Genomic DNA, 143,254 nt, shown 5'->3' with positions numbered 1-143,254 from the left:
AGACAAGTACCGATGTGAGAGTATGCTTCTGCCACCTGCAGTCATGGAGATGGGAACTGGAAGAATAAAACGAGATAAGGCCAAAACCTTCTTTGGATCCTCCTTTGTTGACTACTATTGTATCAGTCAGCATAGGCCATGATGCTGTAATAAGATTTCATCCCTGAAACACCTGTGCTTATCATAACTTAACCGTATTAGCTGCATGTTCCATGTGACCTATTAGGTCACAGCCACCCCTGCCAATTACAGTCATATTAAACCGACACAGACTGAAGGGTTTAGCTACAATTCGGTAGAGGCTTGAGTACAGGTGAGAGACAAGTTTACATCACGGGCCATCGTTGGTATCATCTCTAACCAATCGAGCTTCTAATCAATAAAGGATTTCTCATTCTCTTTTCATGGAGATAAGTCTGGCTAAACATTACAGCCATTACCAATATCATAGGCAGCTTCTCAAATGTAAAAGACTAGTAACGTATTGTTTTGATCAAACATTTATGGTGATTATTTTTCTTGGGATAAAGAGGCCAGAGCACAAGCCTCTCTTACAAAAGCCTCCTCAATATAATTTTTAAAATTCCTTTTTCTCTTTTTAAATTTTTTTTAATGTTTATTTAGTTTTGAAGGAGAGAGAGAGACAAAGCGTGAGTGGGGGAGAGGCAGAGAGAGAGGGAGACACAGAATCCGAAGCAGGATCCAGGCTCTGAGTTGTCAGCACAGAGCCCGAAGTGGGGCTCGAACTCAAACCATGAGATCATGACCTGAGCTGAAGTTGGACACTTAACCCACTGAGCCACCCAGGCACCCCAAAGTTCCTTTTCTTCTAAGTCTTCCCCCCCAACCTGGCTTTGTTGAGGTATAATTGACAAAATTGTAGTATTTTTAAAGTGTACATATGATGATTTGATATACGTATATATGGTGAAATGATTTTCACAATCAAGTCAACCATACATCTATCACTCCACATAGTTGCTGTGTGTGTGCATGTGTGTGTGTGTGTGAATGCTTAAGATCTACTCTGTTACCAAATTTCAAGTATATAATTCACTATTATTAACTATAGTCGCCATGGTTTATATCAGACCCTCAGAACCTTTTCATCTTTTCACTCTTTCTTTTTAAGATTTTATTTAAATTCCAGTTAGTTAACACACAGTGTAATGTTAGTTTCAGGTGTAGAATTTAGTGATTCAATGCTTCCATACGACACATCCTACAACTCTTTTTTGCAATAGTCTTCACTGAACTCTCAGCACTACAGTGAGGGTTCGATTCCCTACGGCACACTTCAAGGGAAGGACAAAATATGTATCTGCCCAATTATATATCTAAATTGGAGGGAAAATCTAGCATTTTCCTTTTTGAAGTCATACACTTTTTTATCTTTATAGAAATAAAAAACAAGAGCTCAGATGCTTACCACCACTCTAGTAATGTGTAATTGACCTATAAAAAAACTGTATGTTTAAACTACAGATCTGGGGCACCTGGGTGGCTCAGTCGGTTAAGAGTCCAGCTTCAGCTCAGGTCATGATCTCACAGCTTGTGAGTTTGAGCCCCACATCAGGCTCTGTGCTGACAGCTCAGAGCCTAGAGCCTGCTTCAGATTGTGTCTCCCTCTCTCTCTCTGCCCCTCCCCTGCTCATATTCTCTCTCTCTCTCTCTCTCTCAAATAAACATTAAAAATTAAAAAATAAATAAATAAATAAACTACAAATCGATTATGTGGAGTGCCTGGGTGGATCAGTCGGTTAAGTATCCAACTCTTGGTTTCGGCTCAGGTCGTGATCCCAGGGTTGTGGGTTCAAGCCCCATGTCGAGCTCCATGCCTGCTTGGGAGTCTCTCTCCTTCTCTTTCTACCCCTTCCCCTTCAAAACAAATACACATTAAAAAAAAATAAAGTACCTGGGAGGGATCAGCTCATACATTCGCTTGCTGTGTTCAGGGAACCTCCTGGGAAAGGTTTAGAAATAGATTCTCATAAAATGGTGTTCCCTAGTCTTGCACTAACATCTAGTTAAGATTGAATGATGTTTGGGGACACAGGTATGTGTTTCTCCTATTTTCTTACATATGGTGGCTTTTCTCTTAGATTCTTAGATGGCTTGCTCAGGCTGTGCTGGTGCCTAAGGCTCATGTAAGTTTTCCTTGAGTTGTCCCATGCAAGGAAAATGTAGGCGAATATTAATCTTATAAAAGCTATTTGTTAGGTAACGGCACTAATTATTGGAGAAGGTCATCATTGTCTAAGGGCATTTCTTTTTCCATAAAAAAAATTACCCAACTCTCTGGCTGCAAATTTAAGGTTGCAATTTCATAAGCCCTTAGAGCACTTCCAAGCTGTGCTGTGAAATGATCTCAATAGTGGGGATCATTTGCGAAGGTCAGGAAACAATTCTCCTAAAACCCATATTCTGTTCAGAATGTGCAACACGGAGTATTTTGGTGCCCAAGACTGGCTAGCTAGTTTCCTTGGTGCTGTTTTATCCAATTTTACATAACAAATAATAAGGATTTTTTTTTTATCAGGGTAAGTACTGTGATCCATGAAGAAGGTGTACTTGGTATGGAATTATATTCTCTAGGTGTTCATTATTCTTTTTTTTTTTAATGTTTATTTATTTTTGAGAGAGAGAGAGAGACAGAGAGACAGAGAATGCATGGGGGAGGGGCAGAGAGAGGGAGACACAATCTGAAGCAGGCTCCAGACTCTGAGCTGTCAGCACAGAGCCCGAGGCGGGGCTTGAGTCCACGAGCAGTGAGATCATGACCTGAGCCAAAGTCAGATGCTCAACTGACTGAGCCATCCAGGTACCCCATAAGTGTTCCTTATTCTTGTTGAGAAGTAGGATATTGCGCAAAAAGGCTCTCGCTTCCAAAGGGTGTGTTTTGTCAATCAGGAGTCAACAAAAGAAAAATGGTAAAATACCATTTTGTCATCGTGAAGAATGAGTCACAATTTGTCCAGAGAGACATGAGAGAGGAGTGACAAAACTTTTGAGCTAATTATAGTATTATGAAGATATAAGAAAAATACACTTTTTCCTAACAACACACAGAATAAACACAAATGCATTTTTTGTCTTTTTTTCACTTTTTTAAAAATTTTAGCAAGGGATGGTGGGAAAAGGGCAGAGAGAGAGAGAGAGAGAAAGAGAGAGAGAAAATCCCAAGCAGGCTCCACAGTCAACGCAGAGCCCCACGAGTGGCTCAGTCTCACGGATCATGACCTGAGCTGAAATCAAGAGTTGGACGCTCAACTGACACCCAGGTGCCCCACAAAATACATTTTGAGTATGGGAAGACAGAGTGCAGGAACTGTCATTGCTAAGAATTGGAATAAAGCCAGAAAATCATGGGATAATTCTTATCAGATTATTAGCCTGCTTTAATGCATTGTGTTTAATCACAATGCCACCTGGGTCCTTTTACAAATTCAGTATCTAGGGACACCTGGGTGGCTCAGTGGGTTAAGCAGCCGACTTCAGCTCAGGTCATGATCTCCCAGTCCGTGGGTTCAAGCCCTGCATCAGGCTCTGTGCTGACAGCTCAGAGCCTGGAGCCTGCTTCGAATTCTGTGTCTCCCTGTCTCTCAGCACCTCCTTTGTTCACGCTCTGTCTCTCCCTCTCAAAAATTAATAAACATAAAAAAGTAAAAAAAAAACCACCACAACAAATTCAGCATCTAAATACTAACTTCTATGTGTTTATGCCTTGTCTTTCCTACTTATTCTTCTCATTGAAAATAACAACAGTGATTTTTTTTTCCCCTTGGATATTCTCCTGGAAAAAAAAAAAAGGCATTAAATTTCTATAAAAGGATGAATAGGTTTTACAGGATGTAATTGAGTCAGAAAAAATATTTCTGTTTTCCTTTATTGTTTCTAGGTATTTTCTTCATATAGCATGCTTCACAAAATTTTTATAGTGCACTCTAGAACTGGAGTTGGAGCTCCAGTAAAAACATCTTTGTGGGGCAGGAACTCCAAAACTAATGGCTAATGCGTCATTTCAGCCTCATTGATGGGGTTCAACATATTTTAAGGCAAAGTATCCAAATGGAGCAAGCTTGCAGGCTGGGACCTTCTGTTTCCTCTCAGAGTGATTTGACGTTACTTATTACGTTACGTACTAGCCTTTCTAACTCGCCTTAATAAGACAGAGGTCACAACGTTCTTCAGCAGCCAAGACACAATGTTAAACGCTTATTAATATCATGTCTTTCCTGCTCAAGGTTTAAAACAGTTCCATTGTCTAATGTCTTTCATTTGGCATAGCGCCCATGTTTTACTTTGAAGCTTTATGGGTGGGAATTGCCTATGGAATCATAAAGATTCGTCCTTCTACCTGATCTTCCTGGCCAACACACCCTCTGTCAGCAAGAGAAGTGCCAGGTTGTAAAGAACAATAGTATCAGGGGACACAACTATGGATGTTCAAGGAGGAAATCCAGACACCTACCAGGGCCAGTCGGGGCCAATGCCTTTCCCTCAGGAGGCACAGACCAATCTGCAGAACTTCCTACGGGGGAGCCAGTCGTCCTGGGGTGGTTCATGTTCCCCTAAATTAGCTGTAGGTCAAAGTTACAGGAAGACCTAAGAGAAGAGTGTGGAGTGATCACAGTCATTCCCGTATCCAGAGGACAATGGGGGCGTCATCAATAAGAGGCTGCGTGTACCATTTAGTCCAGTCTCCAAAATGTCCTGGATTTGAGAGCTCTGAATTTAAAATTTAGACGCTTACACAAAAGTTTCTCCAAATTATAAGGAGCTCCTTCAAACAGGAGGCAATTAATTTGCCAAGAGTAAAGTTTATTTCTCCTAACTCAGAGGCACTTTCTCATTTGCTGGTTGAGCCAAATCATGATTGGCTTGATGATCATTTGCATGTGCATTATGGCCAAAGCCTCCTTTTCTGTGTTCTGCCTCTATGCCTGCAATTGAAAATTCCTCCATTTTCCTTGGGGAACCAATCTTTGTAATCACTTCGATTTTTCTAGCAGTTAGACTATGTACATGTTCTTAATATCTGTTTCATGTGTTGTTTTTGAGCACAGAATTTGGGGAAGCCTATTGAGAATTAAGAACCATTCAATGCTAGGAGAGAAGACTACAGATGATATATTCATAGACTGACTCGCTTCACTCTATTCTTATATGAAGTTAATTATATCTAGAACTGTCTATTATGTCAGGAAAGAAAATTACAAAAAAAAAAAAAAAGAAAAAAAGATGACTAGTTCCTCTATGGTTTTGGAAAATTAAGAGTCACAGAATAGGTCAATCTATGTTTCCAAAAAGACCAAGCTGTCTCAACTTCTCAGGTGTCTCTTTGCACTGAGTTGAGGTTCCGGAATGATTCTTTCCCCCCAAACTCCCTAGAATTCTTTTCTGCCTTATACAGGAAAAATTCCATAGTGGAAGATAGCAAATTCTTCCACAACTTTTCAGAATGTCAATTCACGGTGCTTAGTTCTATTTTAAATGTAGGGCACACATGTGTAATCATTTGTCAGTTTAAAGAATGTGAAATAAGAACGTGCTTTCGGAATCTCTTTCAGATATATGTCAGCCTAGGATGAACACTGTGAATGCCATATTAACAGGAGTATGGCTCATAGTCTTTGCTGCCAGTTTGGGCAGATTCATTTATGACATGCAAAACATATTAGATGATTTGCTCATTGTTATAAGGATTTCCTGGTCCAGTGAAATAATTTCCTGGTATTTTTCCACATACACAAAATGACTTCCAGAATGTATTCTCAATACAGGTGGCAGAAATGCACAGATTATCACTGAAAGGCCACTTGAAGTAAAAAAATCAGGGCCTTGACCCTGAATGAATAAATTTCTCTGTGCTCTAAGTTATTGTCATGCGAAGGCATGCGTACCAGGTAAAGCTAACTAAAACCTTTTTTTAGGCGAGAGCAGAATGAATGTCAATGAATTCATTCAGTGAATTTGATGCCTGTCCCTGGAAGGTAAGCAATGAAAAGTCTAGATGTTTTGTTCCTTTCAGAACGATGATAGACAAAGCCCACGATTCTCTCTACAGACATCACATGGAGCCTATGCTGCCCTGATACACTGAGGACATAGTCAAGATTACTATGAAGTTCAAAAGCGTTGTTAAGATACCCCAAATTACATAAGCTTCAATAAAGCAATCTTTGCAAATCAACAGGCTTTCTTTCATGTTAGTGATGTCAGGAAAAACACATAATAGGAGCTCGTGTCACTGTGTGAGTGTAACTACAAATTTGAGTGTCTGTATGATATAGTGGTTAATTATGCTGCATAGTCACTTAAGTTTGCTCTGTAGAGGAAGTCAGGGTGGGACATTTTATCACTGATGAGAGTAGGTCAATCATTTATGAATGAGAGCAAGCACGGTCAATGGCAAAGCTCATTTTGCTCAATCCTGTAAACTTTTTCTTCTTTTTAATGTTTTTTTTTTAATTTATTTATTTTGAAAGACAGAGCACGAGCAGGGGAGGGGTGGGGAGAGAGGGAGAGAGAGAGAATCCCAAGCAGGCTCCACGCCGTCAGCACAGAGCCCAATGCGGGGCTCACACTCGTGAACCGTGAGATCATGACCTGAGCCGAAATCAAGAGTTGGACACTCAGCCGACTGAGCAACCCAGGTGCCCCCCGTAACCTTTTTCTATGCAGGATTTTAATTGGCAGGGGATTATTATTCTAAGGCTCATCTCCTTTGTGCTTGAACTTGCCATCTGGGGGCCTCTGCATCTAGTTACCAGGGCTGTCGCTATGATGTGACCTCAGTGAAGGTCTGTGGTCCAGAGACTTGGAATGTTTTCTGGGACATTCTCTGCCATTTTTATATTTACCTCATTGTTGTTAGCCATATAAAGCATATTAAAGTCCTGAGCCCCTGTGTCGTGTTACACATCTGTGTGAGAAGCCCCTCGTATTCAGTTTTGCCCCTAGGATCCACGTGCATAAGATTAGACTGGGTACACATTGAGGAGGTGTCTAGGTAGGTGTAGGTATTTGTATCAGAACAAGACAAAAGTAACCCGAAGAAGGATCCACAGGACATTGGGAGACCTAAGGCCACGGGCAAAAGGCATACCATATGCTCCTCTGTTGTATGTCTTGATTTCTCCACAGATGGCAGTTGACTTGTCCTCCAGGGAGCATGGACCCTCTATAACATCTCCATATCATGATTATGATGATGTGGCTTCCCAACCCACTTAAGTTGTTTCATTTATCTCTTCAATGAGCAAGTCTTGGATTTGTTCTAGTTTGTGTTCTTGAAAATATATCCACGTCTCCATAGCAAAGAGGGCCTAAAGTGTCCTCAGAAATATGGGGGTCACAGGTTTTTTAAAGCTGACTTTGTTACAGTCGCCTACTCTTTCCATCAGTGGATGACCATTGAACATAAAAAATTAAGTATACAATGCTTATGCCATAAGGACTGTCATCATGTCAGAGCCTTCTTAACAAGAAGAAAGAGACTGTTGGAAGTCTGTTGGAGATTTAAGACGCTGGTCTGCTCCTGCAGAGCATGTCTCAGGACCACTGATCCGTACAATTTCTGGAAAGTCATTCACTTCAGACCACACTGTGAATGCTATTTGGAATTATGCAATAGGCCATCTGTGCCACAGTGTGATTTTTCTGATGCTTTCTCCACAGAATATAAATAGCAATGAACTATAAATAATTAAAAATAAACCCTGTCCTTAACATCTTACCTTGTAGTAGGCTCCCCAGTTTCCTGGGTCTTTGGACTTGGACCCAAATTATACATTGGCTCTCTGGGCTCCAATTGGCCAATTGTGGAACTTGGGACTTCTCAGCTTCCATAATCACCCATGCCAAACCTTTGTAATAAATGCCATTGCCATATCAGTGCATCCTATTGGTTCTGCTTCTCTAGAGAACCCCGATTAATACAAATAGATCTGTATCATGAAAAGAAACTGAATTCGTAATTGAAAGGCTTGTCACACAGAGAAGACTGGGGGGAGATGGCTTTGCTCCTGAATTCTATCAAACGTTCAATGAAGAAATAATACCAGTATTACACAAATCCTTTCTGAAAACAGAAGAGGAAGAAAACCAATAGAGCTTTTTAAAAAATGTTTATTTTTCAGAGGGAGAGAGAGCACACAAGTGGGGGAGTGGCAGAGAGGGGTGGGGGGACAGAGTATCTGAAACAGATTCTGTGCTGACAGCCCGATGTAGGGCTTAAACCCACAGACCATGAGATCGTGACCTTAGCCGAAGGCAGGCACTTTAGAGGTTATTTTTGAGGCAAGCAGTAACCAGCTCTCCCACCCCCCCCAAAAGGATTTAAAATATCATAGGAAAATAAAATATGGATATATTTACATGAGCTTAGACCCATATATCCTTACCAATATTAATAAATTAATCCCAGAAATATGTATAAAAAAAGATACTTCATAACCAAACTGGTTTATGCCAGGTGCATAAGATAGTTTTACACCTTTGAATACAGCATAAAGGAGAGAAACCGTATGGTCATTACAATAGGTGGAAAAAAAGCTGTTGAAAGAGGTGAACTCCTTTCATAATAGAGCTTTTCAGCAAATTAAGAATATATTGAAAAATCTTCAGGTTAAGAAAAGGCAGAGCAGGGCTCACTTCAGCAGCACAGGTACTAAAATTGAAACCATTTACAGAAGATTAGCATGACCACTGCACAAGAATGACATGCAAATTCACGAAGAAAAGGCAGAGCATTCCTTTTGATGGATTCAAAACAAAAGCTAACAAGAACAGTGACACTTAACTCTTTTATACAGCTGTTGCCAGACCCAAGGATAGGAAAAGAGCATCTTTTCTTCCCCTTAGAAGCTTTACCTCAAATGCTTATGCCTTGCAGGAAGCGGGGTGGTGGTGAGGAACAGTGAGATTCTCCATCATTCATGATGGGAACCCATGGGCAAGTCCCATGCAAGAACCCAGAGAAACCATAGAGTCAAAAGGATGCCATATTTCTTCTTTCTTTCTAAGTTAAAGGATAATTTAGCCAAGGCTATAGAATATGCAAAATCTCCCTTATATTTTTGGATAATATAATTCCAGAGATATGGGCAAATAGCACATTACTCCCATCTCTGGGTTTCCTGGCTTAGGCTCTAAAAATATTGAGTGCTATTTTCCCATAATGATTTGTCAGGCAGTAGAAATGGGAGTAAGAAAGCTAAAGTGACTATAGAAGAACTATCATTGTTAACCAAACATACAAAGTATAATCTGGAAGCAAAGAGGGTAAAAATCCCATATTTATGTAAAAATCTCATATTTTTTATCCAAGGTGAGGACTTCTATGGACAAATTAAGATTTAATTGTAAATCAAAATATCGCCCCAAACAGAGAGCACATGTTTCTTTCAAAAGGTCTTTGGGAGGGGGTGGGTAAATACGGATTGAGATTTGCCCTCACAATGAGAAAAGAGTGTGCAAAGCTTTGGCACTCAAAACTGTGGCTATCTGAACAGCAGAGATAAAGGATTATCTCTGTCAACATGATGCAATTTACCCCATCAGAGAAACCCATCTGCAAGAAATACAGCACAGAAAGACGCCTTTTAGGGTGAGGCTTCATTATCTCTTCATACAACAGGGAGTTATGTCTTGTTGAGGAAAACCTACGTATACCAAATTCCCACAGCTTATAGTCCCTGATAGGGACACAGATCATATACTGCTTGATGCTCTGGGGAACTTCCTTGGAAAGACTCTGAGACTGACTCTTTGGACTGATGTTTCCAGGTCCTGTACGGATATCTAGTTAAGACGCAATGCAGTTTGGGGACAGAGGTATGTATTTCTCTTTTATTCTTATTTTAGTGGCTATTCCATCGGCCTGTAAGGGGGCACTAGTTATCTGAGAAGGACATAAATGTCTAAGGGGATTTTTTTCCCATAAAAAAAAAAAAAATGCTTGACTTTCTAGTAGCAAACTTAATGGTACAATTTTATTTTTAATTTTTTTAATGTTTATTTTTGAGAGAGAGAGCACAAGGGCATGTGAGGGGGAGGGGCAGAGAGAGAGGGGACAGAGGATCCAAAGCAGGTTCTGTGCTGAAAGCACAGAGCCTGATGTGGGAATCGAACTCACAAACCATGAGATCGTGACCTTGAGCTGAAGTCAGACACTTAACCGACTGAGCCACCCAGGGGTTCCTTAATGTTATAATTTTAAAGACCCATAGAACCTTTTCAGATTGTGCTTTGAAATTATCTCAGCCATGTAATCATTTTCAAAAGAGAGAAAACAAGTGGTCTAAAAATCATATTCTATCTAGAATTTGCAACACAGACTACTTTTCCAGTGTTCCCCAAGTCTAGCTAGCTAGTTCTTTTCATGCTGCATTATCCAATTTTTTGTTACAAATGATTACTTTTGATATTTTTTGTGAATAAAAGAACTTTGATCCAAAAAGGAGATATTCTTGATCTGGAATGATCTTATAATCTTTACTCTTGCTGAGAAGAAGTATATGGCATTGAGTGGGCAATCAGTTCTAAAGACTGCTTTGTAAATCAGGAATCATTGAAAAAATATTTTTAAAAATGTTGACTTTACCATCATGAACAGTGAGTCACAGTCTGTTCAGAGAAACATGATATTTTTGCTTCAGATATGATTAATAATAAGGAACAGGATTAAAGCTTTTGTAAAAAGCAAATTAGTGAAGACAGTATCATACTATTTATAATGTTACAAGATGTAAGAAAAAATACACATTTATTTCCATACTTAACATAGATACTCTGTTGGTAATAACAACAGAGATGATCAGTGTGAGAAGACAGTGTTCAGTAACTATCATTGAAACAAGGGTAGGAATAAAGTCAGAATATCATGGAACAATTCTATATAAAAGATTATTGGTCTGCATTAAACACAAATACTTCTATTTCCACTTGGATCCTTAGGCAAATCTAGTGTCTAAATACTAGTTTTCTTTGTGCGTGGCTTTTCCCCATCCATTTTCCATTTGAAAGTAATTATTCAGGATGCCCCCCAATAGTAGAAAATCTCCCCAAACTCAACTGTTTAAAGCCTAGTGTTGAATGGAAGCCTTACCAATAACATAAACAGTCAATTAACAAATATATTTTATGTTACATGTACTAAGTACTACATTCTTACAGTAAAGTAAACTAAGGGAAATGTTACTAAGAAAATCGTAAGGGATAGAAAATACACTTACAGTACTGTACTGTAAAAATCCACATTTAAGTGGATCTGTGTGGCTCAAAACTGTGTCATTCAAGAGTCAACTTTATAGTGTTTTTTTTTTCTTGGTCAATCTCCTAAGAATAAAAGGCATTAATTTCTGTAAAAGAACCATCAGATTTTATAGAACTTAATAAAGGTAGGTAGAAGAAATATCGGTTTTATCACTACTGTTTTAATATATTTTCCTGATAAGTTTGAACATACCTGTACACCATGCAGCTAAAACTTTTTATAGTGAATCCTAGAGGTGACGTGAAATTGTGGCTGCATGGACCATATACCAAGATTCCCATGATCTCATTTCGAAAAGATCTGCACACAAGACAGAGTATCCATTGCCGTCATGATGAAGATAGCAAAGATGATACTATTTTTTGTTTATACTCAGGATGGTCCCTGTGTTCAAATAAAGAAAGATTTCTTGGTGTCAGAGAAGGAAAGCCTTCCGAACGTGAGCATTTTTGCTTAACATTTCTGTAAGCAGATCACGGGTGGAAAAGTGAGGATTTGGGCTTAGGCAGACACGGTTCCAAGCCACCTAGCTGGCTATGCCAGTGCGGAGCCATATGGTCCCTTCCGGACTTTCTGTGAGTTGTGCCTAGTTTGTATGGTGACTTAGAGGTAGGAAGAGGAAGCAAACTCGGAGTCTAAGAACACGCATGCTGCATTGTGGCTTCTTGAGTCAAATGCCGTTTGTTCTCAAACTTCAGAAAGAACTTCCTGAACCCAGAGACCAGGCAATAATAGCTCTGTCAGATACTACCTAGGAACAGAGGTGTAAATGAAAGAATTCTGCACAGCAAAATAAGGAATCAAAGTAACAAATATCGTCTCTCCATGGGGCCGGAATACCAGGACTAGTGGGCGATATGTATTTTCAGCTTCAGGGCTGAGATGGCCAACGTTGTTTCAAGACAGAGGACCCATAAGACACACGCACCCAAGCTAAGATTCTCAGCTTCCTATAATGTAAGCGTACGTTACTTACTCAGCCTTCCTGAAACTCAATATAATAGAGAGTATGTCAATCTGAACCGCCTGAGGTACATCGTTAAACTCTTAATAAGTGTCAGATTTCCCACCCTTGAGAACTGAAAAAATTACAAGTGTCCTAATTTCTTACATTTAGCACCGTACCTGTCTTTTACTTTAAAATATTTATGTGCGTTAACTATCGCATGGAATCAAAGAGACTAATCCTTTTACCTGATCTTTCTGGCCAACACATGCTCCACTTGTGTTGTGACTCAACACCCCCAGTGGGGTGAGCAACAGGGTTGTGAAGAACAACGGTACCAAGGGACACAACTATGGATCTTCAACGAAGAGATCCAGCCATCTACCTGGGCCAGTCGGGGCCAATGCCTCTCCCTCAGGAGGCACAGAGCAATGTGCAGAATTTCCTAAAGGGGGAGCCAGTTATTCTTGGGGTAAGTACAATGAAGGTCATCTAAGGATTCTGAGGTGGCTCACATTCTCCTAAATTCGCTCTGGGCCAAAGCCACATGATTACTTAAAAGTGTGGGGTGGTCACAGTGATTCCTATAACGAGAGGACTATGGGACTTTTAAATAAGGGACCGCATATACCATTTAGCCAAATCACCAAAGTGTTTTATATTTGGGAACACTGAATGTAAATTTAGGTACTGATCATGGAATCCCCAAATGAAAGTAGTCCTGAGTCATTTACAACCTCCAAATGCGGGGCAAGTAATTCAAAGAGTAAAGCAAATTCCTCCTAACTCGAAGGTACTTTCTCACTTTCTAGGTGAGCCAGATCATGATTGGCCTAATGAATATTTGCCTGTGGATCATGGTAAAGGTCTTTCTTTCATTCCACAAACTACATCTATTCCTAGAGAACACGGTATATACCTTCATTTTCCTTTTGGGACCAATCTTTGTAAGTAAATTGGAATCACTTTGATTTCTGTATTAGTTAGAGCTTACGTAAAATCCTTAATAGTTATCTATCAGCACAAAATTTAGGGGAAAGTATTGAGAAATATTTGGTGTTAGGAAAAAATACTATAGAATGAGAATACATTCACAGACTAACTCATTGAACTTTATCTTTGTACAGTTAATTATATCTGGAACTATGTCTATTGCGTCTGGGAAGAAAACAACAAAAAAAATGGTGCGTTTACCTACAATTTCAGAAAATTAAAAGAGGCATAGCATAAATCAGCCTTCATTTCCTGGGGTGCCTAGGTAGGTCAGTTGGTTAAGCATCCAACTTCAGCTCAGGTCATGATCTCAGGTTTGTGATTTTGAGCCCTGCATTGGGCTCTGTGCTGACAGCTCAGACAGAGCCTGGAGCCTGCTGCAGGGAGATTCTGTGTCTCCCTCTCTCTCTGCTCCTCCCACTCTCTCTGCCCCTCCCCTTCTCTGCTTATGCTCTCTTTCTCTCATTAATAAATAAACATTAAAAAAATGTTAAATCAACCTTTGTTTCCAGAATGATCAAGCTGTCTCAGACTCCCAGGTTTTTCTTTGCCTTGAGTTAAGATTCCAGAATGATTCCTTCCCTATTCCCCCATAGGTCATGCTGTCTGTGTCTGGCTCAGATAAGAAATTATCCAATAGTGGGTAACAACCCTGGGCATAATTTTGATGAATTCCAACTTTACTTACATTTTAAATATAATGCATACATATGTACAATCATTTGCCAGAGTCAAGAGGGTAAGAACAGGGACTCCGTTTCTGATTCTCTTTCAGATCTGTAGCAGCCTTGGAACGAACACGCTGGCTGCCATATTGGCTGGAGTGTCGCTAATAATCCTTGCAATCAGAACGGAAGTCTCCAGTCACTTCTTATCAGAAACAGTCTTAGCTCGTTATTTCTTAATTGTAAGTATTGAAAGACCTAGTGGAAAAAATATCTCCTGATATCTATCCACATATATAAAATTCCTTGCAGATGTCATTTTCATCCCAAGGGAGCAAGGGGGGGAGGGGCGTGTGACGCCTGGGTGGCTCAGCCAGTTAAGTGTCTGACTTTGGCTCAGGTCATGATCCTATGGGTCGTGGGTTCCAGTCCCACTTTGGGTTCCTCACTGACAGTGTGTACCTGCTTGGAATTCTCTCTCTCTCTCTCTCTCTCTCCCTCTCCCTCTGGCCCTCCCCAACTCATGCTCTTTCTCTCAAAATAAATAATAAAATAAGCTTAACAAAATTTTGAAAACAAAACCAAAAAACACAAGTGGGTAATAGGGCATAGCTTAAAACTGACAAATCACCTGAAGAAAGATGGTCAGGGCCTTGACCCTGAGTGAATAAATATCTCTGTACTACACATTATTGGTGATGTTAGGATCTAAGTACATCAGGTGAAGCTAAGTAAAACCCTTACTTTAGATAAAACCAGAATGGGTGCCAATGAATTCAGTCAATGATTGTGATTGCTGTCTTCATCAAGGTAAAGAGGAGTCTAGTTGTTGAGTCCATTCAGCACAATGACAGACAAAGTCCAGGATCCTTTCAAGAAAGTACGTTCAACAAAACCGACACTGATCTACTGATCATATGATGAAAATCACTATGAGCTACAAAGGGATCTTAAAACATTCCAATTTGTAGACACCTCAAGAAAGCATGGTTTGCAAATGAGCAGGCTTTTTATCAGTGGGTTATGTCGAGGAAGAAAGTGGATAACGGGATCTCACTTCATCTGTGTGAAAATTATAAAGGAATGAAATTGCAAATTTAGGAGTCTGTAAATTAGAGTCATTACGGGTATCTCTGCCCAGATTTTATCTGAAGGTGGGGCCAGACTGGGATATTTTCCTACCCTGGGTTATGAAGGAGAGTGTGCAGGGTCCACGGCAGGCCCTCTCTTTCTCAGGCCTTTAATCTTTTCTCTCCGCATGATTTTAATTTGCAGGGGATTATGATTATGAAACTGATCCTCATAATCCTGGGACTCATCGTCTCGGTGTTGCTGTCTGCATTTGGATGCAGTGCTGTCTGCTGTGATGTGACCTCAGTGAGTTTCTGTTATCCCGAGGACTCAGAATGTGTTTTAGGGTATTCTCCGCCATTTGTACATTTACCTCTTTAAGTTTTACTGAACAGTTCAAACCGTAAAAAACTCTTAAGCCCCTCTTTCATGTTCGGAGCCCCTCGCACTCTGTTTTGCCACTAAGAGCCGCCAGCGTTAAGATTGACCCAACACCTATACTGACAGGGCGGAGCTTGCCTGGGATTTTCATTCTGTCCCTCTCTCTCTCTCAAGATAAATGAATAAACTTTAAAAAAAGAAGAAGAAGAAGTAGATTGGACCAGGCATTAGTGGAAGGTTGCTTGGCTGGACGTAGACGTTCATGTCAGAAAGAGTGGCCCCAAAGAAGGTCTGCACGTTAGGAGAACTAGGACCAGGGACAAGTGAAACGTCATATCATATCATGAAATGCCATCTACTGTGTTGTTGTTTTTTTTTCCTCCACAGGTGGTTGTCGACTTATCCTCCAATGACTGTGGAGTTGCCGTAGCCTCTCTTTACCATTATTATGATGACGTGGCTTTCCAACATGCTTAGTTGTTGGAGATACCAACTTTTGAACCATTCCTGGACTTCCTCTAATTGTATCATTAAAAGTAAATCAGTAATCAGGTAGTAAATAGAGTCTTAAGTGTCTGGGGGGGGGCGGGGGGGGGGGGATCCAAGGTCATAGATTTGCTGATGTTGACTCTGCTGGGGCCCCCTACTCTATCCTCAATTATGATTCCATTTGGACATGATCAATGAAGTACGTGATCCCTCCGCATCGGCACTGGCATCGTCTCATACCGTTGGCGGTATGAAGAAAAGGAACACACCAGAAAGGTTGTAGGTATTTGGGGATTCTGGTCTGGCCTTGGAGGATGTGTGCCAGAACAGCTGATCCCCACAATTTCTGAGAAGCCCTTCACTTTGGACTATAATGCTAATGCTATGCTGGGAGCTGTGCAATAGGCCAGCTAGGTAGATCATGTGCTTCCTGACACTTTCCCTAAAATGTACAATTTTCTATGACATAAATGAATTAAAATAAACCCTGCTTTTATCCTTTAACCTTGAAGTAGCCATAATTTTCCTTTATTTTCCATTTTGGTGTTCTCTGTCCCATTACGATTATACATCATGAAGTCAGTGATGGCCTTTTCAATTCAGGGTCCTGTAAAAGCAACCCAATGAGTAAAGTGTGACTGATGTTTGAAAATAGGGAAATACACACACTTTCTGCACACAGGTTCTGCTTTTTCAGTGATTGAGCCCCTGCAGGTCCTTATTCTCCTTTGCGTCGTGGATCCTGACTCAGCCTGAAGTAACCCACACACTGTGTGGCAAGGGAATAGTGATCATCACATTTCGACTTTTTGGAAAGGCCTGGAACACTATCAGTTTGTAATCTATAGTCAAAAGACACATGTGGCCTCTCTTAATATATGGCTAATCACAATTTAAGGAAGTGCTAGCAGATGGCTTAATGCAATTCTGCCTGTACCGCCTAGAATAAGATCAGAAACTGGCAACTCACTGTGTGATTCTGGCTGAGCTGTTGCCACAGTCTGATAGCATTTCGTCAACTACAATATGTTACTGGCACTTAACACTGTCTTAAACACTAGACTAAGTCTATGGAAACAAACAAAAAAATGTAGAAAAAACATCCAAAGCAAACCTTATCTCTTCTTTTAATGCTTTTTCACAGAAAGGAAAGTCTGCTATACTCATTTACTAGTTCTAGATTTTTTAAAAGATTCTGTAGGATTTTCTACATAAACAACAATGTCTTCAATAGGGACATTTATATTTCTTACTTTCCGAACTTTAGGTCTTTCTTTTCTTGCCATATGACCCTGGCTATGACTTCCAGTAGATGTTGAACAGGAGTGGTGAGCACATATACGCTAGTATTGGGGAATAAGTAGTCAGTATCTCACTGCTGGGTATGTTGTAACTGTAGGTTTTTGTATATGACTTTTTCCAGATAATGGGAATCCACATCTTTTCCTAGTTTTTTGAGAGTTTTTTCTTTATCATGAATAAATAAATTTCGTCAGACACGTTTCCTGTATATTGAGAAGATCATGTGGGTTTTTGTATTTATTCTGTCAATATGATGAATTTTACGCATTGATTTTTTTGTTAAACCACTGTTGCCTTCCTGAAATAAACTCTGTTGGCTGTGGTGTGGTATCTTTTGATATACTTTTGGATTTGATGTGATAACATTTTGCTGTGGATTTCTGGACCTATGTTGAGAGTTATTGCCACATAGTTCTTATATCTTTGTCTCGTTATGGTATTGGAGCAATGTTGACCTCGTAACATAGAAGGGATTACGTCCAACTTTTTTTCCCTTAAATATTTGGTAGAATTAGCGATATATGATGGAGTTGGTTTTGTTATTGTTGTTGTTGTAATGGTTTTTGTCTATTCACTCAATTGTTTAATAGATATTAAACTAAGGAGATCATCTATTACTGAGTCAATGTTCATAATTTATGTCTTTCATGTAATTATTCCATTTCCTTCAAGATGTCAAATTTACTTCCTAAATTTATTCACGGTATTTCTTTATTATCCTTTGAATATCTCTGGATTCTGCAGGGATGTCCCTTCTTTTATTCCTTACATTGATAATTTTTGTCTTCTCTCTTTTTCCCTTGGTCAAGCTGAAGAAAGTTTAATAATTTTTATTGATTTTTACTGTAATGTTACTGTAATACAGTTATATATTAATACTTTGCTTGGTATACTTGAGCCTGGCCATTGAAATAGATGATAGATAGGTAGATAGATAGATAGATAGATAGATATAGCTAGCTAGATATAAATTTAAGTGTCATTGGAAATATAATTATTTTTTGTTTTTGCTCATGTTTATGTTTATTTTATTTTAGTGAAGTTAGAGTTAATAAGGTGCTAACACAAAGACCAAGAAAAGTTTGTTGAAAATATGAATTTCCTAGAAATTGCTCCAAAGGAAAGAAGTTTATTTAGTAAGTTAAAAGAAAAAATATAGTCTTTGTCAGATTAATGGAAAGAAATGCGAAGAAAGTGAGCGCAAAAAAAAAAGTATAAATTGGTATTGAGGATTACAGTGCTAATGCTTGTAAAAAAATTTATTTATTTTTGAGAGAGAGACAGAACACGAGGAGGGGAGGGAAGGAGAGAGAGGGAGACACAGAATCTGAAGCAGGCTCCAGGCTCTGAGCTGTCAGCACAGAGCCCGACATGGGGCTCAAACCCATGAACTGTGAGATCATGACCAGAGCCAAAGTCAGACACTTAATTGACTGGGCCACCAGGCACCCCAAGGTGATAATGCTTCTAATTTTGAGCAACAAAACATGATTTATATCGATTTTATTGATGTACATCAAAACTGCTTATCTAGAGTTCTAGGTGTGGAAATATAGCAAATGAGGAAACACAGAGATCTGAGCATAGATTTCTCTCCCCTACATGTTGGCACAGTCTTTGATACACATACAAGACACATAAGCTTAAGAAGACGACAGGCTCCCACATTTGTGTGGTGGAACAACACTAGGTAGGTAGAACTTTTTTTTCCCCCATTATCCAGAGCACCAGAAAGTACTTTTGTCTATGTTCTGAGAGGGAAAGCCGTGGAACCTGACAGAGACTGAACAGAATGTGGGCTCAAGGCAGAGACAGTTTTTCCTTTCTTTCCACTGGTAGATATTCAACGTCATATATTTTAGGAAATTTTTAAAGATAATGCAGAAAGTTTCAGTGACGTAGACACATCTGATCTTGTCTACATTCCTGCTTTCTGACTGTCTGATTATGCAAACAACTTTACCCATCAGCGGGTAGATAGTAAGGCTTAGCTTACCAAGGAAGTTTGTCTCCAGCCCTATTTTCTAGAAGACCCAATGTAAGATACAGGGGAATAATTTGGTTAGAATTGTGACGCAGAAACTTTTCTGTCTACGATCTGCAAATGAAATTCAGAACATCAAGAATGGACATGGGTGAGTCAGCTAAGTTCATAATAATATTTTTAGAATCATGAGAGTTTTATAACTAATCTGGTAGAGACACGACGAGGAGGATTAGGTAGGTCTGAAGCTATATTAACACATAAAGGGTCATTGGGCTTTGAAGTCAATACTTAAGGTGAGGACATCGTGGTAAACAAGGCTAATTTTTGTATTGTTGAGTAACCAAGAAATACTGCAACGTCATTCTCTAAGTAGGCAACAGAGGTGGAGAGCAGCATTTGTTAGAAAGAGGACGGCTGTAAATGTGAAAGTCCTACTCAAAATACTGACCGTTTGGATGGTAGCTTCAAGGAGCACTAACAGGTTCAACTACAGGCTTACAATTTGATAGAATATTACAGATGATAATCACATAGCTGCAATAAAATATCATTAAAGGCATTAGTGAATAAAAATGTGCCCGGTATTATGGTCAGCATTTTTAATCTAAAAACACATACTTGTTGAGTGAATGGATGAATACATAGTGACATTTGCAGTGAGGAGTGATAGGGGATACTTTGGGGGGGTCAGTAGTGTGTTTCCCCCCCAAAAAAAGTTACGTTGGGAGCAATGGCTCCCTCAAACACTCAAACCTGTTACCTGTGGGCTTCGGGAGGCTAAAAAAAGGATGTGTTAGTTTGAGGCAGGCTTCGCCTAAAGAGCAGATTTTTACTTATCAGACCCATAGCTCTTTGGTCCCACATCTATAAATATGTCTGTGAATTTGGGCAAGTTATTCACCATCTTTAGATATAAGGGTCACATTTTAAAAACATAGAATAATTTTATGTTATTTTTAAAACACATTTTAAAACACCAAATTACCAACCATTCAAATTAACAAAACAAAAACAATGTCTTAAAGACAATGGTGAGCATTTCTCAGGAGAGAGAGAAGCACTCGGTCCAAACATCATGGTCACCCATTTTCAAGGTTTGAAAACACATTTAAAAACATAGATTGATGAGATCCTCTCTATTTATGAAATATTAATGAATGAGATTCATCCACCAAAGAAATAGAAAAAAAAATCTCTCTCGTTTGTTGAGAGAGAGAAGCACTCGGTCCAAACATCATGGTCACCCATTTTCAAGGTTTGAAAACACATTTTAAAAACATAGATTGATGAGATCCTCTCTATTTATGAAATATTAATGAATGAGATTCATCCACCAAAGAAATAGAAAAAAAAAATCTCTCGTTTGTTGAGAGAGAGAAGCACTCGGTCCAAACATCATGGTCACCCATTTTCAAGGTTTGAAAACACATTTTAAAAACATAGATTGATGAGATCCTCTCTATTTATGAAATATTAATGAATGAGATTCATCCACCAAAGAAATAGAAAAAAAAAATCTCTCTCGTTTGCACTTCCAGTGTGATCAGACAAAATAAATTCCCTGTTTCAGCTCTTTAATGAAAAGCAACTACTGGGAATAGAAACATCGAATACTTATGATTAATCTTAAGTGTCCCAAAGGAGTTCCATGTCATGATATCTTAATCTTTTCATGGAGACTGCAAAGAAATTTACACACTCAAAGAGTGTTGGAACTGATATACACTAACTCTTTTTTTTTTTTTTTAAAGACACTGAGCATGGATCTCAAGAGCCAGAAACTATGTTTCCACTTTGATTCAGGAAATCTAAACATAAATAGCTATATAAAGGGTCTAATTCCATATCATTAGCATAATAGGAGGAGAAAACATAAGAAGGAATTGTACAAATTGTAACCAAAGCTAAACTGAAACTTAATAGGGAGAGTGATAGCATCACAAATACCAACGTAATAAGGAACAAAGTCTGCCCCTATTTCCCCAACTTAATTTAATGGTACAAAATAGTCCTAAAATTGATAGAGTAAATGATGATATAGAAATAAAAAGCGAATATTTGGTAAAAAAAAAAAAAAGTTCAAAATGAGTTAGTTTATGAAGGAAACCCCTCTTGGGTTTGTTCTACAATGGAAATCCATCATTGTTTTTGACGAGTACCAAAGCACACCCTACCTTCTTGAGAAGATAATACTAGAATTTATGCAACGTTACATCTCTGATGATACTAAAAAAATTGGATACATCATTTCCAGTGTCACACCTATGAAGCATAAGCATGATTATATTTTATGTTGACAAACCTAGGGTTTCAACTAAATACACCTCTCATTGTCACACAGTGATCAAAGTTAAGGTGGCTTTTACATAGTGTATCCCCAGGTCTCTCCTATAATTATGGATACCACTCCTATTCTCTTTCATTCCTAAGATTATCTTGGATTGGATGATAAGTTACATGATATATTTAATTCAATTAAAGGGAAATGTCTTTCATTCAAAACTCTTTGCGTTTAAATCTCAGGTGATTTTTACTCCACCAGGGATAAGGCTAAATAGATATATCACCATTCCCATTGGGGGTTCTTTTATACAAGTCTGTGGCCACATGCAATGTTAAAAAGAAAAAAAAAATCTTGGAGGCTATCTTACAGTTACATAGGATTTGGTATTTCTCAACCTCTGTCATGTCTCTCCATGCTGACCACATCAGTGATATCAGAGTCAGCAGCATGGACACATAAGCATCACTTGGCCAATGCCTTCCCTTCATACGATAAAGACTTCAGATAAAAGAAGCCCAGTATCTACTTCCATTATAATAACATTAACAGTATTGGGCATATGACGGTGCATATCTGATGCCATCTATTACAGAATGAGCAAAACTTCGGATTCTGATGGGAAGACTGTGGACATTCCTCCAAACCCAAACCAAAGTACCCCATTAGGAAAGACTGAAAAGCCTGGTACCCTGAAACATTTGCTCGACAAGCTGCAGAAATTCCTGAAGGGGAATCTAAAAGCTCTGGGGGTAAGTAAGTAAACACTATAAAGAATTTTGAACCAGAAGCTGGGGCATATCCTGAGGGTAGAGGGTTATTCTGGCTAATTATCCTGACATAGAGGCATCAGGTTATTATCCCTGTCGACCATTCTGTGGTGTGGAAGAAAGACACTTCAATTAAAAGCAAAGGACCACATTTGTAGGAGGATGGGAGGGATGCATTAAGAGGAGACCATAGAAGTCCTAATCTCTTAGATGAGCCTAATAGTGACTATATCTTATTGGAGCAAGGTTGACCCCCATGGGCAGACCTCCGGGAAAAAAGAAAAAGCAGACTCTCCAGGAACTGACTCTTCTTAGTAGATCTTTTCATAATATTCAAGGGATTCAAACCTTGAAAATGGGTGACCGTGATGTTTGGCCCGAGGGCTTCTCTCTCTCCTGAGAAATGCTCACCATTGTCTTTAAGACATTGTTTTTGTTTTGTTAATTTGAATGGTTGGTAATTTGGTTTGTTTTGTCTCTTACCCAGGTGGCTCAGATTATGATTGGTGTGAAATGCATCTTTTATGGGATAATTGGATTTTTTGCTTTTGATTCTGAAATGTACCCAACTATTTTCTTCTCAATTTACACAGGCTTCCCTTTATGGGGGGCATTGTCTGTGAGTATCTCACTTATATCTCAAATTATTATTATTTAATCCGTTATTCATTCATTCATCAACTCAACACACAATTTCTGTGACAACTTGCCAATTCTAGAGTACTTGCAATGACACTTAGTTAAGATTTAACTTTCAACCTGAACTTTATTTTACATTTTTTTATTTTTGAGAGAGAGAGAGAGAGAGAGAGAGAGAAACAAAGTGTGAGCAGGGGAGGGGCAGAGAGAGAAGGAGACACAGAATCTGAAGCAGGCTCCAGGCTCTGAGCTGTCAGCACAGAGCCTGTTGGGGGGGGGGGGGTGCTCCAACTTGAAGACTTGACTGTGAGATCATGACCAGAGCTGAAGCCCGATGCTTAACTGACTGAGTCACCCAGGCGCCCCTCCCAACCTGAGCTTTAATATATATTCTAATATAATAATACCCTTAAGTTCTATTCATTGCTGTATAGCCTGAAGCTATTCAGTAATGATCTTGCCATTTTTCTGAGAAGAAAATCCTGGGTTTGACACATGGGAGAAGCATCTCTGAAATGTAATAATATTTGGATTAGAGAATTTGCTGGGTGGGAAGGGTAAGCAGGTGTTACTCTTCTTAAGTCATCACCCTTCTTGGCCAAACACATTGAGAAAAGCGCCATGTAATTTGAGTTCACATGTTCCCTTTTCTGCACCCCAAAGTGTGTCTTTGGGTTATATTTATTTATTTTGTTCTCTCCACATTGAATACGTCGTTTCGCCCTGTGGTTTTTACGTCCCCTTCTCTGATTTAGCTAAGGGAATTTTACTGGTCAGAAGAATAAATTATAACTGTGGTACTTTAATTGTGTGGTGCACACACTTTAATCATCTGCTTTCCTCTGAGTTCTGAAGGGATGGCCCTGGCAGGTGGGGGGTAGAGGGGGGAGGTACTAGATATGAAGAAAGATATGCATCTGGCAACAGGGTGGAAAGGCGACTTGGAAGAAGCCACTGCTCTGTAGATACCTTTCTTATCTTCTAAACAGTTTATCGTGTCTGGATCTCTGACTGTTGTGTCTGCCAAGAAGCAAACAAAATCACTGGTAAGCTAACAACCTTCCCCTTCGTCATTCAGGGAGAAAATGAGCACTTATAACACTCTGAGTTTCCCACGTGAAGCCCAGTCACCCTGGGGATTCATTATTTTGTAGTACATTTCATCGTGTAACTGTCCCTTTGGCCCAATGAATCACGTGACCATCCTATGTCTAGACACAGACAGGCTGGATCTCCCTGGATTTTAGAATTCTGATCCCCATATCTCATCACCATAAGAAGAGTGAGTAAAGATTTATGTAGCTATTCAAGCCTCGTTATGGTAATGGGGTGGGGTGACGTTTAATAAAGAGAAAAACATGGCTTAGGCTTGAGCAAGGCAGATTTTTATCTTTGGTGGAGGGAGGAGCTAATAGGAGGAGAAAACAAGAGATGCTGACAAAAATGCACATAATATTTTTATCCTATCCATGGTATGTGTTCATGAAAGATCAATCTTCTCTAACTCTTCTTCTCGCAATTGTGATTTATCATTGAACCAAATTGGCACTATAAGGATGATGAATGCCTGTAGATCTCATGGATAAGTCAATGAAATCAGAATTCTCTCCCCAACATGTAGGGTCTAGAAACCCTTGGTCCTTAATTTATAAGCTAGTTATGTCTTTTTTTTTTTTTTTTCCAGCTGAGGAAGAATATAGGTGCTAACACTCTTAGCACATTGGTCTCGATTGTTGGGATCTGTATTCTGTCATATAATTTAACAAAAAATTTCTGCTATGATTGCAAGGAAGAAACTCTCTGTTTGGGCATCAAATCAATTGCAATTGTAAGTATTATCCCCCTGAATTTGGAGAAGACTGAACGCTTATCTGAGCATGATGAAGATGAAACCTGATCATTGGTATATTTCAAGAACATGACAAAAATTCTTGCTTCCAGAGTCCTTCCAAATGCCTCTCTACAGGTGCAACAATTAGAAAGAGAAAAAAACTATTTCTTTTCAATGGCAGAGAGCCCCAATTCTGTGGTCTAAATTTTATTTTTTCTGGAAAAACTAGAATGATATTAAAATCTGAGTCAAAGATTGGGGAAATTTTTACTTTATCCTTTATTTTTTAAAATTATTTTCTATTATAATATTCATTACTGCTAGGATTTTAAAAATAAGTTATTACCCAAAACTACCTGGAGAATGAATGTTTATTCTGACTTGCCACTATTTGAGCGTAATCCCTTTTTTTTTTTTTTTTTTTTTTTTGCAATAAAGCCATGTGAAAGAAATGCAGACGAATGGTCTGAAATAGAGGAGAAAGAAATCAGGAAGAAACCAGTAAAAGAAACCAGGAACACTGGAGTGTGGGAAGACACATTTTACTTATGAGGACAATGACAAAAATTTTCACAACTGTTATTTAATTTTTACCCTAAAGCGTGTTCCGAATTTAGGAGACATTCTGGGTTTTTTTTAAAAAAATTTTTTTGATGTTTATTTCTTATTGAGAGACAGAGAGACACAAAGCATGAGCAGGGGAGGGGTAGAGAGACAGGGAGACACAGAATCCGAAGTAGGCTCCAGGCTCTGAGCTGTCAGCACAGAGCGCAACGCAGGGCTCGAATTCACAAACTGTGAGATCATGACCTGAGCCAAAGTCAGTCACCTAACCAACTGAGCCACCCAGGCACCCCGGAGACATTCTGGTTTTAATTAGAATTGAGTCCAGTGGAAAACTGGGAAATTTTAGTATTTCACTGGGGAGATCTTAACCCTTACCATTTCTGCCCTGTTTATTGAGAAAAGTCAGCTTTGCAAGCCTTGGCAACATTTCTGATCTCCATGACTGAGTAACAATAACTTCAATAGTAATATTACTAATAACCTACCCTACCACCAATAATAATAATAATAATAATGATTTTAATAAAAATCAAAAGTGGAGTAGTTATTGTGAATTCTGTAATGTCATCAAGTTTTACTTCCCATCTTGTATTAGTATGTTCAAGAATGTTTAATATCATCCCTAACTCTTGCTTTTCTGTAACAGCACATAGATTTGTGGGTTCAGACCCAACTTCATTGCACCATTTTTATAATGTGATGTGTCCCCTTTTGATGGCCTGATGTGGGGCTCTGACATAAAACTTTCTAAACTATCATCAAAGTGGAAGGTAATGCATGACATTTTATTTTCTTTTAACAGGGACTTGTGATTGTCCTAATGATCCTAACTTGTCTGCAAATTTTAATTTCACTCCCTCTCTCCATGCTCGTCTATAATGTGGATGACAGGAATATTCACTGGGTATGTACAATTCTTAGAAGAAAGAGGATGATTTCAACTGTTTCGTTAAACAATGTGGTCGATGACTCTTTTCACCGTTGGTAAAATGAACAAAAGCATAAACTAGAAGTGATTCTGTGGACAACCTGGAAGCTACTAGCTGTGTGTTGAGCACACTTGGAATACACAGTGTGCAATTCTCTTTTCCGTACGGAAACTCTCACCCATGGGTATCTATCCATGACTTCAAACATCTGTCCATCCATCCATCCATCCATCCATCTATTAATTTACTATATGAAGTACACTCTTTAGTGTGATGAATATGCAACGTATATATCATCCAAAAATAATAAAATCAAGGTATAACTAATTTAAAAGCCTGAAAGAGATGAAATATATTATTGCAGGTATATAAAGTTGACAATACAGCTGACTGGAAACACAGATATAGTTAGAATTTTATGTTTTATTATTACAGGTAACAGATGTAGGTAAGAGCTAGCAGCATATTTTTCTCAACTTCATTACCTGGTTCTTTTTTGTGTGTTGAAATTATTGCCACAACTGTGTGTCAATTAGGGTTAATTCAGACAGAAAATGGAAAGGTTTCTGGTATTGAAATCCCCCTCATTTCAAGCGTATAACATTATCACAAGCAATTGGATTACATGAGTCTAAGGGCTGGTAAGCAAGTCTGAATTCCTCAGGGCAGGCAGTCAAGAAAGGAAGGCCATGGATGGGATGGACCCACGGACACGGCAAAGGTAGATCAGAAGTCCCGGTGGACCTGAGTGGATTCTTTACTCAGAATCCAGTCATCTCATAAGGCTGAAGTCCATGTACTGGATGCCTGGACTCCCGGAAAGTCTGGGGATGGTCTGATAGTTCTCTGCTGTTGTTGGCAGAATCCAGCGGCCTGTGTTATGGAACTGGGATTGTTGGCCAGGAGTCATTCATCCTCAGCTCCTAGAAGCTGCTCTTGGATCTGTTCAAGAGGTTCCCTCCATTTCAGTAACAGAGAGCTTCCTCTTTGTCAAACAGTTCTCGTGCTTTGAATCACTCTGACTTCCTTTTCTACCATCCAGAGAACACTCTGCCTTGAAAGGACTCCTATACTTAGATTAGGCTCATCCAGATAACGTTTTGTTTTGTTTTGTTTTTCTGCCACATGATATAACACAATCACGGAAATGACACCATAATATTCTTCCCACCACAGAATACTTGTGCAGCACCCAATGAGAAAAGACACAGAGAAGGGGAAGACATATTTATTCTTGTAAGGCCATGGGTCTGAAGGAAAATGCGGATCTTCTCTCACATTACACTGGACAACATGTGTTGCATGACCACACTGAGCTGTAAAGGAGGCCACAGAGTTCCATTAGGCTCAAATCTAGCTCAGATATACAGAATTTCTATTCTTTTTTTTTTTTAATTTTTTTCATGTTTATTCATTTTTGACAGAGAGAGAGCATGAGCGGGGGAGGGTCAGAGAGAGGGAGACACAGAATCCGAAACAGGCTCCAGGCTCTGAGCTGTCAGCAAAGAGCCCGACGCGGGGCTCGAACTCACGGACCGCGAGATCGTGACCTGAGCCAAAGTCGACCCCTTAACCGACTGAGCCACCCAGGCGCCCCCAGAATTTCTATTCTTAAAGGAAGATGAGGAACATTCTCAATCACATTCTTCTCTATAGGCACCAAATAGACACATCTACCTTCTTCCCCACACCTAAAATACAACTCACCAGCTCACGAAGGACAATAATCCAAACCATTTGTTGCTCTGGAGTTACTGTATCTTTGTCGTTCTCTACAACAAAAACAGAAGTAGTTCATTGCAGTGAGGGCTGAAAGACAAATTATTTGCCCTATTTCTACTTACATTATATAAATGTGGACTTGACCAAAGACAATGATAAAACTACAACCTGGAGATAAAAAGAGAAATGTGAAATCACTGATCTATGGCAATTACAATATGTTCTAAGGCAGGAATTATGGAGACACCCTGCCCCCCAAAAGCCATAAAATACTTAAGTTATGTCATAGTTCCCTTCTCGGGGAGGTATTAACTTATCCATTTTCCTCTCTGGCTCTTTGTATGCTAATTTTCATGGCCCTCGCTAGAGTAGACATTGGAGAGTATGCTCTTTTTAGGTATTCTTAGATATTTCTCAGTATTTGCATCTACTCTCTACTGGTATACATGGCTTTTATATGTCAAATATTCTCTGGCTACTGTAAGTCAGGTTTTTGCCTTCTATGACAACATAGTTGCACCAAAAACAGGGATGGAAAGGTAGATTCTTGTCAAAATGTAGCTTTCACCTCTGGATCCACGAAGGACCTCCTGCTATGACATCCACATCCCAATCAGCAGAAAGGAAAAGGGAAATGAGAATACATACCCTTCTTCTTAAGTGTGTAACTCCAGAGTGAGATTTACTACTTATTCTCACGTTTTGTCGGCTAGTACTTAAATATTTTCCCATACTTAGCCGCAAGAGAGCCTAGGAAATATAGTCCCAATTTTATCTCCATTTTCCAGTTTAGAAACAGGTTATATTGTTAAGAGAAGAAGGGAAATGTCAGCAACAGCTCTATGGGTTAAGCATTATTTAAAAATTATGAAAACACAATAACCATCCTTTATTTATAAAACCTTATATTATTTTCTCTCATCAAATAATCGTTCATTATAAGAGACAGACATCAAATCACAAATACAAAATACAAAAATACTTAAAATTTTCTATGCGTAATCACACAAAACATGTTCAGACACTCAAAAACTTATGTTCTATTAGCAACTCATTATTTTCCAGCCCATCAGCAATGCATCACATGTAATGTCCCAATATTAGCTGGGTTGGCATTCTTTATACCAAAATGATTAAAGAAGGCCCTACTATCTCTCCCTATTTCTGTTGTTCAAGAATGATTTTAATGGATATGTTTATAGTTTCCTTTATCTTCCTCAAAACTAAATACTAGTAACCCAAGTAGATTGATACTCACCTGGCTTAATATCTGAAAAAAATTAACCATTGGGTAGGTTTTTTTTTTCAAGTTTCATTAAATTATAGTTCATTAACATACAGTGTAATATCAGCTTCAGGTTAAAATATACAGTGATTCATTGGTAACATACAACACTCAGTGATCATCATGACAAGTACATTCCTTAATCCCCATCAACTATTCCACCCATCCTCCTTCGACCTTCCCTCTAGTAACCCTCAGTTTGTTCTCTATAGTTAAGAGTCTGTTCCTTGGTTTGCCTCTCTCTCTTTTTCCCTTGCTCATTTGTTTTGTTTCTTAAATTCCACATGTGAGTGAAATCATATGGTATTTGTCTTTCTCAGACTACCTTATTTCACTTAGCAAAATACTCTCCAGCTCCACCCACGTTTTTGCAAATGGCAAGATTCCATTCTTTTTTATGGCTGAGTAATATTCCATTGTGTATATATACCATACCTCCTTTATCCATTCATCAGTGGGTGGACACTTGAGCTGTTTCCACAATTTAGCTATTGCAGATAGTGCTGTTATAAACATTGGAATGCATGTGTCCCTTTGAATTCGTATTTTTGTATCCTGTGAGTAAATACCTACTAGTGCAACTGCTGGATTGTAAGGTAGTTCTATTTTTAACTTTTTGAGGAAACTCCACACTGTTTTGCAGAGTTACTGCACCAGTTTGCATTTCCACCAACAGTGCAGGAGGGTTCCTCTTTCTCCCCATCCTCATCAACACCTGTTGTTTCTTGTGTTATTGATTTTAGTCATTCTGACTGGGGTAAGGTGATATCTCATTGTAGTTTTGATTTGCATTTCCCTGATGATCAGTGATGTTGAGCATCTTTTCATGTGTCTGTTGGCCATCTGGATACCTTCTTTGGAAAAATGCCTATTCAAGACTTCTTCCCATTTTTTAATTAGATTATTTATTTTTCGAGGGTTGAGTTTGATAAATTATAGATTTTGGATACTAACTCTTTATCAGATATGTCGTTTGCAAGTATCTTCTCCCATTCCATAGATTGCTTTTTAGTTTTGTTGATTGTTTCCTTCACTCAGAAGCTTTTTATTTTAGTAAAGTCCCAATAGTTTATTTTTGCTTTTGTTTCTCTTGCCTCAGGAGAAATATTTAGAAACAAATTGCTACAGACGATGTCAAAGAAGTTACTGCCTGTGTTCTCCTCCAGGATTTTTATGGTTTCATGCCTCATATTTAGGTCTTTTATCCATTTTGAATTTATTTTTGTGTGTGGTATAAGAAAGTGGTCCAGGTTCATTCTTCTGCATGTTGATGTCCAGTTTTCCCAACACCATTTGTTGAATCATTGGGTAGTTTTAGTCATGATTGAAACTGAACTCACCCTCTACCTTTTTTGGAGAGCAGCCATTAAGTTCCTCTGGCCCCAAATCCACACAATTAATCTTTAGAGTAAGAGAGCATATATTTGGAGACAAATCATTGAGGACTTAGATTATATTATTCTTTATGGCTTATTTTACAGACTTTACAGATTATTTTATGGATTATTCTTTGACTTCTTTACAGATTTCTGTATTTTTTTGCTGGAAATCACCTTCTGAAAGTCCTTATCAAGACTTGTTGCCTCAAACTTCAATCTATCAAGAACTTGAATGTAAAGAAGAAACACCTTCATGTTATCCCACAGATACTAGTAAACAAATATGAAGCTATACTTCTGTATTTTGGATCCACAGTGATAGCAAGAAGATCATACTGTGACCACTGAGTCATAAATATACACGTGTGAGAATACAACTGTATGGTTCAAAGTCATAAAGACAGCAACTAGCATCTATAGCATCAAGAATTTGGTTGTCACTATTCTTTTGGTTGGATGTTATCACAGGCTAGGTGTATGCTCTGTAACAAAACTTAACTTTGAAATATTGGTGGCTTAACACATCAGAAGTTCATTTACTGCATACTTTACATGTTCATTGTTAGTTGGCTGTTTAGACCCACACTGATATGGGTTCTACAAAATAGAATAATATCTCAAAAAGTTTTTTTTATTTTGCCGAGGTAGGGAAAAAAAAAGTTAGAAGTTGGACCTCTGGCAATGAGATACTTTGGTCGAGAAGCATGTGTCATTCTGGCCACAGCTCATTAAATGGTGACCTTCCCAGTGCTGTGTGGGAGACAGGAAATGTAGAGGGACAGAAAATATCAGTGAATAATATTATCTCCACGCCAGTGTTCTTCATCAGCTAGGATCTATTTTCTGAGATCACAATTCATTTTCCTTATTCATTCATTACTACATGTTAGAAAAAAATCTCAATTCCTCCAACTCTCAAATGTATGAACATAAAGCTCCATTCCTTTCTTAAAACTCTGAAGTTTAACCTTTCTTTGATGAAGCACAGTGAAGTCAGTGGAGACTTTCCTGGACCAGTCGTGAACATTTTGCATGAAGTCTTTGGTCCGTCATTTTTACACTCTGTGACTTTGGATGTGTTTCTTTCCTGACTAAACATCAGTTTCCTTACCTTTCAAATGGCCTCACTTGTGCTTACTCAGTTCCGATTGGGATATACATCAAGGAAAAGAGTAAATATATGCAAAAAATACTTTTAATCATACAAAATACTATAGATTATAGTATTTCATTGGTCTAGTGTTAGGTTAATTAATTATATTGCATCATTCAGAGTACATTAGGCTTTTGTGATGATATTTTACGTATGTAAGCTTATATATAAAAGCTTAGGTTGCTTCGTTGGCTCACTGACAATTAATCAAAGTGTTACCCATTCCCCTAGAATATACAACCAGAATGTTTCAAAGTCTAGTAAAATTAATAGTGTGTCCATGAGATCCAACAATTCCATTCCTGTTCTATACAGTATCATAGCTACTACACATGTATGGCAATTAAAATTTAAGTTCTTTAAAATGAAAAAAAGATTCAAAGCCTATTTTCTTAGTGTCACTATCCATGTTACAAGCGTTCAATGTCCACTTGTAGCTAGTCCAAAATATATGAGGGAAAGGGCTGATAAAACTAAAAGGAGAAATCGACAAATATCCTATTATATTTGGAGACCTCAACCCCTCTTTGACAGCTGATACATCACCCAGGTAGAGAAGCAGAAAGGATATAGATGACCTGAGCAGCAGTATCAATCAAGTTGACCTAATTGACACTTATAGACCTCTCCATCCAACAACAACAGAACATACATTGTTCTCCAATGTGCGTGGAATATTTGCCAATATTGGTCGCTTCATGTGTTAGGCAACACAGCTCAACAAATTTAAAACAATATAAATCATATAGTTGTCAGACAATAGCAGAATTGTGATAGGTGGAAAATTCAAAATTTTTGGAAATCAAACAACATATTTCGAAATAGTCTGTGAGCCACAGGAAAGTTTTTAAAACAGGTAGAAATATGGGGTTTCTTTTGCTTTTGGGGGGCACTTCTTGTGATTTTTTTTCAAAGCCAGATGTGATACATCATATAATAGATGGCTAAAGATAGAAATATTTACAGATACGTGTATAAACATGGTGCAGTGGACTGTCTGTGTCTCCCCTTCCCAAATTCATATGTTGAAACTCTAGCCCTCAATATGATGGTATTTGGAGATGGGGCCTTTGGGAGGGAATGAGGTAGCAAGGGTGGATCTGTCGTGATGGAATTAGTACCTTATAAGAAACAACATGAGGGAACTTACTTCCTCTCTTTGCTCTCTACTATGTGAGGATACAATGAGAAAATGGCTATCTGGAAGCCAGGGGGGAAAACTGAGCATGCTGACATCTGGATCTCAGATGTCCACCCTCCAGAATTGTGAGAAATAAATATTTTCTAAGTTACCCACTATATAGTGTCTTGTTAGAATAGCTCAACTAAGACACATGAATTAGTAGACAGATGTATGTTTTCCTCTGTTAGCTAAGAGAACCTAAAAGAAATGACATCCCAATAGTAACAAGCACGCCTAGAGCCCAGATCTTTATTTCTAGTATGGTTCTCCAATAAGAAGAAATGGGCTGCGTGATGAAACGGCTGATTCTAAGACGTGGGCAAGAAGTATGTAAGATGAGGGGCGCCTGGGTGGCTCAGTCGGTTGAGCATCTGACTTCGGCTCAGGTTATGGTCTCACAGTTCGTGAGTTCGAGCCCCGCGTTGGGCTCTGTGCTGACAGCTCAGAGCCTGGAGCCTGCTTCAGATTCTGTGTCTCCCTCTCTCTGCCCCTTCCCTGCTCATGCTGTGTCTCTCTCTCTGTGTCTCTCAAAAATGAATAAATGTTAAAAAAAATTAAAAAAAAAAGATGTAAGATGAACCTGAGAACATGGTCATGTCATAAAAAGAAGCAAGTGCCCCAAATGAGACACAATGATAGGGTCCATCAAAGGGACACAGGAGCCACTGAACAATCTCCCAGTGATCAAAACAGAAACAATTTGAGCAATAAGATAAATTGGTATTAGATTAAAACCCCAAGAATGTATAAATATTCATAAATTCATACAAGTACTTGAATGCATAAATAAGTGGGAGAAAATTGACAAAACCCCAGGGCAGAATATCAAATAACTTATGAGGTTACTCTACCCTCAAAGCAATAGATCTTAACTCCCTGACTCCTTGAGCCCAGGCTGCACACGGTGGCTGGATAGTGACATCCTTCTGAAGAGTACAGTATAAAAAGTCGGGGAAAAGCTAACTTTAGAGTGGAAAAAACTGAAAAACTGTACTCAGTGAGGTGATTAAAGCCAACGTCAACAGCGTAAGTCATGTTGATAATATGTACCCTTGATTGGATGTGATAAGGATCATATTGTACTTCTGACGTCTTCCTCCCCAAACCTCAAAACACTAGTCTGATCATGAGAAAAATATCAGATAAGTTCCAGGTGAGGGACATTCTGCAAAATACTTGATCAGTATTCCACAAAACTATCAAGGTCATCAAAAACAAAGGAAGTCTCAGAAATAGTCACAGCCAAGAGGAGGCTAAGAAAACATGGAAGCTAAGTCTAATGTCGTGTCTTGGGTGGGGATCTTGAAAGAGGAAAAGGGCACTAACTAAAAACTAAAGACATCTGAATAATAATAATGCTGTAGTTAATGATAATGTATCAATATTGGTTCATCCCATACTAAGGTAAGATGCCAACTGATTTGGGGTATATGGGAACTCTTTTAATATTTTCTCAATTTTTTAAAATAAATCTAAAGCTGTCGTAAAAAGAAATAGTATTTAAATTATTGCAATGTGATACAAAGACATCAAAATCGTTAGAATGAAAATCACATGATATCAGGGTACAGATGTACAATACCTGGAATTCAGGCATTGCTAGAAGGCAGGTGCATATGCCATATGCACTTTGGACACGGCCCAGCAGTTCCACTGCTATACGTAGACCCGATGGAATTTTACACACGCACGTACCAAAATATACGGATACATTTTGCACGCACGGCATGATTCGTCCCAAATCGAAGCATCCCAAATATTCATCAATATTTACATATGTAATAGATTGTCCTGCAAGTCTTACAATAGAATATCTTGCAGCGGTATGAACATAGTATTACCACTGGCAATGGCGGGAATGAAGTTCACAAACATGCTAGAAGAAAGGAGCCATAGCCAGTGCATATATTTCACAAGACTCCATTTTATGAAATTCAAAGATGCAACTCATATTGGTGGTAAAAGTCAAGACAGCAGTTAAGCTGGGGATCTTAGTGAGTGAAAAGGGGAATTCACCATTGTCTGAAACTGGTAGTGTTTACTCATGGATTCGGATGCTGCTTACACGAGGATGTCCACCTTCTATATAACTAAAAATTGGGGGCACCCGGCTGGCTCAGTCAGTAGAACATGTGACTCTTGATCCCTAGGTTGTAAATGTGAGCCCCATGTTGGGGGTAGAGATTACTCAAAAATTAAGATCTTAAAAAATATTAGGCAGCTGTTACAACCATGATCTATTCAGTTTTCTGTATGTGTGGTATAGGGCCTTTACAAGTTATGAGAAATGACACTGTGCATCCTAGTCATTTGAGTGGCAATAGGACGAAGTGGGAGATTGGGACTCAAAACCACAATCAGCAGCAATAGAGGAGAAAATGCACTTTATTTGGTTGTGTAACAACTATGCTCCTGTGCACAGATGAGAACACTTCCTGGCAGGCAAAGAGATACACAATGAATAATATTTTCAAAAGCAGGAATTATTCTATTCAAACTCCAGCTCCTCATAAGTATGTTCATGGGGGGCTATTGCTGAAGACACCTTGTCATTGGTTGACTGGATAATCACCACCTGTGGATAGTGAGAATAATATATACCATTATTCACATCGTCTTTCAGCTAGAGGGATTCGCATTTATCCTGGTGATGCCTACCTTTTTTGTGTATTCTAGGACCTGAAAATTAAATGTCCCTTCCTTCAGGGCCTTACATCCCTCACTCGATAAAAATTGATATCCCGCAAGACCTATGAGGTTCCTGGAAACATACACCATAGCTCTATCCGTGTATTCCTCTGTCTCCTTCAGTTTCAAGGATGACTCATGTACATAACTATCTTTCCATCACTCTGCTTCCTTACCCTTCTCATTGGTCCAGAGAGGAGGAGAGAGACAGTGAGAGAAACAAAAATGTGACAAATTTGAACCCTCCATCAGGTCCTCAACACTCACCTGAGTGACAAAGCAGGTCACCTTGCACCCAAATACAGAGAGAGAGATAGCGATGCTGACTTCCAGCAGGGAGAGGACTAATATCACAATCTCAAACGTCCTCTAGAAAGGAGGAGCAGATTCCATGAGGAGAGAGAAGAGGAAAAGGAAAGGAATATTAATAACAGATGGATACTTCCCCTGGCTCTGGATCCTCTGATTCCAATCTGACTCCTTCTCCCCTACGGAAACAGGTAAATTCCCTCTCATAACAAACCAAAAAAGAAAAATTGAAAAGCAAATCCTAAAATAGCGGAGGGGAGTTCTATTCTGGAACTTCATTAAGTGCAAGGAAATTCAGATGAAATCACATGTGTCTGCATAGTTTTCTGGGCTTAGAGATTCTCTGTGTTGTCCACTTCAGGTTATTTTCATCCCTGTATGAATTTATACCTTTTTCTCATCTAAAGAGCAGAGAACCTCCGGGTCTGTGAAAGCGATATCATTGCCCTTTCCTTGTACATACACACACCCCCAGAGGCTCTGAGCATCTTGGCCTGGTGTCCTGACTCTCCTCAACCCACCCACAAATGACACAAAGCCTGCTGAGCCAGCCCAGCGGTCCACCCCCATCGTAACTTGACCCTGGAGACTAAAGAAAGAGCCTAATGATCAATTCTCTAACATAACTGCATTCAGAGAAGAATGAGAGAAAAAAAGGTAACTGTCCTGGTAGGTCCTAGCAGCAAGGGGCTGAAAATTCTCCCCGTGAGCTCAAAGTCCCAGATCTTACTTATGGTGATAAGCCAGGATTAACTGGGAGACAGTCATCTCACACTAGTATGCATTTAGATAATATAAATATAATTGCAGAAAATAAAAGCAGCTCAGAAACACTTACAAGAATAAGACACTTTTTCTCCGGTGCAAATAGGACAGTCAGTTCTATTATTAACACGATTATCCCTATCACTCCTGCAACAGCACTGAGCAAGTTCACTCCCAGGCTGCCTTTGATCTGGAAGAGAATGATCAGTGTCCCCTACAACCCTCTGTTTCTTCTCCTTCCTCCCTTCGGAGAACACAAAAACATTCATTCATTTGGAAGGGGTTGAAGACACATTCTCAAATAATTTTCCTAAGTCTGAGAGATAAAAGAGAATACTGCTGAAGCATTGGATTCTATATTCACAGATTAATCCCAAGGATGGAGTTTCAGACAGTAGGGGCAAAAAACAAAAACAAAAACAAAAAGGTAAGTCAAACCCCAGTTTCCTTATGGAAGAATTTGCCATGACCCCCATAGAGCCCAGATGATTCAGAGAATCAGAGAGCATTTCTTCTGCCTTGAGATACAGCACTTCTGATTTTACTTGTTGCTTCTGGGCCCAGGGACATACTTACCAGGTTCAATGTCATTTTTCTTCCAGCTGCAATAGACACAGCTCCAGATAAGAAGAACTGAAAATGGAAGAAACCGCTCAGCCTGGTGAGCCCACACCTGTCCTTCCCCCTACCCTGGAGGTCATCAGAACCCCAGTCTTTAGGCCACATACTTTGCTCGAAGAAGTAAAATCCCAGGTCACATCATTGGTTTGTAAGAGGGAAGGCTGGAAGGAATGTTTGTGAATTCTACCGCGGAGGAAGCTGAGATATTCCAACATACTCACAAATAAGGATCCCCATACAGGATATCCTGAGACCATGGTAAGAGGATAACACCAGTAGGGAAAGTCAGAAGAATAAAAACACAGACCTATAACAAACAGGCACACTTTCATCAGACCAATCAGGATCTGAGTCACCTGGGGAGTGAAAAAGAAGATACGTTCAGAGTATGAAGCATGCGGGCTTCTAGGAAGACGATTTTGTGGTCTCTACACAGAACTCCCATCCCCTGGTTTTGAAAGGGTTCCCGGAATGAAATCCTTAGGAATCCATGGCGTTTTCTCAAGTTCAAGACTGTTTAGAAAGGTTTTATGGTGCGGTGCCTGGGTGGCTCAGTCAGTTAAGCATACAACTTCAGCTCAGGTCATGATCTCACTGTGAGTGAGTTCTGACAGCTCAGAGCCTGGAGCCTGCTTCGGGTTCTGTGTTTCCCTCTCTATCTGCCACTCACAGTCTGTCTGTCTGTCTCTCTCTCAAAAATAAATAAACATAATAATAATTTTAAAAAAAACTAAAGGTCTTATGGTAACCTTCTTCCCCACCCCCCTCACTAGGGAAACACATTTTCCTTTCAGATTCCGGATCTCTAGTTTTGAAAAAATCTATTTCCTGCCACTAGGAAGGTCAGTTTATGACACAGCTAATCACACCTCAGGAGCCACAAGGGACAACTGTTCTCCTCTCTGGAAATGGCTATTTCCCCAAATGCGACGCTTGGAGGTCAAGCTCACTCACCCCCAGTATTTGGGGCTCCCCCTTCAAGAAGATCTTCAGGTTGTCTGTCTGGTGTACTTGGATGATGTTGTCTTTCTGGAGAGGATTTGGGCCAAACCCTCCAGTTGTTCCTTTGGGTGTATCAACATAGTCTTTAGTGCTGTAAAATGTAAATATTTTACAGAGAACAGATCCACTCTCCAACCCCTTTATTCTAGGTATGAAGAACAGCCTTTGGAAAAATGGTATCATAAGGCAAGTTTGGTGTGACGGTAAGTTAAATTAAGTTATAATTTCACTCACACACTGTGTAAACTTGGGCAAGTCTTTTTTTACCATCTCCGTGCCCTAGGCTTGGAAACTATAAAAACGGTGTGCGTGGGGTACCCACCTCCTGTTGTTTGCCATACATCCATATGATTTCAAAAGATTCGTACATATACAATTAGAATTGGTATATTCTAATATTTATTTATTTTTGAGAGACAGAGAGAGACAGAGCGCGAGCAGGGGAGGGGCACAGAGAGGAAGACACAGAATCCAAAGCAGGCTCCAGGCCCTGAGCTGTCAGCACAGAGCCCGTTGCAAGACTTGAACTCATGAACCGCGAGATCATGACATGAGCTGAAGTCGACGCTTAACCAGCTGAGCCACCCAGGTGCCCCAGAACTGGTATATTCTAAATAATTAACAGCGTCATTATTTTTCATGTATTATTATTAAATTTTAATGTAAACATTCATGCAGGATGCTTAAATTTATATCCTCGAGAAAAAAAAATGACTGAGGGAAAGTGAATCAATTGTTATAGAGAGTCCTGAAAGGGATATGTGTTATGCTTTTTGTTCACAAGCATACTATCTATTCATTCAGTCAGCAAATATTGATGAAATGTCTATCAATGAAATGTGCCAGACCCTGTTACAGGTTTTGTTGCTTAGGACCATAGCGATGAATAAAACACACACAATTCCTGTCCGTTGGAAGCCTACGATACAGTAAAAGAAAATAAGTATTTAATTTATATCATGAATTTATAAGTGCGTGTGAATAGAAACTACGTAAAATGAGAACCTTCACTTTCCATGTAAGAAAACTTAGTTTTAAGGGATTATATCACTTCTTCAATGTCAGTCAGCATTTCTGTGTTTGAAGCAAATGAGAATTCAATTTCCCTAGCACACTGGCCTTTGCTAATGTTCCCCTATACCACAAGCATAGTGCTGATCAACAAAAAGCTCTGATGAGCCAGAGCTGAGTCAACATGGTTTTCGGAGGTCCTTTTTTTTTTTAATGTTTCTGTAATGTTTTTATTGATTTTTGAGACAGACACAGAACATGAGCAGGGGAGGGGCAGAGAGAGAGGGAGACACAGAATCCAAAGCAGGCTCCAGGCTCTGAGCTGTCAGCACAGAGCCCAACGCGGGGCTCAAACTCACAGACTGTGAGATCATGACCTGAGCCGAAGTCGGACGCTCAACCGACTGAGCCACCCAGGCGCCGCTCAGAGGTCCTTTTAATTGTCTTATACTCCCCTTGCAAATAGATTTGTTGCAGCGATAGCCCTTATTCTTTACCCTTCTCTGCATTCCTACAAGTGCCACATGACTTTACTGTCATATAAATATAGCTACTATCAAATAAATGTATTTCCTTCTCCCCTTAATTCTGATTTCAGCCATGTGACTCACTTTGGCCAGTGAGATATCAGCAAATGTTTTAAAAGCACAGGCTCTTGAACTCATGCCATGGCTAAGAAAACATAGCTGAGTCACCTTGCTTGAGGATACAAGACACTGAAAATGCAAGATGTCCTAACATTCATGTTGGCTGAAGTCATCCTCAATCAGATGGCAATTATTGACCTTCATTCTTATGAGTGATCCCAGAGGATTTCAGAAGAACCATGCACACCCATGTGCAGACTTTTCAGCAATATACACGTTTATTGCTTTAAGCCATTAAGTTTCAGGAGGGTGTTTGTTATGCACCAGTGTGGTTTCTTTATATTTCCCAGAAACCAGTGTGGTTTCTTTATATTTCCCAGTTTCTTTCTCATTCTTTAGCCTTAAAGAAAAAAAGATTGGTCATTCCTGAATAGTCTCCCACAGGAACAGAGATAATTATAAATAGACTTGAGCAGTAACTTCACTACCTCTGTTGAGAAAAAAGATCACTGACAGAGCTTTGACAGCTCTCTGTTCAGGGATCAGGATCCAGGTCTAAGCAAAACATCCTGAAGACAAAACTTAAACTTGTGACCTTAGATGACATCAGCTCCCAGATCGTTTTTGTGTGTGATTAAGGCTCATAAATACGAGGCAATATCACAACAGGCTATTATATGATCTTATGTGTCTCAAAAAAGAATAATAGCTTTTTAAATTTTTTTAAGTTATTTATTTATTTTGAGAAAGAGGGAGAGCACAAGCGGAGGAGGGACAGAGAGAAAGAGAGACAGAATCCCAAGCAGGCTAAGCACCATCAATGCAGAGCCCAATGTGGGGCTTGAACTCACAAACTGTGAGATCATGACCTCAGAAAGAGTAATCTTTCTATCACAAGACAGAGAATAAAGAATGGACCACAAAAGTTTCCTTAGATGATCAACTTTCAGAGTTTCCCTCTCAAATCAGGTCAGGGAGAAGCCAGGGTGTGTTGAACTACCTTCTGCACATGAATATACACAACAGAGCCATTTACTAGGAAAGGAGGGCTCTGTCTGATACCTTCAGTCAGCCACTTCTTCCTTTTCCCTTCCTTCAATTTCTCTGGCTCAGATTCCATTCATTCTGGAAGTTAGTTGATGTTTTCCCTTTGAAGAAGATGTTGAAGGGGGCAAAATTCTGCAGCCTGAACATTCACTCCCACATAGATGAGAGCCTAGCCTTCTAAAGCCAGGTCAAGAGCAGGCTAACTTGTCCCAAAGTTCATTCACACCTCATCCTGTGCTAGATACTTTTGACCCACATTCCTACATATCACCTGCCAACAGCTCAACCCAGAACTCTTCCTAGAAGCTGAGAACAGAAGATGGGCTCTTCCTACCTTTGCATCCCTCTAGAACTGCACGAAGTGGGAGGTGCGAGCTCCTCCGGGCCATCATTCCGTAACACCATTTCCACTGAGGAGTCTGATCTGATCCGAAGAGTAATTGGGCAATCATCTTCGACTCTGTGTAGTCACCGTTATTTCCTGTGGGTCATCCTACCCAGCCCACCACAGTGAATAAACTGTGCTTGCATGAGATAGTGAAGCCACGGACAAACTAACAACAGAACTTGCTTTTAGATCTTGATGGCACTCCCAGGCTGTTTTCTTAAGTACCGTATTTAAGGCTTTTCATAGCAAAACCTCAGTCACAGGAGAACACGTGATTCTGACTTTTATCCAAGGGCCAAATAGCAGCTAAGAATAAACTTGAATTTGTGCAAATTAACATTTTGCTAACAAACATCAGGATGAAAATCACTAACCGCTACAATTGAGTATACTAATCATAGGTACTAACCAACCCTTTTGATAGCCCTTTTCTCTTGGCTACACTGGAAAACTCTTCCCCCTCTACCTTTATTGATTATGATTATGATTATGATCATGATTATGATTATGATTTTTCTTGAGATATAACACATGATGTTCTACCCTGGTCTTCCAAGATGGGTTTTCAAAAATTTACCCACAGCCCCTAGGTCCCATCAGTTGGTCTACAAAATCAGGAAAGGTATTCCATTTATTTTATGGCTTGCTAATTACTTGATTTTTTTTTTTTAAATCAGAGAACCAATTGCTGCAGAAGATCAAGAGGTAGAAATCAGACCCCAAAAATTTGGTTTTTTACTGATACTATTTTTTTCTACAATATATAACATAAATAAAAATTATATTCTTCCCACATTGATTTTCCATGGCCTGCCCTTTGCATGTTTCACTGGATCTGAAAGTCTGCGAAAGGGAGGGCATTCTGTTAGGGTATGGGCAGACAAAAGTAGAGTTGTGCTGACAGTTCAGAACCTGGAGCCTGGTTCGAATTCTATATCTCCCTCTCTCTCTACCCCTCTTCTGCTTGTGCTCTGTCTCTCAAAAATAAAAGGGGGAAAAAAAAGAGGTTAGAGTGGAAGAGAGCCAAAGCATAAGAGATTCTTAAAAATTGAGAACAAACTGAGGGTTGATGGGGGGTGGGAAGGAGGGGAGGGTGGGTGATGGGTATTGAGGAGGGCACCTTTTGGGATGAGCACTGGGTGTTGTATGGAAACCAATTTGACAATAAACTTCATATATTGAAAAAAAATAAAAGAAATAATAATTAAAAAAAATAAATAAATACATGTAAAAAAATTAAAAAACAAACAAGAAACATAGTGATAGATTCTCTCTCTGTCTCTCTCCCTCTGCATCTCCCCCATGCATGTGCACATGTTCTCTCTCTCTCTCAAAATAAATAAATAAAAATTAAAAAAAAAATTTAAACCAGTATTCAGTACCTAGAAAAGAATCATGCAGATGAAAAATAAAGGCCACCTACTTGGAGGTAATATTTGCAAGATATATAAATTGCACAAGATTAACACACACTAAAGGCTAAATGTTTGTGTACCCTCCCAAAAAGATGGCTAAACGTTTCAGCCTCCTGTGCTTTCAGCTGATGGTTCTGGGAGGTGTTTTACACACTTTTTCAAAGGTATTTGGGTAATTGAATCCCACTTGTGCAAAATGGTGGACCTAACCATCGTGTTTTGGCTTTCCTTCTCCCTTCCTGTCTACTCTCCCCACCCCTTCTCACAACTTTCTGAGCTGACCATCCAATAAACCCTCTGCACTCAAATCCTTGCTGCTTTTAGGGGAAGTGAGTAGAATAGAACCGGAAGTGGCTCTAGGAAGAAAATCTATTAGATTTTGGAAGTAAGTGTCTACACAATCAGATAATCATAAAGATTCCATATTAGGGGGAATTATAACGATGATCTCTAGCATGCTGTAACATCACTACTGAGACTCCAGACTGCAGTAGGTAGGAGTGAGGTCAGTGTAGAAGAGAAAGCTTTGAGTTAAGCAGTTTTAGTGCTTTGAACAATATGGGATAAGGATTGTGGCCGTGGCTGGTGATATTAACTGCATTAGAAATCTAGAGGAAAAGGAATAAAATTCTTAGGTCAGTTAAATATCAATGTAATACACACTATGGAAGTCATGAGGCTTCCCTTAAAACACTTATAAATATATATATTCTGCAGCCATAGAGCAGACTGTGTAAAAAACCAAGCACAAATTTAAAATTTTAAAGATAATACAACTGCAAAGGGCACCAGACACCTGTCTTTAATAAGGCTTTTATTGTATTGTCAGGGACCTCAGTTTTAGGGGAGCTGTGTGGCCACTGGTGGGGTTTTCTGCGACTTCCTACCATGGACAGCAGCAACCACATCTTAGTTTACTGGAAACAACTGTTATTTTCCAACTACGTCCCTTTCGTGCCCTTTGATACTCTTATCTGTCTCTTTTCTGATCTCCTCCATACCCCCACTCATGAAGCCTCAAAATTCAGGGTGCTACAGGAGAGAGGCAGTATCTTCCAAAATGATTGAATCCTTTTATGTTCCAGTTTTCCCACAATGATGCCAGCACTTGGTATGGCCAGTCTTTTTCATTCTACCACGCTAATAGATGTGAAGTAATCTCATTGTGATTTTAACTTGTGTTTTGAGCTCTTTTCATATCATCCTTTGTTTATTTGGTCAAGTGTCTATTCAAATCTTTTGCCTCCTTTTAAACTGAATTGCTTTTTTTCTGGTTATTGAGTGAAATCTTTGTATATTCTGCATGCAAGACCTTTATCTGAAATATGATTTAAAACTCTTTACTCCCCGCCTTTTCTCATCTTTTCATTCTACATCAACATCTTTCAAAGAACAGATGTTTTTAATTTGGATTCCAATTTGCATTTTTTTAAAGTGGATCATGCTTGCACTTCTCCAAGTTCATCAGCAAGAGCAAGAGAGATTTTTCTCTCTAGCAAGAAAGCCTCTGCCAGTTTACAGGGTAAAGGAAAACCTGGAAATTCAAATTTTTGAGTTTTCATGACCATATCCCCATTCCAAAATCTCATCACCCCATTGTTTTTCACTGGGGTCCCTGACAATACAACTTGGCAGTTTCTTAAATGTAAAACATCTTTCGTAGGACTGAGACTTTCCACTTCTAGGTGTTCACCTAAGGGAAATTAAAGCTTGCATCCATATAAAGTCTTGAACATGAATGTTCGCAGTAGCTTAATTTGTCATATACCAACCTGGACACAGTCCAAATGCTCATCGATAGGCAAATTGATAAACAAACTGTGGTAAATCCATACAATGGAATGCTACTGTGTACACGCAAAAGCATGGATGACCACCAGTAGAAGGTTGCTGAGTAAAAGAAGCCCAACATAAAAGAGCACATGGTTGTCAAAAGAGATTACATATCTTATCACATTATGACTGGGAAAGGAAGAGAGGCAAGAAAGATAACGTTGTTTTTCAAAGAGGTTCCTCTTTCTGGAATAATCTACAAGGTCACCTTTTCCCACACAGGAAATGGAATTATCTTCAACACCATCACTGGGCACATTCATGTCACAATAACCACAAGGAAAGATTTTATATTTAGTGAGTGAATTTACCCTCCAAGATGCAAAGGTTGGGCCACACATTGTGCACCGCAATACAGACCCATAACCATGGTTGAACATTTTTACAGAGACATGGGAGAAAGACTGTCTTGAACCTATAGCTTACAGTCCTCACTTCCACACATACCAAAAACCCTCAGAGTTAGTAATGGCGAGTCATCTCTGGCAACAGACACCCGTGTCCATCCTGGCATCCCGTTCCATCCTAAATTTCTCTCTTCCTGGTAGAAAATGTAAATTAACCCATACAGGAAAGGGAATGTGCAAATAGGTCAACATCCAGCATTTGGTAAGATTATCTTGAATATGTATGTTGGATTTTTATAATGGAAACTGGTGGTGGCGGTGGGGGGCGCTTCTCATCCCATATCCTACTTTGTGTAAAAGGGGCTGGAAGACTGGGGTCAATACTTCCCAGATACCTTAGCTAGTGTTATAGAGGCAATTTATACTCTGCCCATGATACATGCTAGAAGAAGATCTGGTAGGAGAAAGAGAGAAGTTACGTACTTTTTTCTAAAATGGCAGGAAAAGGGGTGGATGCATGTTTCAGCAAGCACGAGGTTTACCAGCAACATTGGTTTTCCTATCGGTCACTTGCCTCAGTGTTTTAGGGTAGCTGTCTGGCCACTGGTGGGGCTTTCTGCAACTTCCTTCCTATCATGGAACTTCCTATCATCCTATCATCTTAACATACTGGAAACAGCTGTAATTTTTTAAAAGGATAGGCAATGGCAGTGTCTTCCTGAATCTGGCTCCCCAATAATTTCCAACATTTTTAAAAATTTTTAATTATGGTAAAAAAAACACAACCAAAAATTTGCTATTTTAACCCTTTTTAAGTACAGTTTCAGCACTGTTAAATATATTCAGATACATGTGCAACAGCACTTAGAACTATCTCTTGTTGGGGCGCCTGAGTGGCTCAGTCAGTTGAGCATCTGACTTCGGCTCAAGTCATGATCTCACAGTTCGTGGGTTCGAGCCCCGCATCGGGCTCTGTGCTGACAGCTCGGAGCCTGGAGTCTGCTTTGGATTCTACATCTCCCTCTCCCTCTGTTCCTCCTCTGCTCTCACTCTGTCTCTCTCTCTCAAAAATAAATAAAGATTAAAAAAATTGAAAAATAACTATGTCTTGTTGCAAAACTGAAACTATACCCACTGAACAACTCATTTCCTACCCCAATCCCTGGCAGCCACAAGTCTACTTTCTGTGTCTAAGAATCTGATTTCCTTAGATCCTTATAACAGTGGAATCAGAATCATACACCATTTGTTTTTTGTGATTGGCTTACATTACTTAGCATAATGTCCTCAAGGCTCAGCCATGGTGTACATTTGACAGGATTTCCTTCTCTTTTGAGGCTTAAAAACATTCCACTGTGTGTGTAGACCACGTTTTCTTTATTCATTGGTCTGTTGATGAACATGTGGGTTGTTTCCACCTCTTCTGTTATTGTGAGTAATGCTGCAGTGGGTGTGGGTGTGCAAATATTTTTTCCAGATCCTGCTCTCCATGTATCCCCCGAAGTGGAATTCCCAGATCAAATGGTAGTTCTATTTTTTCACTTTTTGACGAACCCCGTACTGGTTTCCGTAATGGCCGTACCCATTTACATTCCCACCAACAGAGTGAAAGGGGGCTCTTTTCCTCACATCGTTCCCAATCCTTATTATTTATTGTTTTTGTTTGTTTTGAAAATGGCCATCCTAATCTACTACAGGGTTTTTGCTCTTTGGTTACGATGAGGCTTAGATGAAACATAGACAAACAGGTCATTTTAAGCTGATGGCAACTTAACTTTAATGGCATACCAAAGCTCCCCCCATTAACTCCCCTTTACACTTTTGATGTCACAATTTACCTTCTTGACATGCTGTATTCATTAATAAGTTATTGTGGTTATTGTGATTTTTAACACTATTTTTCTTAACATTTATACTATAGTTATTAGGTGGCTAACATGCCAACCCGTTACAGAATCGGTCTTCTAAACCCAAAGGCACATTGACCTTTACCAGTGTGTTGTGTATTTCCATGTCCTTAACTAACATCTTTTTATTCCGGCCCGAAGGTCTGCTTTCAGAGATTCTTGCCGGGCAGGTCTAATGGTGATCAACTCCTTCAGCTTTTGTTTGTCTGGAAAGATCTGTATTTCAGCTTCATGTCTGAAGTAACTTTGCTGTATACAGTATTCTTGGTGGGCAATTTTTTTCTTTCAGCACTTTGAATGTGTCATTCCACTATCTCTTGGGCTGTAGGGTTTCTGCGGAGAAATCTATTAGCCTGATGGTTGTGTAGGGTTTCTTTGTAGGGTGGGCTTCCTGCTGGGGTCCTAAAAGCAGTCAGCAGGAACTACATCCCTTTCATGTTCTCTGGTACTCTTATCTGGCTCTTTCTTGATCTCCTCCATACTCCCAGTCATGGAGCCACAAAACTCAGGGTGTTAACCAGAGAGAGACAGGTTTCTCTAGCAGTGAGCCGCACAGCTGTGGCAGCTGGGAATTCATGCGTTGCTCTCACTTTTCCCTGAGAGAGGTCACCGCCAACCACTTCAGCCCCCATGCTGTGGCTCCTCAAGGAAAGGGCACCACCGGAAGTTCCTCTAACACTCTCCAATGTGTCCAAACTTGGCATTTGTTTTGGTTTTGCTTTGTTCAGAGTGCTAGAGTCTTTCCTTGGCAAGATTGGACTTCTACAAAGTCTCTCTTGTCTATGAGTGTCTGCCCCGGTGAGCCCTCCCCTACTGGAGGCCAAGGGGTCTGGGACCAGGTAGCAAGCTCCCACGGGTTCTGCAGCCCCTCCTGACATCGGTCTGCCTGACTCCAGATGCACAAGTCAGCAAAACTCTTCCTAGGTCCCTTGGTGTTTGGCGCTGAACCCCATAGCTCTTGTAGAGGTGCTTTTGTTCACAGATGGAAGAGTCAATGTTTAGTAAGGGGAACAAAGAAGAGAGATATCTTATGCTTCGTGATGTTGATGTCATTTCAATGCTCCAAGTTTTCCACATCAGGAACAAATGAACAATCACTTAGAAGATGATAGAACTCATCTATTCTACACGTCTCATTACCAAGGGAGGTGGCAGAACCAAGTGGAAACAACATGGCTATTAAATCAAGCTGGCTTGGGTTTAAACCCCAACTCTGGAATCTACTGGCTAAATGGCCTTCGGTGAATTATTTTTATACTTGTGTAAAGAACCTTGCAGATTTTAAAGAGAGATATTGTTTACCTCTAAGTTTGTTTTAGGGATTAAAAGTGAACTAAAACAAGGCTTCCAGCAGAAGGCTAGAGACCTAGTGGAAATTCAATTAACTTTCGCTTTATTCCCTTGGGAGTTAGAATTCCAGTTCAGCTTTTTGAAATTTAGTTGATTTCCTATGGTAACTTCCCTGCTAAGGACATTGTTCCTCTTTGTTCTAATAGTGTCTCTATTCACCCAAATGAATCTTTCTTTTTCTCTCTCCCTATTTGAATATAAACTTCTGAAGGACAGGATTTGTAGCATATTTCTTACCTTCTGTGACAGAGTAAAGTATCTGGAATTCAACATGAGATCAGCCATCATTCTGTTCTATTGTCATATCCATAGAATCCCATTAGATAAAATATCTATGTTATTTACGAGTGGCAAAAATGTGGCCAGAGGCTGGAAGTGATAGTTGTCTATCCTACGATACTTGTTTCTTGAAACAAAAAAATATTGAAAACTACTACACCATGTAAAAGATGTTCCTAACTTTCTTACATAGACTAATTGCCAACACTCCTTCTGACTGGCTTAAATCTATCCTTGTGACCAAGTCCTTACAGAAGCATGGGCCAGAATCCAACCCAAAATGTTATCTGAGGCCACCAAAGAACAAGAACAGGGAATGAGCTGTTCTATCTGGGCACCTTTTTGCCACAGCTGAATGTTAGAGCCCAGAATCTCCCTTGATTATCCATCCCTCTCTTCCCTGTGTTTGTTTCAGATTGAGGCTTTTGCACTGTTTTCCTAGGAGTTCGTTCCTAATAGGTTAATAGTATGTGTTAAGATATTTCTCATCACCCAAGAGAAATGTTTTTATAAGTTGCCCTCCCAAGGCTCATCTGAAAGCATTTTTTTCTCTATAGCATCTCCCCACCTACTTCTCTGATGGTTTAGGGATAAGACAATATCATCCTCTAATGTACATTTCATGCATTTCAATTTAGTTAGAAATATTCTATGTGAAGGCTGCTAATAATTACCTTCCCTGGTCCCTTCCAGGATCCCACACCCACTTTCTCCCACTAGAAATGACAAGGTACAGGTGAATTTTGTGAAGGGCTTCTGAGAAGTTGGGATGGTGTGTCTCTTTTTGGGTTCCAGATTGGGCATCAATCTTTATGAATGCAGTATATCCTATTCACCATTCCAGGCACTTGGCTACATGATCTTTGGGCATGCATAATGAATTTGAAATAGTTATATTTCATATACCCATTTAAGAAATAAGAAAAATAACCTAAGATAAAATTGCCCAAGGTCAGAGAGTTGGTATCTAATGCAGCTACTGCAATTTGCTTCTGATTGTATTATATTCCCAAGTTCACATTCTAAACAATTCCTGTTCCTTGATATCATTCACCAAAACCCTAGGCAGGGCATCCCAGAGAGAAGCCGTTTGAGAGACATAAACTGAGCCCACTTGACCGTTTGCGGAGTGAGTAGAGGTCTTCCGGGAGCGGGGGGAAATACTCACGAAACATAGCAACTATCAATGGACTTTCACACTCTTGCATATATAAATTCACTTCAACACTCTACATAAATCTGAAATTATGGATACAGTACCTTATTTTATCAGTGTTTTTTGTAGGTAAACCCAACCCTCATAGAATTGAATAATTTGGGAAATTTTATTTCTAAGACAATTTTCAGAAAGAAACCTTAGGTGAGCTTTTTGTCAGAAGAGTTGAGAACAAATATTATTGTTGCAGACACCTTGCTAGGACACACGTTAAATAGCATCAGATAGCACTGATTGCGTCTGCCATCGCAACTACAAACTTAATAATTGTGATTTACCAAAAGCACAGAAATATCAGTTAGAAATCTTTTGTCACCTCTTCAACAATTTTCTGATCATTTTAGATGGAGAGCCCGAAGTCCACAAAAGGAAAAGACTGTTCCCAGTTCACATTGCATAGCAAATAAATAAGAGTCAGGACCAACTTGTAACACGAGATTCATTTTTTTTTAATGCTTATCTTTCAGAGAGAGAGAGACAGAGTGTGAGCGGGGCAGGGGCAGAGAGAGAAGGAGACACAGAATTTGAAGCAGGCTCCAAGCTCTGAGCTGTCAGCACAGAGCCCGATGCAGGGATCGATCTCATGAACTGCCAGATCATGACCTGAACCAAAGTTGGATGCCTAACCGCCTGAGCCACCGAGGCGCCCCAAAATGAGGTTCATGATAACAATTTCTTTAACCCTTTATCCCACCATTTATTGACAAGACATGGCTGACAATTGTTCTTACAACTGTTTTCTGTCCATAGGGTTATTTATAGATTGTTCCATTTGATAAAACATTGATTAAAAAAAGAGAACTCCACACCCTGTTCTTGGTCCCAGGCAATTGAATTGGTGCTTTGATTCTCTGTCATCCTTGGTCAGACCCTCACCCTCAAACACAAATACAAACACAGATAAGAAATCAACTGAAATTATTTCAATTTATTGCACAAATACTAGTAATTGAGGATACATCAGGAAGATCACAAGTACACTAACAATTATTGATCACATACCGCATCACAGGGTAAAGTGGTTATGAAGCAAAAAATGAAGGCTGGATGAATAGGTGTGCATTAGGCAGTCTTCATGGAGTAGATGACCTTCAAGTTGAAATTCTTAGAAAGATAATTTGAAGCAATGAATGTGTGAAGAATGCCAGTTGCGTGCTCAGGGTATGCCTGAAGTGGGCATATGATAAAAGGCAGGCAGGGGGCAGGACAACTATCAGAATGGTCTTGAGACAAAAATTGTGTCATATACACAGGAAAGATATAGTCAATAACATGGTTAAAATATGAATTGAGTTAGAGAAAGAATGATAATGTACAATTGTAAAGGATCCATTTCTCTTTTTTTTCATTTTTTTGCATTTTTTAAGTTTATTTTCATTTATTTTGAGAAGTAGAGAGCAAACAGGGGCAGGGCAGAGAGAGAGAGAGAGAGAGAGAGAGAAAATCACAAGCAGGCTCCACACTGTCAGCACAGAGCCTGACACAGAGCTTGAACTCATGAACCATGAGATCATGACCTGAGTCAAAATCAAGAGTCAGATGCTTAACCGAGTGAGCCACTCAGGCGCCCCGGACTGAATCCATTTCTAGGGGTCCTGGTAGACCAGGCTTTGGAGTTTGGATGGGAATATATATGCCATGGAAGCGATGTGATCAAGAATGGTGATACAATGTAACAAGCAACACAGTGAAAGGGTATATTTTCATGTTGCTATCAAATTTTGAGAAACACAATTTTATTTCAGAAAAATGAAAGTAGAAAACCCGAGGTCCTAAGGCTAGATTAAGCATACCAAGTGTGTGGTTATGTGATCACTTTTATGGCCTGGGGAAATTAATCTCTCCCTGTCACTTTTTAATTTTGGCAAAGTATATAAAACATAATTATTTTATTAATGACTTGTGAATAATGCCCCAAGATGACTCTTCTGACCCTCCACAGGACTCATCTGCTTAGGCTAAAGATGTGAATTATTTTTTCCTCCTCTTACTAACAAAAACATCCACAGCAATGTAATCATTTTGCTTATTTTTCTTTGTGATTTTTGATTCGCAATCTATTCTCTTACTTCTCATATCACATACACCTGCATTGTCTCTTTCTAAATGCTTCTGCAGATGTTCTGTTCACTTACTCACCACCAGCCCCTGGTTCAAATTTCTCTGCACCTCTGGCATTCATTCACCATTGCTACTTTCTCTCCCCATCTCTGTGCCTCACCTGGAGGCAGACTTCTCTCTTGCCTACCACACCCAGGACAAGACGTCTCTTGTAGACTTCTCTCTCACCCTGCCAGCAGATGCTGTCTGAGCTGGTGAGTTATTCTCTCTTTATCTGACCTCTCTCTACTTTGAACTACCTGCTGTCTACTGTTCCACAATGCACTTTTCTGACTAATTCTTGTATCTTCTACCCTAGAATTTTGTCCTTCCCATCACCCCTGTGATTATAGGCATGTGAAAGTTAACTTGGCTTCCCTTTTATCTCAAAATAATTCCCCCAGAGTATTAATCTGCTTCATTAATGATCTCTCCAATAATGACACCAAATTTCATTTTGACCAAAACTCTGTATTAGATGCCATCAGGCTCTCTCTACTGCATTTCTTTTTTGTCTCCTAAAAATAAAAGCCTAAGACTGAGCCTAATTTAGGTCTATAGGTGCTCCTCCCTCATCAATGCATACTTTTTTTGTGTGACAGGGAGAGAGAGAGAGAAAGCATAAGTGGGGGAGGGGCAGAGGGCAAGGGAGAGAGAATTCTAAGCAGGCTCCACCAGTGAGGAGCCCAACTCGTGGCTCAATCTCACAACCATGAGATCATGACTTGAGCCAAAATCAAAAGTCAAACACTTAACTGACTAAGCCACCCAGGCACCCCTCATCAATTCATATTTCTGACTTCCTACATCAGATTCATCAATTCATATTTCTGACAATCCATGTTTCACACACACTTACCAGGTATTCTCCTTTGACCTTAGACCCAGTGACGGAATGTGTTTATCAACCAATCGCTTATCAAATCTTGTCTTTTAATTCAACTTGTTAACAACGTCTACCAATTTCTCTTTCACTCCATGTTTTAGGTATGACCATTTCTCTCCATCCCCACTGACTCCATTTAATCTCAAGTCCTCATTCATTTATTCTTCTTTCATTTCAAATTCCTCATTAAATGATCTTTCCATTTATGGCTTTCCTGTTTTTTTACCCATCCATGTCACCAGATACTGAGTAACCTAGTAAAACTCCCCACTGCTCACTCATCATTCTGCAAACATTATTGAACAAAATTGTGTCCGTGAATGTGAAATATGAATGATTCAGAAAATATACAGATTTTTGTGAGACTTTGTGTCTTTGAAAAAAATGTATGATCATTAAGGGGATGTAAAGTATTTGCATATGGAGGGGCACCTGGGTGGTGGCTCAGTCGGTTAAGCATCTGACTCTTGATTTCTGCTCAGATTCATGAGTTTGAGCCCCATGTTGGGCTCTGTGCTGACAATGCAGAGCCTGCCTGGGATTCTCTCTCTCCCTCTCTCTATACTCCTCCACTCTCTCTCTCTCTCACTCCCTCTCTCCCCAAAATAAATAAATAACCATTAAAAATATTTGCATGTGGAAGTTGTATATAGTGTAAGGTGTGTGTGTGTGAGTATTTGGTTTGAAAAAAAAATTATCATTTAGAGAAAAGAACAATTTTGACTGGAAAACCTTAAAGAATGAGGAGGGACTTAAAGTAGGGATTGAAGAAAGAAGAAATTCAAGCAAGCACAGAAGAGATGACAGAACATTTCAAGTTGGGGTGCTGATGCGAGATGGTCAAACAGTGTATTTAAGAGAGAAAATTGAAGTGGAATTAGAGAGTGGGGCCATTTGAGTTAGTTTTAAGTGTGTGTGTGTGTGTGTGTGTGTGTGTTCCCACAACAGACCTTTAATCCTGGCAGGTAAATTATTCCTAATGTCTTAATTTTACATATGAGAAAAACCAGATTAAGTAAAAAAAAAAATTAAATAACTTCCCACAACCCACTCAACTAATAAGCAATAGGCCTGGGATTCCAATGCATTTTCTAAGATCTGTGATCCTTCTAAGATTCCATGTTGGACTCTCCACATAAGATCAAACATAAGCAGGAAGCATCCATTGCTAAGCTGATGTGATAAACATCCACCAAAATGATTAATAGAATAGAATTCTTTTCAAATTTCCATCTGACTATATTCCTATTGCTAATTATCTGCCAATTGGCCTCCTTCTCACCTCCAAATTCACCTTAAAGTAATTTCTTTCTTCTTCGCAACTCAACCTGGCACCTGACCCAGTGGTATATCTTCTCCGAATGTTCCCCCATCCACTCCATAAATACACTTTGAGCTCCCATGATATAGGAAACTGGGAAACATGAAGCGAAAGAGACAAGTGTGGAAAACTTAGAACACTTATTTGGTCCTCAGTATACATTTGCTGAATGGGCTTTGTCCTTTAGGTGCTTACAGTCCAGTAGGGGGACATATATCACGCACATCTGTAGCCCTTACGAACTCTGAAAAAGGCTAAGAACCAAACATGACCGAACTGTCAAAGTTTAACTCATCTCTCAACCAGACTTCCTCTTGTTTCCTCTATTTGCACCATTATAGGCACAGAGTAAATGCTAACTGATTATTTGTTGACTTCCCACAAAAGTAGATACGAGACAGCAATAGAAAACAAGAAAAATAGGAGTCAATCATATCTAAAAATGGGTGAGGCAGGGGGAGTCTAGGTGAGCAGAAACAACAGATAGAGTATTACCATCTGGAGAATAAATCTTAATGTAAAACTGGCAGACCATAGAGAGAATTGAAATTTTGTCGGTAGCCCCTTAAACAAAGATCTTGGTTTTTTCTAGACCTTTTGCTGTGAGTCAGAATGTTCTGAACACATAATTCTTATGAATCAGCAGGAGAAGATGTCTCCCCTTTGTCTTCCAACTCACTGTAAATTGGCGAATATATGTTTAATTCTTCATAAAGACGATCTTCTGGAATCTGATGAGGGAAAAATGATTTAATATTAATCACCAGGAATTTTCCACCACTAGACGACTTGTTCGAGAGATCTATCTCATCTCTTTTGACTTTCTGAGTGTCACTCTCTTTCTCATTACACTGTAATTATTACTTCCATCTCCAATAAACCAAGCCAGACTGGCTGGCCAAGTGGGCCCAGGAGAAATTACATCAGTCAATAACAAGCTGGTGAGACTACTGTGTCTGAACTTTGGTATATCTGCTGTCTTATTTATCTTTGGAGGCAAGTGATCAAAACAAAAAAAGGCCACCAGACTTGAATGCTTTGGCAAATGGACAGATGAAGGGAGTGTGTATCATCTGGAAGATTTGAGTCAGTGCTTGTGCAAGTATTGGTGAGTTCTTTTCATACATCAAAGGTATACTGGATGGGTAAGGCAAGCAGAAATGTAGTTGGTAATCATGAATTAGGAAGGAAAGAAAATTGAGCCTTCAGAGCAAGTAAGAAGGTGAAAGCCAAGAAAAAAGAGAGAGTAGGAACACATATGAGGGACCTATTCTGGAAGAGAAAATAAGCCCAGATACCTGGGAGGTTCCATCACAGGCTACTTTCACATTTGTCTCTCATGCTCAACCCACAGCCTTTTCTAAAATTATGAAAACTCTACTTTCCTCATGCTCAGTCATGAGGATATACCCGGAGATTGGGGCTTTTACAAGTGGAAAAATGTGATTTAAAATACGAGATTTGGGAACCAAAATACTGAAACATGAAGAAATAATTTTCTAGAAGAAACGTTCCCAGAGATCCAGGCCGTACTTTTAAGATGAAGCTCAAATTCTTCAGTTTGTCATTCAGGATTATCAGGCCTCTACCTACCTTCTTTTTCTGGAATACTTCTCCAAGGCCATAGATCATGAGTGACACAGCACTACAAAACCCCAGGACGGTGAGAAACAGGATCATTGCCACGATCTCCTGTTGAACAATAACCAACAAGACAAGTGGAGTCACAAGGTAGGTGCCCTGAAAATGTGCTCCATTATAGCAGCCCCTGATTTCATCACCCCGTCAACGTGATCAGTCCCAATGAAGTGACATACGCTTGGGGACACCACACGATGGTCGTCCAGGCAGGTGACTCCAACCTCACAGAATTCAGATGGGAAGGGGTCGGCAGCCAGCATCTCCATACATGCACCCCCAGAACACTACATTATGTGATAGAGGTTACAGCAGAGGATGGGGTTCACGGAAAAGGGAAAGAGAGCTCTTACTTGGATTGGGAGTCAGAATCTTAGCACTTCCACAAGAAATACATACGGTGGAAAACCAAGCCACAAAGCAGAAGTCATCTCCATGAGTTTCCTGGCAGTTGTAGATATGAGGCCAGCAACTCTTCAAGTTGATGGTCAGGATGAAGATTCCTATTCCTGCAACAATGCTGCTGACGGTGTTTGCTCCCAGGCTTCCCCACACCTGATGGTGAAGGACAACACTCAGACCTGGGCTTCCATCTGCCAGCGCATTCAGTAGACCTCCCTGCATTCTTACGGCTGGTTGCATCCAGTAAATTCTGCCTTGGTTCCAAATGTAAATTGAAAAAGGAATGGCAGATCCTCTTTGCCATTCTTCTCCTAGTCTTCATGAGGAAATGCTTCTCTCTACTCAACCGGGCCCCATGTTGCCTCCTCATCTACCAGGTTTTTCATGCCTCATGAATCCAAGTGGGGAAACTGTTCATACACCCAAATACTCTGGCTCAGAGTAGAGCCAGTTCTACTCTGGTTGATGTACTCATTGTTTACTAAGCATCTATAACCTTCTTGCTAGGACTGTAGTCAGGAAGGCCCTTGTGGACACACATCATCTCTCCTCAAGCAGTCTCCTTAATCAGAAACAAATCAGGGGCGCCTGGGTGGCTCAGTCAGTTAAGCCCCCGACTTCGGCTCAGGTCACGATCTTGCAGTTCGTGAGTTCGAGCCCCGCGTCGGGCTCTGTGCTGACGGCTCAGAGTCAGGAGCCTGCATCTGATTCTGTGTCTCCTTCCCTCTCGGCCCCTCCCCTGTTCACTCTCTGTCTCTTAATAATAAATAAACGTTAAAAAAAAAAAAAAGGAAATAAAAAAAAAGAAACAAATCATCCATTTGATCATATGACTGTACTCACAAGGACAAGGCCCAGTGTGGGGATATTTCTTAAAACAAGTGTCAAGGTACTGATGCTTTACTGTCTTTTTAAGAAGACGATTGATATTGTAATGGTTATATTTTTAATGATTATATCCAACACAAAGTAGATTGGATAAAAAAAAAACCACATCCACATTCACTCATTATAGGGGAGATGATGGCACATCTCCCTCAAGACTCCTAAAATTCCATTTTTCTTATTTTCTCACAGATGGATAAAGACAGAATTGCAACTCACCAGATATATGGCATATTTCTTTTCAGACAGAATTGGAAAAAATCCGGAAATAGCAAACTGTTCAAAAGGAAGGAAGGGAGAAATAAAGTGAGTCTCTGTCTTTACCTCCCCTTTCTCCCCTATCCTCCAAATGTAAGGTTAAGTTGTGGGTACTCTATAAAGCTATGTATTAATATTTCCCATAAGCTCATCATTGTTGAGTTCTTATGTCCTATAGGGTGCTTCTCAAAATTAAGTGTGCATATGAATCATGTGACAGTCTTGTTAAAATACAGATTATTATTTTTTAATGTTTATTTATTTCTGAGAGAGAGAAAGAGCAGGGAAGGGGCAAAGAGAGGGGGACAGAGGATCTGAAGTGGGTTCTGTGCTAACAATGGGACTCTAACCCATGGACCACGAGATTATGACCTGAGGCGAAGTTGGACATTTAACTGACTGAGCCACCCAGGCATTCCCAGATTACTTTTTTTAATTGAAGTATATGTGACACACACACAATGATACATTAGTTTCAGGCATACAACATAGTGATTCGACAAGTCAATCCATTACGCTCTGGTCACCACAGGTATAGCTACCATCTGTCCCCGTACAACGCTATTACAATACCACTGACTATACTCCCTGTGCTGTGCCTTTTATTCCCATGACTGATTCCTTCCATAACTGGAAGTCTTTATTGCCCACTCCCTTTCACTCATTTTGACCATCCTCCAACACCCCTCCCCTCTGGCAACCTCCAGTTTGTTGTCCGTATTTATGGGTCTGTTGCAAAATGCAGACTTTTATCCAGTAGGTCCTGGAGGGGGCGTAAGATTCTTCATTTCTACCAGGCTCCCGAGTGATGCTTATCCTGACAATCCATGAGTTACTGTTGGAGTAGCAAGGTCCAGCAGACCTGGTACATGACTGTTGTAAAATGGCTCTCATTTTGTTGTAATTATCTGTTTGTATGAGCATCTTGTGTGTTAGAGTGTCAGCCCCTTTGGGCAAGAAGCATGTGTTTGTGGCATGCATATCTTGGGTCTCACGTAGGTCATGTAGACACAAAGTAATTATGAAGATGTACATGGGTAAAGATTTCTTGAAAATATAAATCAATAGCACAAATTAAAAACAATTTCAAAGGTTCAGAGTGTATGATGGGTAGAGAGACACCTAATAAGCAAAGTGTATGGGATGAAGGACAGTAGAGAGACGTGTCAAAATATGGCAAAGGTTCAAAAAGAGTCATGGAAGGGTGCCTGGGTGGCTCAGTCGGTTGAGCATCTGACTCTTGATGTTGGCTCAGGTCATGCACGATCCCAGGGTCATGAGCATGGAGCCTGCTTCAGATTCTCTCTCTTACTCTCTCTGTCCCTCTCCCCCACTTGTGCTCTCTATCTCTAAATAAATAAATAAATAAATAAATATTTTTTTAAAAGGAGATACAATGAGAAAGCACCTAAAAGAGTTTCCAGGACATAGTATGAGTTTATCAGATGCCCTTGGCCTTGTTTGACCTTGTCCTCCTCACCTCCTCAGTCTCTTCCTCCTGCCGTCACGAAGATAACTTGACTGACAAATAGTGTGAGGGATATTTTTCTGGAATTGGATTCTGAACGTTTATTTATTTATTTATTTATTTATTTTGATGTTGATCTCTATTTTTGAGAGAGAGAGGAGACAAGAGGGAAAGGTGCAGAGAGAGATTGGGAGACACAATCTGAATCAGGCTCCAGGCTCAGAGGTGTCTACGCAGAGCCCGATGCGGGGCTCAAACCCAGGAACCATGAGATCACGAGCTAAGCAGAAATCGTACGCTTAACCAACTGAGCCACCCAGGCGCCCCTGGATTCTGAAAGTTTCGATTCATTTTTTATTAGCTAAATGTCCCTTGGGCAATTCATTTCACTTTTATTAATCTCAGGTTTCTCATCTGATAAAAGAGTACTAATGTGCTTACCCCAAGTGCTTTGTAAACTGCAATACATATATATATATATATATATATATATATATATACTCTAAATACTAGAATAAATAGTTGGTTAGATCTGATGTGGGCAAGAGAAAAGCTACATGCAGTGTTATCTCAGAGGCAATTGTAGATGTTTACTCACAAACATTGCTCCCCAGAATGGGTAGCCTGCTTTAAATGATGAAAAAAAATCTTCCTTAAATTCGGAAACATTGATCGCAAAGCAGACGATCATTCCAAAACAAAGACATATCAAAGCAATCAGAATTTGTGTTACCTGTAGAAAAAGATGCATATGTTTTGTAAAATAAGAAGATATTTTTTCAAGACTGCATCAAAGTCCTTATGATGAAGGCCAAACATGAGAAATTGCTTGGGTGTCTTAAGCCATCCTGAGACAGAATTCAAATGCAATATTTTCTAGAATCATCAGGCCCCTCTAAGAATGGATACAGGCATGATCTGATGCAGGGATGGCCAATGTATTTCTCATGTGCCTCTATTTACATAGTCATGGTAGACATCAATAATTGTTCTTTCCATCGAGGTGCAGACAACAATTATTAATTTGATATTCATGATATTAACCCACCAGCAACTGACCAGTGTTGGCAGATCCTCTTTGCCATTCTTCTCCTAGTCTTCATGAGGAAATGCTTCTCTCTACTCAACCGGGCCCCATGTTGCCTCCTCATCTACCAGGTTTTTCATGCCTCATGAATCCAAGTGGGGAAACTGTTCATACACCCAAATACTCTGGCTCAGAGTAGAGCCAGTTCTACTCTGGTTGATGTGGGAAGATGTTCACTCACCCCCAGGAATTCCAGCTCCCTCCTCAAAAACCTCAGCCAGGTACGGCTTGGTGGGGCTGAGGCAGCCTCCTCCCGTAAGGCGTTTTCATGGAGAGATACTTCCGAAAGTTCGATCTGGGGCACGCTGTATAGTTTAAGCAGAAATTCAGCCGTGAGAAAATTCTCTCTCTGTGAAGTTCTCAACTGACAGGAAGGGGGGGGGCGGGGATTGACTATTTTTTCAAAAACAATCTTTCAGTGAAAGTCTTCATTATAATGTATAAGAAACTGAGTCAAAGTTAGTGGCCAAGATCACTGTCTGGCTAGTGATTAGATGAACAAAATGGAACAAAAAATGAGCCAAGTCTTCTTATTCTTGGTGTGGGGTCACTACCAACTTCTTTCTCAGTGATCTACGCTGATAAATAAACATAAAAGCAAACAGACGCGTTTACCTATGTGTCTCTCAGTCTTTTTAACCCAGAAATGGACCTGAATATATTTTGCCAACGACACACTCACCTTCATGTGCACAAAGGAATGGCTTTTAAGGGTTGGTTAAATCTCTATTCTTGTTTTCAGCCTCAGAGGAGGCTAACCAGAGCTACTGGCCCTTCTAAAACTTTGGAATATACTTAACATTTTGCAATAATATTCAGTCCAATATTGATTCCCAAAGCTCTGTCATCAGCCTCTCCTAAAATCTTTAAAAGGAAAGTCTTAATAACATGCCCATCTTCAGTATTCAAAGGAAAACTGAATTATGCACCTTCCCCGCCACCCCCTGTTTTCTCTCTAAACAGTGGGACAGGATTCCGTGGAAGGAGATTCACAAAGATTAAACCAGGGATGAGCCCAGGGTTGTTTTGAAAACTTTCTCTCCCTGAACACACCTCAGATGCAGAGGCAAGAAATCTCAATCTTCGTTAGTACGAAACTCCCCTACCTCAACCCCACAATATAAGGTCCTTCTGTGAGGAAGTTCACATTATTCCCAGTTCCCAAGCTGAGAGAAAACCTTCCTCCCCATCACCCAGAGAGAACGAACTACTGGCAAAGTATAGCAGATAGCTTCTTTATACTCGATGTATTCATTAAACCAGATGGGTCTGTGCCTAAATCCATGAATTGGCGTCTCCCCGGCACTGTCACTATCACTGGTCCACTGGGAACAGAAAGAAAACAGTAGCCTGTACCTACCTGGAGGGGCTTTGTGGCATTGGGAAAGCAAGACCTTCCCTGCTACTACTTTCTGTGTCCATTTTCTCATGAGCTGAGCGAGCCACCCGTGAAGAGTGCTGTTACGATGAGCCTTGGTGGGCTTCCTCTCGCCGTGTGCTCCAGATGGTCAGTGAGGATGGGTTGTCTCATGACCTTGATGACTATCTTCATACTCAAGGCATGTGTCCCACAGATAAGCTTCCCAGCTGATAAAGAGCAGTAGGTTTGTTTGTGGTTTTGTTATATCGAAGAACAAAACTGAGGGACTGAACAGGGACAAGTATGGAATGAGGAAATTTGAGACTCCTGGAGAATAGACCCGCCTGCGACCCGGACCATTTACAGAACCAGAAAGAACAAAAAACAAAAACAGTTGAGTGGAGACTGAGAAGGTGAGAGAGAACCACAGGACAGAAAGAGATGTTCTTCTCTTCTGGAGCTTTCTCTACTTGGCCGTTTCTGTGCCAGAAGATTTCCAAAGGTACCCTTGAGAAGCCTGTGTTCCCTGTTTATTTTTTTTAATTTTTTAAATGTTTATTTTTGAGAGAGAGAGAGAGACAGAGAGGGGAGGGGCAGAGAGAGGAGACACAGAATCCGAAGCAGTCCCCAGGCTCTGAGCTGTCAGCACAGAGCCCGACGCGGGGCTTGAACCCACAGGCTGTGAGATCACGACCTGAGCCAAAGTCAGGCGCTTAACCCACTGAGCCACCCAGGCACCCCGTCTTCCCTGTTTAAAGTGTACTTGCCTTCACGCACAATCAAAGGCTGAAACACTGTCTGCAAGTGTGTCTTAGCCTCTGGATCTCTGAATTGGTCTCTGACTTCAATATTTATTGTCTTTCTCTCTCTTCCTGACTTTTGGACACTATATGTATGAGTCTGCAGCAGACAGGCTCCAAGACTGGACAGGAAGAATGCTGTGGGCCTTTCCTGATAGAGTGTGGCAGCTAAGTGTTCACACGAAAGACTCCACGAGCTGCTAAATGTTACACTGACTCTGCTGCTTTGATTTCTGTGATGGTGAGGATGCGGCCATGGAGAAATGAGGGGCGTGAACTTGGTAATAAATCTTATAGGCCGATTGAAGCAGCATCGGACCGAGCAAGGTATCAAAATTAGGGTCCCAGCTGAATGAAGGTGCTCATTTTAATAGCATAACTAGCTAGACAAATGAATGCACAGGTTAAGATTCACAGATCTGGGATGGTTTCATTTGAGTTTAACTACAGACATAACCCAGAGTGGCTCTTCCTTAAACTATGAGATACTACAAATTGCACCTCTAGTCAGTCACCTGCCAAGTGTCTCTGAGATGTGATAAAATCCCCCCTCATTCTCCAGGAAACTGTGAACAGAGGACATTACATGATATACAAGCATAACTTTCATGACAGAAATTTACTAACCCATGTGCCATCTTCCCACTGTGCCTCTGGGAACCTGTGGACCTAACCAATGTCTTATTGGAATTAAGAAATAACACTCCTTCCATGTACCCCAATGTTTATAGCAGCACTTTCAACAATAGCCAAATTATGGAAAGAGCCTAAATGTCCATCAACTGAAGAATGGATAAAGAAGATGTGGTTTATATATACAATGGAATACTACTTGGCAATGAGAAAGAATGAAATCCTGCCATTTGCAGCAACATGGATGGAACTGGAAGGCATTATGCTGAGTGAAATAAGTCAATTGGAGAAGGACAGATATCATGTTTTCACTCATATGTGGATCTTGAGAAACTCAACAGAAGACCATGGGGGAAGGGAAGGGGAAAAAAATAGTTACAAGCAGAGAGGGAGGGAGGCAAACCACAAGAGACTCTTAAATACAAAGAACAAACTGAGGGGGGATGGGGGAGGAGAAGGGAAAGTGGGTGATGGGCATTGAGGAGGGCACCTGTTGGGATGAGCACTGGGTGTTGTATGTAAGCCAATTTGACAATAAATTATATTCATAATAAAATAAAATTAAATAAAATTAAATTAAATTAAAATAATAAATCTTTTTCAAATGGAAAGAAAGAGAAAGAAAGAAAGAAAGAAAGAGTATGTAAGCCAATTTGACAATAAATTATATTCATAATAAAATAAAATAAAATAAAATAAAATTAAATTAAATTAAATTAAAATAATAAATGTTTTGCAAATGGAAAGAAAGAGAAAGAAAGAAAGAAAGAAAGAGTATGTAAGCCAATTTGACAATAAATTATATTCATAATAAAATAAAATAAAATAAAATTAAATTAAATTAAATTAAAATAATAAATGTTTTGCAAATGGAAAGAAAGAGAAAGAAAGAAAGAAAGAAAGAAAGAAAGAAAAGAAAGAACACTCGTTTACTTACATATTTATCCAAAAAGGACATCAGGCTCTGGGTCAGGCACTGCTCTGTCACCGAGCATGCAGGGGTGGATACCATGGTCCCAGCACTGGCCCTACTCACCCTCACAAGCTAGCAGAGTAGGACGTAGATAAATGAGATCAGGTCTCCAATATGTCAGATGCCGCTGGAAACACAGGAGATTGTAACAACTCTACCTGATAAGGGCTACGCAGCGTTCAAGGAAGAGATTCCCTGAGCCAAGTATCATTTGAGCCAGGATTTAAAATTGCTTGCCTCTCCCTCAGTGAAATGAGACCACATTTGCTGGCAAATTGCCTGAAGAAATGCCTGTTGATGGTGTTTCCTGGGAGCCCGGAATAGTGCATGAGGCATGCAGCAAAAAATTAGAGACTAGGCTTGAGATTTAGACGGGAAATAAATGGAGGATGGTCTGTGGTGTTCGGACAGGATACTCGTTTGCAAGAATTTTCAATAGCAAAGTGCAGATCAGAAACGGAAGACATATCTTCGGGCTTCCAGACTGTTTCATATGTGGGTTTCACCAGCCCCCTCTTCCCACCGTTCTTGAGAGGCCTACCCTCTCCTGGACCCACATGTGGGTCTTTTCAGCACGCACTGTTGTCTTTCACAATCGTGAACATTGAAACCTAGGCCAACATGACTTTCCTGTTTTGGTGGAGGCAAAATCGTCCAGATGAGTTTTAATCATGCCTCTGCCTGAAAGGAAGAGATAATAGTTAAAGGTTTCCCGCAGGCCGTGCATTTCCTCCTCCGGGCAGTGTATTTGCAGGCACTTTCCATCCATGCGACATCTTTTCCACGAGCGAAGCTTCTTCTCCAGGTACACACTACACACTGGATTTGTCTTTCCAAACTCAGAAGAAATTTGCTTTCAGATCCCATCTGAACAACTGTTTTCTCAAACTGAATGCTCAGTTTCCTTGAGATAAGTAGGCACCAGTTTGCATGTTACAAATGGAAAGTTGCTATCTCTTAGCGGGTATTTTCTGATACTCCCAAAGGAATTATTACAGCCTTATTCTCTCTGTCTCCCCCTACCCACCTTCTGGTTTCTACAACCCAGAGTATGGGTTCAATAAATACAACAGAGGGATGCCTGGGTGGCTCAATAGGTTAAGCATCCAGCTTCGGGTCAGGTCATGATCTCGTGGTTCGTGGGTTCGAGCCCCGTGTCGGACTCTGTGCTGACAGCTCAGAGCCCGGAACCTGCTTCAGATTCTGTGTCTCCCTCTCTCTCTCTGCCCCTCCCCCACTCACGCTCGGTCTCTCTCTCTCTCTTTCTCTCAAAAATAAACATTAAAAAAAATTTTTTTAAATAAATAAATAAATAAGGATGAGAGGCCCAGAGAGGCCACAACTGACACCAAACTCCAGGATTCCCTGGGAAACTGGGAAGGAAAGGAAGGAAGGAAATAAGAAAATATTGTTCTTTTTAAATAAGAAAAACAGGCCAGGTGGCTCTAAAAAAAAAAGAAAACCTTTTTCTCTTCATTTACATGACCCCAGAAATGGGAAGAGAAAGATTGACACAGACTGCCTCAGGTGCTTAAAATCTCCTTGAACCCTTCTTTGAAATTGGAGCTTATCTGCCAGTCTGGGCCACTGAACTGCCAAGGTCCTGCACATGTTCATTCTTTATCTGCTCACACTCCTTCCAGCTCCCCAAATGGCACTTTCACAGGGAAAATCATACACATGTAATATATTTGTTCTCTCGTGACCAAAAACATCTGCTTAGTGGGGAGAATATGAGACACCTAGAATCATGGGCAAGGGGCAGACATCAACTCGTATTCCTCGTATGGATGATGAGCTTGTGAGATTTCCTGAATCCTCTGCCTTTCCCGCTGCCCTCCTAAAATAACTATATTGGGATATTTGCTCAAATTCATTTTTTACTGTTTTCAGTATTATTCCAAACTTTTCACAATTTCCTATTCTTTATCGGCTTAGTGGTGAAAATGTAATTTTTTTAATGTTTGTTTATTTTGAGGACAGGAGGGGCAGAGAGAGAGGGAGAGAGAGAGAATCCCAAAGCAGTTTCCGTGCTGTCAGTGCAGACCCCCACCTGGGGTTCAAGCTCATGACCCGGGAGATCATGACCTGAGCCAAAATCAAGAGTCGGATGCTTACCTGATGGAGCCACCCAGGTGCCCAGCAAACGTAATTTTATCTCCCAGTACCTTCCAAGTGTGGTATAAATTGCCTGTCAATCCTCTTTTTCCCATTGCTAACCCTGGAGAATAAGGTAGCACAGATTATTTCCTGGATCACCTGTCTGCCCTTGTTCCAGTCTGGACTGGTTGCCTCTAAGCATGTCCCACTGCGGTCATCGTAGTACTTTCCATTGCCCTGTCTGACACTGGGTTCCCTATTTCCTTGATCCCGTGTGTTTCTCTTGCTTAGTGTACCATTGCAGGTTGGTAGTGTTAACCTTAAAGAACAAAAACACCGAAAACAAAGACAAAACAACAGCCAGTTGTTCTAACAGCAAAATGAGTTTGCTCAGGAATAGCAAAGGAATTTGCAATTTGAGACAAGCAAAGTATGGCAACCTGCAGGCGAGTCCAAAAAGACCAGGGAAGCTCAGCTTTTATTAGAGTTCAGAAGGAAAATAAGGAGGATTATTCTGTACAAGAGTTCATTGGTGAAAAACAAGGATTTGAGGTTGTGGTGGCTTTTCACTGGCTGCAGGCAGAGGTGAGTGCATTGTTGCACGGACAAGGAGAAATCTTTCTTCTTTTTCTTAAAAGCAGAAAATAATTTTTATGTTTATTTTTGAAAGAGAGAGAGAGAGACAGAGTGTGAGTGGGGGAGGGGCAGAGAGAGAGGGAGACACGGAATCTGAAGCAGGCTCCAGGCTCTGAGCTGTCAGCACAGAGCCTGACGCGGGGCTCAAACCCACGAACTGTGAGATCGTGACCTGAGCCGAAGTAGGATACTTGACCGACTGAGCCAACCAGGCGCCCCAGAAGATAAAATTCTATGTGAAAATATCCTCTCTTGCTAAACTAATTCTTACCTTCCTTCCTCCTGCTGGTAAGGCAGGCTGGGGTGAGGTTGGGGGGGCGGGCGGGGGGAGTGGTATGTGTGCGAGAGCGCCCCCTGCAGGGCTCCCTAGCTCCGTTTTCAATTTACTCATGGTCAGGGTAGAACACACTCTCCAGTTACGAGCTGGGAAAGGGTACCTGGGAGATAGGGTTTTTGGGATTTTGCTAGCCTGAACATTTCCTGTTTTACACCCTTGTACTTGATTGAATTCTAAAGAGGCATAGAGTTTGAACGGGAAAATATTCTTTTGCTCAGAATCATTCACTCTATTTTCTTCATCTATAGTTCATTTTAGCAATTCCAATGTAACTTTTAATTACAAATATTTGTATGTGCCATGTATTTTCTCTCTAGAGATTTGTATAATATCTCTTCACCCATAGAGGTGAAAATACATGATGTTTGGATTTAATGTAAATCTTACACATTAATTTTACTGGATAGTCAGGGGCCATTTTTGAACTGGAGACCCACCTGTGTACTTTGTTATAAAAAAAAAAATTATCCATGTATTTTTTTTTGATAACTTCCTCATTTAAAAAGCCTGTTTCTTTCATCTTTGTGGGCCGCTTATTAGGGAGATGGCAGACATCCAGAATTTGTCTCTATTTTCATGTCCTTCTCACATGTAGAATACACTCATTCCAGCCCAATGGCTTAACTCATTCCAGCATCAACTCAAAAATCTTAATGATGTGGAAAACCAAGGCAGAAGGAAAAAATTTTCCTCACAACTTACAGCCATTGACAAGTCCTTAAGAGAGGCAGAGTGACCTTTGCCTGGGAGCTCAGCTGTCTTAATGATGACACTTTGCTAAGGGCAAAAGGGAATCTCAGCTTAACATTATCCTGACCCCCAGGATCCCAAGTCTACTTTAACATATAAAAATGCCTTTGAGGGGCGCCTGGGTGGCTCTGTCGGTTGGGCGTCCGATTTCGGCTCAGGTCATGATCTTGCGGTCCATGAGTTCGAGCCCTGCATCAGGCTCTGTGCTGACTGCTCAGAGCCTGAAGCCTGTTTGAAGTTCTGTGTCTCCCTCTCTCTCTGACCCTCCCCCGTTCATGCTCTGTCTCTCTCTGTCTCAAAAATAAACGTTAAAAAAAAATAAAAAAATTAAAAAATTAAAAAAAAATAAAAAAATAAAAATGCCTTTGAAAACTTCTTTATCTCTACCCCCTCCCAAGACATATTTTGGCAATCATACTCCAAGCTTATGGTTCCCTGATAAACATCTGAAGTGTCTCATGACTGAGTTTTTACTAAACAGTAATAAATTATCTTTTCCTAACAATAGCTAGCCCCCTCAAGGTCCTGGAAACCTTGTTTCCAAAATTCCTTAGAGACTTAGGCTGTCCCTAACCCCTTCCCAACCTGAATGTATATAATCAGTCACCCGTCACAAACCCAGTACAGCTCTTCCTGCCCAAGGTCTTGTCCCCATGCTTTAATACAAACACCTTTTTGCACCAAAGACGTCTCAAGAATTCTTTCTTGGCCATCGACGCCGAATCCCAACACTTCAAGCCACATCATTAAGTCCCGAGTCTCAGCTAAGCAACATCTACATCAGATATGGTGAGACAATTCATCTAGAGGCAAACACTTTTATGGACGACTCCGGTTCATTTTTAATCAGTATCAAATTGTGACAGTTTATCTAACCCTTTCTTGGGTTGTGGCTTTATTTTAAATGTTTGACTTCATGAATTATTGTTCAATGGAAATAGGGACAAAATGAGTCTACAACTTATAATTTTATCTCTTAAGGTTTTTAAAAATTTATTTATTTACTTTGAGAGTGAGCAAGTCAGGGAGGGGCAGAGAGAGAGGGAGAGAGAGAGAGACTAAGGATCTATACTGATCTTTAAAAAGGAAAGAAAATTTCCCCTACTTGTAGATGCACATATAGTGAAAAATGAGCAAGATCTTGAAAGGAAAAATCATACAATTAAGGAGAATAACTGAAAACTATAAGACATTAATGAAAGAAATTGAAGAAGACAAAATTAATAGAAATATATTCCATGCTCATGGACTTAAAGAATTATACCGTCAAATGTCTGTACTACCCAACAATAATTATACCGTGCAACTAAAACAATGTGGTATTTTCACAACAACAACAAAGTTCCTCAAAGAGGAAGTTCTGGATAGATGCTTGAATGTTTGTGTGCTACAATATAGTACATAAATTTCTAGAATTATTAGCTTTCTAAAAAGACGATGATGATGATGATGATGATGATGATGTCATTCTCTATAAAGTAAATTACAGATGTATTAAATCATCATGTCTCCATGGACTTGAGGTAAGGAAGGGTTTCTTGCACAAAACACGAAAGGCATAAATCATGATGAAACGTTGAGTAAATACAACTATAACAAAAACGTGGGGTGGAAACGTAACAAGAGCTAACAAAAACATCAAAATAAAACAAAACAAAATCAGAATGGGAGAAGATATTTGCAACAAATGCTGTTGAACAATACAAACAATGTATGTGTTCCTGAGACTTTCAGTTCCAGAAATAGGCTAAATTTCAGAGGTGGTTGGGTGAGGGTTCGATTTCTATTTTCTGAAATTCTCTTACATTGCCTTCAGTTTAATACTGAGGTTAGTTTTTGCCACGACCACTAGTAGCTACTCGTTCCAGCTGCATCTTAATTCACAAATACGTTCCTCATATTTTACATTTGTCAACAAAGACTCCAACTTAATGATGATGGTTCCACAACTGAATCAAGCCTTGGTCCAGGAACATTTTATGGGCTGAGAGAGTCACAAATGGAAGTGTTCTGATGGATCTGAATCTATCATGGTGGAGCCCAGGGTAAGGTTCACTCCCCCAAAATCTCAAGGTTGCCATCAATCTGGGGATAGCTAGAATGAATGCTGGCTAGTCAATCACAATATCCACTACAGGATGTCAAAATCCTGTAGCGATCCTGTTTTGATCAAAATTTGTTAGCCGTTATCTTTGGCAAAATGCAAAGAAATGATTTATTTATTTATAACATATTAGAGGAGAAAAATAGAATTAAATAATGAAAATGTTGATACAAATGTTACTACAAATACCTTTCCTTCAACTGAAGTTTGTTGCCTTGTGTACTGTATCAGATTCCTAACCAACCTTTCCTCCACTAACTCCTTCCACAGGAGATCTCTAAATTTCAAGTAAGTGCATGGCTTGTCCATATTTATCCAGTGGTGTGCTGGTGGATATTCAACAACTGGCTTTCCAAAGCTAGAGGGTGGGGTGGGAATGTGACTTGTGGCTTCTACCAATCTCTGAGGTGTAAATACTACCACCATAGCCAATTGTCAGCTACCAAAAATATGTTAACTTGCGGTCCCTGCAAATTTAAAATCAGCTCTCACAAGTCGATATAAGCCCGCTCAACACCACTGCAGAAATTTTCAACTGCTTCTGAAGACTCCTAGAGTTGCTCTGTCTTATGGTCTCCTGTGAAGCGTGTGCTTTTTCTCTCTGCAAAGTTTTATCTTGCCATCTTTCCCACACACATCAAAGTTAGATACACTAAACTCTCCTGTTAGTTCCCTGGATATCCCCAATTCTCTTCAGCTGAAAGACATTTGCATGAATCCCCCTTCATCGTGCAAATTCTAGTAATCATTAAGACCTCATTTTAGAAGAAAAGTCTTCTAAAAAAATGATATCCCCTCTAACCCAGGTTAGAAATTCTCCCTATGTCTTCCCAAGATTCCTATATTTTTCCTACCACAGCCCTTATTACTGCATGTTGTAATTACACATTTCCATTGGGTCTAAATCCCCCACTATGAGCAACCTGAGAGCAGAGACTATATATCATTCTCTATTGCACATCAAACTTTTCACACAGCGCATGCACATAGTAGACATTCCCTAAATATTGCTGAATGGATTAAAAAACATAATATATATATATATATATATATATATGATATATATGATATATATAATATTGGTCCAGGGACCAATATTATATAATGAGTGTGTGTGTGTGTGTGTGTGTGTGTGTGTGTTCTGAAGAAGAGAGGCAACAATTAGTAGAGAAGCGTATGAAAGAATTTTTGTCCATGTGGTAAACATGATGCTAAGAATAGCCTATGGGTATGAACTTACAGACATTATGAATGACTCAGCTCAGTATCAAGAGAGGGGAATTAATTTCTAAATCTGAAACATAAGCGCTTCAGCAGAAGATAAATCGGGAACCAGATACATCAGGAGGAGACTTAACATCAAACTGCCACCTTAAAAAGACAGCCATTGATGTCACCAGGGGGATGGGAGGAGCCACAATGGAAGTGAGGGTTTCTGCCATCCTCCCTGCACATCTGACCACCGTCCCACCCCAGCCTTAACAGCAGTGGCGGCACCAACAACGGCCACTTAGGACTTGTGGTTCTACGTACCACTTACAAGGGCTGAAGCCTTATAACAACCGATGAGGTAGTCCATTGATATTACACCTATTTTATGGATGAGGAAAAACAGGTCAGGGAGCTTAAGTAACTTGCTCAACTTCACACAGGTAACAAGTGACGGTACCACAATTTAAACCCAGATCTGTAAGGATCTAAAGCCCTTATTCCTTACTTCTCCGTTTTACAGTTTCTCTCCATCCTTTGAAGAACAAATGTTGATTGATATTGCTCTCAAAGTCCCCGATCGACACCATCGTTTACGTATCAGGGCTTGTGGGAATCTCAGAAGCTGACCGAAATAAAACCTCTGAGACATGACCCTACCCCCCTCAAATGTGAGAAAAAAACGATCTTAACGATGATAATGATGATTTTTTTATTTGAGTTTTTACAATGCTGACGTCAGCTAAAGTCAAGAAGCATTTTTCTGCAATGCAAAAAACATCTGACTCGTTTTCCTTCTCAATGGGTGGTTGGGAGTTGAATTTAGAGAGAATTCATAAAACGGGAATTATTCTGCCTGCCTCCTTTAAACCTTGTAAGGCAATGGGGTAGGTGGGTAAGAAGAAAGAGCACCGATTATGGGAACAACTTTGGAGTGGTGAGCACAGAATTTACAAAAACAAAAAAGTTGAGTCAGAAATTCAAGTTTCTCTTGATTCGTGCCGTAAAGAGAGGAGGCTCCTGTCTTCCTGAGGTCTTTGATGAAGCTCTGACTCCTTGGAGAGTTGAGGTTGAACTTCCTTGCTCTCAGATTTAGTTTCATCAGGAGGCATTTCTGCTTACACAGAATTACGAGGTGAGGAAATCGCCTGGAAAATAAAACATCAGTTTCCAAGAAAAGGATCATCATCTCCCTCTCCTCCCATCCCTTCCTTAATCATCATGATTATTGTCAATAATATGTGTTCACTGATTACTACTATGCTAAAGTTTTATATACATAGTCCTCACAACAAATGTCAGAAGACAATGAAAATGTTTTCATCTTATAGGTGAGTTACCTAAAATCTAGAAAGAATTCATGGTTTTTCCTGGGTATACAGTTAGAAACTGACAGGTTACATGGAAATTATTGAACTTAATTATATCTGTATAAAAATATGTTAAATATTATTATTATATTATTATATTGTAGTAACTGTATTATTATTGATATTGTCATTTATTGTCACACTAATTATATTACTATAAGATCATACTGTGATGTTATAAATGTATTGAATATTATTTTAAATATATTGTTTCCGGTTAGATTTTCACATCAGAATCCTTTTCCAGCCTTCATTCCATCCCTCACTTTCACACCATCTCTAACTCCAGGAATCCCACAAATCCTTACTACATAAAAGTATATCTTTTCAACTCTGGAAGTCGGAGAGAACCTTAAACCTTAGCAGACCATGTGAATTATTAGTCATGGAAACAAACTCACCTCTCTGGAATTACATTTGTTTTCTGCACACCACATGGCTGAAACAGAGATGTTGATGCATAATTCCAGCAAGGTAAGGATGAGCATTAGAGACATGATGCCCTAGGAGATATGATGCCTCATATGACACATAGTACAAACATTCAGAGGGAAAACATGTCATCAAGAAACCAAATATAACATCTCCCTCCCTTAAAACAGAACAAAGTGAACCATAGATTAGGTTTAAGACACAGGCACACACCAACACTCTTTAAGAGACACCTTATCAACCTAAAAACATAGAAACTGGGGCCTGGGGGGCTCAGTTGGTTAAGTGTCTGACTCTTGATTTTGGCTCAGGTCATGATCTCACGGTTCATGGGATCAAGCCCCATGTTGGGCTCCCTGCTGACAGCATTGCCCTGGTTAGGATTCTCTCTCTCCCTCTCTCTCTCTGCCTTTCCCATGCGTACCCTCTCTCTCTCTCTCAAAATAAATAAATAAACTTTAAAAATAAGTAAATAATGGGGCGCCTGAGTGGCTCAGTCGGTTGAGCGTCTGACTTCGGCCCAGGTCATGATCTCGCGGTCTGTGGGTTCAAGCCCCACATCGGGCTCTGTGCTGACAGCTCGGAGCCCGGAGCCTGTTTCAGATTCTGTGTCTCCCTCTCTCTCTGACCCTCCCCTGTTCATGCTCTGTCTCTCTCTGTCTCAAAAATAAATAAATGTTAAAAAAAAATTTTTTTAAATAAGTAAATAATAAATAGATAAATGGAAAAAATTTACCTGGAGAGAGAGATACATTGCATTTTTTATCAACCACGTGAAGTGGTCACAGCTGAAGAGGCTGTAAAGGCAAAATTCTGATATTCTTGCTAACGTCTAGGAATCTGAGTCATAGCCAACTAAAGAAACGAGTAGGTAGTTCAGAACAATGGACAAAAATGGCCCCCCACCATTTCATTAATGGGATTTTATTAGAAGGTTTATGTGTCTATGCCATCCCTAGAAACTAAACACTAAACTGAAATATTAAACACAAAATTACTAGACTAGCGATCCTGCTATTATCACTGAGGCACCTCGAAGGAGAAGCAAACACAAGATTGTTCCAGAAGGAAAATACTACAAAACCCACCTGAAAAAAACAACAACAACAACAACAACAAAAAACCCAGACCCATAGAAATATAAACTTAGATAATTAACAATACATTTCAGAAAGAAAAAAAATGAGGCACAAACTTCTTTGCCAGCAAACAGGAGGACTGGGAGTCAGGCAGTAAAAATAGGTCATCAAATAGGTCATCACGGAAAAAAAAAGGCAAATTTAAAGGAAAACCTTAATTCTAAATTGACCTCAGAAGAGGGAGAATATCTAACGCAAACAACAACATCATTTGAAAAGTTTCTTAGGGAGCTTCCCTTTAAAAATAATATACCCCCAAAATTCCAACGTGAAGTACCACATTCCAAACTTCGGTGACTCATGATTCAAAAATCCCAGGTCACAGAGAACACTGTAAATCTCCCAAGTCAGTTTTATTAAGTAAGATATGAAATTTAAAAAATTTCATTTAATCTCTCTGGGGAGTGTAATAGTAGCAGCAGCAATAAATACTAATATTATAACACAATGTGCACTGGGTTTTTTTTTATTTTTTTTAATGTTTACTTATCTTTGAGAGAGAGAGACAGAGTGCGAGCAGGGGAGGGGCAGAGAGAGAAAGAGACACAGAATCCGAAGCAGGCTCCAGGCTCCGAGCTGTCAGCACAGAGCCCGATGTGGGGCTCGAACTCATGGACCACGAGATCATGACCTGAGCCGAAGTCGGACGCTCAACCGACTGAGCCACCCAGGTGCCCCAAGGTGCACTGTCTTAATTGCTCATCAAATATGAACTTGTTTAACCCTCACATCAACCCTGTGAGATTGATACTATTACCATCCTCATATCAAAGATGAGCAAATTGGGGCGCCTGGGTGGCTCGGTCCGTTAAGCATCCGACTTCAGCTCGGGTCACGATCTCACAGTTTGTGGGTTCAAGCTCCGCATCCGGCTCTGTGCTGACAGCTCAGAGCCTGGAGCCTGCTTCAGATTCTGTGTCTCCCTCTCTCTCTGCTCCTCCCCTACTCATACTCTCTCTCTCTCTCTCTCAAAAACTAATAAAAAAAAAAAAAAAAAAAAGATGAGCACATTGAAACGCTATCTAATTTGCCCTTCATTGTAGAGCTAATAAGTGGCAAAGCCCGGATTCAAATCAAGGTAGCATGATACCCGATATGATATTCTTCTGTACATTTGAGATCATTTGGAATATTTTATAATTAAACATAATTTTTGAAAACATACGTTTGATAAGACGCCCATGCAAATGCATAAGTCCAGTGACTGTGAAGACAGACATCCCTTGAGAGAATACTTATTAACTGCTAAATTGATCGAGACAAAAACAAACCCAACTAGAGCAATGGTAGCGCTGGCAATATTCATTCCAAAATTGTGTTCCACCTAAAAAAAGAACAGGAATTTTCAATTAATATAGGAAGCACATGCTTCCTTCCTTTGGTAGCAATTCATTTAAACCCCCATCTAAGACCTGCGGGTCTTAAGAAGAACTTTGGTTCTTACTCTGAGGAAAATATAGAGTCCCTGGAGGATTTTGAGCAAAGGGGCAATGCAGTTAGATTAATGGGAGCACTGAGGTCTCAAGCAGGACTAGTGTAGACAGGGCCAGCGGTAGAAGCAAGGAACCCGGTTAAGAAAGATGGTGTCTGACTGGATGAGAAACAGTCAAAGTCAGATTTAGCTTGAACATAGGGCCAACAGGATGTGTGAATCAATTGGATTCAAGATTGTCAAAGAAAGAGAAGTCAGGGATAATCCTCAGGGATCTGGAAGGAGGGAGTGCCCATCAGCTGATATGGGGAGGAAATGGAGGGAGAAGGTTGGAGGAGGAAGATTAGGATAGAGTTTGGGAGATTTTAGAACTCTTAAGTGGAAGCAATGAGATCCACCGGCCTGTTGCCCAGAGGGAGATCTAGGCTGGAAGTGTTTATTTCAGGGTTGTGGGCATGCAATGTCACTTGAAGCCAGGAGCATGGATGAGGTCACCAAAGGAGTGAGTAGGGCAGGTAACAAGGAATTGAGTTCTGGGGCACCCCAACTTTTGAAGGTCAGAGAGAAGCAAAGGAAAGGAGATTGAGAAGGGGACACTGAAAAGACAAGAGGAAACCAGCTAATGGAAGTGATCTAGAAGCTAAATGAAGAAATGATTGGAAGGAGGAATGAGTGATCCACTGCGTACTAAATGCTGCCCATGAATCAAGTTAGATGAGGACCGGAAATTGATCTCTGCGTTGCCAACAGAGAAATCAGTAGTGATCTTAAGGAGAGTGGTTACAAAGATGTAACAGGGAAGAAAATAAAGCCTTATTATAAAACAATGCCCTTCCTGGGTAGATTGGAAGTTCTTACTCGATAGGTAGGGAAGACAATAAAGCCCTTACTGGGTAGATTGGAACTGGAGACAGAGTGTAGATAATTCCTTTGAGGAGTTTAACTACAGAAGGAAAAGCAAATTGTGCCCATAGCTATCAGGAGAAAATAAGGTCAAGGTATTTTTTTTCTGCTTAGATTAGTAACTGGATGCTGATAGGCTGATTGAAAAAATCTAGCAGAAAGACATTTGGAGTGATGCACTCAGGTGGGAAAAAAAGGAACAGAATCTAGTATTCAAATAGGGATGACAGCTTTGAAGAAAATCAGAGTCACCTACGGTAAGAAGTTAGAATAAAAAACGAATCGGTTCAGACCTGTTCTGTGAAGTGGATGTTAGAGAGGGCATCTGAATGTTCTTTTCTAAGGGCTTGGGTTTCTCAGAATAGGGAGCAAGGTCATCAACAGAGAATAAAGGTAAAAGAAAAGGGATTGGTGTTCAAGGTGGCCATCCATGGAGAAGGCAGAGTGAATGAGCTAGGAAAGGCGTGTAGCTGGCAGAGAGATGATTTAGTGAGAACACATAACAGGGACTTATGAAGTGTATAAGGAATCACTAAAGGAATAGAACTTTTGGCTTTTGGGTGTGGACTTAGTGGTGGGAAAGGGTACACTCAAAGTAGTTAGAATTAGTCAAGTTTCACAACACGCAAAAATCAAGAAGCCTTTTTCTGAGCTTCAGATTCATCAAATATTCAAAGTAACCATCCCAGGAATCATTCACAATCTCCATGATTTTCTGATAATTTACCATCTGAATGCCTTAAGAGAATTTTCTTGTGCATTACACAAGACTCGGTGTCTCAGTTGAATTCACCAACCTCTACTCTCTTGTTATTAATGGGTAACTTATTTCTAGTTCCACAATCATAGGAATACAGGAAGAACTGCCACTTACCAACTTTCTTGTGGGTTTTCTCCCAGCTGCAACAGACAAGGATCCTGAAACAATAAACTGTTTAAACACAGGAAATGAAACAGATAAGAGAACATTAAGTCTCAACCATTTTCATTTTGTCCTCCGTCAATTAGTAGATATCTAGCAATGGATGCATAAAATTTCTTTCTAAAATTCACACTCTATCACAGAGAATTATACTCGATGTTGCTCATCATTTTGTATGAATAAAATTTTAAATTAGTTAAAATTTTGAGCAAACATGTGATATTTTATTACATCTGTTTTTATACATTATATGAGCGTGCATACTTTAAAAACATAAGATAAAGACATATATGTAATGTGATATAATTATCTTTATGCTTATACTTATATTAAATGTAAATAATATTTATTTACATACACATGCATATATAACGTCATTCTCATATTCTGACTCAAGCTTCAGATGAGGGTTTGATTTATTGGATTAGATGTTCTGAAAGAACTTCAGCAAGTCTGTCTACATCACTATACCCACTCATTTTAAATGATTATTTTGATAAGCTATTATTTTCATGACTCTAATTTTATAAAGTGAATTCTCTACAAGTTGATGGCTTTCTCAAAATTTCATGCTGTTTTATACCCCACAAATTCTTACAACAATTTGCAGAGCCACGCCTATGGTTTGAGGGCAAAGTTGCCAAAATCATGGAGAGCAAGAGCTGGCTCCATAGATTCAATTCTCGAATATTCTGCCTGAACACAAAGGAACAGGCTTCGGATTCCACGTCAAATAACAAGATGGTTATCACGAGAAAGTTCAGGGTCACTAGAGCTTTATGGTCGAGAACATATGCACCCTGACCCTATCTTCAGCTTGTATTCATTCAGTCACCTAGGCTCAGTTTTTGCCTACTTTCTTTTTCTGTAAAATAGAGATGTGCATATCCCCATGTTAATATTACTGACCTTATAGCTATATGGGGATGGAATGAAATGATACTTGATGAGGTCTTGGAAATTGGCCCGGCACACCTAAAGCACTTGTATTATTAACAATAGCTAAGGTTTTTATGTATTTTTTCCCCATTTAAAAATGGCCCAAAAAGAGGGCCCCCATGTTATTTCTACTATCTTACTGAAGAAACTAAAGGGTAAGAACTTAGATATTTTTCTCAAAGGTCAATAAGGATGGGTAAGAGGAAGATTGGTTCATATAAGGAAGCACACGGTCAATAAACAGCAGGGCCCGTATACAGAGGGAAGGGGAGGGAGACAGGGGTGTAGTTGCAGGTAAGGCCAGATAATGTCGGGGATCTTAGACTTTACTCCATCAGCGATAGACAGAGCTGGGGCAAAGCTTCCAGCGATGGGAATCCAATGGTCAGATTTGAACCTTCATGCTGAGGACGCTTTCAAAGAATGAGCTCTGGCTTCCTGACCACATTTTCCCAACATACTGACCCCAGCTTTCTGAGAAAAGAAAACTCTTTCCTGATGGAATAACTGAAACACTTCACCATCCTCTCTTATACAATATGGAAGTTTTCCATTTAGATAGTCAGGATTCATTATGCAGAGAAAATGTGTACTTCAGGTTTTCTAGAAAAATTCAGACTCCAAGTATTTCATCAAAATGATAGTAGGAACTATCTAAAAATTTCAGAAATGTTAAATCCAAATTACGTGTTTTATACTGCATCCAGAAACTGAATGTCATCTTTTGTCAGCATATGAGATTGTTGCCAAATTATGAGCAATTTTGTTTTAAAGAAGATCTGAAGGTCGATGATTCTGAAAAACTAAACTCACGAATAAATTAGAGCCCCAGATTTGCTATAAATTTATATCTTCTTCATTTGCCAATTACATGTTCCATTTACTATTTTCAACTAAACTTGCCCATCTTGGATTTCATGGTAGCCTGAGACCGAACACTTATAAATTCTCAAAGGTCTAACACCAGAATAGACAAGAAAAAACAAAGACAAAAAAATTAGTGTCTGGTTAGCAAATAGTTCCAACTAATTATCTTTTTAAAAAGAAAACATCAGGTAGTTGATAATCAAATAACAAATTTATTTATTCAAATAAATTTTAAAACCACCTAGAACCAAAGCCTATTTTATTGATTCCGTTTTGACTCAAATAGGGGAAATCAGTCTTCTGATTTCCAGACTGTAATCAGCAGGCAAATCTCTTATCTCCCAAACCAGGACTCTCTTGACTGCACAAGACAATTCACCAATACTCATTTTTCATTTGATTTTCTTAGCATCCATAAATGTAATAGCTGGATTTAATGCATGAATACATCAAGTTAATGTTTGAGACTTAATTTGTACTCAGCAAATGTGATTTCTCTTACTCAGGAAGGCACTTTGTTTTTAAAAGTTGTGTAAGGAATTACAAATCAAACCCACAGCATGCAATCTCCAAATAACCTAAAAACAACACTTTAATAATCTAACACATTTCTAGCAGTGGTATGTAAGAAATGATCTATGGTCAGGGGAACATGAATACGCACAAAAACAGCACCCCATAGTGGGTAGCCTGTGTAGAAGACCAAGAAAAACTGGCGGAAGGGACGAAATATGCTTTGTGAGGAACCTATAAAAACACCCAGAGCCAGAATTGTTGCTCCATTCAGGATCTGGACGGCCTGTAAGAAGGAAAAAAGAAAAAAAAAAAAGCATAATGGTCATGTACTAGTGTCCATGGAGAAGAGACCATTTGAATTTTCTTCAGAAAGGAGATATCAGTGCTGGAAATGATGACAATGTCAAGCTTAACTGGGCAAGGCCTTATTCTGGGAGGTTTTTGTTCTATGCCATTCCCACCGATCCCAATGGCAGCCCTTCATCACCACGTCTCTCCCTCCTCCTGTCCATTCTCACAAACTCCTTCCAGACAGTGGTAGAAAACTAGAGGCAATATGGCTGGCAACACAGATGGGGTCAAATATCTTCCTAGCACACCTTGGGGCCATAGTATGATGAAGGCACTCAGACATTAAACAGCAGTTCATCCAAGCTTTCGTCAATCCAATTTTTAGATCTAAAATACGGAAGGCATTCATAAGAACTCAGCCTCCCGAGGTGGTGGTCAGACTGGAGTCCATTCTCCAATGCTGACAGGACAGTTCCTACTCCCCAGGTCTAAAATGGGTCCCAGTCTTTTCTTAAAGAAGCAACATTATTGACTTAGTGATGAATAATTCAGAAATCTCTCCTGATGAGGACAAGGTTTTCCACATGCTATTTATTTTCTTCTGTCTTAAACCAATTTGTAAACTAAAGATGACCTACCCCAAGGGCCTGTAACTTCTCCTTCTGTTGATTTTGTGATCCATTAATGGGCTGGTAGACAGAGTTATTCACCACCTCTGGTTCCACCTGGCTCGCTGGGGTACCACCTGCTGAGGCTGCCTCCAGTTCTGCATTCTCATCTCCTCGGGAGGCCATCTGGGGTTATTGATGGCTACCACAGAAAAGAAATCCAAAGGTTTGATGTTTTCCCTTTCCCCACCAGCTACAATTTTTTGAGTGCAACAGAAGGGTTCATTTCCGTCCATACATCAAAATGACTCTCCACAAATGGAGCATCAATTTACATTGTTGAATTTCATTTTGTCTTGGAGTAGTAGACACCATCAAACTACTGTAGTAAGTCTGAGTGCCTCACATAACTTTGAAACAGTGAAGTGTGATTCCTTTCTCATTTTTATATGTATGTATACATTACATAGCCCCTCTTTCTTCAAATCAATCCTGGACAACCAGACAGATGGTTTCACTGAGAGTTGATCTCTTGGTTGAGGAAAATGACTTTGGTCACCTCCTTATAATAACAAGAAGTATAATTTATTGAGTTGCTACTACATGCCAGGTACTGTCTGGTTGCTGTGATCGTGTTAACATATTTAATCCTCCCAACAATCTATGTTGCGATATTATTATTCCGATTTTAAAGATGAAAAAATTGAGGCATAGAGAGGTCAGATAACTTACCCACACTTAACACAGCTCATAACTGAGTTCAGCTCTATTAGGGACGTTCTACTTTAAGGTTGAACATTTTTTAATCGTTATGCTATGTAGTACTATATGGAAGATACCGTTCTAGGTCACCGTTCGGTACAGCGGAAAGAGTTTAAGCACCGTGGAAGAGACGAATCTAAATCCAAATTTGGCCACTTATTAGTTGTGTGATCTAGTAATGGGAGCCTCAGTGTTCACATATGTAAAATGAAAATAATTTTAATTTCATATTAACATGGCAAGAGGCAACTTTGATAAGGTCTGAAGTCCCTAACCTAATAGACAGTTGGTAAATGTTAACTTTAACTCATACTCTGCCTTGTGGCAAAAAAAAAAAAAAAAAAGACTCAAAGTATTGTATATAAGGTTCACCAAACAACCACCTCAATCATTACACCTAAAAAAGATGTGTCGCTAAAATATACACTGGGGGCGCCTGAGTGGCTCAGTTGGTTAAATGTCTGACTCGGTTTCAGCTCAGATCACCATCTCATGGTTCATGAGTTCAAGCCCCACATCAAGCTCTGCACTTTCAGTGACTTGGGATTCTCTCTCTCTCTCTCTCTCTCTCTCTCTCAGAATAAATAAATAGGGGCACCTGGGTGGCGCAGTCGGTTAAGCGTCAGACTTCAGCCAGGTCACGATCTCGCGGTCCGTGAGTTCGAGCCCCGCGTCAGGCTCTGGGCTGATGGCTCGGAGCCTGGAGCCTGTTTCCGATTCTGTGTCTCCCTCTCTCTCTGCCCCTCCCCCGTTCATGCTCTGTCTCTCTCTGTCCCAAAAATAAATAAAAAACGTTGAAAAAAAAATTTTTTTTAAAAAGAATAAATAAATAAACTAAACTAAATTAAAAAAAAATATATATATATATATATATACACACACAGTATGTTCAATCTTGAGCAATATAACTTCCTAGTGGGAAAACTGATAAAGGGAAACTTGTTTCAGATGGAGTCAGGACGCCACAACAGGGGCTTCTCGTGCCCTGTCCCTCCTCCTCAGTTGTAGACCCAACAGGAAGAGAAGCACTTGGCATCTTCCAAGTCAATACCACTTTACTATCCCAGAGAAGAGCAGCCCAGCCAACAAGAGGCTGTCACAACTAAAAGCTACTCTATTTCCAAGTCCCAGTCTGCTGCAAGGGACTTTTTGTGTATAACAGTAACTCCTAATTCCCCTCTTTCCCTCTATAAAAAGAGCAGTTCCTTCTCTTTGTTGTCTGGACTTACATAAGATTTTGTGTTAGCTTGCTTGTCCCAAATTGCAATTCTCTACTCTTCCTGAATAAACCCATTTTTGCTAGTAAAATAACTGATAACAGGCTTCTCCAACACAAAGTGATTGCAAAATGCTTCTCTGCTTTTACAACTGATGAGGTGGACAGTAGGAGATTAACCACAGGGGCACCTGGGTGGCTCAGTCGGTTAAGCGTCTGACTCTTGATTTTGGCTCAGGTCACAACTCACAGTTTATGAGTTCAAGCCCCACATCGGGCTCTGTGCTGACAGTGCAGAGCCTGCTTGGGATTCTCTCTACCCCTACTCCACTTGCTCTCTGTCTCTCTCAAAATAAATAAATAAGCTTAAAAAAAGCTTTTTTTTTTTTTTAAAGAAAAAAGAGATTAACTACAAACCCATTATATACTGCTGAATTCTGCCAAAACTATTGACTTTGAGTTTAAAATGGTTTCTTAATTTCTACTGTTTGTTGCAAATTGTACGGCAGATCTATTTTTCTAATAATTTCACTCACTTTTATCAGATTAGATCCATGCTGCTTCCTTTCAGGATAAGGTTTACCTTTCCGGTTCTCTATCATAAAGGGTATGTGTCATGCTTATTTATTCACAAAGGCACTAAGAAGGTGAAAGTCAGAACACATTCTATCTTTAACTTTATCACATTGGAAATTGCTATTTTACCTCTCGTCGAAATGTCCGGCCAATACTGATTTCCATGCTAGCATTTAGGTACATGCTCTGTTTAAACACTGATAAATACAGAATGACAAGGAACCCTTACCTTCCATGTTCAACACTATGCACGGAATCCAAGAAGGAGGAAATATCAAAAAGTTGACAGCAAAGTCTATTTTAATAAATACCTAATGTAATCCTGGTCAGGATGTATAATAATAAGAATGGCCAAACAGGGCCACCTGGGTGGCTCAGTCGGTTAAGCGTCTGACTTCAGCTCAGGTCATGATCTCGAGATCCATGAGTTCGAGCCCCACATCAGGCTCTTGCTGACAACTCAGAGCCTGGAGCTTGCTTTGGATTCTGTGTCTTCCTCTCCCTCCGCCCCTCCCCTGCTCGTGCTCTGTCTCTCTCACTCTCAAAAATAAACAAACGTAAAACAAAATTTTTTTAATTCCCTCAAATCCCTCTCTCATCTATGTTGAACATCACCTTGCAAAGCTCAGGCTTAACATTTATCCATTGGGAAATATGTGTATATATATACATTTTTTTAAAGATTTTATTCTTTTTTAAGTGATCTCCACACCCAACATGGGGCCCAGATTCACCACCTCAAGATCAAGAGTTGCATGCTTCACTGACAGCCAACCACATGCCCTGGGAAATACAACTATCTTTTACATAAGATATCTACCTCGCTAAAATGTATTAATGTGGAGAGCGGTGCTCCTTCATGATCAGATACCTGCTTGCCTGTTAGTCTAGCTTCACGCCTCCCCCTCCCTATCTCACAGCTCTGTCCAGCCATGTTTTATTTCTTTTAATGCCCCCCAAGCATCAAGTTCTCAAAAGTCTTCAACTCTCCTTCTCAGTATTATTCCTCTCTTCCTGAAACTCGTTTTCCCTCAAGCTCCACCTAGAAAATTTCTGCTCTTCTTCCAGACTGACTCTCAGTCCACATGCCACACTTTCCTGAGGGAAGCCATCTTGAGTCCCAGCCGGGTCTGGAGGAAGCCTCCCCTTTATTACCTCAGAACGCCCTGCCCTCTGCTTCCCTTTTCCTACTACTACGTGTCTGAACCTCAACTGACTGGATGTTCACCTGTATCTGATGTCTTCCCATCCTGGTAACCCCAGGGCCTAGATCTGTGTCTGTCACATGCTGTGCACTCAGCAAATACATGCTTAATAAATAAATGAACTTTTGGTCCAGCTTGATGTAGCCATGCCTTATGAATGATAATGTGAAATATGTTTGTGAGGATTGGAGCCTCTCATACAGAGAAACTCCCGAGTAGCTCTGGAAGGAGGAAATCTATCATTTATTTTTTAAGTTTATTTATTTATTTTTCTTGAGAGAGAGAGAAAGCTTGAGTGGGGGAGAATCAGAGAGAGAGGAGAGAGCAAGAATCCTATTTATTTATTTTGAAAGAGAGAGCACAAGCAGAGGAGGGGCAGAGATGGGAGGGGCAGGGGGAGAGAATCCCAAGCAGGCTCGTGCTGTTTGCCCTAAGGCCAATGTGGGGCTTGAACTCATGAACCATGAAATCATGATCTAGGCTGAAACCAAGAGTCAGATGCTTAACCAACTCAGCCACCCAGGTACCTCTTGATTTTTTAAAATAACTATAAATGGGGCGCCTGTGTGGCTCAGTCGGTTAAGCCTCTGACTTCAGCTCAGGTCATGCTCTCATCATTCATGGGTTCAAGCCCCGTGTTGTGCTCTGGGCTGACGGCCCAGAGCCTGGAGCCTGCTTCAGATCCTGTGTCTCAGTCTCTCTCTGCCCCTCCCCTGCTCACACACTCTCTCTCTCTCTCTCTCTCTCTCTCAAAGGTAAATAAACATTAAAGAATAAATAAATAAAAATAAAATAACTATACATATCAGGGAGAATTTTCAGGCTTCAGGCAAAATAAACGATGTTCAATAATGTGGTCAATTGAGCTTTTCTTTTTTAATGGGAGAAGTGTAGATTTCCTGAGAACCCATTAAGTTCACCTATCTGGCTTTTAGTGTGTGTCAGGCATTGCACTAAATGTTTTACCCATTTAACCACCATATGTCTCACACATCCATATAAATAGGTACTGCTGCTATGATCCTTTCCATTTTGCAGGCGAGAAAGTGGAACACCAGAAGACTTAAGTAATTTGCCAAAACCCACAAGGCCAGCAATTTCAGGAGCTGGAGACCCGAACCTGGCAATCTGGCTTTCAGAGTATCGTTACCGTCCCTCTGAGCTCATGCAGAAACTCACTTACTAAATCTTTACTTCAGATGTGTCCAGACCATCCCTCATTCCCACAGCCGGCAGCCGAATTTGGCGGCAGCCACTTGGATTATATACATCTAAGAGGCGTGTGTGTGTGTGTGTGTGTGTGTGTGTGTGTGTGTAGGTGGTGTCCGCGCCCGTGTCTTTCCAAAGAAATAACTAGACAATTATGTCTAACATTTTCAACACCAGAGGAACAATCAGACTCTAAGGGGAAGCCATGCTCGCAGCTGAAAGTTCCAAATCTCTACGTGACAACCAACCAGAACACTCTGCAGACATCCTCATGGCCCACTGACTCTCCTGGGTGGCACCCAGGAGACAAGAAAAAAGGGGGCTTTCTCTGAAGAGCGAATCTGTAGGGTTTACCTTGGAGGCTTCAAGCGTTGGAAGACGTCTTGCCTCTGAAGCCGAGTAGGAGACGCTCAGTAATGATAGCGATGATGTCCTTTCTGGAAAACTGCAGCCTCTTCGGACTCAGGCTTAACGTACCTTTGCCTGAGGCAACACTCTAGAGGAGTCGGTGAAAATGTGGTGCTGGCTGACTGCAGAGTGTGCCAACCACACGGGCACCTGGGACCACTCTGCTTTCACTGTGCGTCCCCAAGGCTTGCCGTTGATTAGGAAACTGGCAGCAGGAGTAACCGTCTGCTGGCCCTGTGACATTGCTTAACATATGGTTGGACCAAGAAATGCAAGCAGGAAGTACAGGGAGATGGGTGGGAAAGCATTGTGGGATGGGGGGCGTCGAGCAGTCACTTGCCCAGTAAGAAAAGAATGAAGTCAGATAGTAAGAGCAGCGTCTGGAGGAGGGAGGGTGGTCACACGCATCCTTACGTTCAATTCTCACGGGCTTAGACAGGCTGGTTCGTCTGCCAACGTCAAAGATACAAAAATTAGGCAAATTGTAGTTTGATGGCATTGAATGATTGCTGCGTACCAGTCGTCGCTCTAAATGCCCTGCGCGCATTAACTCACTTCAGCCTCGCGATGACTCCAGGCCGAGGTACAACGGGTAACCCAATCTCACAGAAGAGAAAACTATGGCATAGAAACGTTAACCAGCTTTCCTAACCGGATCCGGTGCCCGGCCAAGCTGTGTGCAAACCTCAAGCTCTGGCTAGGGTGAGGTCAGGGTCATGCCTGCTACTCCCAGTGTGATTTGTAAATAATGATGCCTCCTGGGGTGCCTGGGTGGCTCAGTCGGATAAGCATCTGAGGTCAGCTCAGGTCATGATCTCATGGTTTGTGCGTTCGAGCCTCACGTCCGGCTCTGTGCTGACAATGCCGAGCCTGCTTGGGATTCTCTCTCTCTCTCTCTCTCTCTCTCTCTCTCCCTTTCTCTCTCTGCCCCTCCCTCACTTGCTCTCTCTCTCTCAAAATAAATAAAGTTGAAAATAAATAAAGAGGGGCACCTGGGTGGCTCTGTCAGTTAAGTGTCCGACTTCAGCTCGGGTCATGATCTTGAGGTTTGTGAGTTCGAGCCCCGTGTCAGGCTCCGTGCTGACAGCTCGGGGCCTGGAGCCAGCTTCGATTGTGTCTCCCTCTCCCTCTCCCCCTCCCCCACTCATTCTCTGTCTCTGTCTCTCAAAAATAAATATACATTTCCTTAAATTTAATAAACAAATTAATTAATTAATAAAGCCTCTCCTCACTTTCAAAAGTACCCCAGCTCAGAAGATACATTATTGGGAAAATGAATAAAAAGAAACCTCATTTGTGAAAATGGTGTTGGGAAGCCAAAAGCAGGCAGCTCGCACACCCTACTGCCTCCCTGGGATGGCAGAGCCCACAGGAAGAGACCTCCCTTCTCGAGCCATACTATTTTGCCTTCTTTAATACCCAGCAGAAGACAGAAAGGTGTTTCTCACCTCACCACCCTCTCCTGGCAACAGCCCAGCCGATGAGAGACAGTCACACTCAGCCAACAAGGAGCCCCTACACTTAGAATTCCCTTTTCCCCCCAATGGACTTTTTGTTTCTAACAGCCCTCCCCAGCTCCGCCCCTTTCTCGATAAAAGAGTGGTCCTCCCCTTCCTTTTGAGGATTTTCCTATGGTTTGCTGTAGCTTGCTTTTGTCACGTTGCAATTCCCTACTATTCCTGCACCAACCCATTTTTGCTGGTGAAATGACTGGCAGTTTTATTTTTAGGCTTAACATTCCACAATCATCCTAAATAAATAAAGTGCCCTTAAATAGATGATGGGAAGATCAGAGCCAAGAGGCAGTAGGGCAATAAATCACATGTGGAGATTCAAAATGCAGTCTTTAGGAAGGTCACAGGACAGAGTCTGGAGGGGGCAGCCCATGACTGGGTGAGGTCCTCATTCTAGAAACTGGAGCAGAAGGGGAAACTCGGTCACAGAAAAGAGAAAAAGAGGCCGGATACCATGACCGAAGGAGCGCTCTGGGAGGGGACATGGTGAACTTGGACTCTGAATATGAAGTGAGCGGAGGCCTGGCAGCCAGGAAAATGTAATCGTGTGCAGGAGCTCTGCGACCAGGGCTGGTACCCGAGCCTGGAGTAGAGACTCTGGAGCTTTGGATGACAGAGAAACTCTAAACATAAGGAAATAGCTAACAGGATGGCCGCAAAAGGTATGTTCCTCATGTTTCACTTTAGCCAGAGCCATTGCAAATGGAATACTGATGAAACAGTAGGAGGAGAAGGGCGGGGGAGGGACAGGGGATGTGGAGGGGGGAGGAAGAGAGGGAGGAAGAGAAGAAGAGGAGGGGGAGGAGGGGGGAGGGACAGGGGATGTAGGGAGGGGGAGGAAGTGAGGGAGGAAGAAAAGGAGAAGGAGGAGGGAGAGGAGGAAGGAGAGGAGGAGGAGAAGGAAGAGGAAGAATAAGAAGGGAAAAGACAAGAAAGTGCTCTCAGGGAAGGAGAGGAAGAAATATGAGTAAGTGAGGAAAGGAGTAGTTCCTTTTAACATACTCGTTTTAAATTAAGAACTGTAGGGAAAAAAAAGAGCTCTGAAAGGAAGTTAATTAAACTCTAAGACTTCAGTTGTCTCGTTTGTAAATATAAGACCATAGTACCCACCTTAGAGAACAGCACGTATAAAGATTAAATGACAGAATGCATGTAGAGGTCTTAGCAACTAAGATCTTTACATGCATTGGAAATAAATGAATAAAAATGGGAAGGCTCTTCAGTTCCTTAGAGAGAGAGAGAGAGAGAGAGAGAGAGAGAGAGAATTATGAGAAACTGCTTTCACGATTTGCACAGATGACTTCTGCTGGTGTGCAATAGTCCCTAATTTCAAGAGAAAATGTTTTCAAGGATGCTGACTAGCTTTTGGTGCTGCAATAACATAATGAATAATCAAGCTCAAAATTCAAGTTGTTAATTTCCAAAAGGAAAAAAAAATGAATCTTGATTTGAATGAAGTCAATATTCCAGCTGTTCATCCACATGGGACCCATTAAGACCTTGAAAAGTGATACATTTCTCAAGCGTTGTTTGTCTTAATCCAGTTACTAAGTACTGTTTGCATCCTTGCTTTTATCCCTACACCCAAGTGCACGCTAATGTGTGCACATACCTACTAAAATCATGCTCTTCTTGGGGCAGTACCTTTATATATCTTAGTAAGCATATGTATTCTTGTTAAGAAACAAAATTAGTTAACCATCTAAAATCTCTGACTTTGAAATATGTTCAATGTGTCTGGCTCATTGCTTACTAGTTTATAGCTTTGCAAGTTTCTAAGTCCCTGCTTGGAAACCATGCCCTGCCAGGTGTGACGTTACTTAGTATAACCATAAGACAATAAAAGGTTGTGGTAGACAAAGATCGCTGTTACTAGGGTCTGGAAATTGTGAGCCATCAAATAAAATGAAACCAATGATCGGAAACAAGCCTTATTCTTTCCTGTTTTAGCCTCATGCTATTTTTTTAGACAAGGCGGGGAAATACACTTGTACAGATCTAGTCTTAGACTTTGGAGGAAGGCATTGCATTTTTAGAGTTGCTCAGGAAACCAGGAAGAGTTATCATGATATTGTTGGCAAAAAGCAAAATAGCCTACATAGAAAACATTAGTATAGTGTTCCTCCTCAACTTCCAACTACCTCGTGGAATCATTTGGGTGAACTTCGCTCACCAAAGAAGGACTGTCTCTATTCTCAGTTGTTCTCACTGTAGTAAAAGAGCACTGGAGATGGGTTTAAGAACTTGTTCAAGGGCCAAAGGGTTTAGGAGATACTCAAAGCTGAGCAATCCTCAGATCCTAAGCCACAACTGGGGAATATCCTCAGAGTCAATGAGTGGGGTGATTCCCAAAAGGTAGCTAGGGGTCTGACTTGTCTAGGGGGTCTGGTGACTGAGGAATGGCCCCCTCACCACCAAGAATGATGTTTGATCAACTCAACACCCCTAAAACAAATAATACAGTGAAGAAATGGGCAGAAGAGACAAATAGACACCTTTCTAAAGAAGACATCCAGATGGCTAACAGACACATGAAAAGATGCTCATCTTCAGGGAAATACAACTCAAAACCACAATGAAATACCACCTCACACCTGTCAGAATGGCTAAAATGAACATATCAGGAAACAACAGATGTTGGTGAGGAAGTGGAGAAAGGGGAACCCTTTTGCACTGTTGGTGGGAATGCAAACCGGTGCAGCCACTCTGGAAAACAGTATGGAGGTTCCTCAAAAAAATTAAAAATAGAACTACCCTATGATCCAGCAATTACATTACTAGGTATTTATCCAAAGGATACAAAAATGCTGATTTGAAGGGGCACACGCTCCCCAGTGTTTATAGCAGTGCTATCAACAATAGCCAAATTATGGGAAGAGCCCAAATGTCCATCAACTAATGAATGGATAAAGAAAATGTGATATATATATATATATACTTGTATATATATATATATATATATATATATATACACACATATATATGACATATATATATGACATATATATGATATATATATGTCATATATATCATATATATGATATATATATGTCATATATATATGTATACAAATATATATACACATATTCAAATACTACTCAGCAATCAAAGAGAATGAAATCTTGCCATTTGCAACAACGTGGATGGAACTAGAGTGTATTATGCTAAACAAAATAAGTCAGGCAGAGAAAGACAAATATCATATGATTTCACTCATGTGGAATTTAAGAAACAACGGATGAACATAGGGGAAGGGAAGGAAAAATAAGATAAAAACAGAGAGGGAGGCAAACCATAAGAAAATCTTAAATACAGAGAACAAACTGAGGGTTGTTGAAAGTTAGGTGGGTAGAGGGATGGGCTAGATTGGTGATGGACATTAAGGAGGGCACCTGTGATGAGCACTGGGTGTTATGTGTAAGTGACGAATCACCAGGTTCTACTCCTGAAACCAACACTACACTGTATATTAAATAACTTGAATTTAAATAAATACATTTTTTAAAAAGTTTCCAAATTAAGAAAAAAAAAAAGAATTTTGTGTAATCAATGTCCAGGACAGTCTTAAAGATCCGCATGCTGCTGACTGAAGGATCAAGTGGTCTCACTGAATTAGCACTGGCAGGTGCCTGGTGGGAGCATAGCTGCTTCTCAAGTGTCAGATGCCCATGTGGAAGCTGGAGGGAGCAGCCTAGTCAGAAGGAGCCCAGATCTCTATCTTTCAGGCCCCAAGGAAGAGTAAAGGTCTAATTTCCATGCCAGTTGATGAGAGAGGGGACCCTAGGAGACACCAGTGAGGGGGGCATTGAGGAGAAGATCCAGGTTTAGGAGCCTCATATAAGCCACAGTGAATCCCTGCCCAGACCAGGGGCTTTGCATAAAACCTTGTGAGCAAGAACCCCTAGTCCTGCAACAGAAGGGATAGTGTTGTCTGAAGAATGCTATGGGTGGAAGATGAAGCACTTTATGTGGGGACTTTATCCCAGGAATAAGAGAAAGGGCAGGAAGGTCTACTGCACAAAGCCAAGTCCATAGCAGTCTCTGCATAGAAACCACGCCCATTGGAAACCAGCCCTGTCTTCATGGGCAGTGGGGACGCTGAGATGCAGGAAGGCATACCAGCTGCTGGCCTTGTCTGGAACAAGATCCTGGGTCTTAGACATGAACCTCTAATGTGGGGAAAAAAGTAGCAGAAGAAGGAGCTTCTGGCCTGGGTAGGGCCCATAAGTGAGTGACTACAGGCCTTTGGTCCAGCCTATTACATCAGCAGACACATGTTCAATCGATATTCAGGACTAATTGGAAGATGCATAGGCACCCACTTCTATTTCTAATCAGGATATGAATTTGGCAAGATGTAGTGCTAGCAAAGGGGTCACATGAAAACACAATCATTTTGATTATAGAGCCTGTATTTCTTCTACTCTTCCAACGTAGTAGCCCCAAATCAAAAGATCACATTGAATGAAATAGAATGAAAAATAGTGATATTTTAAAAGGTCTCCCCATAAATAGTGATCCTGAACTATGAAAAATATTGATATTCAAAAGGTCTCCCCATAAATAAAGAGTGATCCTGAACTATGAAAAGTATTGATATTTAAAAGTCCTCCCCATAAATAAAGAGTGATCCTGCACTCTCTACAAGTCGGAGGGTTCTGTATTGTATATAAACATTAGAATTCCTTAGTGTCTACTGCTTTTCTTCTTTGGAGAAGACTGAAAAAGTATTTTAGGGTCAAAAGCTGTTTCTGAAGGAAATAGACCCTATGCTGTTCTAGTCAGATTATTCTGTTGACAACTCATAGGAAATAAAGTCCAAAGCTAGTAGAGAAATAAGAACCAACAGAGCAGTGATCATTAACTCACACTGCTAGAACACTGCTTTGCTCTGGCTGGATTCCTTGGGACCAGAGTTTCCAGATAAAATTCAAAAGTCCCAGTTAAATTTTAATTTCAGGAAAACAACAATTTAAAAAAATATATAACTATGTTCCATATGATATTTGATTATTTAAATAAAGTCTCAAGTATTGCATGGAATATAATTATAACAATAATAATGTTACCAGAAATCCAAGTTTAACTGGGCATCCTGTATTCTGATCTGCTAAATATCCTACACCTTACTTAGGGCACAGATTCCACTCGATTCCCTTGGATTATTCCTATTGCCAGACATGTTGTAGGCTCTATGCTACCACTCTGCCTCTCAGCCCACCATGGTATTAGACTTCTGGTTTGTAAGTGGCTATGGGGCTCCTCAGGAAAGAGCAAAAGAGTTGGCAGCAAGCCCCAAGTGAAGCATATCTACAGGGATCCCACCCTGATGGATCTGCCCCAACTTATTGGCCAAGTAGACCTTCTGAGCATCTTCCAGTGGCTTCTTGGTAAGTCATTCTCTGAGTAAGCCATCAAGTTACTCTTGCCTCCTCAGAGTCAGCCTGCAGATTTTTACTGGGTAGTTTGGGGGCCTTTTAATGGGCTATTTGGGGAACTCCCTGCAAGCTGTGATCAAGAGCTTACCTGGGTCCCTCCCTAGATGGGCTGTGATTGAACTACTCAAGTGTAAGATGTTGGGTGCCTCAGTCCAAATGTCTTTAGATCTGTACTGCTCTCCCCCCACTTCGTGTTTCCATCTCCTTTCCATCTTTCCACTAAAATCCCTATTGGCCTTCTCAATACTTTTTCTTTTAGGAGTGTGTATTTCATAGAACAATTTTAATTCTTTTTTTTTTTTTAGTTTATTTGTTTATTTTGAGAGAGAGAGAGAGAGAGAGAGAGAGAGAGAGAGAGAAAATCCCAAGCAGGCTCCACAGTGTCAGCACAGAGTCCGAGGTGGGGCTCGAACTCACTAGCTGTGAGATCATGACCAGAGCCAAAACCAAGAACCAGACACTTAACCAACTCAGCCACCCAGGCACTCTGAACAATTTTCATTTTCTAATAAAACAATAAATTCCAGTCAAAAAGTCTAACTGATATACATTAAATGTATCTCCATGCAGTTGGGTTCATATGGGATGGAGGTATTGTGCCTTGTAGTCAGGCTAGCATATTTTCTATGTCAGGTTCATTGAACTGTAATTTATATACAGTAAATTTCCTCCTTTTTCAGGTGTATAGTCTTCTACATTTAGCTAACATTCATAGAAGCGTAAACACTACTGTAATCAAGCTAAAACAGCTACACATCTACTAATTCTTGGCATGTTGAACTTTCTTCTTTTTATCTACAATTGATCTGGAACTCAATCATGTCACTAAAACCTACTTCTCAAGAAAAAGAAGCCTTACTCTCACCTGTCCCTTGGCACTTCCCAAGGAAAGCAGGAATACATTTGCAAAAGGGAAATTGGCAGGTTTTAAGCATATGAGCTAATCAATACTAACTCTTTGATAAGTTGTAATTATGCTAAGTCCAGCTTTGCCTGGGGCCGAACTGAAAAACAAAGTACCTATTATTATATTGGCTTTGTAAATGTTCTGAAGCAGAGAATGAACATATACACAAAACCTTACATTGCTATGGAGACTCAGGGCAGGCTACCTGCTACAAATTTACAAGAGGAACATTTAACAACAGAGACATTCTTGTGATTTTATTTCCATTTTTTGATTTCCAAAAAGGATTGGCAATTATTTAAGGGACACCTTAACCAAAAGAGTTATTTTGAGACTGTGCGATCTTTGCATGTTCGACTTTTCAACCCACCAGCTCTTGTGATATATTGCCCAACTTGAGAAACCCACAGTAGATTTTATACACATTCGCCTGCCTGAATGATGGTGAAAGCATCTGTACATAGGGTGAGGTCATAAAAGAGATACAGACTGAAATGTTGGGCTCCTGATGCCTGGGTGGGGGAGGGTCTTAAGACTCACAGTGGAGTTCACCTGAGTGAGAAATAAACTTTTGCTCATTTCAGCCAGTGACATTTGAGGTCAGATTCTGGTAGCAGAACCTAATCAATACTATCTGGTGCAGCGGAGAAACAAGCTTATACTGTTTTGTACAACTGGCAGTGTAAGACCTTAAATTTGAGTTCATTGACTCCTAGATTCGAACTGTTCAACAACAGTCAAGTTGCTCTCAACTATTATTCAAGAATAGTCTGGGGTTGATGATTTTCCTTAAATAACTTAAAAAAAAAAAAAGAAGCACACAAGATTACATAAGCAAACAACAACAACAACAACAAAAATCCATAAGGCAGTGGTGGGGGCAGGGTGGAACAAAGGACTTGTTCCTATATTTTTATTCTAGAAATACAGACTTGATTTAATAAGCTCTTATATATCTTGCGCACAATGAAAGAAGAAAATTAAATGGAATTTAATGGAATTCGGTTAAGAAAAGAGATCCCACAATCATATTCTATCCGTTGCTTTATTTTCTCAAATGGCATTCAAGGTGGTCTTCAACTAATCCAGTTAATGGTTACCTTGACATCTCAGCAAATGGGAAAAATGTCCTTCCGATCTTCAGTCTTCCCAATATTAGTATATATTATTACTATCTGTACAATTGCCTGAGCAAGACATCTAGTTGTCATGCTTCATTATGATTTATTTCCAAACCTACTTTAAATCCATTTGGAAATTCTTTTTTCTATTTCCAAAACACATAGAAAATTAGTCCATATATTTTCCATTTCTACTGCCACAAAGGCATGATAACATCATCACTTGCCTTAATTACTTATAAAATTCTTATAATGCCTCTAAGCTACTGCTCTTATCCATTGTTCATAGGGTAATAAGATTGATTTTTAATAATTTGTTTTGAGAGAGGGCAAGTGGGGGAGGGGCAGAAAGAGGGGGACCGGATCTGAAGCGAGCTTTGTACTGATGGCAGAGAGCTCAATGTGGGAGAGCCCAATGTGGGGCTCGAGCTCATCAACCATGAAAGCATGACCCGAAACAAGTCGGTTGCTCAACCAACTCAGCCACTGAGGTACCCCTGATTTTCAAATATAAATCAGATTACATCACTTCCCTGCTTACAATGCCTGCAGTGACTTATCACTTTACTAAGATAAACACAAAACAAAACAAACAAACAACAACAACAACAACAAACAGTACATGTTCCTACTGGTAGCCCAGACAGATTCCCCATGATAATATATTTCTGTGGACATGGGTATCTGTTTCTTATTTTGGTAAATGACTGAATAATAAAATCATTAAAGACAGTGCACAAAGCACAGTATAATTCTCACAATTAATGGATATTTTATTTACTTTTTGTAGAAGTGAAGCTGGGATGTATATAATTGTTAACAAAGCCTTAAGGGTAGCAGATTTATATATGATTTGATTTATATCTGACTTGTTTTACTCTTAAATATCTAATGTTCCCTGTTTTATTTGGCAGGAAGAGAGAGAATCTGAAATGAGTTCTAATAGAACCACATGAAATGGATGGTTTTATATGTCAAAATTACTTTCAAAAGTTTTTAAATAATACAGATACTACATATAAAATAGAAACAACCAGAGGTGCCTGGGTGGCTCAGTAGGTTAAGCACCTGACTTTTGATTTCGGCTTAGGTCATGATCTCATAGTTCGTGAGTTTGAGCCCCACATTGGGCTTTGTACTGACAGCCCAGAGCCTGCTTGGGATTCTCTCTCCTCTGTCCTGACCCCACTTGCTCGCTCTCTCTCTCTCCCTCTCTCAAAATAAATAAACTTAAAAATACAATACAATACAAGCCATTCAATTCATGATCATTAAAGATGATGGGAGAGTTTGTGAAGGGCAGACTGGAACTGAATTTGTTCTGGCCTCATCGTTAAATGTTTGTGTGAATTGAAGAAAGATGCCTTCCCCTTTCTGACACTGCCTGGGGAATCAAGTGGCAGGACTGGAGGCCCTTCTAAAATCCAGCCACATCATCACCTTCATCTTGTAGCACAAAAATACTTTAAAAACTTGTTGCCTCACACCCAATAATTTCTTTTGCCCCAAGCAATTATTCATCCTCCTCTATATCCTCCTAAATCTGTTAGTATAAAATATTCTTATTTCCAGATGAGGAAAGGGCCCTCTCTGTTCATAGGTATGAACTCTTTTAGTTTTACTGAGGGCTGTGTAAACACTTTAGTGGTTTTCTAGAGAACTAAAGGTCATCAATTTAAAATGATTTGAGTGGGCATTGAGGCGGGCACTTGTTGGTATGAGCATTGGGTGTTGTATGTAAGCTAATGTGACAATAAATTACATTAAATAAATAATAAAATAAAATAAAACTATTTGAGGCAGCACGGGGTAGTGGCTAATGGCAGAAAGACCGAGATCCAGATCACCTACTTTTTGTTTTTATTGTTTTTTTTATTTTTCTAATTTTATATTTTATTTTTTCCAGCCTTTTTGAGGTATAATTAGCCACTAAAAAGATGTGTATATTTAAAGTATCCAATGTGATGTTTTGAAATACATATATATTATGAAATAGCTTGACAATCAGGCTAATTTTAATATTAAATCCATCAACACACATAGTTACTTTTTTTTGTGAGGAGAATACTTTTTTTTAATTTATTTATTTTGAGAGAGAGAGCAAGCAGGGGAGGGGCAGAGAGAGAAAGAGAGGGAGAGAGAGAATCCCAAGCAGGCCCCCCACTGTCAGCACAGAGCCCAACGTGGGGCTCAAATGCACGAACCGTGAGATCATGACCTGGGCCAAAAGCAAGAGTTGAACGCTTAACTGACTAACTCATTCAGGCACCCCTGTGATGAGAATTCTTAATATCTAGTCTCTTAGATGATTTCAAGTACACCATACATATTTACTACGGTCACCATGCTGTATATTGTTTCCAGAACTTATTCATCTTACAACTGAAAATTCATATGCTTTGACCAACATCTTCCACTTCTTCCCCACTGTTTCTCTGTTTCTATGAGTTACATTATTTTAGATTTCACATGTGAGTGAAATCATGCAATACTTGTCTTTCTTTGTCTGACATTCTCACCATAATGCCCTTCAGGTTCATCCATGTTGTCACAAATGGCAAGATTTTCTTCTTTTCATGGCTGACTAATATCTATATTCATAATATATGCATAATATGTCATGTATAACACACACATTTTTATCCAGTTATCCCTCGATGGATGTTTAGCTTGTTTACATATCTTGGCTGTTGTGAATAGTGTTGCAGTGGACATGGGGGTGCAGATATGTCTTTGAGATGCTGATTTCACTTCCTTTGGATATATGCCCAGACATGGGAGTGCAGGATCATGTGGGAGACCCATTTCTAATTTTTTTGAGGAAGCTCCATATTGTTTTCCATAGCAGCTGTGCCAATGTAACACTTCCAGCAGCAGTGCATAAGGGTTTCTTTTTCTCCACACTCTAGCTAACACTTGTTATTTTTTGATTTTTTGATAATAGCCTAGCAGATGTGAGGTGATATCTCGGGGTCTGGAGTTGCATTTCCCTTATGATCAGTGATGTTGTGCACCTTCCCACATACCTGTTAGCCCTTTGTATGTCTTATTTTGAGGAATGTCTGTTCAGGTCCTTTGCCCAATTTTTAATCTGGTTGTTTTCTTGCTATTGAGTTGTAGGAGTTCCTTATATATTTTGGATAGTAATCCCTTGTTAGATGTATGCTTTGCAAATATTTTCTCCCATTCCATAGGTTGCCTTTTATTTTGTTTCTTTTGCTGTGCAGAAACTTTTTAGTTTGAGGTAATCTACTTGTTCTTGCTTTTGTTGCCTGTGCATTTGGTGTTGTATCCAATTCATTGCCAAGACCAATGTCATGAAGCTTTCCTCCTATGTTTTCTTCTAGGAGTTTTACAGCCTCAAGTTTTTAATGTCTTTAATCCATTTTGTGTTAGTTTTTGGCTGTAAGGTAAGAATCCAATTTTGGTGTGTGTGTGTGTGTGTGCAAATCTAGTTTTCCAAAAGCCATTTATTGAAGGGACTATACTCTCCCCATTGTGTATTTTTGGCAATGTAGGAGTGCCACCATCACTACTCCATCTTTGTTCTTCCATCTTGTTCATGCCTGAGCAATGACCTTCACTGGGGCTATGTGTTCCACATGGAGAGAAGGTTAATGTGTGCCCAGACTGGAATGCAAGAAGGCTTGTTTTGATGGTCCCTAAAGTGACATCCAGAAGGCTCCACTTTAGGTAACTAGTAGACAGGACTGGTATACAGAAAGTCTCACTTTAGGTAACTATCCTGTCACCTCACCACTTTGTCCCTCTTTCCATAAAAGCTGGGTCTGGCCTGGGCAGAGAATAGCAGCAGAGAACGGGGGTGGAGAATAGCTGTGTACTATCTGGATAACCACCTGCCTGCCCCCATCCTCCCTGTCGGTAAGTAACCCTGACTAAAACTCTATGTAAATAGCATAGACTGGCTTCCTTCATTTTTTGGTCTTGAAGTGCTCTCACAGGCTGGAGGATACTTTACTGACCCTCCTCCACCTTCTAATAAGCATCTTCATTGAAGATTAGTTGATTATATAGGTGAGGGTTTATATCTGGGCTCTCTATACCATTCCATTGTTCTATAATATGTTTTTATGCCAGTACCATACTGTTTTGATTATTATAGCTTTGTGATGTAATTCAAAATTAGGAAGTGTGATGCCTCCAGCTTTGCTCTTAAGATTTCTTAAACTATTCAGCCTTTTTAGTTCAGCCATATGAATTTTAGGATTTTTTTTAACTTCTTGAAAAATGTCATTGGAATTTTGATAGGGATTACGTTGAATCTGTAGATCCTTTTTGGGAGTTCGGATATCTTGACAGAATTCTTCTAGCTCATTGACTCAGGATATTATTTTGTGTTTTCTCCAATTCTTTTCATCAAGGTTTTATACTTTTCAGTGTGCAGATCTTTTACCTCCTTGGTTAAATGTATTCATACGTGTTTTGTTAATTTTGATATTATAAATGGGATTTTTTAGATTTTTTTTTCATACAGTTCCTTGTTTGTGTGTAGAAATGCAACTGGTTTCTGCATGTTGATTTTTTTTTTATCCTGCAATTCTACTGAATTTGCTTATTACTCTAGCAGTTTTTCAGTGGAGTCTTTTTTGGTTTTATATATATGAGATTAGGTCATCTGCAAACAAATAATTTGACTTCTTCCTTTCCAATTCAGATGCCTTTTCTTTTTCTTGCCTAACTTTTCTGGCTAGGATTTCCAATATTAGGAATAGAAGTGGTGATGTTTGACAAAATTCAACATCTTTTCATGATTAAAACTGTCAACTGACTAGGTACAGAAGGATTTCCCCTTCACATAAAGCCTGTATCAGACAAGCCCATAATGAACACAATACCCAATTGTGAGAAGCTGAAAGCTTTTTCTCTAAGACTAGGAAAAGATCACCAATTTTAAGAGAAGCTGGCAAATGATTTAACCTATGTTTCTTTTCTCCTCTGTAAAATTGGTACAATCGTCATACATAACTTTGGGGTTATTAGGATTAAATGTGCTGTTAGTATGTGCTAGTAACATTGTCTGACACGTGTTAAGCCTCACTGAAGTATTACCTTTAAGCTTCATATGAACTGTCAAAGGTAGATGCCCACTGTGACAATCTTTAAATTCTTGGACAAGTAACCATAAGCAGCATTTTATTGTAAATGATGTAATAGCAGCACTTCAGGTTTTTTTAATTGAAATATCTTAGTGAAAAATACCTTGGCAAAATCAGATCCCAGACTCACGTAACATTCAAATACACATTTAATAAGCAATTGAATGGCACAGCTCCATCCTCATAAACGATATAAGAAATATCCCAAAAGTCAGAAGAGACTTTTTTGTGCGTTGCATGGTAAAATTGCCTCCTTGGGGGAAAGAAGGGGTCACAGGTAGCTGTTGATAAATGGTTATAAGAGGATGATACTGTGATAGGATGATCCAACCTTTCACCACCTCAATCAGTCAATTATTTCAAGTGTGGAAAAGTCACATCAGGGAGAGAACAGAAAATGTGACATCAAATTTCAGTTAAGAAAGTGGTTATTGAAATCCTAGAATATGAATCTAATTTCCTTCTGCAATAATTACTCAAATATGATATACATAGAATTATTTTTAGGAATTGACTTTACTAGTTAGGAATTATTTTTAGGAACTGACTCTACTAATTAGTAAAGCCCACACAAGTTAAAGTATCTTCACACAAAAGGACTTTGTCTTTCCTGAGAATATGTTAAATTTTAGATTCTGCACAAATTTACTCTCTGGCACATTTAGATACCTATCTCTATTCTTTATTTTTACTAAAAAAATATTTAAAAATTTTTAATGTTTATTTACTTTTGAGAGAGAGCATGCACACACCAGTGGGGGAGGGTCAGAGAGAGGGGGACAGAGGATCCGAAGCAGGCTCCACTCCATCAATAGCAGAGAGCCTGATGTAGGACTGGAACTCACAGACTGGGAGATCATGACCTGAGCTGAAGTCAGATTCTTAACCAATGGAGCTACCCAGGCGCCCCTACTAAAAAAAAAAATATTTAGAACATATTTCTCGAAGGTTCATATCAATTGGGTCAAATTATTGTCATTGAAGACATATTGTTCTACCATATAGAATAGAAAATAAAATTTTTGTGAGACAGAGATACAGAGAGAGAGCAAGCGAGGGAGCATGTATGGGGTGGGGCAGAAGGAGGGGCAGAGAGAATCTTAAGCAGGCTACATACCCAATGAGGAGCCCAATATAGGGCTCAGCCCCATGAATGTGAGATAATGACCTGAGCCGAAAACAAGAGTCATATGCTTAGACGATTGAGCCACCCAGGTGGCCCTAAAAAATAAAATTCAAATGGCTAATATAAATTACCTATTAACATTAAATTAATCAGCTATACCCCTAATGAATAAAAAAATGAAAAATATACTTTCACTGAATTAGGACCTTTACTGAATTAGGGATGTTTAGGGGTAAGATATCCAAGAAAAGATTTATACTAACTTTTTTTTAATACAAAAAAACAGTTTTTCGAACAAAATTCATGATGCCAACTCCAAGTCTCCATTTCTCCTTAAGGAGGGAACCCGTCTGACTTGAACTTAGTAATCCTAGCTCTTCAGGTGTTGTCTCAAAGTCAGCAATAAAGGGACTGGGGTCCAATTTCATTTCATTATCTGCAGAAACTGGTGTGAGCCATACTGATTTCCTAAAAAACAAAACAAAAAAACAGAGGCAGATAATATTGGCATACTTGGTACCAGGTCATTCTGAGTCTACAGGTGGGGACAAAGTTATTTTTTTACCACTGTTTAACACAGTGGCCATTTCAGTATAATGATTTAGGGGTGTGGCACAGGCCTAGACCTTCTGCATAACTGATGATTTGTAATGCTTCAGTAAAGTACCAAAGTGCCCAGTGGAATGGATTTAGAAGTGGATTCCTAAGAACAGTAAGTAAAAGCTGTCAAAAGCTTAATCTGACCCCATGCAGTGGTAGTAAAGGATGTGTGTGTGTGTGTGTGTGTGCGCGTGTGTGTGTGTGTGTGTGTGCAGCAGTAACATTTATGCACCAGTAACCTAATCATATATCTGTTGGCCTTGTTTTCATTTTTTTTCTAAGGAAGATAAGCTGCAAACAACGTCAAAATTACTATCGAAGTAGAAATGCTGTAGTCATCATAATTAATCTGGTGGCCTACGGAGAGGCAATAGCTCCAGGGCGTTATTTCAGAGTGTTTTATATTACTGGAAGCATCGGCTAATATATAGGAATGAAAATGTGTGTGTGTGTGTGTGTGTCTGTGTGTGTGTGTGTGTGTGTGTGTCTGTGTGTCTGTGTGTCTACAGAATCCAGTGTTAGTGTCAGCTACTCCCCAGAGTATTGCTAAATTCCTCAGCCGTCGATTTGCCTTATGAAAGTAAGTTAAAAGAAGATCAAAGTATTTAACAATAAGAATGTACGTAATGTACACTTAAAAATGGTTACAAATTTTCTATGCTAATTTGGATGTAAATTTTAAAAAATAAAATAAAAAAAATGGTTACAAATTTTATCTTATGTATATTTTACCACAATAAAAAATACCAATTCTCGGGCACCTGGGTGGCAGTCGGTTAAGCACCAGACTTCAGCTCAGGTCATGATCTCATTGTTCGTGGGTTCGAACCCTGCATTGGACTCTGTGCTGACAATTCAGAGCCTGGATCTTGTTTCGGATTCTGTGTCTCCCTCTATCTCTGACCCTCCCTGACTTGCACTCTGTCTGTCTCTCAAAAACAAACAAAAAATGAAACATCAAAAAATTAAAAAAAAAATTCCCCCCCAACAAAAAGGATTCTGATAACGTTATAAGATACTATACACTTGCTCTGAGCTCTACCTTCTTTTTTTATGTCAACTATTTCCATATATCAAACAAGGATGAAATCTTTTCCAAGATTTGTAACTCGTAAAATTCAATGTGAATATTACAATGACATGGTAAAGTGTTTCAGTATTCACCATTCCACTTGGTCTCAAAGTTTATGTGAGGTCCCTTTGGGATTCAGCATCTCAGTTCCACAAAACTGCAAGCAAAGTGCATCTAATGATTAGGCTGATAAACCTTTCCTTTCATGCATTTCCATGAGTTAGTATTAAAATGAAGGACTAGTTTTCTCTTTTTAGTCATTCACTGTATTCACATGGAATTAAACCTTGAGATGTATTAGGGAATTATAAAGGAGAAGACATTAAAAAACAGCATCAGGTTTGATTCTTCCACTTATTAAGGCAACTGGGTATCTAATGATTCTGCTTTGCAGTTCAGTTACCGTAAAATAACCTAGTTACACTAGATTGCATATGTTTTGATTCTAAAATAAATATTACATTAATAAATAAAAATACTCCATATTATTATAAATGTCAATTTCATGTTTGTTTGGAAATACGCTTACGGGTGAGTCAAATCTAAAGTCTATGCTTTGCAGAAGCATCTGATTAGGTAAAGGTAAGATGGATGCTTTCCAAAGGAGTCTGGTCTATTGGACTGACCTAGAGGCAGAACATTCCAAAGGGATTTTCTGGCTCTCACAATGCACAATCCTAGGGTTAAAGAACATCTCTGTTTGAAAAAGGAGGGTATCCTCCGAAACAACCTAGAGGAGCACAATATTTAAGCAGAAGGTACTTCTCGTAACAGGGGAGGCATACATACGTTTGTATTCTAGTTTAACATTTATGCCTAGGGGCGCCTGGGTGGCTCAGTCGGTTGAGCGTCAGACTTCAGCTCAGGCGTCTCAGGTCATGATCTCACAGCTCGTGGGTTCGAGCCCCGCGTTGGGCTCTGTGCTGATGGCTCAGAGCCTGGAGCCTGCTTCGGATTCGGTGTCTCCTTCTCTCTCTGCCCCTCCCCCAACATGTGCTCTGTCTCTCTCTGTAGTGAAAATACTTCTTCAGTGAAAATACTGCCTCAGGGCAGTTCAAATGATCCAATGAATAGGATAAACCTTCCCAGGATTTGTGACTTTTCCCCTTTGGAGCATCGAATGAAACTTAAAACTGTCTGCTAAGCTTTGGTGAAATACAAGAGGAGCTGAAGGACAATTTAAAGTCGGTTACCTAACCAGTCAGGAAACCTGTGCTCTTGGGTCCCGTGCACATGGATGGCCCAATGTTCAGTGAATGATAAGGAAGGGACCATGTTGTCATCTGCCCATAAATAACGATAACTAGAAGCAAAATGTAATCCTTAAAACAAACAAACAAAAAAAGACAATAATTTTAGAGCCAGGTATAAAGATCTAAAAAACTACTTCAAAGTTATTTTTAGGGGCACCTGGGTAGTTTGGTTGGTTAAGCATCCCACTTCGGTTTAGGTCACGACCTCACGGTTCATAGGTTCGAGCTCCACATTGGGCTCTGTGATGACAGCTCAGAGCCTGGAGCCTGCTACAGATTCTGTGTCTCCCTCTCTCATTGCCCCTCCCCTGCCTGCACTTTATCTCTCAAAAATAAATAAATGTTAAAAAAATTTTTTTTAAGAAGTTATTTTTATAAATAGTACTGTACTCACCTTTGTCCTGATCCCACGGTCATGTACAGGGTATATAAAACCATATGCAGAGGTCTGAATCTGAGTCACAGGGCAACCTGATCCCAGGCGCAATTCATCAGCAAATATATACAGGTCGCTGTTGTGCCCACATGGGCTAACCAAGATCATCACCCAGTCCATTGAACAACTTACTGTCACTACAGAAAGAATCATATAAGAAAGTGTCAGATGTGTATTTACATCCAGGAAGAGCCCAAAGAATATTCAGCTCTGCCCTTCGTGGTAAATAAAAGGTATTTCTTTCTCCGGCAAAGGTAATCAAGGCTTACAGAATAACATATAAAGGGTTTTCACATTACTGGTTTTTCCAAAATATCTGCATATTATCCTCAAATAACTAGGCTTCATTTATCTCACAGGGAAGAAGATCAACACATAAGAAAATCATAATCTTCTAGTCCCCTGCCTCCTCTAAAAGAGATTATATTCTAAAGAGGGTGATGTATCTGGGACCACACAGAAGGTACAGAAGTAAATTGCAATGCATTCGAATAGGAGAGATGTATTCCCAGTAATGCTCTTTGGAGAGGGAGAAGGGGAAAGGGTGGGAGAGTAGAATCCTGATCTGGAACAGTCCCTACCAAAGACAGAGCTACAGAGGAAAGACTCTGAAGAGAGAAAATCCGCTGCCTGGGATGGCAGTTCTGTGAAGGTTTCCATGTAAAACCTATTCTTATCCTTTACATTGAAATCTTCAGTCAGTCAGGAATCATCACTATTTCTAATGGACTCATTTATCCCGTGGAAGAAGTAAAGACGGACAGTAACCAGAGCTTCTCAGAGCGGTGATCAGAGCTGAACTGCATGGATCCTACTAATGTTCAGAAAGAAAACACAGATTTATTGGCTTTAAAGAGTCATGATTAGTGGTAGGGGGGAAAAACTAATGAAACAGGTTACAAAACTTCCAAAGTGGAGAACAAAAGAGAATGGAGAAAAACAAATTGAAACAATTTAGAAGAAGGCAAAAAAGCCTTAGGGGAAGAGACAAAACATCAAAGCAAACAAAAAAAAAAAAAAAAGGACAAAAATTAAGCCATAGGGGGATCCTGGCTCAGTCGGTTAAGTGTCTAACTCTTGCTTTTGACTCAGGTCATGATCTCACAGTTGTGAGTTCGAGCCCTACATTGGGCTCTGCACTGACAGTGCGCAGCCTGCTTGGGATTCTCTGTCTCCCTTTCTCTCTGCCCCTCCCATGTGCTCTTTCACTCTCTCTAAATAAAGAAAATAAACTAAAAAAATAAATAAATAAATAAGCAATAAGATGATTGCAATAAATGAACTGCAAGTATATGTCAACAATAATAATAAATGTAAATGAACAAAATACTTCAGGCCAAATGACCAACAGCCAAATGAAGAAATTATAATGTATTTATATAATCAACTTCTAGGTAACATGGCAAATATAATTATAAAGTATCAATCTGAAAATAGTTATGAGAAAGAAGCAAGTCACAACACAAACCTTATATATCTAACGATACAAAGTTGAAATGACAGATAACCATTTTTTATGAAAGATTTTTTTCCAAACAGAGACTATTCTTCGGTAGCCAGTACCTGCCCCACACTTAAGGCATAAGACTCATAACCCAAAACATGACCCCACATCTCATCTGATACAGCCTCCTCATGTTTTGCAAAAGTGGAAGTAACCGGGTTTAAATCTTATCTTCCTATTTCGACGCTAATATAAGTTGCTCTAACACAACCTGTCATCCAAGCTAGGATAAGTACTTTGAACTTGGATTTCATTTCGTAATTATCTTTATATTCACAGCTGCACAGAACCCAGGGAATGTTGAATATACATAGTTTGAATTGTAGTGCTTGTTGATAGTACCACCTGCACGCGGAACTTCCAGATGAGCAGAAATTACAGAACCTCCCCCTTACTGTTTAACAAAGGGAAGGGGTGGGAGAGAGTGAAAGTCTGACTGGCCATCCAACCTATAGGAAGGTAACCTTCTTACAGCTGGCTGGATAGGGCTTGAATTCTATAGCTACCCAATTATTAGATTTTGAAAAAACTGGTTAAAACTGCAATGCAATTTATTCACGAGTCAGTGAAGGCCACCGAATGGGAAGATTCACAGTCAGGATGAACAGAAGTTCTGGCAGTTTGGCGGAGTGTACTCAGAGCCTCAGTCCAGTTAGTGGACTGGGCTGGACTGGTTCAAGTGAATGTACACAGAAGGTGGCAATTCTAGCCAGTAACTGGAAAGTTAAGCTACAGTGGTTTGGGATGACATGTAAGACAAATTTCCCATATTCCCGAGGTCTCCTGGGAGCTATAGGTGTTCTAAACAGAGCCACAACCAAAGCACTTACATGCTTTGGAGCCTAACAGAACCCGGAAGTAAATAAAGTAGTGACCTCTTATTCCAGAAATAAGTAGTTCAGTCACTGCTGAAGTCTGATCAATGCCTCCTGTCCCCCACCAGCATCTCTCTAAAGGCAGAAGAAAAATAAAAAAAATTGGGGCACCTGGGTGGCTCAGTCGGTTAAGTGTCCAACTTCAGCTCAGGTCTGATCTCACAGATCATGGGTTCAAGCCCCGCATTGGGCTCTGTGCTGACAGCTCAGAGCCTGGAGCCTGCTTCGGATTCTGTGACTCCCTCTCTCTCTCTCTCTCTCTCTCTCTCTCTCTGTCCCTCTCCTGCTCATGCTCTATCTCCCTCTGTCTCTCAAAAAATAAATAAACGTTAAAGAAAAAAATGTTTAAATAAAGTAAAGCAACAATAGGAGTATGCTCACTAATACTCAGGTGTGATAAGTGGCTATTGTCTCCTGCAGCAAGGACATAAAGTGATGAGTAAATTGATAAGGGCCTTATCGAAAGCCTTGCTTAAAGGCTGCCTTTGGAAGGCATATGTGAGCAGATCTGTGGTCAGGAAAATTGTTAGGAAGATTTTCCTTCCTAAAGCAATTAGGATCACCTGTCATGGGTGTTTTCCATTATTTATGCCGATCTCAATAATATACCACACGCCACATATGATAATGGCAGTCTGCACATCATCTAAAAATTAAATTACCTGTGCCGTGAAGCACAAAGCATACACCTGATTGCCTTTGACCCTGTACTCTTCACGGATGTGCTGAGTAAACTGCCCCTCTATGGTAGCTGTAGAAATATTAAGAGCTGGAGGATGATCTTCCCACAGCAAAAGCTCATTAAATTACCTCCCAGATGACTCTTGCATCAATCTAGGAATTGACAACAGGTAGTCGTTGGAAGAAATAGTCAAACAAACGACTTTAAAAATGACCATCTGGGGGTGCCTGGGTGGCTCAGTCGGTTAAGCCTCCGACTTCAGCTCAGGTCACGATCTCACGGTCCGTGAGTTCGAGCCCCGCGTCGGGCTCTGGGCTGATGTCTCAGAGCCTGGAGCCTGCTTCTGATTCTGTGTCTCCCTCTCTCTCTGTCCCTCCCCCGTTCATGCTCTGTGTCTCTCTGTCTCAAAAAACAAATAAACGTTAAAAAAAAATAAAAAAAAAAATGACCATCTGCCATCAATATTTATTACTTCTCACTTCATACTTCTCACAAATAAGTCTACCATGACTCTGAGCAAGCCAGTGCTGTGTCAAGAGGCTAATTGTCTATTTATTATCTTCTTTCCTAAAGCACTGGCGCTTTCCCATTCCCCTTCCCATTACAAAGTAATAATAGAAAGTCGGATCACACAATGAAGAGAATGGCTAGAGGTTCAAACTTTGACGAGGAAAGCTCCCCCAAACAGTAATAGGGAGCAGTAGACCTTGGAATACATTCAGGATTTTCTTAAACACTTTGGAGGACCTAAGTCTTCCCAAGGTGAAAAAATATTCATATGTAATGAGCAAGAGATTCCAACACTTCGTAAGCCAGTAAGTTCTGGCTCTTTACAGATAAACCATCAAGGAAGTAAGAAAATTCAGGGAGATGGTTTGCGGGGAAAGTGGCATTGGAGAAAGCAGGTGTTCTACATTAGTGACTGTCACCTCCAAATCGCTCCATGGGTTGGAAATATTATCCTACGGTCACCTAGATAAGAGTATCAGAAGGATCCTTCCTAGAGGAAAAAAGATTGCGACAGTTTAAAGATGGATTCAACAGGATAAGTGGATATGAACATACAGGGAGTCAGGCTTCTGTTGCCACTTATTTTTCTCATACTAATCTTAGTCTGACATTATGAAGTCGTGCCTCTAGTATCTGAGAAATCTGAGGGAAAGCCCGAGGAACACATGTAGCTGCCACACAAATTGGCTGAAGTAGCTAGAATCTTCCTTGCACCTGAGCATCATAGATCCCAGCCAGGCCTCAATGCCCTGCTTCCTCACCCCAGATGACCCCAACGCCCTGTGCTCCCCACTCCAGGTGCCCCCAATGCCATGTGCCCCTCTATCCTAGATGGCCCCAATGCCCTGCATCCCCTTACCCCAGAGGGCCCTGACATCCTGAGTCCCCCACTCCAGATGGCCTCAGGATATTGACTCAAGTCTCCTCGGCCCGAAAGCATTTCCCTTCCAGCTGCTTGTAAGATCTGAACTCTTTGGGAGGAGAGTTCCTGCATGGAAAGCGACCATAACTCCTCCAAGAAAGTGTTCTTTAGAACTGGCCTCTACCATAGATGCTCTCAGTGCAAGGCCAAATCAAGGCGGCAAGAAGCGACCAGACTCCTAAAGCCATAGAGACCTTCATCTGGACAGACCCCCAGCCACGACTTCTCAGGAAACAGGAAGTGGTGCGGCCTTATGTGATTTTATGCGGCATCCCACACTCAGCTGTCTTCATTTTCCTACTGATTTAGATAGGGCACGCAGCACCCTCTCAATGTCAACCACCTAAAAGCTGCAACTCTCCAGATTTCCCAAACACTGACTCTCCGAAAGGCATATCACACAAAAAGTGCTATTTGATAACAGACGGTGTCTGCATGAGGCCTGTTGAGACCATCTGGGAGGCTAGCATGGCACATGACATTTCCAGTACATGCTAAATAGTAGGCAATTATTGGCACCAGCTGATTTTTGGGTGTCCAGCTAATATGTGGAACAGCCTAAGTCATATACGTTTGAAATCAAAAGATGATTATTTCTTCTTTTCTCTGACTTTGGCTGGAAGAATCAGCAGCAGGGATAATAAAGTGACTTGCCCAGAAACAAACATCCCCAGGAGGAGACAGGGACCTATAGAAAGCCATCTTTCATGGCATCAAGGAAATCTAAAAATCCGTCTTTATTGATATGTCCATAAATTAATGTTTTAGTTAGTTTAGCCAGGTCAAGCCTTAAAAGTATTTACTTATAACACAGGAGAATAATGTTTTTTTCATGCTGAGATTTCTTAGAAAAGAAACATTTATATTCATGTATTTTGTCCCCTTGTGCCATATATATAATTTTATGTATAATAAGTATATATATTCATTCCAGTACTCAGAAGTTCCAGCTAAGCATTTTTAAAATAATTTTTCCATCCTGTTTTTGTTTTGTTTTTTTAGAGTTTATTTATTTAGAGAGAGAGAGAGAGAACGAGGGAGGGGCAGAGAGAGAGGGAGAGAGAGAATCCCAAGCAGGCACCACACAGTCAGCACAAGCCTGATGTGGGGCTTGAACTCCCAAACGATGAGATCACGACCTGAGCTGAAGTCAGATGTTTAACCGACTGAGCCACCCATGCACCCCAAAGTTCCAGCTAAGCATTTTTTTTAATGTTTATTTATTTTTGAGACAGAGAGAGACAGAGCACGAACGGGGGAGGGTCAGAGAGAGAGGGAGACACAGAATCTGAAACAGGCTCCAGGCTCTGAGCTGTCAGCACAGAGCCCAACGCGGGGCTCGAACTCACGGACCGTGAGATCATGACCTGAGCCGAAGTCGGAGGCTTAACCGACTGAGCCACCCATGCACCCCAAAGTTCCAGCTAAGCATTTTTTTAATGTTTATTTATTTTTGAGACAGAGAGAGACGGAGCATGAACAGGGGAGGGTCAGAGAGAGAGGGAGACAGAATCGGAAGCAGGCTCCAGGCTCTGAGCCATCAGCACAGAGCCCGACATGGGGTTCGAACCCATGAGCTGTGAGATCATGACCTGAGCCGAAGTCAGATGCTTAACCGACTAAGCCACCCAGGCACCCCATATGTTTATCTTTTAAATCATTCCAGTAGAAGCATCTAGTATTGTTCTAGAAGGCATCAGAGTCTACTGCTTAAGAGCTTCTACTGCTTAAGAGAGTTTCTCTGCTCTCAATTTACACAAGTTTGGGAAAATTAGTTAAACAAGCTAAGGCTCAGATTCATACTCTGTAAAAAGGAGGTAATAATACTATTTCCCTTGTAAGTTTATTGTGACTATTAAAAGGGATAACAAATGTAAGCAGTCTAGCCAAAGCTAATAGCATACAAAAAAAAAAAATATATATATATATATGTGTGTATATATATATATATATATATATATATAAACAAGGTACATAGTGTACAAAAGTACATATATTTTCCTCAAACCTGAGTGCAGTGAATTCAGGTTTTATATACTTTTCCAAGGAAGCCTTCCAGGCCAGGAAAGAGGCAGATGATATATTCAAAGTACTAAGTGAAAAAACTGTAGGTGTTCAGCATTTGTGACTCTCAAAGGACTTCTTAAATTCTTATCCTCAATTATTATTTTTAAAGATGCTGGATTCAATACAGTGTTTCAATACTATATATTTCTGAATCTGTTTCATAAACGATATTTTTCTAAGCATATGCATTCATACATGGGGCAACAGTTTGGGAATCTTTTTTTTTTAAGACTTTAGGATTGCTTATGAATTGTGAGAATTTTCATCTGTGCACACTTAGAAAAACTTGCTTGTCATATATGCTACCCCAATAGCTTTTTACTTGTAAACGTGAGATGACTTCTAAGTCCTCTAATTGTCTCTTTAGACTTTCTGTCTCTTGAAAGCATCTGCTAACATTTTACTAAAGAAGTATTCATTGAAACCTCAAAAAACAAGAATTATTTATTTAATCTTCACTTTCAAATATACTGGCCTAAAATGGAAGTTTTCCATTTAGATAGTCAGGATTCATTATGCAGAGAAAATGTGTACTTCAGGTTTTCTAGAAAAATTCAGACTCCAAGTATTTCATCAAAATGATAGTAGGAACTATCTAAAAATTTCAGAAATGTTAAATCCAAATTACGTGTTTTATACTGCATCCAGAAACTGAATGTCATCTTTTGTCAGCATATGAGATTGTTGCCAAATTATGAGCAATTTTGTTTTAAAGAAGATCTGAAGGTCGATGATTCTGAAAAACTAAACTCACGAATAAATTAGAGCCCCAGATTTGCTATAAATTTATATCTTCTTCATTTGCCAATTACATGTTCCATTTACTATTTTCAACTAAACTTGCCCATCTTAGATTTCATGGTAGCCTGGGACCAAACACTTATAAATTCTCAAAGGTCTAACACCAGAATAGACAAGAAAAAACAAAGACAAAAAAATCAGTGTCTGATTAGCAAATAGTTCCAACTAATTATCTTTTTAAAAAGAAAACATCAGGTAGTTGATAATCAAATAACAAATTTATTTATTCAAATAAATTTTAAAACCACCTAGAACCAAAGCCTATTTTATTGATTCCGTTTTGACTCAAATAGGGGAAATCAGTCTTCTGATTTCCAGACTGTAATCAGCAGGCAAATCTCTTATCTCCCAAACCAGGACTCTCTTGACTGCACAAGACAATTCACCAATACTCATTTTTCATTTGATTTTCTTAGCATCCATAAATGTAATAGCTGGATTTAATGCATGAATACATCAAGTTAATGTTTGAGACTTAATTTGTACTCAGCAAATGTGATTTCTCTTACTCAGGAAGGCACTTTGTTTTTAAAAGTTGTGTAAGGAATTACAAATCAAACCCACAGCATGCAATCTCCAAATAACCTAAAAACAACACTTTAATAATCTAACACATTTCTAGCAGTGGTATCTAAGAAATGATCTATGGTCAGGGGAACATGAATATGCACAAAAACAGCACCCCATAGTGGGTAGCCTGTGCAGAAGACCAAGAAAAATGGGCAGAAGGGACGAAATATGCTTTGTAAGGAACTATAAAAACACCCAGAGCCAGAATTGTTGCTCCATTCAGGATCTGGACGGCCTGTAAGAAGGAAAAAAGAAAAAAAAAAAAAACATAATGGTCATGTACTAGTGTCCATGGAGAAGAGACCATTTGAATTTTCTTCAGAAAGGAGATATCAGTGCTGGAAATGATGACAATGTCAAGCTTAACTGAGACAGTGCATGTGTGTGGGGGAAGGCGGGGCGGGGGGGGGTGCGGGTAGACAGAGAGAGAGGGAGGAAATGAGAGAATCCCAAGCAGGCTCCACACTCAACGCAGAGCCCCACGAGTGGCTAAATCTCATGGATCATGATCTGAGTCGAAATCAAGAGTCAGATGCTTAACAGACTGAGCCACCCAGGCATCCCAATAATGTGTGTCTTAATGAAAATATATTTCAGTTTTTGTCAGTATGGGCAGTAGGAATGCAAGATAGGATTTTTTCCTCTTTACTTACTGTATTTGAGGTTCTAGAAACCTCCAGACTTATTGAGGGTGATCATCTAATGTACAGGCCAATTTGAGGTTTCCCAGTTGTCCTCTGTATTGTCTTCTTATGGCTATATATTGCTATTTGCTTTATTCTGAGTACAATAAAGACTGATGCATTGGTTTTATTATCTCTCTTTAATCTTCTATCATACACTAAAATCTTACCCTCAGCTTTCTTTTTCAGTTTAAATTCTATTATTTTTTCCTTTTTAAAAAGTAAGGCAAACTTGGGGTGCCTAGTGGCTCAGTCAGTTGAGCGTCCAACTTCGGCTCAGGTCACGGTTTCACGGTTTGTGGGTTGGAGCCCCGCGTCGGGGTCTCTGCTCTCAGCAGAGAGCCCACTTCAGTTCCTCTGCCCCCCTCTCTCTGTCCCTCCCCTGCTCACGCACTCTCACTCTCAAAAATAGATAAACATTTAAAAAAAATAAGGCAAACTTTACAGACAATAAATTCCACTCTTTTTATATTACAGTTCCGTAAGTCTTGATAAATGTATACAGTCAGGTCACCACCACAACAATCAAGACATTGAACATTTCCATTACCCCAAAATGTTCTCATATACCTCTTTGCAGTCAGCTGATCTCCGAGACCCAGCCTCAGGCGACCACATATCTGTTTTCAGTCCCTATAATATTGTCCTCTCCAAAATGTCATTTAGGGGCACTTGGGTGGCTCAGTCGGTTGAGTGTCCAATTTCAGCTCAGGTCATGATCTTGTGGGTTTGTGGGTTTGAGCCCTGTACCAGGCTTTGTGCTGACAGCTCAGAGTCTGGACCCTGCTCCAGATTCTGTGTCTCCCTCTCTCTCTGCCCCTCCTCCACTCATGCTCTGTCCCTCTCTCAAATAAATAAACATTAAAAAAATTTTTTTAATCATTTAAATGGACTCATACAGTACACAGCCTTTGTGCCTGCTATATTTCTTTTAGCCTAACGCTTTTGAGATTCATTCGAGTTGTTAGTGGTAAGGGTACTTTTTTCCTCATTATAGCTGAGTAGTATTTCATTGTGTGGCTGTCCCACTAGTTGTTTAATTATTTATGAATTGATAGAGATTGAGGCTGTTTCCAGTTTGGGGCTATTATAAACAAAGCTACTATAAATATTTGTGTATATGTCCTTGTATAGACATATATAATAATTTTTCTTGGATAAATACTCAGAATTGGAATTTCTGGGTTGTATGGAAAATCTATGTTTCATTTTTTAAGAGGTTGCAAATCTCTTTTCCAAAACGATTGTGTCACTTTGAAATCTCACCAGAAATTTAGATTTTTAATTGCTCACCCATACTTGGTGTTATGGGTCATTTTAATTTTTGCTCTCCTAGTAGGTGTGGCTCTCATTGTCCTTTAAATGTGCATTTTGCTAGTAATTAGTGACATTGCACAACTTTTTGTGTGCTTCCTTGCCATCTCTCTGTTCAAACATTTTGCTCATTCTTACTGAGTTTTCTTTTTATTGAGTTACCCCTCCTGAATCTTCTTTTTTATGAAGATTTCTTTTTAGAAGAGTCACAGCTAGCTGTCTTAATATGTTTCACAATATTCATTCAGAATATGTCTGATTATTTCCTCATAATTAGACTCAAGTTAAACCTTTTTGCAAGAGTGAATCATAGGTGATGTTGTCTCCTTGTAGTGAAGATCTCATAAAGTTAGGAACATTTACAGATCTTTCTCATTGCTCATTTTTCTAATTTCTTTTTCTGCATTGTGTTGTAGATTTCTTTATGTATCAGGGAGATTATGCTTTTATCTGTGACGTAAGATGACAATATTTGCCTCCCAGGCAGTCATTTGTCTTTTGACTTCATTTGTGGTATTGTTGCCATTGAAATTTGTTTAAATTTTTTTTTTTTCAAATTGTATTTGGCTGCATTTTACTTACTGCTTCTGGAACAGGAGTCGTAATTAGAACAGATTCCCTCTACACTGTTCACAAAATAATTAACACAGCCGGCTAAGTCCACAGTGGGCTTTTCACAAGGACCAGGGGAAAGTCAGTCCAGGGCCAAGGAATCATTTGCCTTTGTCATTTGTAGTTCACTGCCATTTGTGTTTTTGTATGCAGTGCGATCCCCAAGACACCTAACTGACTCACATTAACTCTCAGATAAGTAGCTAGTAACACTAAAACATTTCAGGTTTGTCCCATTAACACTTGCAGATGGAGAGAAGGGGGAGGGGAAAGGAGAGGAAGGAAGGGGAGTGGAGGGGAGGGAAGAAAGAAAGAAAAGGAAAGAAGAGAAAGAAGAGGAAGGAAGGGAGGAAGGAAAAAGAAAGAAAAGAAAAAAGAAGAAATCTCTCTAGCTATGCTGTCCACTGGCCCCACATACAGACCTGGCTTCTGTCTAAGGGAAACAAGACACCTCGGTCTTACCCTCAGTCAGCTCTGGACCAGCTCAGCCAACCTCGTCTTTCAGAGCCTCTGAAAGGAACACTTCTATTCATATCAAGAAACCCCTGTACATGTCTACAGCTTTTCCTTCTTGCTGCTTTGGGCTTAGAGTTCCATTTCTATTTGCCAGGCTTTTTCTTTCACATGAAGAATTATTTCTCTTGTAAAATTTACAGGATAAGGGATGACTCACAGCAGAGGGTCCCCAATATTCACACAGTTCTCTTAATTGCTCAGTAATTTTTTTTTACAGTATCTGTAGGTCAAAAGAAATACTAATGGCTTCATGTATGAAGTGGTTACATCAAAAATAATTTAGTATATATTTATGCCCTAACAACTTCATAGCCATTTGAAAACATTAGAACACATGCATTGAAAGAAAAATTAATGTGCTTACTTTATTGATTAAGTAACCACAATTACTTACTAACAGAATGTGTATGCCTGTTTGACAATACATAGCTTCTCAAATTTTGGAATCAGATTGGACATCAACATTCTATTTTTTGTTCCACCTTTCTTTTCCCACAGTGACTGCTTCTGCTTTTTACAGCAACCACAACACCACCAGCCCCACAACGATACGGCCGCACTGAAAGGAACATAGTGCCATCAGATGTCAGAACTATGGGTTACCTTGAACGAGCCATTTGTACAGCACCTGCCAGCTTTCAAGCATCATTGTGTCCCTGGAAATTTTAAAGTATTCTCTGGTAGCCCTGGAACTTCTCTGCAGTGCCTCTGGGCTCCCAGGACACTGTATAAGAACCATGGAGTTAAGGCCAAGTTTTGCACATCTGTAGAAAAGTCTGACATGTTAATGGCCCTTTTAATGGCACAGTAAATTCTCACAAATAGGCTTCTTGTTAAATTACAGATGAGGGGCGCCTGGGTGGCTCAGTCAGTTAAGCGTCCAACACTTGATTTTGGCTCAGGTCACGATTTCACAGTTTGGGAGATTGAGCCCCACATCAGGTTCTGTGCTGACAAGTCTCCTTAGGATTTTCTCTCTGCCTCTCCCCTGCTCTCTCTCTCAAAATAAATAAACTCAAAAAAATGAATAAAGATAACCACATGTGGTATACTTTGTTTTATGTTTTTTCTTGTTGATCTATTCATTCAATTCTTCAGTAGATATCTATTGAGCACCTAATAGGACAGGTGCGTGTCTCCGAGAAATGAAAGCTGATTTGCACACAAAAACCTAGATAGAATTGTTCCTAGCAGCTTTATTCACAATGACAACATACAGAAAAATACACAGATGGCAGAATGCCACAACAGCCCATATGTCCTTCATTGAGTGAGCAAACAAACAATGGTAACCTAGACCATGGAATATCATTGGGCAATAGAAAGAAACATTATTGGGGCGCCTGGGTGGCTCAGTTAAGCATCCGACTCTTGATTTTGGCTCAGGTCATGATCTCGTGGTTCGTGAGTTCAAGCCCGCATCAGGCTCTCTGCCGTTGGCACAGAGCCTGCTTGAAATTCCCTCTCCCTCTCTTTCTGTCAGTCCCCTTCTCTCTGTCTCTTTCAAAAATAAATACATTTTTTTTAAAAAATTTAAGAGATCTATTCACCTTCAGTGGTGATGGATCCTTAGAAAACAGACAATATCATTACTCCCTTCAAGAAGATAAATGGACACATCTTTCAGGGAAATTTTAACAGTAAATATTAATTACCTTTAAAGTGTTTGTACTTTATCACAGGGGCACCTGGGTGACACAGTTGGTTAAGCATCTGAATCTCGATCTCAGCTCAGGTCAGGGTCTCACGATTTGTGAGTTCCAGCCCCACATCAGGCTCTGCACTGATGGTGCAGAGCCTGCTTGGGATTCTGTCTCTCCTTCTCTCTGCCCCTCCCCCTGCTTGTGCTCTCTCTCTCTCAAAAAAAAAAAAAAAAAAAAGAATAAAGTTTTACACATAGAGCATATATATATTCACTATACTTATATATTATATCTGTACATGGTGCATACATATATATATATATATATATAGTAGGTATATATTTACCTACAGTACACACACACACACACACACACACATAGCTTTTCACAGGCCATAGGAATTTTGAAAATCTTCTGATTAAACAGACTCTGCAGGAGATACATATGGCTCACCCATGAGCGTCCATCAGTGCTAGTCTACCACTGTGTCCCTCTGGAAATATGTCAAACCTGGTTTTACCAAAGGTTAGACTGTCTGGCCTCTAAGGAGAACAGTAAATCAAGATACTGGGACCCTGTCAAGGTTGATTTCTTACAAACAGAGAAGTAGTCAAGGTTAGACCTCCTGGCCTTGTTGACTTCTCCTTCCCATGTTGATAAAATCCAGCCCAGTCCTGCAGCTATTGGGGCAGCCCCTATTAGCACACAGGTAGAAAGAAAAGAAAAAAGAAAAGAAAAGAAAAGAAAAAAGAAAAGAAGGAAAGAAAGAAGAAAAGAAAGAAAGAAAGAAAGAAAGAAAGAAAGAAAGAAAGAAAGAAAGAAAGAAAGTGAAAGAAACAGAGAGAAAGAGAAAAGAAAAAAGAAAGCACACCATGAACTGTGGGGGTGGGGAAATGCTCCAGTGGTGGGGGATGAAATGCATCCTGGGGTCAGAGCTTTGTGGCATCCCTACCTCATCCCACAAAGTACCAAAAATTGGCCTACAAAGGTCCTAGCAAAGACAGTCCTCCGGACACTGTGTAATGGTTGATTGGGCTCACTCTGTATATCACTGTGGATTTCCATACCCAAGTGATCAAGAGAGAGTGGGACGTCAGGATCTGGAGCTGACAACAGGTTACCGGCCTTCTCCCTCTTCTCTGAAGTGGCTTAATTGAACACATCTGAGTATGGCATCAGGTATAAAAACACTGCAGGCTCCCCCAGCCCCTCCCAGCTTCCTGTTGCCCGAGGAGCTCTCGACCCGGCATCCAGCATCATGAAGGCCTATGTGGGTTTGGGAGGACGGCTGCTCCTACTTGCTTCTTTGATTTGGACGTGTTCTGGGCAAGAGCCAGGTATCAAAGGTGACCCCGAATGCTGGTGCCTTGAAGGGGGAGTTTCTCAACCACCACGAGCCGTGGGGCTTTTGGTGGCTTAGACTCGATTGCCCTTCCCCCCTCCAAAATTTAAGAACTCTGACTCCCCTGGCTCCGCACTTTATTTTCCCCTTGTGTCCAGCCGGATACTGTTGAATGAGTGAAGGAATATTGAACTCAAGGAGTTGTGTTTTCGGCAGGTTCTAGGAATTAGTCTCTCTTCTCCCACTTCTTCCACACGTCAGCTGCTGGAAATTCCCACCAAACCGTCCTTGGACCTTCTGCTCTGTCATGTGGCTTTCTCTCCCCTTTCCCAGCACCTCCTCTGTTCTTTCACTTTAAACCTTAGCCCCTTGATCACACATTAACTGGCCTGCCTCGTCGAACTGCCTCTCTTCCCATCCAGAGCATCACTGCACAAGATGCAATGCAAGTGCCTGTTTCTTAAGATGCGACTCTGACCAAACCCCTCCTTAAAAATTCTTGTGCTTCAGGGCGCCTGGGTGGCTCAGTCGGTTGAGTGTCCGGCTTCAGTTCAGGTCATGATCTCACGATTCATGAGTTTGAGCCCCGCGTCAGGCTCTGTGCTGACAGCTCAGAGCCTGGAGCCCGCTTTGGATTCTGTGTCTCAGTCTCTCTCTGCCCCTCCCCCGCTCGTGCTCTGTCTCTCTCTCTCAAAAGTAAATAAACATTAAAAAAAAATTTTTTTTAATTCCGATGCTCTCCAGCAGCCAGCTGGATGAAGGGTAAACTGGCCTTCAGCATGCCATAAAGCCTGACCTCAAGCCACCTTCTGATTCCGTGTGTCTGGTTCCTCCCCAAACAGGGGCTGTCAGACTGCTGTTTTCCCCCACAGGCACTGCAAGGTCCCACTCTGGCACCTGGAGAAAATCTGGTGCAGAACCCCTCATAATATATTCAAGCCATGTAGATCACAGACATTGGGTCACATCAAAAGAAGCAGATGTTAATTTAAAAACTAAGAGATTTATAAACTGTTCTAAATGCTCAGAAGGGAAAGTTAGATTACAAGTGCATGTAACAAGCAGAATTGATGTGGTTCCCAGGGGACAGGAGAGCCTTCCTGAAGAAGTCCTATGTAAGGTAGGACCTTGGGGATGTCCTGTCTTTACTTGGGGTAGGACTGAGAACAGGGAATGACTCTCTGCTTTTCTGGCTTAAGTTAAAAAAGAGTTGGGCAAAATGTCTCTGTTTCTGAAGCGGTGATCCGTGTGTAGGCTGCTGGACTGTGACCAATGTGAACGGAACACAGGGAAGTGGAAAACGGTGACTTGAGTAGACAAGGGAGGGTAGAAAGGGCAGTGGGGGGGTCTGAGATGAGGGAGTGTGGATCGTAAGCAAGAAGGCCATCCTCTCTGCACAGGGCATGCTCTAAGAACAAGCCTTCCCCAGGCCTGGGGTGATGTGCTGGCCCAGCCATTCATAGAGCGCTGAAGGACAATGTCCAAGTTGTAGGGAAGCCAGGGATAGAAGATTCTGTGATGGAAACATCAGGACTCAGGAGTGAGGCAGGGAGGAAAAAAAATCAAACATGACCCCAATCAAACAGGATCTGTCCCCACCCCATCTGGCCCTAGAACCTGAAAAACAGGGCCTGGCTTACTTCTGGGGCAGATGCCAGGTTAGGGTGGCTCATGTTAAGGACTTTGGTCTTTTTCCTACTCACTGTAGGAACCCCAACCAGGAGACCAGGGTCGGGTAATAAAGATGAGAATAGTGTGCTGAGAACCGTTGCATTCGTTTGACTTAGGGTCTCGGCCACCCCACAACTGCTCTCAGCAGTCGCAAAACCAAGTCAGGTGGATGACGGATTGTGGGAGGCAGAATGACTTCTCAACAAGTAATCCCTTGTAAACCAGTTGTGTGACGTGGTGGAGCCCTGGCCTGATCGGGCTTGCCTGTCAAGATGACCCCTGACCAGCTCGTACACTTGGCCAGCCAGGCCCTTGAGTCCCTATTTCCAAGTCTGCCAAACACAGAGACGGTCATTCAATTCCTCAAGGATATTAAGAAGTTCAAACTTAAAATAATATTAGAAATGTGATGGTCCAAGGAAAGAATGAATACGCAGGTGATTTGTAAAGATAAATCATTCTCAAAGTTTTGGACCATGAAATTGAAACTGTGTGTGTGTCTGTCTGTGTCCCAGTGGTTGGAAATGCCTGGTAGCAAAGAGGCATATGAGGCTATTAGGACTTATTGTCATGGTCAAGTGTCTCTTGTACTTCAGAGCTGACAATGAGTAACTTTGTGCAATTTCTAGAGTGGTCCCCTCTTCTCTGTGGGGGATACATTCCAAGGCCCCCAGTGGCTGCCTGAAACCGTGGGTACTACTGAACCTTATGTATGCCATATTTCTTCCCATATGCACATACCCACGATGAAGGTTAATTTATAAATTAGGCACAGTAAGCAATTAACAACAATGGCCGATAATAAAATAGAACAATTATAATAATATAGTGCGATAAAAGTTATCACTCTCTTTCAAAATACCTTATTATACCATAAGCACCCTTCTTGTGATGATGTGAGATGATACAATGCCCACGTGTTGAGATGAAGGGAGGTGAATGACGCAGGTGTTGTGCTGTTCTACACCACCCCATTCGCTGCTACTGACCTTCTGAAGTCAGAAGGAGGATCATCTGGGCGCCCGGGTGGCTCAGTCAGTTAGGTGTCCGACTCGTGATTTCAGTTCAGGTCATGATCTCATGGTTTGTGGGTTTAAGCCCCATGTTGGGCTCGGTGCTGTCGGTGCAGAGCCTGCTTGGGATTCTCTCTCTCTCTCTCTCTCTCTCTCTCTCTCTCTCTCTCTGCCCCTCCCATGCTCGCTCACGCATGCATGCTCTCTCTCTCTCTCTCTCAAAATAAACTTTAAAAAAAACAAAGAGGAGGATCATCTGCTTCCTGACCACAGTTGACTGCAGGAAACTGAAATTGCAGAAAGGGAAACCACGGATAAGCAAGGACTCCTGTGCCCTAACTAAGTTCACCTTTGATACTAAATCTTGCCCTCGTGCACTCAGGCTCCAGCAGCTTTATTTGGGCTACTTCCGTTACTATAGTAACATCACAATACTTCAGGTCCCCCACAAAGGTCTAGAGTCCGATCAAGCCCTTGCCTCCTTTCCTGAAAGTAAGGTCCATGTTATCCTTCTGTTTCTCCCCTCCTGGTATTTAGGACAGGCGGCACCAGAATGCTCAATTTCCGTCTAACATTTTCCTTCCTTGCCTATTTACCTGCTGTGGGCCTGACTATTTCCAGCAACAAAGGCATAGCAGTAAAGAGCTTCTATCTTTCTGGATAGTGACAGTGGTAGTTTGGGCCAGGGTCTTGGCCAATCCCAACACCCAGTCCAATACCAATTGGCCAATCTAATACCCAATCCAGGGTATTGGATTCACGTGAATCCAAGTTTTTTTAATGTTTATTTATCTTTGAGAGAGTCAGAGAACTAGAAAGGGAGGGGCAGAGAGAGAGGGAGACACAGAATCTGAAGCAGGCTCTAGGCTCTGAGTGGTCAGCACAGAGCGTTGTTGGCTCAAACTCATGAACCATGAGATCATGACCTGAGCTGAAGTCAGACATTTAACTGACTGAGCCACGAGGCACCCCAAGTGAGATAAATTTTGAAGGTAAAAGTGAGAAGACTCAGGAATAGACGAGATACAGGTATGAAGGACAAGGAGTTTGAAGAAATCCTAGCATTTCACAGCTTAGAAGTTGGATGGATTGTGGTGCTGTTGACCGAGGTGGAGAGCAAACCAGGAGTAGGGTCACTCAAAGCTTCTGGATTGTACACGTACCTTTGAGAGAACTATTTCAAATATCCACTCAGATGTCTAGCAGCTAATTATAGAGGTAACTCTCAAACTTGGGAGAGAGGTCTAGGTCAGGCATGACAATGGGATCCCCCAAGGTAATGTGATATAGTCCAAAGAGCAATGACCCAGTGTGATTTTTCAGTCCCAGCTCTGTATTCTGTGGCCCTGAAAAAGTCCCTTCATTCTCACCATATTTACTGCACACCTGCTACTGTGTGGCACACAGCCATGGGCAAAAGTTAAAACATGGGATCTATTTTCACCAAGTCCAAGTTTTCTAATACTAGGTGCTGGGGAACTCAGTTCCTAGCACGAATGCCCTAATAAAGATGCTGTCCTCTGCTCCTCCACCCAAGATGGAGGCTTGAAGACACATCACCACGCTTCTTTCTCAGGTAAAAATTCTGAGTGCTGTGTGAATTCACTCTGGTCACCTGGGAGTGGCAGTCTGAGAGAGGTAGAGAGCCCCATGTAATGCCGTGAAGGGAATCGTGTTTTCCACAGATCTCGAAGTTCCATTTCTTGTAGTTGAAGATGGTCTTCCTTCCTGGTACCTAATAGTCCTGCTCAAACTTCTTGGAGCTGTTCACTGAAACAGATTTGCTGACTGTCTGCTTTTTTTCTTTGCCTCCTTTAACAGTGTTGGTGGAATGCAGCCGTTTGAATTTTCTCGTTGTAGTTAAAAGAGCACTGTTTTACAGAGATGAATTGGTAGGCCCTGATGAGTTATTTCTGGGGACTGGCTGTCAGGCAATTCGAGTGTGCCCGGACAAACTTGAATTTGACTATCCTGTTAGTCTGTGCGGAATTACGACGCAGGTAAGAGAAGGAATCATTTTCCAGGGTACCGTCTGTACAGTCTTTGGAAGCACTGCTTTATGTTTGTTCTTATATATTATTATCATAACAGGCTACTGGGCTTGATCATTGGTACCACAGACTGAGCAGATGCATAGAAAGAACCTGAAGAACATTTTGTTTTCATTCATTCACCAGAGACCTACTGTGCGTAGGACATGGACAGTGAATAAGAAACTCAAAGAGCTTTCTCTTAGGAAGTGTAGCATACCCATTATTACATGGATAGCATGATAGATTAGCCAGCATTTTCACCCAGTTTCTAATCCTCAGAATTTCACGGGGTTGATGTCATCTACGCTTACGTAGATTAAGGAATTGAGGCACAGGGGCCGGTGATGTAACCAAACTCGGGAAGTCAGGGCCAGAAACCAGGTCTGCTGACACTGCTAATAAGCTCTTAGTTTTATTTTGTTTTCAGTTATGACTCTGGGATAAGCAACTCTAATTAGAGAATGTACGACAATGACTTTTTTTTTTAAGACCATGGGGATTTGGAGGAAAGGGAGATCTGGGAGGGTCTTGAACTAGCAATCTGCTTTACTTGTTCTTTTCCTCACAAGAGAGTACCAAAAATCTGAGTACCGACATCCTAATAAGGAAAGCTCTGGGAGGGTTTCGATGTAGGAGGTTTCTACCACACCAAAGGTAAGTATAATACATCCAATTTATCTCATCTTCGTGGGCGTTGCTTTAAACATGGGGCTAAATATTTTCTGCCAGGAACCTGGCCTTCAAGTCACAGGCAAGGGAAAACTTGGACATGGGAGCATGAAGTTCCTTCACTGGACCCCCTTCCCGGACCCATAAGGATCGTGGTCTGAAAGCACAGTTCATGCTGGTCCAGCACCTTGCACCAGCCCTTATTCCCCCCACAATGCCATGCTAGTCACTTAGCTCTACTCCGCTACACCTGCCTTGGAGAGATCCAAAGGCATTTGAGATGCTTCTAGAGGTTCAAGGCGCCTGCCACTCCTAGAGTCCTTGGCAACAGCCTAACGCAGTATTGATCAGGGATCAGGTATCAGTAAGCAGGGATTTTTTTTTTGCCCCCCCCCACCCTGCCCCGTGGTCATTTGGAAATGTCTAGCACCAATTTTAGTTGTCAAAACTGGGCAGGTGGTAGGGTGCTACTGGCATTGAGTGAGTAGGGGCCACACACGATGTTAGACACCCTACAGGACAGTCCCCACAACAAAGGATTATGTGGCCTGAAATGCCAACAGCATCGTAGTTGAACAACCTGGCCTAACCCATCACACTTGCCCTCTCCCCCACCTTTGTGCTCTGAGCAGCCTTTCGCTAAAGGAGCTTAGAACCGTGAGGGCAAACACAGCCTCAACTCTTAGCCTCATTGCTACATAAACCAGATGACAACACTTCACATTTCTGAAACTGCTTTTTTCCTGTTTCACCCCTTCACTGGAATCACTGAACCAGACAAATCAAGAGACCCCAGGAAATATATGCTTCATCCATCTAATAGGATACTATGCAACTAATAAATTTATACAATAATCCAACAGCTTGAGAACCTCTCTATTGAAGTAGGGAAACAAGAGATCTGTAGACCCTTTTTTTTTTTTAACTATAGTATATGTTGACTATAAAAAAAAAAAAAGGCTGGGGAAAAAAGTTAGGTGGAAATACATGCAAATTGTTACAGAATGAAAACAGGCTGATCTGCTTATAGGAATTAAATCTCATTTGTTGAACACCAAATACACTTCAAAATTCCCTAAGAGGAGTACATGTTTTCCATTCAGAAAACTCAGTTGTTTAGCACAAATACATAATTTTCAGTTAGCTGTCTTCCTTTTGGTCTAAGAGTTTTTCAAGGATCTGGAGTCCAGAAGTAAAGAAAAAATACCACGTTTTAATACAGAGATCAGAGAAAGCATTTCAGATCCCCCGAGATAAGGGTCATCTTAAAAGTCCTCTTCTCGTGGAACAACTTTTCTCCCCAGCAGCTGTGGAAAATTTTTCCTCCCTAGAATCTTGATTTGAAGAGTCTAACACAAAACTTACAGGGTCGAATGACCTTCAACCTCCAGTTCTATTCAAAAGCCCCTGCCACGCCTTCTCGTTCTGTTGTGTGATGCAGCTAAATGCCTCTGCTTTGCCAAAGAGAATTTAACTACCCTAACTGGGGTAAATATCATGATCTCTGGAGACACTGTGTGGCCAATTTCTTATTCGAATATATTAAAATATGTTGAGACAACTGAACACCTGTTTCAAGGGCTTCTTTTCCCACCAGGTCTTCTGTGATGGAGCGGTCTTCCATTCCTGGCTCACCTATGTACCAAAGAATCAATCCATTTCTGCTAAACTTCACCTGGAGTGTACAGTTCCCAGGTCAGTCCAAAAACTCCATTGGCTCCTTCCTTAAATACCGATAGCTCTTTGCTGAAATGCACTGCTATCTACTTGGAAACCTTGAAAATCGTGACTATTTTTATATAGCTTCTCAGGGTGTCTGTCAATGCTATTGAACCTCTACAGAAGCCCACTACTCAGAGGTCAAAGCTCGGGAAGTGAGTTACACAGAATTACAAAACCGGGAGTGGACTTCGCTTCTTAGTTTTAGACCCTTGGTTCCTTCTATCCCTTCTCCCACAGATCATGAAACTTGCTGCCAAACATAATTCACAGCACCAACACTTGACGCACAGCATCTATGGAGATTTCTAAGTCAGGAAGTTGAGGTTTGGGAAGGCAGAGACATAATAATCCATTTCCCCTCCTGCATTCGAAATCCATTAATAAATCATAGGCTATGAAAGATGTCAATCAGAATGTAATTTATAGTAAAGCCTCGGGCAAATGAAGCTTTAGCCCTACAACTGGAAAGCCTCATTCAAGTCCCCCTGAAATGAGTTTGCAGACCCAGGGGAAGGAAGAGCTGGAAAAATACAGGTGTCCCCCTTGCCTATATAAAGCTCTGCAAGTGCTTTTGGCAGAGGTTGGCCTCCTGGTTGTGGAGCAGACCAGAACACAGCCCTCTGAAGTCGACTCCACAAAGAGAATGGTGTTCTGCCTAAACTAAGCATGGCCAGTTCCTTCTCCCAAATTTGCCATCAGATAATACTTTCCTGCTTCCTTACAAAATTAAGGGACAGGACCTAGAGAAGTTAAGTTGTTTTTCCCATAGATTCCTGTCCTGGAAAGTAGTATAATATACACCTGTCTTCTCTGGAAATTTCAAAAAATTAGAAGAAAAATAGTACCAAACAGCTTATTAAAAAAAGAAAAAGAGGGGCCCCTGGGTGGCTCAGTCAGTTAAGAATCCGACTTCAGCTCAGGTCACGATCTCACAGTTTGTGGGTCCAAGCCCAACATCAGGCTCTGTGCTGACAGCTCAGAGCCTGAAGCCTGCTTTGGATTCTCTCTGTCTCTCTCTCTCTCTCTCTCTCTCTCTCTCTCTCTCTCTCTCTGCCCCTCCCCCACTCATGATCTCTTTCTCTCTCTCTCTCTCTGTCTCTCTCTCTCTCTCTCTCTCTCTCTCTCATAAATAAATATTAAAAAAAAAATTAAAGGAAACTCTATGGTTTAAGCCATAAGTATACAATTTCTTCTAAGCCAGTTGGAATTGAATTGTGGGGACAGGATCAGAAAGTTTGTTAAGCATTGAGTCTATCAGGTCACAGCTTTTGAGTGAACATGCTATTGGATTTTCAAAGTCTTCTGCCATGTGTTTTTGTTCTGTTTTCTGAAAAGATTAAGTAACTCTGCTTTGCCAGAGAGAACTTTCATTACCTTAATTGCTAATGAACTTGTTTATTGAACACTTACTATGTGCCAGCCACAAGTTTAGAAGAACTTCAGGCATTTTAATCATCATTATCAACCCCATGGGTAAGGGGGTTTGTATTGTCCCTATTTAATGTTTGAGAAACTTGGGCACAGACACATTAAAGATTTGCAGCATCACACAGCTAGAGACTCCTAAATTTAACTCTAGGTAGAATGGCTGGAAAACCACTGCCTTGTATCCCTAGGCACTGCAAGTCTGTATTGGTTAGCAAGCTCTTGTGTCAGCTTCCAACCTAACCAATGTTGTCTTTCAAACAAAAAGAAGAGACCTTTATTCCATCTTGATTAACGTATTAATAAACTTCAAGACATTCTAGGAAAATCTTGCCTTAAACCCAGTACTGTCTTCCAGCAAAAATCACAGTGAATATATTCTTGAAATAGTTTTTCTTAATTTAACAGAGGATAGTTTCTGTGTCCTTAAGTTATTATCTAACAAGGAGGGATTTGGTGAGGGTCTAGGGAGTTGAACAAGGACATGATCATGCATTGTGCTTAAGACAAAATAAAAAGTTATAGCTGTTACAGCAAGGCCAGGCAAAAGCTGGGTCCAAAGTTCAATCCCAAAGTTCAGAATGATATCTTAAGTCTTTGTATTCCTTTTTAATTCCCTTTCCCCAACCTTTTGAAAGCTCCTGTGTCTCACCTGATGAGTCCTACAACAACACTGAAGTGAGCAATGGCTTCCTCCTATCCTCACCTGTTCAACACTGGTTCTTGATACAGTACAGATACTGCATGAGATGTGGCTATACCCACTGGAGAGAACACTGGGTAAGGATACTTGCAAAAGCCAACATTTAATGTGCCCAATCAGGTACTCTATGACGAAAAGAAAACCGCATTTGGGGCAAGTAACAACAGGTAAAGTCTAAATCCCCGGTGAAGTATAAGTGGCATACAATTCCGTAGTAGAGACATAGAGGTAGAGTCCCGTTGGGTTCTTTCTCTTGTGCTTGGAGCACACCATACTTGGTATTCATATGAGGAAGACCCTCTACCTTCCCGTCTTATAATTCTCTCCTCACCCTAGGATTTTTTTTTCTTGAACAGGAAGGGTTTCACTCTACAAATTTCATGCCTAAATATCTGAGTCCAAAACCAATGACTGTAAGAGAAGAAGGAGTTGATAAGTTTAGAGGTTACCAGATTAGAGCATCTTTCTTATCTTTTATGGAGCAATTAAATATCTTAAGGTGGAAGAGGGCCCTTTAAAAGAACCAAATGAGCTAAGTCATTTGGGTTTTCCCACTGGGTCCAGTTCAAACAAAATTGTAAACATGTAGAAGACTCCCTAGAATTTTGTCTTCCTTTTTGCCTATAATCTCTAAGAATTAGGCTCTACATTGCTCCCAGTCTTAAAATCTATACTATCTCAAGACCATCTGGGATATAACTCCTATCTGAGAGTTAGAGGAAAATCATATCCTAAAGCTAATCTGATGTATTTTAGCTGTTTCCATGCCCATTTTAGCCCATGGATTTGAGCTCAGAGAGAATCTTCCCCCTCCTTTGAACAATATCCCATCTCATAAACACCAAATATCAGCTAATTATGGACCTTGTTTTTCCACAGTCCACACCTTTTTATGGACCACACAATTATTCACTTCAAGAGCATTTCTTCCATCCTTTCACCGATGACTTTTAGAAGCTTTTGCCCTTGGACATTCAGCAGCAACACGGAAGTAACCCAGCCCAGTCATGTGGCATTTTGTTTTTATATATTTACATGTTTTTAATTCATTTTGTAATCCCTTTCACGATGTCTTTGAGAAGAGGCCATTTGTATTTTTAACTTTCAATGTGGCCACAAACCCATGAATAAAAACTGACACATTTTATGGTATATCTGTGTTTACTGCATTTCTAATTTAGCACTCCATGCTATGGGGCTGAGTTACCAAGAAGGTGGGAGCCTGGGGGAAGGTTATGACCAGTATTGTTCTCAGTAGCTATTTAACACCCAGCTGTTGAACATGGGTGCTGGTTGTGTGCAGTAACATGGCTAGTAAGATCACATGGAAGAGAATGAATAGAAAGTGAGACCCTGGGTGGCTCAGTTGGTTGAGCGTCTGACTTTGACTCAGGTCATGATCTCACGGTTTGTGGGTTCGAGCCCCATGTCAGGCTCTGTGCCGACGGCTCAGAACCTGGATCCTGCTTTGGATTCTGTGTCTCCCCCTTTCTCTGCTATTCCCCCGTTAGTGCTCTGAATCTCTCTGTCTCTCAAAAATGAATAAAAACACTAAAAAGAAAAGTGATATTATATTTTCAATTTGCACATCCAATTAGTCTGAATTCATGCAAGAGAAAGCCCCTCTCTGAAGCTATCATGGTCCAGGCTCTTTCTACTGTCGTTTTCACAAGGAACCAGCTGCATTTCTCAGCGAAGGTACAGGACATCTTGATCTCAGTCCACCAGGGCAAGATCTAGATTCCGCAAACCTCCCTAGGTAGAGCTCAGGCATTAAGAAATTGGGTGTGGGAGCCTGCTTCCTTGCATTATTTCTTGTGACCACCTTTTTGCCTTGCAAGGAGAGCCATTTCCATTTCAAAAGTCTTCTTTTCCTTTGCTTTCTTCTCACTACCTCTGACTCCTCCCTCTGATTGTCTCTCCTGGGCTATGCCTGTATAGGATTGCAGGCTACAATGTCAGGGTTAAGTGCTTTCTTGGGCTCTGCAACATCGGCAACCCCTATAAAGAGATGCCCCTGCATAGCCCTCCCTATGTTCCCAGGGCTAAAGTTCCTGATACTTTACCAGCTAACTGTGAAACTCCACTTCCTAATATTACTCCCCACCATCTCCCCACCCTTACCATCTTCTCCTGCAACAATCCTTTATCTTATTTTTACAGCTCTTCCCAATGTAAATAAAAGCCATTCAAGGAGCAGTCCAAACCTCTGTATCTCCGCCCCCCAAATCTGCTGGGAATCATGCACGGAAGCCAAGATTCTAAAATAGACCTCCACCCACAAAAACGTGTGTGGATGAATAGGTAGACAGACAAATACAAAAATGCATAATTTCTAGAACCTGTACATTTGAAGAGGCCCAGGCCAGGTATACTCCAAGAGTATTCTGTACTAACAATTGACTTCAGCCCCCAAAATGGGTATTTTTCTATACACAATTGTATTTGAAATAGAAACATCAGTGATTTGGCACTTGAGTTACAGTGCCACAATTCCATTCATTCAGTTAACAAGTATATATTAAGAGATTACTATGAGCAAAGTATTGTTTTATGCCTTAAGAACACATTAACTTTTTTAAAAAAAGACAAATTTCTTCCCTTCTTGACCTGACATCCTAATATATAAGAAAAACAAAATAGGTAAAATATATAGTATGTGTTTAGTGCTAAGAAGGAAAAAATAAAGAAGGGGGATATAAATGTTAATGTGTGAAATTTTAGGTAGGGTGGAGAGAAAAGGACTCACAGAAAGATAGCTGTGAATAAAGAGACAAGAAAGGGTACCTGGGTGGCTCAGTCAGTTGAGCATTCAACTTTGGCTCAGGTCATGATCTCATGGTTTGTGGGTTTAAGCCATGCATTGGGCTCTGTACTGACAGCCTGGAGCCTTCTTCAGATTCTGTGTGTCCCTCTATCTCTACCCCTCCCCTGCTCACACTCTGTCTCTCTCTCAAAAAATAAATAAACATTAAAAAAAAGAGAGAGACAAAGTAAGCAAGTAGCCAGCCATATGGATATCTAGACATAACAGGAAGGGTAAAGTCCTGAGACAGAATGAGGTATCTACAATAATGCCATTTAAAGTAATTAGGGATTTATGCAAACAAAACAGCCCACATTTCACACTGGACTCAAAAGATATTCATCCAATACATTAGAACACTTAGCTTTGATGGAGGATTGATTGATTACATCGGTTAAATCGGGGGGGGGGGGGTCTTGCATCGGCCAATGATCACAATGTGTGATTAACTTGACCCTTGAAATCTCTTTAAAAAGTATAATCACCAAGTTAGATTTTGTCAAAAATTGGAAACAGAGGAAGCTAGGCCTCTCAGCTTTCCCAGGTGGATAGATACAACAGTGAATAATTAGTCCCTCAGCAGCTCAATCAGAGTGTTTAGTATTCCTAAAAATCATCGCACAGGGTAGCCCTCCACAAAGTAAAGAGGCTCTTGAACTTTATCATGAATCACAATCACCTGGGGAGCCTGTTAAAACACAGCAAGAATTTGCATGTGTAACAAGTTCCCAGGTGATGCTGATTCTGCCACTCCAGGGCCCACATTTTGGGAACCACTATATAAGGATGAAGGCTACCCTCTGGACAACATCTTCAAAAGTCCTAATGATGGTCTAAAGATGACTCAAAATGCATCCACTTCCTTGGTCTATACTCCAGGTCTCAGGAATATGGAGTTTCAAGTGTGTGGAGAGCTTTCTCTTTGTTCTCCAGATTAATGAAGCGATCATGTACATGTCAGTGTAGCATTATGCATGAACCGACTTCAGGCTTCTCAGCTCTATCAAATTCCAACTGTTTGAGAGGTTCTTAACCTGTGATCTAGCATAAGGAAGCCCTTTGTGGAGTTACCTTCTACATGTTTCCTTGATTTGGACATGTTCTGGGCAAGATTCAGGTGTAGGAGTACAGTTTAGCTGATAGTTTGAAAGGGTGGTTTCTTGATGACCATGAGTCATGGTAAAAGATGGCTTCACCTGCCTCTATTTTGACCTGAGCCTTTCTAGTTGGGTTCTTCATTCCAGCTTGTCTCTTGGCTCAGGCAGAAGACCCTAAGGGCAAAGCATCCCCTGATGGGAACCGAAACAACCCCTCACGCAATAAGGACTGAGCTGAGCCAGGGAGAAAACGCCTGTGATTGACTCCAAAACAGTGACCTATTTGACCTTCACTGCCCACCTGCACATACCCACTGACCTTTGCCCCACATTTTCCTTATATAAACCTGGAAATATTTTTAGCACTTTGGAGATAGTCTTTGAGACCTTAGTCCGCTGTCTTTGCGGTGTTGGCCTCACTGAAATAAATTCCTTTCTTGCTTCACGGCCACTCATTACTCTGCCTTTGGATTTTGTCAGCAGTGGGTGGCAAACCCAGCCTGTTTGGGACCCCTGGAGCCACACACTCTTGTACCCCTACACCCCAGCCACAACGGAACTCCTAGGCTAGTTGCTAAAAGCTGAGAATGAATGGTTCCAATTGGCCCTAGATACTATCTTTTCCTTGGGTCTGATTAATACTGTTGAACAATCGATGAACTCACATCATTATCTTCTCTCTCGAAAATATAGTCTGAGGGTTCTCAGAATTAACTGGTTTTGCCTCTTATCCCTCATTTCCTCCCATTTAGTCATCCATGGCCCATCTGCTCTCCCTTCCTGCAGATGGTACCTCCGTTGTTCTTTTACCTCTTCACACTAAGTCACATTGCAACATATCATCAACTACTGTCCCTTATCTGATTGTATCTCCTCCCCTCTACCCCCAGAACACTACTGTGGAACCTTAACTACTCCTTAGTTCAATTCTTTCTTTAAAATTCCAGAGCTTGCCTACAACCACCCTGGTGAAACAGACTCAAATTGTATTTCACCTTGCACATAAACCTCACTCAGAGCCCCCTGTCTGATGCCTGCTCATCTAAGGACTTCCGGGAAAAACATTCATGACTTTTTAATTCTGCTGTTTAAATAACCTGTCTCCAATACCATATGCAGACCATACAGATTATACAGAAAAGGCACCTTATCTTTAGAGAAGAGACCAATGTTATGATATGACCATGCAGCTCGTGGTAGTGAATTCTATCTTGACTGGAGAACAGGGTGTAAAGACATTTGGCTTATCGTTCTTCTGGGTGTCTGTGAGGGTGTTTCTGGATGAGATTAACATTTGACTCTGTAGACTGAGCAAAGCACAACGCCCTGCCTAGTGTGGATAAGCCTCAACAGAACAGAGTCTGAGTAAGAGGAAACTCCTCCTGCCTCATTGCCTTCAGGTTGGGATACTGGTTTTTCCTGCCTTCAGACTCAAGCCAAAACTGGCTCTCTGTGTCTCAAGCTTTTGGACTAGAACCACACTGTTAGGTCTCCTGAGTCTCCAGCTTGCCAACTACAGATCTTGGGACTTATTAGCCTCCATAATCACATGAGACAATTCCTTATCATACATACAAACATACGTACCATTTGGTTCTACCTCACTGGAGAACCCTAATACACAACTACATAAATTTTGCTCAGTGCTAACAAACAATACATTTTACTCTAATCGCCTTATGAATCTTTAGTAATAATAAATGCTACATTTTAGGAGGTTTTATTTATAATAATGAGTAAAGGCTCTCTTCAAGCTGCGCCAAATGATGGATTATTGTGGACACCTGACAGGCTTCAGTTATAATAACACAAAGCAGCTGGTCCTCTCACAACTTCCTGTTCCCCAAACCGATGTTGCCTTGGGTGCTGGCCAGATGAAGGTTTTCCTGGCATTAGGAGGGCTGCACCTCCTTTATGCGGTGTTTTGGACTTGTTCTGGAGAACAGCCAGGTATTTATAGGGTAATAGAAAACATAGTGGGTAACTGATGATCAACGAGGAGGCTAATTCTTGCACTTTCCAAATCTGAATGTTTCAATCTGCTGTTACGTTGCTAATAACTAAGGGTCTATGCTAAGTGATCTGCTTTAGATGACTGAGCTTGGGATGCCTTGTCTCCCAGCTGGCTTTACCACAGGTAGCATCCTTTGCCCTGCAACACCCTTACCCCCTTTAAGGATCCTTATCATATTATAAGGGAAATGGGGTTGGTTGATTAGATAGAAGAGGTTTCCAGTGTATCTGAGATGGAAACGTTATCTTGGCTTTAGCCATGGAGAAAGATGCCTGGACAGAACCCTGGAAAAGAGAAACACATTCACAGTATATGTATATGTATCAAATGCTTATCTCTGGATTCCTTAGCTATTTCAGAGGGACCTTTACTTTTTCCACTTGGTGAACCAAGATGCCAGTAATTGGAATTATTTGTAGCAGAAATTTTGACAATGAGGCCAAGAGAGTTATATCCCAATACATTTTCAAGATACAGAGTCTAGTCTACCCCTAGAATCCAATTATTTGAAATACACATAAGGACTTTGGGATGGAGATTCTTAGCGCTATTTCTAGAGAAAAAATAAATGATCTCTCACAGCTGCAGAGACTAATTCAAAATTCTGATAGACACAGATCCTGTATCCCACAGTACTTTTTTTTTAAGGTTTTTTTTTTTTTTTTTTTTTGAGACGGGAGGGGAGGGGCAGAGAGTGTGAGGGAGAGAGAGAATCCCAAGCAGGCTCCATGCTGTCAGTGCAAAGCCTGACACAGGACTTGATCTTACAAATCATGAGACCGTGACCTCAACCAATGTCAAGAGTCGGATGCTTAACCAACTGAGCCACCCAGGTACCCCTCCCACGGTTGTTTTTTAAGACTTTTTATATAGGGAAAATCAGGGGGACATAAGAATGTAGACATTTGAGGCCCATTCCACATTTAAAGAATTGGCATTCTGAGAATTTTGCCAAGGAACTTGTTTTTTTAACAATCACTGTAGTTGACTCCACAATAACATTTTAGTAAAGAGCCAGTGACTTTATAACTACCTGATTCTAACCACAATTGGGACTCAATGTGAAGTCACTTTATGTACATGTTCATAGTGGACAAAATTAACTCTCATAAAATTTGGCAAGATCCTTCAGTTCTTTCCTACCACATGAGTTCATTTTAATATCGTCCATATGCTAAGCTCTCTGAGATCTTCCCACTATTACTATTATCTCCCTTGAACTCTTCCAACTATCTATACAACATATTAACTTATATATACAATATTTATCTTTAAATTTTTAAGTCTAAAATGAAATGCACACATTTTTTTAAAATCTCAAACTTGCCTCTCTCCAGTTTTCCCCATCTTAGTGAATAGTAGTATCATCTATCCAGATTCCCTTAGAACTCTCACTTGTCCTTCCCTAGCCCCACATGCACATGCATCCAAAATGTTTCTAGAATCCCACTGGTTCTGTCCATCTCTTCTACAAAAACTCAAGTCCAAGCTGCCAGCAACTAGTCCTGGTCTATTTGAATATCCTTGTAACTGTTCTCCCTGATGACACTCCATTCCAACGACCTCCTCTCCTTCTACCCACTAGAATGAAATTTTAAAATCATAAATCAGATCCTGCTTACCCCACAGTGTGCTCACCATGGTTCATTATGTTCTAACCACACTGATCTTTCTGTTCTTGGAAGTCACTAACCAGTGTCTTTACATTTCTTTGTTTTTTTTTTTTATTGACATATCATTAACATACAATGTTACATTAGTTTCAGGTGTACAACATTGTGATTCAACTTCTCTATATGTTATGCTATGCTCACCACAAGTGTAGATACCACCTGTCACCATACAACACTATTACAATATCACTGACCATATTCCCTAGGAAATCATCAACAAAACAAAAAGGCAACCAACCGAATGGGAGATGATATTTGCAAATGACTTATCCAATAAGGGGTTAATATCCAAAATATATAAAGAACATAGACAACTTAAAACCAAAAAATTGAAATAATCTCACTGGCCAGAATGACAAATGACTTAATGCCTGAGTCACCCTCTGTTAAAAAGAGAATATCTAGTCTACCCACCATATATGAACCAAAAAGGGAGAATGGACAGGCCAATGGTTTTGTGTGAACTCACGTTTATGATTTTACTACTGAGATTCTCCAGTGGTTGGAAATGGCCAGCAGCTAAAGATGGCTTTAAGACTATGAACAATTTACTCCACTATACTATAACTATAACCTAACTATAGGTTAACTTTCCAGTGGTTCTATGCTTGCCTCCTGAAGAAAGCACATAATTCCTTTCTCAGATTTTCCAATTAATCCTCTAAATTATCAGCAGTCTCAAATTACTCTGGGATTTAACTACCAGATCTTATATTTCACCACCCAACTTCTTGACTGCTAGGGACCTTTAATGCTTCAACTAATAATATTATAGCATCAATTGTCTTTGGCTGATTGGGCGTAATACCTCTTGAAGTCACCAGCTCTTTCCAATCCTTCATCAGCAACATCCAGGCAACTTCATCTTTGGAGACCTGTCTTCACCACACGTCCTAAGTTCTACTTCCGTTTCAGTTCTCCCCAAACACAGCCCGTTGTGATCAGGGAGGGTCTGCACAATCTTCCCTCTTTCTCAGTAACAGGTAGTATTGTTCATGTATTCATTCAACAAATACATATTGAGAATTGATTGTGGGCTTGTTCTTGGCTCTAAGTAATACAACAGTAAACATAACAGACCAAAGCTTCATTCTTATGGAGCTTATATTCTTATGCAAAGAGGACAATATTTGAAACAATTATAATTACTAGATCCAATTAGTAGTAAGAGAAAAGTAGTATCAAAAAGTTACACCTGGTTAAGCTACAATCACTACGTTTCTACACCAATTTTGTTAGTTTTAGTTTGATCAAATAACTGTATTTGGTTCAGAAAATACCAAGATTAAATGTAGATATTAAGATTTAGAACATAGGCTTTGCTTTCTTGAACTTTAAATTGGAAATGAGGGTAGGCAGACCATTGCCAGTAATTACTAATATAAATGCCACAGTGGTAATGGGCTTTCACTTAGAACTGCACAAGGGGGCATCTACAGTCTTGTTTGGGTCAATTCTCATCCATGGATATGATCACCTGGACTCTTCTTGGTGGTAGTGTTTCAAGGGAGAAGGTAAGACTATGATCATCCCCTCTAAAATATATTCTCCCCGACCAACAGGGATGCCTTGTATACTGTTAACTGACTCTGAGCTTCCCTGACCTTCCATGGTACCACTATATCATCGGACACTTCTTCTTTTCTACCTCTCAACAGTGTATGTACGATGCAGCCCCTCTTTGTTCTTGGCCAGGGTTAAGTCAACTGCATTTCATAACGATCTACCTGTGGCCCCTGATGAAGTGTTTCTGGGAGATCGATGTCCTGTCACCTCAGTTCATCCAGGATTTTATGAGTTTCGGTACCATCCCAAGGACTGCAACATCAGGATTGAGGTAATTAGGTATCTGGCTACTTAACTAAATCTCTTAAAGACTTTCAGCCTCACAAACTGCATGTTGTGGATTTTTCTTAGTTTTTCCCTACTAATAAGCTGAGCTGATTTTGCCAAATGTCACCTAGGCCCTGAGAAGTAAAAGAAGGGAAGAAGGAACGGTTTCTACTTGTCAGTCAGCAGTGACTAAACAAGACATAGAATTTGTCCTAAGCTTAGAAACAGGCTTTTCTTCTCCCTCGTCTCCCTCCCTCCCTCCCTCCCTCGTCTCCCTCCCTCCCTCCCTCCCTCGTCTCCCTCCCTCCCTCCCTCCCTCGTCTCCCTCCCTCCCTCCCTCCCTCGTCTCCCTCCCTCCCTCCCTCGTCTGTCTCCCTCCCTCCCTCCCTCGTCTGTCTCCCTCCCTCCCTCCCTCGTCTGTCTCCCTCCCTCCCTCCCTCGTCTGTCTCCCTCCCTCCCTCCCTCGTCTGTCTCCCTCCCTCCCTCCCTCGTCTGTCTCCCTCCCTCCCTCCCTCGTCTGTCTCCCTCCCTCCCTCCCTCGTCTGTCTCCCTCCCTCCCTCCCTCGTCTGTCTCCCTCCCTCCCTCCCTCGTCTGTCTCCCTCCCTCCCTCCCTCGTCTGTCTCCCTCCCTCCCTCCCTCGTCTGTCTCCCTCCCTCCCTCGTCTGTCTCCCTCCCTCCCTCGTCTCTCTCCCTCCCTCCCTCGTCTCTCTCCCTCCCTCCCTCGTCTCTCTCCCTCCCTCCCTCGTCTCTCTCTCTCCCTCCTCTCTCTCCCTCCTCTCCCTCCTTCCTTATATCAGGGGTTAGCAAATTATAGCCTAAAGGCCTGATCTGGCCCACTATCTACTTTTATGTGGTCTGTGAGCTAAGAATAGATTTAAATTTAAATGATTAAAAAATAACAAAAGAAGCATAACACTTTGTGATAGGCAACAAGTATATGAAATTCACATTTCAGCATCCATACATTCAGTTGGAACATTCAGCTGGAACATCGCCAGCTCAACCTCTTTTCATTTGCTTACTATCTCTGGCTACTCTCGCACTATATCACTGGGACAGAGGTCACAGAGCCCACAAAGCCAAAATGATTTACTATCTGGTCCTTTAGAGAAGTTTGTCCATCCCTGCTCTGTAGTATAAAAGCTAACCAAGAGGCCTCAGATGCCTATACATTTTTATAGCCTTAAGACACAGCCAGTCTAGGGGCGCCTGGGTGGCTCAGTCGGTTGAGCGTCCGACTTCAGCTCAGATGATGATCTCACAGTCTGTGAGTTCAAGCCCCGAGTTGGGCTCTGTGCTGACAGCTCAGAGCCTGGAGCCTGCTTCAGATTCTGTGTCTCCCTCTCACTCTGCCCCTCCCCTGCTCATGCTCTGTCTCTCTCTTTCTCAAAAATAAATAAAAACATTAAAAAAAAATTTTTAATTAATTAATTTAAAAAAAAAAAGACACAGCCAGTCTTTCCTGGCTGCAGGCAAATGGAGGAAAGGTGTGAGTGGTTGACACATTTGGTGTCTACAAATGACTGCCCAAGCCATCTCCTGATGTCTCAGCTCCCCCGAGAGAATCTGGCCCCCCACCTGGGGGAGGGGGCGGTCAGGATGGGCAGAACAAGAGCATCAGTCTAAGGAGGAGTGTGGAGAGTTGGAAAGCCTCATAGAAAACTTTGATGCCTTGCCACCACACATAACTCCTTTCATTCCACCCAACCCCTGTGAGAAACCCTGAGGGAATGTCCTCTCCTCCATTCAAAAACCAAAAAACTAAGACTTAGTGTCTTTTTAAAACAAATTTTGATATTATGTTCATGTTCTGACAAAAATCTGAGGATGTTGATGACAGTTAGTGGTGGGGCCAGGTAAGCTAATGGGAGAGTTTCAATTACGTTAAATGAATATTGAGAATCCATTTTTTTTTAATGCACAAATACTCATGGTGGCAATCTCTAGATGATGAGATTTAATCTTTATATTGTCCATACTACATTTTTCATATTTTCTTGAAAAAAGTTATTTCTTAAGAACCTATAAACCTATTTAAAGTACTCTTTAGGGGTACTTGGGTGGCTCAGTTGGTTAAGCATCCAACTTTGGCTCAGGTCATGATCTCACAGTTCATGAGTTCCAGCCCCACATTGGGCTCGGAGCCTGGAGCCTGCTTCAGATTCTGTGTCTCCCTCTCTTTCTGCTGCTCCCCTGCTCACACACACACGCACTCTCTCTCAAAAAAATAAATAAATAAACATTTTTAAAAACCTTTAAATACATAAAATGCTCTTTATAATTAGATGTATCTCTTCCTCATCTACTATTCACAAGTCATGCTCAGCAACTCAAAGCTTCTTAGAATCGAAAGAAAAGTTTCTCAAGAAAAGAGGTTATAAACTCTTTTTTTAATGTTTATTTATTTATTTTGAGAGAGAGGAAGCATGCGAGCAGGGGAGAGGCAAAGAGAGAGAGGGAGAGAGAGAATCCCAAGCAGGTTGTGCCCTGCCAGCACAGAGCCTGACATGGCTTGATCCCACCAACTGCAAGACCATGACCTGAGCCAAAATCAAGAGTTGGTTGCTCAACTGACTGACCCACCCAGGCGCCTCTATAAACCATTCCTTGATAATTATAGATAATAACTTTGAGGCAATATGGTTCAAATTCAAGTAGCAGGTGCTCCCGCCTCCTATGAGCCAAACCCTATACCAGGTGTTAACTCTTCTGGCCACTTAGGAAAGAGCCCTCTTCCCCATTGGGAAGATGCCTTTCTGCGTGCATGTGTCTGCTTTTTAGAGCTGTTGACTGAGCCATGAATTCCTAACAAGATCTTTAAGCTGACTTACACTCTCTCTTTGTCTCTTCAGGTCCTCCCAGGAAAGCGTATCCTTTTTGTATCTGAAATCATCTTTAGGTCAAAGTTCTCAGATCTTGAAGCTTCCATACCTGTGGCCTGCATTGTCTTCCAGTAAGTCTAGAATGCCCAAGTGGTTTCAGGCTCTCTCAACTGCCTTTATCTGCTTAGGGGAGGCAGGGTGGGAGCACTGCTGCTGAGAGACCAAGTTACTATGACATGGTTGACCAGACCCTCGTGAGACTCTTACCCCCTTGATGCCCTCTTATTCTGTGCTCTTGACCTCCCAGCTGTGCTACTTGTTACCAGTGTGACTTTGGGGAAGTTACTTTATAACTCGGTGCCTCAGCCTCCTCATCTTACAGGGAAGATTTAATGAGACGACGCACATAGAGAGACTGGAAAAGCTCTTGCTCATAAGACGCACGCAGGACACAGTGGCTGGTGCCATCACTGTGTCTGTTCATTCTCTACAGTGTGTGTAGAGCTACGTGTAGGACTAGGTCTGACTTCACCATCTACCCGGAAGCTCTTAGACTGAGAAATCAATTTGTTCTCATTATACTTATAGTCCGAATTACAAACTATGTTATCTCTTAGCCAAGACCAACGGGGAATATTAGAGGTCCTGATTCACCCACAGGGGATGGGAGTACTGAACACTGATGGGCTGGGGAGAGAAGGGAAGCTTACTAGAATACTCGTTTTGACTTTAAATGTTAAATATTTCAAATGTCTCTGTGACCTGTGGGATAGGACTCCTATTGGCTCATTGAGACTCTACTTTTTACAATCATCTAAGATTGTTAAGTTTTGAATTAGTGATTATTCATCAGGTAATAGCAAATGTGGTGGCATATTTGGGAGGGCCCTCTTGTATATAAAGCTTACTAGGTCCAGTCCTTAAACTAATAATTTATTTTCTTTAAAAAAAAAAATGTTTACTTACTTTTGAGAGAGAGAGAGAATGTGAGCAGGGGAGAGGCAGAGAGAGAGGGAGATGGAAAAATCCCAAGCAGACTCCACACTGCCAGTGCAGAACTGATGAGGGGCTCGAACTCACAAACCATGAGATGACCTGAGCCAAAATCAAGAGTTGGACATTTAACCAACTGAGCCACCCAGTCGCCCCAATAATTCACTTTCTAAAACAGAACAGGATGTAAACATTTCATACTGTTTGGCCCATCAGGGGATAAGGGTACTGATGCCAAAGCAGGAAAAGTAAGGGTCAAGGGCCTGGCTTCAGGTTCTAAACCTCAGTCACCAGGACTTGCAAGGACCCTAATTCCATCCCTCTCTCTTTATCTGCTTTTCCCTTCTATAGCCGCCCAGCTCCTAGAGGAATAACCACAGGGAACGATGCAAATAAACAAGGTGGCCTCAAGAAAAGATCAGGAATAGCAAATTTATACATTGGAGAGACAGTCAACAGGAAAGGGAAGGTGAGCTTACTTAAAGCACATAGATTAATGCCGTCCACGGATATTTTGTAACCACAAACAATACGATTTTTACCGGGAAATTGTGTAAATGCCTGTGTTTCCAGTTCAGGAAGGGCTGGTTCATGCTTCCTTGCTTACTAGAGGTGTTGATCTTTCTGGCAGCCGCTGTCTGTCTGGCATTAACTGGCATCAGCCATGTGACTCATCCAAGCAGGATGAGGCAATGGAGGAAACATCCTTACCAAAATCAATATTAAGAGAATTTTAAATATACATGTTTTAAAATTAATACGAAAATCATAGAATGTGGAATTTAATGAGGTAATAATCCACGAGAATGTGCACTCAGAAATATCTTAAGCTCGGACTCTATCCTGAAAGGATTAAATGGCTGTCAGGGAGGACATTTCCTAAATTATACGGATTTTCCTTCCCAGACAGCAGAGGAGGAAAATCCTGAATATATACATTAGTATGTGTTACTAACCTGGGATGTAGCTCTCCATGAAGAGAAAAAGCTATAAGCTAGAGGTGGTGAGCACTTTTTAAAATTTGGGATAGGCACCTGGGTGGCTCAGTCAGTTAAGTGTCACACTTCGGCTCAGGTCATGATCTCACGGTTCATGAGCTCAAGCCCCGCATTGCACTCTCTGTTGTCAGCACTGAGCTGAGCCCATCGTGGATCCTCTGTCCCCCTCGCTCTCTGCCCCTCCCCCACACTCTCACGTGTGTGCTCTCTCTCTCACAAATAAACATTAAAAAAAATTTAATGGGATAGGTTACAGATGCTATTTTAAAAAAGATATATACCACATTTCTCTGATATATTCCACCGATAAAAAAAAGCAAAAATACTTACATCTTTAGACATATACAACTCCTATATTAATTTTTTTAGGACATGACCCCAAACATTACCGTTTTCTTCCTACCCTCACCATCCCTCCCTGTGACTCGGGAATGTTAGGCCTTTGGGGGCAAATGGTAGAGAATGACACTGGAGCAGATTCTGGCTCCTTTTCTCTTTGCAGAACCACCTTCATGTGCAGTTTTGCTGCTTAAAAAATCACACAGCTTGTCTCTCTCCACCCGAGAACTTGGAAGCAGATATAAATCCCTATAGCTGTGCCGGGGACACTGCATGGGAGCAGCTGGAATCCTGTCTGAGGATCCTGTGTGTTCTCATACATTTTTAAATGTTTTAGAGGGCTTGGTTTTTAATGGAATGGCCCTTTGTTGTTTTACGATCCCTTATTTAGAAGGGTCTGCCTCTGCTTTTAACTTCAGAAGGAATCATAATAAAATGTGTTTTCTTTTCGTGGGTTAAGTATTATTTCTTAATCCACGGTGCTATGGTGCCTCATCATCCATAAAACTTGTTACATGCAAGCTGAGTTTGCATTGGTTGTTCAGGGTCTGTAGTCGGTGGTTAATGCTAGTTAGGCTGAATAATAGAGCCTAGAAATCCAGCTAATCTATTTGGGACTCTTAGAGTAAATTAAAGAACTGCTGGAAACGAATGAAGTTAGTGTTGTGGGTGGAAAGTTTCCTACTTCAGCGCACATGACTCCATTCCAAAGAAAGGAGAGGAAAAACCATTGGAAGTGCTTTCATTTTACTAATGGGGCTCCTGGTGGCCAAGAAGGAGGAAGGTTTAGTCCTAGACTATCAAAGCCGGTGCTATCAGCTGGGTTGTTGACTACTGGTCCAACACGGCCAACAAGTCCACAATTAAACTAAAATCTTTCTAATGTTCTCTGAACAGAACTGGTTCTGAATTTAGGATATGCCCCATCATACGTAGTATTTGGAACTCTTTCCAGAAATCATTTGTTCACTATAATATACATAGCTCCATTTCACCCATTCTCCAGGATTCCTCAAATCTTTCACTACCCCCCTGTTTAAATACTATGGATCAGGGGGCGCCTGAGTGGCTCAGTCAGTCAAGCATCTGACTCTTGGTTTCGGCTCAGGTCATGATCTCAGTTTTGTGAGTTCGAGCCCCACATCAGACTCTGTGCTGACAGCGTGGAGCCTGCTTGAGATTCTCTCCCTCTCTCTCTCTCTCTCTCTCTCTCTCTCTCTCTCTCTGCTGTTCCCCCACTCACTCTGTCTCTCTCAAAATAGATAAACTTTAAATACATACATACATACATACATACATACATACATACATACTATGGATCAGAATAGAAAGGGGAAAAAAAGATGTTTTGAGCCGTGGACATAATAATAGAGCCAAATATCCCAGAGCAGAGCAAATAATAGTCTCATACTTATTAGTTTGCTAGGACTTCCATGACAAAGTACCGTAGACTGGGTGG

The 143,254-nt window shown here is 40.5% G+C and overlaps 6 protein-coding genes and 1 pseudogene across 17 annotated transcripts; 3 read left to right on the top strand and 4 right to left on the bottom strand.

The window, feature by feature from the left end:
* Nucleotides 1-8,647: 8,647 nt before the first annotated feature.
* LOC122231569 lies at nucleotides 8,648-8,760 on the top strand (annotated as a pseudogene).
* Nucleotides 8,761-9,646: 886 nt separating this feature from the next.
* On the top strand, nucleotides 9,647-15,841 carry LOC102964463 (membrane-spanning 4-domains subfamily A member 4D-like). Of its 3 annotated transcripts, XM_042958441.1 has the most exons (8): nucleotides 9,647-9,837; nucleotides 12,148-12,235; nucleotides 12,527-12,696; nucleotides 13,037-13,171; nucleotides 13,352-13,408; nucleotides 13,993-14,124; nucleotides 15,158-15,259; nucleotides 15,722-15,841. In XM_042958441.1, exons 3-8 carry the CDS (start codon nucleotides 12,577-12,579, stop codon nucleotides 15,809-15,811), a joined length of 636 nt encoding a protein of 211 aa, XP_042814375.1. In that variant the 5' UTR covers nucleotides 9,647-9,837; nucleotides 12,148-12,235; nucleotides 12,527-12,576; the 3' UTR covers nucleotides 15,812-15,841. The 3 variants fall into 3 exon arrangements, with proteins under 3 accessions (XP_042814375.1, XP_007092092.2, XP_007092090.2); XM_007092030.3 differs by lacking the exon at nucleotides 12,148-12,235 and having other exon boundaries at nucleotides 13,037-13,135; XM_007092028.3 differs by lacking the exon at nucleotides 12,148-12,235.
* A 3,289-nt stretch (nucleotides 15,842-19,130) lies between these two features.
* On the top strand, nucleotides 19,131-31,633 carry LOC102965334 (membrane-spanning 4-domains subfamily A member 3-like). The gene is made up of 7 exons (XM_042958827.1): nucleotides 19,131-19,260; nucleotides 21,989-22,145; nucleotides 22,651-22,782; nucleotides 23,792-23,848; nucleotides 24,487-24,630; nucleotides 26,003-26,104; nucleotides 30,662-31,633. The coding sequence occupies exons 2-7, from the start codon at nucleotides 21,990-21,992 to the stop codon at nucleotides 30,800-30,802; spliced, it is 732 nt and encodes a 243-aa protein (XP_042814761.1). The 5' UTR covers nucleotides 19,131-19,260; nucleotide 21,989; the 3' UTR covers nucleotides 30,803-31,633.
* A 3,604-nt stretch (nucleotides 31,634-35,237) lies between these two features.
* Nucleotides 35,238-41,458, bottom strand: LOC102965829 (membrane-spanning 4-domains subfamily A member 4A-like). Of its 4 annotated transcripts, none has more exons than XM_042958703.1 (7): nucleotides 41,216-41,458; nucleotides 38,189-38,327; nucleotides 37,342-37,590; nucleotides 37,190-37,246; nucleotides 36,687-36,803; nucleotides 35,807-35,908; nucleotides 35,238-35,426 (listed from the first exon to the last, which is right to left on the bottom strand). In XM_042958703.1, exons 1-7 carry the CDS (start codon nucleotides 41,284-41,286, stop codon nucleotides 35,340-35,342), a joined length of 822 nt encoding a protein of 273 aa, XP_042814637.1. In that variant the 5' UTR covers nucleotides 41,287-41,458; the 3' UTR covers nucleotides 35,238-35,339. The 4 variants fall into 4 exon arrangements, with proteins under 4 accessions (XP_042814637.1, XP_015397521.2, XP_007092096.2 ...); XM_015542035.2 differs by having other exon boundaries at nucleotides 38,189-38,298; XM_007092034.3 differs by having other exon boundaries at nucleotides 37,456-37,590; nucleotides 38,189-38,298.
* Nucleotides 41,459-53,241: 11,783 nt separating this feature from the next.
* Nucleotides 53,242-61,161, bottom strand: LOC102966104 (high affinity immunoglobulin epsilon receptor subunit beta). Its single transcript, XM_007092035.3, has 7 exons — nucleotides 61,022-61,161; nucleotides 59,843-59,966; nucleotides 59,173-59,307; nucleotides 57,068-57,124; nucleotides 55,961-56,116; nucleotides 55,517-55,615; nucleotides 53,242-54,654 (listed from the first exon to the last, which is right to left on the bottom strand). Exons 1-7 carry the CDS (start codon nucleotides 61,081-61,083, stop codon nucleotides 54,556-54,558), a joined length of 732 nt encoding a protein of 243 aa, XP_007092097.1. The 5' UTR covers nucleotides 61,084-61,161; the 3' UTR covers nucleotides 53,242-54,555.
* Nucleotides 61,162-71,279: 10,118 nt separating this feature from the next.
* MS4A3 (membrane spanning 4-domains A3) lies at nucleotides 71,280-100,927 on the bottom strand. 2 transcript variants are annotated; one of them, XM_042957783.1, is made up of 8 exons: nucleotides 86,807-86,873; nucleotides 85,305-85,807; nucleotides 80,013-80,184; nucleotides 79,232-79,366; nucleotides 76,714-76,770; nucleotides 74,670-74,828; nucleotides 72,335-72,436; nucleotides 71,280-71,711 (listed from the first exon to the last, which is right to left on the bottom strand). In XM_042957783.1, exons 3-8 carry the CDS (start codon nucleotides 80,166-80,168, stop codon nucleotides 71,682-71,684), a joined length of 639 nt encoding a protein of 212 aa, XP_042813717.1. In that variant the 5' UTR covers nucleotides 80,169-80,184; nucleotides 85,305-85,807; nucleotides 86,807-86,873; the 3' UTR covers nucleotides 71,280-71,681. The 2 variants fall into 2 exon arrangements, with proteins under 2 accessions (XP_042813717.1, XP_042813718.1); XM_042957784.1 differs by lacking the exons at nucleotides 85,305-85,807; nucleotides 86,807-86,873 and adding an exon at nucleotides 100,845-100,927.
* Nucleotides 80,138-141,202, bottom strand: OOSP2 (oocyte secreted protein 2). 6 transcript variants are annotated; one of them, XM_042957785.1, is made up of 5 exons: nucleotides 108,560-108,623; nucleotides 103,901-104,079; nucleotides 102,880-102,983; nucleotides 100,845-101,049; nucleotides 80,138-80,184 (listed from the first exon to the last, which is right to left on the bottom strand). In XM_042957785.1, the coding sequence occupies exons 1-4, from the start codon at nucleotides 108,621-108,623 to the stop codon at nucleotides 100,851-100,853; spliced, it is 546 nt and encodes a 181-aa protein (XP_042813719.1). In that variant the 3' UTR covers nucleotides 80,138-80,184; nucleotides 100,845-100,850. The 6 variants fall into 6 exon arrangements, 2 of the variants coding, with proteins under 2 accessions (XP_042813719.1, XP_007092196.1); XM_007092134.2 differs by lacking the exon at nucleotides 80,138-80,184 and having other exon boundaries at nucleotides 100,686-101,049; XR_006208110.1 differs by lacking the exons at nucleotides 80,138-80,184; nucleotides 102,880-102,983; nucleotides 108,560-108,623 and adding an exon at nucleotides 103,447-103,575 and having other exon boundaries at nucleotides 100,971-101,049; nucleotides 103,901-103,987.
* Between the last annotated feature and the right edge of the window lie 2,052 nt (nucleotides 141,203-143,254).

This window comes from Panthera tigris, chromosome D1, assembly GCF_018350195.1.
Source record: "Panthera tigris isolate Pti1 chromosome D1, P.tigris_Pti1_mat1.1, whole genome shotgun sequence".
In the NCBI taxonomy this organism is placed as follows: Eukaryota; Metazoa; Chordata; class Mammalia; order Carnivora; family Felidae; genus Panthera; species Panthera tigris.
The sequence above is the reverse complement of the archived record's forward strand: the minus strand, read 5'-3'. Positions and strand labels throughout refer to the sequence as shown.

Coding starts and splice junctions, on each gene's coding strand:
- LOC102964463 (XM_007092028.3), top strand. CDS start 12,577: ATGGATCTTCAACGAAGAGATCCAGCCATCTACCTGGGCCAGTCGGGG. Junction 13,172..13,351: donor TCCTTTTGGGACCAATCTTT/GTAAGTAAATTG, acceptor ATCTTTGTACAG/TTAATTATATCTGGAACTAT. Junction 13,409..13,992: donor AGAAAACAACAAAAAAAATG/GTGCGTTTACCT, acceptor ATTCTCTTTCAG/ATCTGTAGCAGCCTTGGAAC.
- LOC102965334 (XM_042958827.1), top strand. CDS start 21,990: ATGAGCAAAACTTCGGATTCTGATGGGAAGACTGTGGACATTCCTCCA. Junction 24,631..26,002: donor GCATCAAATCAATTGCAATT/GTAAGTATTATC, acceptor TTCTTTTAACAG/GGACTTGTGATTGTCCTAAT. Junction 26,105..30,661: donor ATGACAGGAATATTCACTGG/GTATGTACAATT, acceptor ACTTCTTTACAG/ATTTCTGTATTTTTTTGCTG.
- LOC102965829 (XM_015542035.2), bottom strand. CDS start 41,333: ATGATTGCCCAATTACTCTTCGGATCAGATCAGACTCCTCAGTGGAAA. Junction 35,909..36,686: donor AGAAAAAGTGTCTTATTCTT/GTAAGTGTTTCT, acceptor CCTCCTTTCTAG/AGGACGTTTGAGATTGTGAT. Junction 35,427..35,806: donor TGACCTGCTTTGTCACTCAG/GTGAGTGTTGAG, acceptor CACTATCCACAG/GTGGTGATTATCCAGTCAAC.
- LOC102966104 (XM_007092035.3), bottom strand. CDS start 61,083: ATGGACACAGAAAGTAGTAGCAGGGAAGGTCTTGCTTTCCCAATGCCA. Junction 59,308..59,842: donor GGGAGCTGGAATTCCTGGGG/GTGAGTGAACAT, acceptor CTTTTTCTACAG/GTAACACAAATTCTGATTGC. Junction 56,117..57,067: donor AGAAATATGCCATATATCTG/GTGAGTTGCAAT, acceptor CTTCACCATCAG/GTGTGGGGAAGCCTGGGAGC.
- MS4A3 (XM_042957784.1), bottom strand. CDS start 80,168: ATGGCCTCCCGAGGAGATGAGAATGCAGAACTGGAGGCAGCCTCAGCA. Junction 79,367..80,012: donor AGAAGTTACAGGCCCTTGGG/GTAGGTCATCTT, acceptor TCCTTCTTACAG/GCCGTCCAGATCCTGAATGG. Junction 76,771..79,231: donor CACTATGGGGTGCTGTTTTT/GTGCGTATTCAT, acceptor GTGTTTAAACAG/TTTATTGTTTCAGGATCCTT.
- OOSP2 (XM_042957785.1), bottom strand. CDS start 108,623: ATGGCTTTAGGAGTCTGGTCGCTTCTTGCCGCCTTGATTTGGCCTTGC. Junction 104,080..108,559: donor TTGCACTGAGAGCATCTATG/GTAGAGGCCAGT, acceptor TTCTTTCTGTAG/TGACAGTAAGTTGTTCAATG. Junction 102,984..103,900: donor ACCGTGGGATCAGGACAAAG/GTGAGTACAGTA, acceptor GTGCTCCTCTAG/GTTGTTTCGGAGGATACCCT.